At 43.5% G+C, this 121,896-nt stretch overlaps 1 protein-coding gene across 3 annotated transcripts; it reads left to right on the forward strand.

Moving 5' to 3' along the window:
* The first annotated feature begins 15,615 nt into the window (after positions 1 to 15,615).
* csul (protein arginine N-methyltransferase 5) lies at positions 15,616 to 121,673 on the forward strand. 3 transcript variants are annotated; one of them, XM_075669497.1, is made up of 17 exons: positions 15,616 to 15,753; positions 19,303 to 19,421; positions 22,518 to 22,603; positions 38,827 to 38,958; positions 68,566 to 68,720; positions 74,450 to 74,663; positions 81,058 to 81,141; positions 92,768 to 92,839; positions 94,027 to 94,104; positions 96,247 to 96,302; positions 98,389 to 98,511; positions 107,055 to 107,230; positions 108,938 to 109,047; positions 109,888 to 109,981; positions 114,144 to 114,260; positions 118,000 to 118,064; positions 121,409 to 121,673. In XM_075669497.1, the coding sequence occupies exons 1-17, from the start codon at positions 15,665 to 15,667 to the stop codon at positions 121,559 to 121,561; spliced, it is 1,923 nt and encodes a 640-aa protein (XP_075525612.1). In that variant the 5' UTR covers positions 15,616 to 15,664; the 3' UTR covers positions 121,562 to 121,673. The 3 variants fall into 3 exon arrangements, with proteins under 3 accessions (XP_075525612.1, XP_075525629.1, XP_075525621.1); XM_075669514.1 differs by having other exon boundaries at positions 74,630 to 74,663; XM_075669506.1 differs by having other exon boundaries at positions 68,578 to 68,720.
* Positions 121,674 to 121,896: the final 223 nt, after the last annotated feature.

Below are 121,896 nucleotides of genomic sequence, written 5' to 3' on the forward strand. Positions count from 1 at the left end.
CGGTCAGGTTGACCGAAGTAGAGAGACGGGAGAGCACTTTACTCAACAGAAGAAATCGGAGCCCTCCTTTTGGCGTCCGGGGGCCGCTGTTTTTATACTCTCGCAGTTGAGGGCAAGAAGGAACCCCTCAATAGACGAGCACGTGATTGTACAATGGGCTAAGGTGACGCACACTGCCGCCGGTCGGGCACAAAGACTGGAAGGAGAGGGTGACCCCTGCTGTCGCATCGCCTGGTTCAGGCACAATGACTGGAAGGAGAGGGTGACCCCTGCTGTCGCATCGCCTGGTTCGGGCACAATGACTGGAAGGAGAGCGTGACCCCTGCTGTCGCATCGCCTGGTTCGGGCACAATGGCACATACACTCACACACGCACATGAAGACACGTGGCATCGGAACATGCCTGGAAACGCCTGGCGGGGAGCGTTGCGGCGACGCCGCACGGGCCAAAATGTCTGCCGCCCCGCCGCAGTCGCGCCGGCAAAACCGCGTGTCGCAGGCGAAACGCAACAGCAGGTTCTGGCAAATCCAATATTTTTCATGACAAACACTAAATACGCATCGCACATGCAAACGCAGTCTCACGTTATTTAATCTCAAAATAAGCGACGCAAATACCTTACACCAGCGGGGCGAATGCCGTTCTTCAAATTATCTTACGCGGGTCACCACGACCGCAACGTATACTTACATCGTGCGCACGGCATGTATAGTATGGCGTAGCCAGAAATTTCGTTCGAGGAGCGGCGGGGGAGGGGGGCTCACTTTGCAGCTCGGCCTCCTCCTTATAGAAATTGTCGAGGGATCAAATACATTAAACATTAATAATAACTGCGTTGTCATTGCCAAAGATGCTGAAAACGAATTTTTGAACGCTACGTACTGTCAAGACAAATAAAATATGTAATTTTCATAAAACAATATACTCGTATGTCTCAAAAATTGTGCCCGAAATAACTGATATCAATGCTTCCATGTTTTCTGTATATTTAATAAGTAAAGAAAATATCACACGAACTTTATAACTATATCAGTTTGAAACCAGCAAAGCAGTGCATGCCGCTGATATGAAAAATGTAAAGGCCACGAAATGAATAAGTTGAGGAGAAATATTTTAACAAAACTTACTTAGCCTCCCTGCCTTTCTCTCATTTGCATCTCTCTGTCATTCTAGAGCCTTGTTGACATTTTGTGCATATGCAATAACCAGGGAAAAATCTCAATGACGCTGTCCTTTGTTAGAATGTATTGCGTAGGAGCAGCTGTCACCGGTCGTGTATATGAGTAATTGCTCCGAAATTGCGAAAAGTCGCAACAGAGAGCAACATATAAAAAGCAGGAGTTCTGCAAAATATAAGAGGGCGAGTCAAACTAAAGTGAGCCAATGCGAATATATGACACACGGGGTACTTTATTTAAAAATAGTCTCCATGAGCATTTAGATATTTGTCTCACTAACGAGTCGCGTGATTCCCGTCTCATAAAACTCCTTGGGTTGCTGCTTCAAAAAGTCTGTAACTGACTCTTTCACGTCATCGTCCGACACGAATCTGGTTCCCTTGAGCTGGTTTTACCAACGCTCCAAAATGTGGAAGTCGCAAGGCGACAGGTCTGGGCTGTATGGCGGAGGTTACAGTGTTTCCCAATTGAACTTTGCCAGTTTTGTATTAACCATATCAGCGATGTGGGGACGGGCATTGTCGTGGAGCAAGATGACCCCATTCCTCAATTTTCCACGTCGTTTGTTCTTGATTGCGACACGCAGCCGATCTGACGTTTCACAATATCGGAAACGATTGATAGTTTCTCCAGGTTTAGCAAATTCGGTCAATAATGGCCCCTGACGATCGAAAAGGAAAGACAACAGCACCTTTCCGGCAGAAATGACTGCCTTTGCTTTCCTTGGGGGTGTTGATGTTGAAGTTAAATGTTTCCGCTGTAAGCTTTGCCATCGTGTTTCAGGCTCGTAGTAGTGGCACCATGATTCGTGCCCGGTCACAATTGCAGACAAAAAGCCGTCACCCTCATCATAATACCGGAGATGAGTCAAGGCAGCGCTGAACCTCTCCGTCTTCTGGCGGTGGTTCAAAATTTTGGGCATCCATTGCGCACACAAGAGCCGATAACCGAGATGTTCATGAATTATGGTGTGAGCCGAACCGTGACGGATGTTCACACGCCCTGCCAATTCATCGATGCTTATCCTCCGTTCTTGTCTAATCAGCCTTTGCAATTGTGTTGGGGGTGATGGCACGGTGGCTTTGGCCCGGTCTTGAATCGTCTTTGCAACTTTCACGTCCTTCTTTAAACCATCTGCTCCAACGCTTCACAGTGACCAATGAAATGGAATGTTCAACGTACACGGCAGCCATACGGTGACTAATTTCTTTTTGGGAAACATCTTAATCTGTCAAAAACCTCACGACACCACGCTGTTCAACTTTTTGAGTGTCCATTATGTCACGCAACAATGTTCAGCCCAGTGTATGAAAGCATTAAAAAACCTTGATCCCCACACCTGCGTGTCCCTTTTGTAAATAAGAGATGCCTCTGTGTCACGCACATGCATCGCAGATAATGAACCGAACCATTATTGCGCAGGGTGGGTTGGCTCACTTTCATTTGCTCGCCTTCGTACATTAGAAATACGAAGATACAATGGAATATAGAAATGCGAAGATACAGCTTGATAAAGGGCAAGAAAGTGTCACTGGAAACAAATTTAACGGCACGTATACACAAAACCTTGCAATAAGATATTTAAATATACGTATACGTCTCCGATAAATCTACGTATCTAAGAAAAAGTCACTATATATGATGCGTCAAACAAGGCAAATAAACATGTTGCGCAACCACAGATTAACAGATCACAGCCCCCCTCCCCTCCCTCCACTCCATCGGATGTATCGCGTGCGACGGAAGGCGGCGCGCTTCCTCCCCGCTTTTCTTCCTTGCGCTCACAAGACTGAGCCACCATCGCCGGCTCACTAAACGGCTCACCCATGCCACTCCCACCCACCTCCTTTCACTCGCACATACAGCATGCGGCGCGCGGTCACGTTGTTACCGCCCTTGGGCTTTATACAGAACACGAGGGCGACGGCAGGAATGCGCCTGGAGTGTCCATATAATTGGTATTACAATAATATTGTCACAGTCGGTAATGTGGGAAGAAGAGGACGATGATGGTGGCCTTGGAGACGACGAAGAAGAGTTTATCATCATCGCTGATCTACGCTTGTTGGCTCAGCCATTAAAAGCCATCTGTAAATAGGCGCACGCTTCTTCCTTCCCGTAACATCATTGGTGGAGGTGCGGGGTAATCACTTGCCCAAGACGAAGCTCCGCAGCGGACGTAACCTGGCCGCCATGTCATCCGAAGGAGAGAGTTCAACCACGGCCCCGTCGTCGCCACCGACGGTCATCCTGGCCCAGCCTCGGGACCCTGGCATGTTTTCCGGGATCGACAACGTTGACGTCGATGGCTGGTTTCAGAATTACGAACAGGTCAGCGCCCACAACAGGTGGGATAACACGCTTATGCTGGCCAATATAATATTCTACCTCAAGAAAACAGCACGGGTCTGGTTCGAAACACACGAAGAAGAGATTACGAGTTAGGACCAGTGCAAACAGAAGCTTAGAGATTTGTTCGGCAAGCCCGTCGGCCGCCAACGTGCTGCGAAGAAGGACCTTGGGACCCGTATATACAGACGTTCACTGAATCTTCGTGGCGTATATCCAGGACGTCCTCGCTCTTTGCCGCGAAGTGGATAACAATATGGCCGAGGCAGACAAAGTCAGTCATGTTTTAAAAGGCATCGCGGACGACGCGTTTAACCTGCTTGTTTACAAGAACATAACAACGGCCAATTAGATCATTAACGAATGTCGCCGCTTTGAAGACGCGAAGAGTCGCCGCATAGTTCAACAGTTTACGCGTCTACCTAATACCGCAGCTTCATCGACGCGCGAAGACGTTTGTCCACCGCGTGAGCCCCCTTCCTGCGAGAACGCCGTACGTATGTCGTTCGGCGAGAAATCGAAGCAGCGTCTCCTGCCAGGCCAGTGACGCAGTGTTTTGACGATTCCCGGCCACTTGTGTCTCTCATTCAGTCGGTCATTAAGAACTTGCCAATGTGGGTCTTCCGTCCATCTGCTCCGCCAGCCGTCCTGACTTTGCTTCGTCTGCTGCCTCTGCCCCTGTTCACCGGAGCCAATACGGTCCATATCCGAGCTATCGCAACCCGGCCGAATGGCGCACACATGACGAGAGACCCATCTGCTTTTACTGTGGACGTGTGGGCCACATCTCTCGCCACTGTCGAAGTTCCTGGCCAGCCCACTCTCGACCAAGCTTTCCCGCCTACCGCCGCTCCCCACTGAATCCTCGCCCGCCATCACTCTCCACCGAGGTTGGAGAGTGGTGACAACGCTCGAGTCACTGCGACCAGCCGCTCGCCATCACCACACAGTCGCCGCTCCCGTTCGCCCCAGCTGCGTCGCTCTCCATCCCCAGCTTCCGACGGTGGGGCAGCTTCTGGAGGTGACGCTGCTCTAGAACCCCGGCCTAAAATTCCTCTGCTGACCCTGCCTACTAATCGGAACCTTCGGGACGTGAACGTGGGTGGTTTGCCCGTTAGAGCACTCATCGACACTGGAGCCCAAATTTCCATCATGAGTGCGGAGCTTCGAACGCGCTTGAAGAAAGTACTTACTCCTGCTCCGACTCGACTGCTCCAGGTCGCCGACGGTGGAACTCCGGCTGTGCTTGGAATGTGTACTGCTCGTGTCAGCGTCGCCGGTCGCCACACGTCCGTTTTGTTTAGTGTGCTCGAACGTTGCCCTCACAATGTAATCCTCGGACTCGACTTTTTGGCCGCCCATTCTGCTCTGATTGACTGTTCCGCCGGTGTTGTACAACTTGACCTACCCCTACCTGTTCCCGTTGACCTTCCTGCTCAAGCTCCAACTCAGCTTTCTTCCGCGGATCTTATACGCCCGCCATCTCTTGCAGCAACCTGCATCCCTGTCTTAGCCTGCCCACCTGTACCTGACGGAGACTATGCCCTTATTCCCGCGACTTCACTCCTGCTTTCTTACAATGTCTCCTTCCCGCATACCATCGTTTCTGTTGCGGACAATCAGACATGTCTTCCCATCCTAAATTTCGGACAGTGCCCACAAGTACTTCCTCGAGGCATGTCTTTGCCACGTTGTCACCGACGCACGAGTGCCACATTTCCGCTCTATTTGTAGCGCCGTCTTCGACCAATGCTCATTCTGCGCCTTCTGCATCAGCCCCGACCGACGACTTTACAAAGATGATTGCACCGCACCTCTCAACCCAACAAGCCACAGAGCTCCGTGGCCTCCTCGAGTCCTACTTCGACATTTTCGACCTGAACGATCGCCCTTTATGTCAAACTACGGTCGTGAAGCATTGTATAAATATCGGCGATGCAGCACCTGTTCGCCGACGCCCATACCGGGTGTCGCCCTCTGAGCGACAAGTTATCCAGAGCGAGGTTGACAAGATGCTTGCAAAAGGGATTATTGAACACTCTTCCAGCCCGTGGGCGTCCCCTGTTGTTCTCGTCAAAAAGAAGGGTAACAGCTGGCGATTCTGCGTTGACTATCGTCATCTAAACACTATCACCAAGAAAGATGTATATCCACTTCCCCGCATTGACGATGCTCTGGATTGTCTCCGCGGTGCCACTTATTTTTCATCAATAGACCTTCGCTCTGGATATTGGCAAATTGCCGTGGATGAAATGGACCGTGAAAAGACCGCAATCATCACACCAGACGGCCTATATCAGTTCCGGGTAATGCCTTTTGGCTTGTGTAATGCCCTGGCGACCTTTGAACGGATGATGGACATGCTCTTGCGTGGTTTGAAATGGTCCATCTGTTTGTGCTACTTGGATGACGTTATCGTATTCTCTTCAACTTTTGCGACTCATCTGTTCTTTCATTCATTCAAGACTTTCATCTGTTCTTTCTGTTTTTCGCACCACTGGCTTGCAGCTCAACTCGTCCAAGTGCCACTTCGGTCACCGCCGAATAACCATGCTCGGACACCTCGTCGATTCGTCAGGCATTCGCCCCGACCCCACTAAAGTTCATGCTATGCAGAATTTCCCCGTACCAACTTGTGCCAAAGATGTTCGCAGCTTTATTGGCCTTTGCTCTTACTTCCGCAGGTTTGTGGAAAATTTCGCCCACGTGGCCCGTCCTCTGACTGACCTCCTGAAGAAAGACGTTCCTTTCTTTTGGGGCTCTGAACAAGCGTCTGCTTTCTCGCAGCTCATCACGCTGCTCACCACACCTCCAGTTCTCGGCCATTTTTGACGCCTCCGTTCCGACAGAAATCCGCCCTGACGCCAGTGGCTACATCATCGGCGCAGTTTTAGCTCAACGCCAATGTGGGCACGACCGCGTCATCGCTTACGCCAGCCGCCTCCTCTCTCCCGCAGAGCGCGATTACTCGATTACTGAGCGCGAGTGTCTCGCCCTCATTTGGGCGGTGGGCAAGTTCCGACCCTACATCTATGGTCGATCATTTACAGCTGTACAACCGACCACCACGCCCTTTGTTAGCTTTCCTCCCTCAAGGATCCCATCGGACGCCTCGGTCGCTGGGCCTTAAGGCTGCAGGAATACACGTACACTGTGGTCTATAAGTCGGGTCGTCTACATCAGGACGCCGACTGCCTGTCTCGTCATCCCGTCGATGTACCGAACTGTTTAGTGGATGTCGCACCGATCTGCGTTCTTTCGCTCTCTGCCTTGCAAGACACTGGCGCTGAACAACGACGCGATGAGTCGTTACGCCCCATTATCGAACGCCTCCTCTCTGATCCGTCTAACCCATCTCTTCACATGTTCGTACTACAAAATGGCATCCTGTATCGCCGCAACATGCACACCGACGGGCCCGAGCTCCTAACCGTCATTCCGTCTGATCTACGACAGATTGTACTGCAGCAACTGCACGACGTTCCCACAGCTGGACACCTTGGCGTCACGCGGACCTATGACCGAATTCGGCGACGGTTTTTCTGGCCCCGTCTCAACCGCTCCGTCCGGCGCTATGTTGCCGCGTGTGAGTCGTGTCAATGCCGAAAACGACCAGCTGTGCCTCCTGGCGGACTGCTGCAGCCTTTGGATATACCGGCCGACCCTTTTTTTCGCGTTGATCTTCTCGGACCATTCCCTATATCAAATGACGGAAATAGGAGGATTGCCGTCGCTGCGGACTATACAACTCGCTATGCCATTACTAGAGCCCTACCGACCAGCTGCGCCACAGACGTCGCTGATTTCTTGCTTCACGACGTTATCTTGCCCCACGGTGCACCTCGTCAACTTCTCACCGATCGCGGCAGATACTTTCTTGCCAAAGTCATAGACGACCTACTCCGATCATGTGCTACTAAGCACAAACTTACTACCGCTTACCATTCTCAAACTAACGGTCTTACCGAACGCCTGAACCGCACATTAACTGACATGTTAGCAATGTATGTGTCCTCCGATCATCGCGACTGGGACATTGCTCTACCATTTGTCACGTTCACCTACAATTCCTCGCGCCACGACACAGCTGGCTATTCACCCTTCTATCTCCTCTTCGGCCGTGAGCCGACTTTGCCTTTCGAGACTCTCCTTTCGACCACGCTCGACTCGCCGACAGAGTACACTCGGGATGTCATAGCCACAGCGACCCAAGCACGCCAGATTGCCCGCATTCATCTTTCTGCTTCACAGACACGCCAGAAGTGCCGTTACGACCAGCGCCATCCCGACTTGCACTACGAACCAGATGCTCTTGTGCTAGTTTGGTATCCAACTCGGCGTGTTGGTCTTTCGGAGAAATTCCTCTCGTGGTACTATGGCCCTCACCGCATCCTTCGCCAGGTGACCCCTGTCACATATGAAGTGTCTCCGCTGGATGCCACGGTGCCTTCACCTCTCTCTGACATCATCCACGTCAGCCGTCTCAAACCTTACCTTTCTCAGATCGATGAGCCGCACCAATAAGGTGCTTTTACCGACGGGTGTGACGTCGCAGTCGGTAACGTGGTAAGAAGAGGACGATGATGGTGGCCTTGAAGACGACGAAGAAGAGTTTAGCATCATCGCTGCTCTACGCTTGTTGGCTCAGCCATTAAAAGCCATCTGTAAATAGACGCACGCTTCTTCCTTCTCGTAACAATAGAATAAGAATATCCGGCAAGTGAAACGTTCCGTGGCCCATTACTTTCCGCAGAAGAAGTAACAAAATCGGACTTTCACCCTGCGGCAATTCGATGCTCCGCAACAATGTCTTTTTTTTTCTTTTGTGCTGCGGGGGCCCCGAAATGAAATAAAGGAAATGAAGGCATGTTGGCTACAATCGAATGCCTACTTTGGGCACCTAGTGGGGCTACCGAAGGAATATCGAAGAAAACGTGAGACGCTTGCTCATCAGAGAACCATACTGATACTGCTCGGTATCCTACACCGGCGAGACAAGGCTTTCCGGAGATGTTGCGCTTAAGCGAACGCGTTGCAATACGTCGAGTCCTGTTACGGCTGGCTTCTAGCACCCCGTGCAGAAAGGACTTTCACCCACCATGCCTCGCCGAAATGAAGCGTGGCTTCTCCTGTTACGGTTGGCGTCTAGCACCTCGAGCAGAAAGGAATTTCACCCACCATGCCTCGTCGAAATGAAGCGTGACTTCTCCTGTTACGGTTGGCGTCTAGCACCTCGTGCAGAAAGGACTTTCACCAACCATGCCTCGTCGAAATGAAGCGTGACTTCCTAATTCGCCATGGTCATCTCGGGTGTCTGCCGGTCAGGCTGAAGCCCCGCAGTGTTTACAGACCTCTCTTGTGTATGTACGTGTGTGTGTGTGTGTGTGTGTGTGTGTGTGTGTGTGTGTGTGTGTGTGTGTGTGTGTGTGTGTGTGTGTGTGTGTGTGTGTGTGTGTGTGTGTGTGTGTGTGTGTGTGTGCGACTTTAGAGGGACCCTTTCCTCGAACTGTCAAGCTCTACAGGGGAACTTCCGCGAACCAGCAACGCCCAAAAGAGGACAAGCATCTGCCATTCCCGGACCTGAGGCTTGGTATAGCCGGAGGCAGGACGCCCTCCTCCTTGCAGCAGACTCGGTATAACCAGAGGCTCGGTATAACCGGAGGAGGAGGGGCCCTCTTTCCGCGAATCAGACTCTTTGCCGGTCACATGGCGTCGATGGAAGCAAGATCCCTCCCACGATTGTAGAGAGCCTATTTAAGGGGCTCCGAAATGTACTTTTTTAGAACACTTCATTCTCTTCTCATCATCTTTCATCAACCTTTGAATAAACCGTGCAAGTTTCGTACTAGAAATCGTCTCGTCCTTGCCCGGTCGCCATGGTCTACCGGATGTCTGCAGCGCGCCGACAACACCACGCTACCCAATAGTAACGTCGGTCGAGCTTCGATAGGCAGGCATCGCTACAACTCGGCAGCAGTACGATACGCTACCCTGGAGTACGCAACAGTCCCCACAGTGGTCATTGTTTCTTTTTCTCGTCTGCTAGCGCACCGAAGTGCACCGTGCGTTCGTCGGGGCAACACGAGAAAAGCGCATGGGCTCTGGCTGGCTCTGGCAGCCCGCGGGTAGCGAGAAAAAGAAAACTGAAGAGGCTCAATGTGTGCTCGCGATTAAAATTCAAAGTAAAAAAAATAAAGAAGAACGTAGTTGCCTTTGCTGGCATCAGTGTCTTGGCATGGTTCCTTTGGTGCAGGTGAAAAAAAAATGACGGCACAAATGAATCACCACAACGCTTCGTCTCATCGGACCTCGCTCATAGAATAAAGAACCAACTGCCTCGCTGCGTGCTTTGTCAACTTGTCTGATAGTGTGTCGATTTGGCTTTTCTCGTTGTATGGTCCGATGTACGACTTTAGAAAAGTCAATGCACCTTTGGCGTCAAATGTTTATAACAGCATTAAACCCACACAATTCCAGAATTGAAAATCTAAAGCACGACTTTGGAAATGTCAGTGCACCTTTCGAATCAAAAGTTTGCGAGAACTTTATACCCATAAAGTTTCAGCATTGAAATCCAAGCGCTCCCTAGATACCATTGCCTCCGCGAGATGCCGCGACCATGCCTGCTCGCCATCAAAACGCCTTTGAGACCTCCGTGCGTTACGATATGACTCCCGGTGCATGGGCGTTGCCGCGAAATTCAGCGCGAGTTTGCAATGTTCGTTCTAAAATGTCTTTTCGAGCGTGAAAAGGACATTCTAGACAAAACAAAATCGAGCATGATTTCCGGCGCCGGGGGTTGTTTTGGTCGGCGGCGCATGACAGCACGAAAAAATTTCGGGGGGGGGGGGGGCTGAAGTTCTATAAGCCCCGCCCCCCTGGCTACGCCCCTGGCTACGGGTACTGCATGCACACATCCGTGCTCCATGCATATCGCGATGCATCCACAGTCTCTTAATTCGCTTGCACGACAAGCTTTGGCATGCGAACTCTTGCGCATTAAGGGCAGCTACAAAGACCTCAAGGCATCGAATTTATTATTGATATTTATTATTATAAATTGATTATTATTGATATTAACATGCCGATTTGAAGAGATCGAAAAGCGTAGACGGGCTCTCGAAACAAAGAAACGCAGCCTTAGGTGCTCTCCTTCCAAATTAACGCTACAAAGATAGGCTCTAATAGCGTAAATAATACGTGCGACTTACGTGTAAATGTGGAGGTCCATAGGGGGTGAACATCCGCAAGATGGAAATGTCCGTTTCTCGCGAACAAGAAGCGCAGCGCCATTGAAACCGTGTGAAGCTGCGCCGATTAAAGCCCCTTGATAATTTGAAAGTAGCGACACTCTCCTCCTCGCGGCGCTTTCCTTCTCGATTCTCCTCGCCCGCCAGCTGCGCACGGCACGCTTTTTTTCCTGGGCTCCCGCGGACGGACCGCAGTATTCTACGGAGGCGTGTTATTTTGGGCCAGTTGCGCGCCCCAGTGGTGTTGGAACTTTTGAGAAATGTTTATAACAGCATCGATAATGCTGAAGGCAACGTTTATGAGGAGGCTGGTATTTTCTTAAAACCGTATGAACGGCGCATATTGATGTAATAGGAGCTTTCAGGCGAGTTCTATACTCCGAACAATTTTTCTGCCACATGATGAGAGGCTTTACATTGTGCGTCTGATGTAGTATTGCTTGTGGCACATCCCTTTGTGTGTGGCTTATTAATCAAAAGCCTGATATCTCTCTTTCAAGGTCGCGTTGTGAGCTACAGAAGATATCACGTGGCCGAAGGAAGGCCGGAAGCGAACCAAAGCATGTGCAGCCGTGTATAAGAGATGGTTACAGATTAGCAAAGTAATGATTGATTAGTGATTGGATTAAGATGAATTAAGGGGATTAAGGTGTATTAAGGAGAATTAAGGTGTATTAAAGTCGATGAAGGTGGACTAGCGCGAATGAAGGTGGATTAAGGTGCATTAGGAAGGATTATGGTGGATTAAGGTGAATAAAGTGAATGAATAAGGATTAAGGTGGATTAAGGAGTATTGAGGTCATTACGGAGGATTAGGGTGGATGACGGTCGATGGAGATGGATTAGGGTGGATTATGGATGATTATGGTGGGCTATAGTGGATTAAGAGAGAGAGAGAATAATGCAGAGAAAGGCAGGGAGGTTAGGGAGGTTAACCAGAGGTAGTTCCGGTTGGCTACCCTGCGCAGGGGGTAGGGTTAAGGGGGATGAAAAGAGAAACAGAGTGGAAGGGGGAGATAGAAAGAAAGGGAGACAAGCCCGAACAAAGCGCGTACACTACAGTGCCGTAGGGGGCGGCATTCTTAGAGTCTGTCGTGAAGCCCCGTAGACCACAAGAACCTTAATTGCGCGAGTAAGGCCTTCAACGCGGGTGTTCTCTCGGAGCATTGGCCTAAAGCTTTTAGTTCTGAAAGTGGACGATTGTCCAACTGGTCCAGTACTCTGCACATCACCTGTCGCTGAGCACTGTATCGCGGGCAGACACAGATAATATGTGCGAGCGTCTCGTCGATGTTACATGTGTCGCACGTGGGGCTGTTGGCCATTCCAATGAGGAAAGCATATGAGTTCGTAATGGCAACGCCTAACCACAGACGGTAGAGCACGGTCTGTTCACGTCGTGGTAACCCAGGCGGGAGGTGCATCCGTATGTCCGGAGACAACGAACGCAACCGACACATGGTGAAAACATTTGAGTCCCACAGGGGCAAAGTACACTCACGGGACATCAATCGCAGCACAGCCGCAGCGTCTGTTCGCGAAAGAGGAATGAAGACTCGTGGATTAAAGGGTGGATTAAAGTGAATTAAGGAGGATTAGGGTGGATTAAGGTGAATGAAGGCGTATGAAGGTGAATTAAGATGGATTAAGGTACATTAAGGACGATTAAGGTGGATGAAGGATTAGAATGGATTAAGGTTTATTACAGTAGCCTTTACAACCATAATGCTCCCAATTAAAACTTAATCCACCATAATCGGCCTTAATACTCCTTCATTAAGCCTAATTCACCTTAATCAACCCTAATCCAGCTTAATGGTCCTTCATCCACCTTAATCCTCCCCAAGCCACCTTAATTCAATCACTAATGTTTCATTAGTTACCTTGGCTAATTCTCTTATACAGGGGTGCACATACTTTGGGTGGCCTCTGGCCTTCCTTGGGTCACGTGATATTTTCCGTTCACAGTGCCACCTTGAAACAGATCTTAAGGCTGTCGCCTTAAAACTTAAAAAAAAACGCAATGTGGACTAGCTAGCGCTCACCACCTGCAATATCACGAGTATACTTGCCACTAATTTTTCAGGGCTTGTATTCATTGTAACTGACTGACGCTCAGATCAACGTAAGCTAGAAATAATAGCGCCTCTACAAGCCGCTATTTCAGTTTTCAGTAAAACAGGCAGCGGATCCTAACAATCGCGAAAAGTGCGATCGCGATGCTTGTTCTCATAATTGTTCTCAGTGGAAAGCAGAATCTATATTGCTGCGTTTCCGACGGAATAACAACAGTTGGCGACGTGCGAGGTGAGGGAGCCGCTGCAGAATATTAAGCATACTGAGGACAACCGCGTTTTTATGCATCGTACAAATTGCCGCAATAAAAACGCTGGTGAGCAGACCGGAAGAATGAGAAAAAATGCAGCATTAGGGGATGCTTTGCTACGAGCAATAAGAAAGACGCCTCACCTCGCAAACAGCACTGTTCTTTGTCGAAACAAAGTTATTTCGGCCAATGTTATGCAGCCACTGCTTCCAGCGCAAGCCGTCACGCTTTCCTTGTAGTATCATAAAAACGGCATAACCATCTTCAGGCTTCTTGTTGCAGTTACATGCGCAACAGCACGGCATAGCGATACCACATAGAGCAGGAAACGCAGCTTACAACGTCCGCTACGCCTAGCTAAAGCGCCGAGCCAGCCGAGCTAAAGAGAAATATGGCGCGAACAAAAAGAAAAACACAAGCAAAACGGAAGATCAGCGCGTTTCCAGGGGCAACGACAGGGAGACCAATCGTCGTGCAGAAAAGTGGGGGCAAAACTGGAGTGGTATTCTGCAAGAGTCCACCTAGTGGACTGTCCATTTAGGCCGCTGCTGATTGGATGCAGCTGTAGGAGCGAGGAGGAGATGAGCGGCCCTAGCCAATCAGGAACGGCCGAAATGGACAGTCCACTAGATGGACTCTTACAGAGTAGACCTCCCCAGGTTGCCGCGGAGGGGACGCGCAAGGGGCGAGAAGGAGGCGAGGAGCGCGGCGGCGGCAGAGTTCAAAGAGTGGCGGTACTTTCAAATTATCAAGGGACTTTAGCTTCTACCAAGCAGCCACTGAACGCTCCAATTCCCGCCAAAAGCTCCTCCGAACAGCCACCATCTACGCGCCCACCTCATGCCGTTTCTTCCCCGTGAATGCTGCGTGACCCGACTGCTACAGAAGGTTGAGGTGACAGCATGCGGCAGTCTTTATTCTTTCGCTCCCCAATTGCCTCCCGATTGTGCGCTCCAGGCGCACAAGAAGTCGGCGGCGGCAGGCGTCACATATTTTCAGGCGCCGACTTGGCGGCGACGGCATCCTACATGATCGGCCAGTAGCTTCGCACCAGCGTGAAGCTGACGTCTCTGGCCAGCCAAAACTTTGGCGCTCGGCATTACGCAGCCCTACGCATCCGTGCCAGAATTCATGGCGGAGCCAGAGCCGACGGGGTCGGCAACATAGGTCGGCGTTTTTTTATGGTCTAAGCTTCATGCCGATATGATCGGCTCCCAGTTATCCGCCGAGCACCGCCAAATGGTTGGTCCTCGGTCAATTTTTCTTGGGTTAGTATCATGAGGTCAAGATGCAGCCCGGCCACCTTCGTTATCTGCAGCCAAAAATCTAACACTAGACGGACCTAACGATCTTTCTTGATGGTCATCTGAAGCACACCCCAAAAATATACTCCTTCCCAACAATGCAGGCATACATGACCTTTAGTTCCTGGTTTGATCTCATGCTCCCATTTTCTTTACGCCTCACTCAACGCACGAGCGTTTCCCCGAGCTATAGTTTACCTAAAGAGACGCCATATGACTGGCGCACAATAAGGATGGAAATGTTAAACATTGTCCTTTTCGCGCTTTGCCTTCGAGCTGCCGACCTTTGCGAACAGAGAGAAACGCGGATGTATTGTTCGTAGCGCCGCGTCTTTCGAGCGTGAGACAAGTGGCCACCTGAACGTTTGAAACACTTCCGCTTCGTGCACGAGCAAGCTTCTGTAATTTTTGAAAGTCCCGCATAACCTCGGTCAGTATTTCGGCTCTAATGGTTAGGGCTGCAGCAAAATTTTGCGCATGGTAGTTGGGGAAGGAGGTGGGGCAGGAATTCCGGGAGGGAGACGCCCCTTTTCGTTGGCTACGTCGCTAGAACACTGGATCGTGGTTCTGCGCGCTGCAGTGCATCACCAACGTGCCTCCTTTTGTGCTGCGTAGAGGTCTTTGCCCACCGCGCAGATGTAAACGGTGACAGTTACAACCAAATACTTTGCCGTAACATGACTTTTTCAGGATTGTCTACAATTTTCTCATTTACACTTTTGCTCTGAATATTTGAGAAGTTCATAAAATAATTACGTAATTAGGCAAAATTCAACAAAAAGTCCAACTTGCTCGAAGTTAGGCAAACAACATTACCTCAGTGCTGTCCAGGTAGGTGCCCCTTGCATATCAAAAAAAAAAAAAAATTAGCACGTGTTACGTGGGGCATATGGCATACATGTGCACAAATATGGGTGTGTGATCGGTTGTGTTATTTTTCAAAATTTGCGCGTCAACTGATGACCTTTGCAATGGTTTGTATGTCTTCAGTGAAGTTTCGTTATCTTGAATCTGATGCATTGTCGGACAGTTCACTAGGGGCCACGGCATCGTGTATCAGTAACGCACAAGAATTAAACGTTTCAATTGTAAAATACGCTGGCCACGCGACAGTTCAGAAGCTCGGTGCCTGACGCTATGCACGCGCCTCTTTTCTCTTTCCGTAGACGGGCGCTACAGTCAAAATCGGCGCGCGCGCGCGCGCGCACATATATGTTCCACACCATGTTCCACACGCATCCCCGGCTAGTTTAAACATGGCGGCGCGAGGCAATGTGTCCTGTGGAATAGACCTACACTTTGCGGCGGACTTGCCAGAAGCGATAATTTCAGCCGGAAATGCCGGGTTAGTACTTGATAATCTCAATGTAGAGTGCTTTGTGATTGGTTCTGAACGAAATCGCTTTTGTAGAAGTGTTGTCAAATGTTGAAAAGCTGCCAAAAAATGTTATGTTTCGCCGACCTTTCGCCCCACGTGTGTAATCCATTCTCGGATCGGGCTTGCCCTTGCTGTGCTCACATTGCACATCCAGACAGAAAGATTGCTAATACTAACTTCTAGAGTCTCTCGACGTAATTTTGGCATTATTTTTTTTTAGTTGTGTAGCACTTGGTGGCGCCTATACTACCCTCATCGAACGTTTTCGGGCTTCTCTGGGCTTCAAGAGAGCTGCTGCTTGGCTGAGTGGTAGTACCAATACCTCCTTGATAGGGCTCGTTTGGTGCTTTCCGTAGCTGAGTTTTTGATCGTTGAGGTCATAGTACGAGATCCATTTCACAAACCGGAGTCGTATCTGTTAACGCGCACTAGACTGTCAATTTATTTCGCTTAGTCTTCGCTTATGACAGTTGTTGTTTGACGCTGTTTTTCGCTGTGGTTACTGTGGGATAGCACACTGTGACAATGTATTTATATTTAAACATCTGCAGTCTGCATTCGCTGATGAATGAGCGGCACTGAGCAGCTTCGAAAAGTGCGTGTTGCAAATGTTTTCGCTGCTTTCTGTATATGAAATCTTGGTTGATTATTAACGCCTTGTGCCATTGCACACACAATAATTTATCACATGCATAGCCCTTAGTCAGTCTTGTTCATTCATTGTGTAGTCGGGCACACTCACGCCAATTATGTATTGCACACTTGTTTGTATGCTGGAAGTAATCGTAATACTACTGTGTGTGGGCGACCAATCATAATAGAGCAGTTTAGAATAATGTCACCATCACTGCTAGAAGTTGGAGACAGAGATTTATCCGTATATATATAAAAAAAAGAACTTTGTCATTCGATGCTATGTCACCCAGTATGTTCAATTATGAACAGGTCAAGATTTATTAACTCTTGTGTTACCTTTTCAACGTGCTGCACTTGTAGCAGCTGCCATAATACGAAATTATGTAGGATAGTACATTCCATGCACCTCTCCTATGATTATGCCTGAAGGACAAGGTACTTGGAAAGCATTTTCCAAGCCTGGCAGTGTTTCAGGATAAATTCCGATGCTTTTTTTCCACCATTTTAATGACGGCTATTATTTTTCGCAGATTTGTCTCTATTTGCAGGATCTCTCAATTTGTTTCTTAAGTTTTCATCCTGTCATCAACTTTTTGCTTTGACGCTGTCTCATGCTTGGCTCTGCAGTGGTCTTGTACATTTTTCTAGCTCACAGTGTGTTCCATTTTTCTTGTAAAGTAGTGGGAATATTATGCAAGCTTTGTGAGCAGTGTTAGAATTCATGACAGGGGTTAAGGTGCTGTACATATTGATGTGAAGATGCTGTCCAGTATTTACTCACGGCTGTGGCTGTTGACATTCTGCTTCTGAGCTCAAGGTTGTGGGTTTGATTTACCGATGTGGTGGCCGCATTTCGATACAAGTGGAAAGGAAAAAACACTAGGTACACTGCTTTTGGTGTATGTTAAAGAATCCCGGGTGGTAAAAATTAATCCGGAGCTTCCCATTATGGTAACTCTTAGAGCCTGTGAGTTGCTATAGTAACATAGTAACATGGAATGAAAGCTGCATGCACAACTGATGTTGCAGGGCATGTTTGATTTGTTTAAGCTTATTTTTAAGACAAAGCTTTCTATGCCTACCTGCGCGGGCTTGGTGTAGCTGCTACTGCTGGCTTTTGCTGGGTCGGTCGGTGTCTTGAATATATTTGCGGGTATATATACATATATATATATATACATATGTATGTATGTATGTATGTATTCAGGCATAAATGTTAAGAGATAGAAAGAGAACTGTTTGGATCGGAGAACAAACGGGCACTGCCGATATTCTAATTGACATTAAGAGAAAAAAATGGAGCTGGGCAGGTCATGTAATGCATACGTTAGATAACCGCTGGACCGTTAGGGTTACAGAATAAGTGCCAAGAGAAGGCAAGCACAGTCGAGGAAGGCAGAAGACTAGGTGGGGCGATGAAATTAGGAAATTCATGGGCGCTAGTTGGAATCGGTTGGCGCAGGACAGGGGCAATTGGAGATCGCAGGGAGAGGCCTTCGTCCTGCAGTGGACATAAAATAGGCTGCTGCTGCTGATGATGATGATATGTGTGCAGAATGCAAGCTCCAGCAAGTGATCTTATATTAGCCGTGTATGCTAGTCGACAAAGTAATGCCAGAGAGTGCATCTCTATTCTGCCTAATAAAGAGCTAAATTCCCACATAGCACATGAACAGACTCATGGGTATCTCTGAAGCGCACATACGTCTTAATGGAATAGAGCTTTATATTCAATGGCTTTGATTTTTTTTTATTTATTTAGCCATTGACTGTGTGCTCATTGTCCAGTATGAGTATGCACCGCTTTGACACAAGAGGTACATAATCCTTAAATACAGTTAGATATGTGTCTTCCTTCTCTGTGTATACACCTATCATCACCACTCTTCCCTCAACAAGCATCATACATTGCCTTCGTCCTCCTGACATTGCTCCATAGACATCTCACTATGCATCCACCTCATTGGTGTTTGCATTTCAGCATAGCTTGTGAATAGTCTAGTGGATAAATGTTAAAATTGCATGAGATTGTAACCTTTGTGGTGCATTAGGCAGAAACATTGCATGAGATTACGCATTGCATATAATGAATATGAACAATTGGATGCATCGCCATTAGTTGTATATACACGTGAACAACTTTCTGTGGCAATGAAGGGAAAGCTACGGAGGCAAAGTGCACTCGAAGAACAGCACTGAATGTAATTCCTAAGTCTTATTAGAATTATCTTAAGCTGGGGAACAGGAAACAAACATTGTATGTCTTAACCACTAATTGGGAAGTATAACCCATATTTTTGCTTGTTTCTTTTTCATGTGTCAAAATGTAAAACCATCACATGTGTAAGCTATGCTGATTCGGTATCTACTCCAAGAAACTGAAAGTGGTGTTAAACTGTGCCAGACTACTTGATGCATTAACACTTGTGCAGAAGCTCTGCCCCTGTAGCTTCTGCTTCATTGCCACAGAAAGTTGTCCATGAGCATAGCAATTAACTGTTTCACAGATCTGCATAATTCTTTTTAAACAAGAACTTGTGTGTTAATAGAAAATTAAGAAGAAAGGAGATAGAACTTATGTATATTTTCATAAATATAATGCATACATGTATTGTGTATAAGTGTTTGATTTTGTCAACATGTGAAATGCTTTTTGCTGAAATCCAGTGTAAGGTGAAAAAATACTTATCACTACCTCGGACAATACTGTTATGAGTATATTTTGTTTAGCAAAGTTGCCTAAGTAAAAGTTTTGATAGAAAAATAATGTTTTTTTGTGGAGCTATATTCAGGTTACTGATCTTTTTCTTTTTTCCGAGTTGTGATGTATTTTGATAATAGATCACACTACTCGTGTTTTCTTTGCTTTTTGGCCATTAGGTACAAATTTGTGACAGTGGACATCAGCCATCCACGATCACGGCAAGAATGTCTCTTGCCCAATCCCAAGTCAACCCCTATGCCCTTTTCACGTTCAGACCTTGTATTACCATCACAAGGTTAGTGTTATAATCTTTATTTTCCTGCTGGATTAAGTAAGGACACACCAAGGTGCATAGGCAGAAAGTTTTCATTTTTCTGGAGGGGCTGGGGCCCGACCAGCTTTCCCAACCCACATATATATATATATATATATATATATTTCTTGCACTTGAAGAAACTTCGTGTGACCTGGAAGAGGAGAATTTACAAGACCTCGTAATAGGAGACAGTTCAATTTTACATCCGAGTTCTCTCCCACCACTAAGAAGCTGGTGTCTCTCAGTGGCCTAATTTTCCTTTGTGTAATTGTTGTATACTTCACTATCACTAATACTGCTTCGCCTTTCCTGCAGCCTCTCTCTGTCTTTTTTTCTTCTTTTTCTGCAAGTCCAAGTATAAGTACTTCTGCGCATGACTGCTGTTGATTCCAATTTTGAGTGAATCTGGCTTGGCCTCATTTCGGTTACTGAGTGAATTATACAGGGTGTGCCAACTATCATGCATCAAGACTAAAAAAAAGAGAAGGCGCGGTACTTGAAGAAAATTTAATGAATATTGTTTCCAGTACAGTGGAATAGCTGCCAGTAATTCTTTCGTTACTGAGATTTAATTTGGCAATTGCAGTGAATTATCTAATTCGAGAAGTACTGTCCTAATTGTTAAAGTGTCAATGAGGCATTTGTAGGCACCCCCAAATGACATCTAACTGCTGTGTTTTCAGCGACATACGAATGGCGTGCAATTTTTTCTGACTGGCAAGCAAACCTCATGAAATATGAAAAATATCACGTGACTACATTCCCACCCACATCATAAAGCAGCACCCTCAAATAAGCTGATTGAATGCAACTACATTGTCTGTCACGAACCTGAAGAGACAGCGCATCACCTTGATAATGGTACGGAAGGAGCACCAACAGCAGGTTTCGTGGCTTTGCAGCTATTCCTCCCTCTCTACGTCACACTTATTATCCATCTCTCAAGGCCGACTGATCACATTATTAACAAAAGACCCATGATAATGCGACCGAAGCACTGCTGTGATCACACACGAAACGCGAAAAGCAATGTAATAGGCATAGCATGTTTCAAAATCCTGGCTTTGCTCGCACCGCATTGAGAAAGTGCACGCGCAGCTATATTTCGTGCCAGAAACTTGCTTCGGACCAAAGCCAAATTAGTGATGGTTTAGTTTTCATGAGAGTGTATATGTGCTCCAAAAACAGGTCCATGCCATAAAATACAAGCGAAATAAACAGACCGGGAAGCGATACACATGTTCAGAAAAGGAAAAACCGATGCGTTCAAGAAAGCAAATAACCACTTCTAAATGAGCCGAATTGGCGATTGGGACACCTGCAAAAAAGAAAGAAAAATACATTGTGTGTCCTTATTATCTATGAATTCGTAAGCGCCGTTGAACACCAGCTGATGCCTAGAGAATGTCGAATAGGTCTCCTTCTACAACTACGCAGTACCGAGTCCGCTTTATCACATCTTTAGTGACTTTCTCGATGACCGGCGCTCGAATTCTATGGCAGAGAGAGAGAGAGAGAGAAAGACCAATTTAGGAAGCATTTCCTTAGGCATTGGTTATCAAACAAAGGTCTGAAATGTGACCTAGAGTGGTGTTGCCACTGCCAGTGTTGTTTGGCTGTCCTTTAGTGGCAGCTTTCTACAGTGAATGGTGGCTTGTTGAACGACGGGACCACTTTTGGGGAATTGAAGCGCAAACAGCTTGTGGAAAACGCGCTAACTCTGCTCCCTTTGGCACCATTTACAGGGTACCAATGTAGTTGAGACCACAGCTTCATATATAGACATTCACTGTCATTCTCCCTGACTAGGCGCTTAGCTTCATGTTCATCAACCCCTCTGTTACCTGTCTAGCGCACTTATTCCAGGGTACACAACAGATGAAAGTGCATGCAGTCGTAGCTTCCTTAGACACTGCCAACAGTGAATTAGGGATTGCCACATCCCTCGTTTTGGGTGTGAAAAAACAACAACACAAAGCTTCTAATGGCTGTTATCTGTGACAAAGGGGAAAAAGTGCTGCCAGTGGTCAGGCACTGCTTCAGTAGTTGAGTTTCTCCAGCAGGTGGAGGCAACTGTGAGTGGTAGGAGGAAGAAAGAAAGGGTGAGGGATGACCATGAGTTGAAGCCCTGAAAAGCCAATGATGGCCATTGTGAAGCAGTTTTAGGTGGCAGAGTATAAACAGGATATCTGTGCATGAGGACTAAAGGCACCAATCCTAAGTGATAGATTTACTTCTTTCATCGTGGCCTGTGCAACCCAAGAGTGGATGGCTGTAAACTTTTGCAGCCATGTCATCTCCAACGTGGCTTCTTTGTTCACAATATTTAAACCTGCAATTTTAAACACTGCTATTTATGCAAGCTGTCGCTTAGAGGTAGACAACAGACTGCCACACAATGCTAAAAACTTCTAAAGGCTGCTGTTGTGGTTGCACTGGCCAGTAACATTAACAAGCACCATCTGGTCCAAGCCAAATTTTGGAAGCCAAATTCAGTCAATTATTGAGGCTGGTGATGATTGTGTTTAACTGATTTTTAAAGCGACAGAAGCAAAATGCCCTTTAGTAGTATTGATATGAATGAAACTCTACGGCATGCAGCATGGGTGATTGCCACATTCCCTTCTGCTGTGCTTGGAGTTCTTGGCCATTTTTTTAAAAGAAGGAACAGGAAAAAAAAGTTGTTAAGTTATGAAACTTTAAGAGCCTCTTATCAAAAAGAAAAAGTGTTGACACTCATACTATACACTGATCAACCTATTTGCTACATTAATAATCAAAAGTTCAATACTGATCTAAGGTAATTGGTTGATAGATAATAGCCAGCCCTCCTCCTTTTGCTTCACTGCATACCATGTGTAACTTTAAGGTGTTGGTCCAAATTACCTCCTGGGCACCTTATAAAATGTCATGCAACTGATTTTCTACATGTAGATGTCACTTTCTCTTTTGCATGTATGTCTCTTGTTTAATAGGAAATGTTGAACTACAAAATAAAGTACGGCCTACTGTCAGCACAGTGGCAGCATTGTATTCTTGATATCACATTAGCATCATATTACCTATGTATTTCAGATTGGAGCTCTTTGGTGACCCTCAGGGTTTCTAAATGGATTGATGTGGATTCACCTGTTGAATCCTTCAGGAAAACATGTGAGAAGGTAAGCACATTATTTGCTGTTATGCATTTCTTTACAGACATGTGGTCGCTGTTTTTGTGAAGGCATGAATTCTTAAGTGAAAAGTGAAATGGCCATTTACTGATGCGTGCTGTTATATTCCTTAAACCACCTGTTAATTTTTAAATATTTCTCTTAAAAGCACCTTTTGCCTTGATTCCTAACATTGTCCACCAGTGGGTTTCAAACTTCTTGGCCTTACATACTTTCCCCAGTCTTCCCAAAAACATGCTATATTTTGTAGAAGTGAGAACAAAAGCTCACAAGTTATTGGAACATTCAAATAGGGTAATCGGTATGTGACTCTATGCCACTTAGTCGTGATCTGCATGGCCTCATACTTCCAGATCGGAACTTCATTAAGTGCACCTTTTGTGATATTGATGTCCTTGTGTATTAAAAGTGAATAGTATAATTCTACATGCCCGCATAGTCAATTTGTTGTCCACCATGTTGTGCATGACCATGTTTGTGGTTTCACCAGAAATTGGACATCATATACGTTAACATGGTGACTACATGAGTTCGACAAGAATAACCATTGTAGCACCACTGCTGCTCAGGGGAGGTTACGAAGTTGCAAAGTGAGTTTTGTTGGTGGTATACACTGGAGAAGCCCAAATAATTTGGCAAAACAAAACGCACAGTACAGCACACTACGGTTTTGTAGTGTGTCTAAGAAAAAAATTCTTACTAGGATCTCACAGCACACATGCATATTCAAGCTCAGACATTACAAGTGTTTTATATACCGGGTGATCTATTTTAGTAAACTCACTGCGACATGATATCGAGTGAATACCTATGTTCACCCCATGTCGGATGCCAATGCCTAGTTGTTTGCATGTACAGTCATGCAAACGGTGGCACGTTCTAATGATCAGGTTTGTCCATCCCGGTGCCCTGCTGCGAAACCTTTTGTGGGACTGTGCTTCGGTGGTTGTTTTAAAAGCCAATGCAAATGAAACCAGTACCTTTGTGTTGCTACGCATTCCTCTCCCAAAATAATTACACTGGACAGGAGATGCCACGCTGTCATGAAATTACAATAAGAAAATTTTTCAGGCAAACTGTAAGTCGGGGCTTTCAAAAGTCAAAAGGTCAACAAGTAAGCTTTTTGGAGGAAAGATCTATACACTAAGTGAAGTGTGGCCTTGCTGCTATGTGCTAGTGCATGCAGTACATAAATTATGTCAAGGAACAAGGATGAACTTTTATTAGCTCTCATACCCCCATATTCAGAAATGTAATTTAAGTTGAAGCCCATGCTTGACTAATTTAAATGACGCCTGGTGTTAACGGGCCCAAAGAGGCTCACTGCGTTTAGTTCGGCACGTTCACGACAGGCATCACTTAGATCAAGTCAAGCGTGGGCTTCAACTTAAGTTGAATTTCTGAATACGGGGGTTAGTGATCCTTGCCTGGGCAGCAAAAAGAAAACCTGCAGACATAGCCACCTGTGGCTCTAGTCTGCCGGGCTACGTCTCAACCCTGCAAAGTGCAAGTCACTGCACCTCTCCGGGAAGACACCTGTGGGGAGAAGACCTACGACCTTCATGGTCTACAGCACCCCAATTCCCTCAGTCAGTGACTTTGAGGCACTGTTCAGTGACTGTTACAGCAATACTATCTGCACTAGAGCTTAGCCAAGTCTGCATGCAGTAGGTGTTTAATCAGTTGCTGTGCAATCATGTATGTAAGAATCCATCCAGGTTGTTATTTGTGCTTGTGAACATGTACTGTTCTGACATGCCTAGGGTGCCTCGATGCCCAGTGCCGCTTTCAGGGTGGGGACACCCACGCTTTTCGGTGCCATCTTGGTTCTTTCCAATACGGAGGCGCTGGGTGTGTGGTGGCTGTAGATTAGCCATTGGGCAGAAAGAAAGGGCAGGCAGACGTGCTAAGGACGACACCGCTACGATTTAAATGCAGATTTTCTGCTTTACCATCTGATAAGCAGTTTCTTTGTATAAATTGCTCGTTTCAAAAGGGGTTGTTTCGACACTTTTCGCAAGTATCATAACTTGAAGGTGGCATAATTTGTTTGCAAGGTTACCCCCTTTTTTATTTACTCATTTCACTCGTAAACGTCCCACGAATATTACTGGAATTCCACATTTGGCTGAAATTTTCAGTGTGAAGCTCTTTTAACAGTAATCTTGTTTATTATGGTTTTCCTGTAATATTTATGAAAGTAAAAGAAAAATTAGGAGACTTCGTGTGAGTAGGCCTGCAGCAGTTCAGGTTCCTACTAAAGAAGAAAAAATGCACTGAAAACAGTTTTCAACAAACATACTTTATACGCTCTCAGCAAGGTTATCTAGCTAAAATGTGGCTGCCCTACTGCAGGCACGTATCTGCTACAGCCTTGCTAGCATAACACTCAGCTGGCTTTTCAGGAGTGTTAAGCCATTGCAGATAGATGTGGAGACGTGTGGATACAAATAATAACATCTTCCATCACATCAATGGTCGTGGGCAGTGTTGGCTGACGTGGAGGCTTTCTATGGCTGGGCCGAGCTGCAAAAATTAAAAATAATAATAATTCTAACGTTCCTGAAGTGATTCACTTAAACGCATATGTAAAGAGACGGGCGTTGTCCCCCATTTTAATCTCCTCCGCCCTAGCATCTTCTTCTTCCTCCTCTTCTTATCCCTCTTCATCGTCTTCTATGACTCTTATGGAGCAGACCGCTTCACTCCTCTGGACTTCATTGTTCACATCTCCTGGTGTAATATTTGAACACATTGCTGATGGAGGCGTACTCCGTTTGCCCAGAGTCTCCCAAGTACCAGATGGTCTTCAGGATACCACGCTGCGAGGCAGTCTTGATTACTTGAAAGGGTCCATAAAACTTGTAATTGGAAATGCCACTGCCTTTCCTTACTAAAACGCGGTTGCCAGGTTGTATGTCCAGTATGTCGCTGCTGCGTCTTCTGTCAAAATTTCTCTTCGTTCGATCTTTATATGCCTCTTGTCGTTTCGCACTTTTCTTGCTCTCAGAAAGCTTTAGGTTATTAAGAAGGCCTATTTCGCGATCCGCTGGAAGTATGGACACAGTCCCTGAAGCAGCGAAAAGAGGGCTGCGTCCAAGACCACTCGTGCAAGAACGGTTGTGATATCTTAAAGCGGCTTCGAGGCAGCACTTCCAACCACCTGCAAAGTTCGGGTACATTTTTATGTACTGTTTTGTGTCTCGTATAGCACGTTCGGCAAGGCCATTAGCAGCTGGGTGATGTGTTGAAGAAAACTTGATTGTCATTCCTTTATCTCCCGCCCACTTTGCAAGCTTTTTGATCCGAAAAGCAGGTCCATTATCACCCACTAAGATCTTTGTGTCTCGAAAACACCCAGCCTTAAGAAGAGTGATGACACTGTTGGTGTCTTCCTTTACTGCCCTGGCCATAACCATCCTTGTACGTTCATCGATAGCCAGCATGAAAGCTTGTTTTCCTGATGCCTTCCCCTTTCTTTCTGAGCTTCGCGAAATCCAAATGAACAACTTCAAATGGTATACTTGAGTGCTCTGTGGGTATCATTATATCTGTGGGCTGTCTGAACTTGACTTTATTCGTCTGCCACAGATGGCACGTTCGGATGTAGGCTGTGGTATCGTCCTTCATACCTGGCCACGTAAATCTCTTGAGCAGTTTATTGTATCTACACCAGGAACCATCATGCCCTCTGGATTCTGGGGTCATGGTAGAGATGCAGTATTTTGGGAGTCATTGTGTCTGGAACTTGATATTTGCCATAGATAAACTTCATTTCATCGGTGCCCTCCCAAAGCTTCATGTGATTAATTTCTTGAGGGTAGTCAAATGTGTTCGGTACCAGCAACCTGGACAGTGCATCAGCATTGGTGAGGAGAAGACCGGGGCAATGGGAAATGACGAAATCAGACTGTTGGAGATAATTTACCCATCTAGCAATGCGTCCTCTTGGTTGTGTCATGCCAAGGTGAGTCAGTGTCAGTACGATCCGTGAAAAGGGTGAATTTTGCACCTTCTAGGTAAGTTGGAAAATACTGCACAGCTTTCAAGACTGCCAGTGCTTCTTTTTCTGTTGTAGAGTAGTTGATTTCATCTGGCTTCAGTGTATAGCTGTAGTACCCGACTACATAATGCTTTTGGTGGTTAGACTCCGATGATTTCTGGTAGAGAACGTCGCTGGTCGCATAATATGATGCATCTGTATTCAGCACAAAGGGCAAGGAGAAGTCTGGTATCTGTAGGATAGGGTCCGACGATATCATCCTCACAAGTTCACTGTACGCAGTCTCATACTCGTCATCCCACTGGTAAGGTATACCTTTCTGCGTCAAACGTGTGAGACATCTCGTCTTAATGGCATAGCCTTTGATGAAGGACCTGAAATGTCAGGCTAGACCTAGGGAAACATGCAGTGAGTGTATCTCAAAGGGCTTCACCAATTTTGAAATTCTTTCAACTGATTGCTGCTTTGTACTTTTCGTGGAACCGTCAAAAACTCTTCCAAGGAACACCACCTTTTCTTGGAAAAAGGCACTTTTTTTTTATGTTCACTTTGAGATGTGCAAGACTGAGAGCATTCAAAACTTGTGAAAGGTGTTTCTGATGTTCCTCCTTTGTTTTTGAATAAACAATGATATCATCAATGTAGATGTTGCCGAATGTGCCCAGGTATGACTTCAGCGTTTCATTCATAATTTTCCGAAACCATGCTGGGGAGTTCTTCCAGCTGAACGGTAGTTGATTATACTCATATAAGTCGAATGGTGTAATGAAGGCAGTGTACTTTTTCATTTCTTCAGTCAATGGAATTTGCCAGAAGCCTTTGCAAAGGTCTTATCTTGAAAACCAACGACAACCACTGGTCTCGTCAATTATGTCATCAATCCTCGGCATTGGGTAAAGTATCAGCTCAGTTTGTTGATTAAGAGCTAGGTAATCTGTGCAAAGACGGAAAGTTCCGTCTTCTTTCGGAGCAATAGTTATAGGCGATGCAAATGGCGACACTGACGGTCGAATGATACCAGCGTCCACCATCGCTTGTAGTTCTGCTTTCAACCATATCTTCTTTTCTCATGACATATTATACGGAGTTCTTCTAACCACTGCTTTGTCTGCGAGGTTGAAAGGAACCGTGTGAGATTTTATCGCTGGTGGGTAAGTTCCCTTTGCAGGAAAGCTCTGGGAATGCCGTTTTTATGTCATCCTCACAGCAAATTTGTTTTAGGTGTCCAGGTACCTCTAGCTTGTGCTTTCTTGTTAAGTTGTCTTCAAGACTTTGTCGTCCCAGTAGATGTTCATTTATAACCTTTTCATATCAGGGTGGGACAGCAGAAAGTCGTAACTTACATCCGGTAACACTAATACGTATTTTTGAATGCTGCGACCTTGAAATTCAAGAACTACACTCGCCCACTCATTACGTGAGCTCACAGTCCCATCGTATGTCCGGACGCGCAGGGCCCTGCCACTATGCAGGCGGCTGACGTGCACTAGACCCTTATTTATTATGGACACAGAGGCTCCACTATCCAGGAGTGCTTTCATTTCAATGCCATCGACCTTGACGGGGACGTGAAGCAAGCAAGTGGATACTACTTACACAGTATCATACATTTGAGGCTTTTCATCGACACTGTTTTGTTTCTGTGGCAACAATTGACGTATAGTCAGATCCTTCAGTGTGGCATGTTGACTACTCCCCTCGACACAATCAGTAAGGGGATACGAACTTTCTTTTAGTTTATGTGTTGGGCTGAGTGGAGGAACCCTTTGTTGATAGGCGGTGAACCCATCTTTTGCGTTCAGCTCACTTGAATTATGAATATCTCTTGTTCTGCAGGCCTCTAGTTTTTGCGTCAATTCCGTTGTTGGTAAGATCAATTGTGTGCACTACAGGAGGTCTTCAAATGTCACTGGTGCTTTTATCTGAACTTGATTTCCTACATCTACAGATAGCCCTTGTGTAATTAAAGCTGTAACGGCCGACGAAGTGAGCTTAGGTTCCGCTACATACTACAAACGTTTTTCGAGTAAGTACTCTAGTAAAGAACCGTACTGGTATGTAAAGTGTAGAGCCGCATCCCAACTTTCAACAGGGTTTTGATGGAAAGCCGCCAAAGAGTTTATTTTCCAGTTGCTCCAGCAAGCTGGTAGCTTATCCAAAAACTGCATGTGTTACCACTTTCTAGCAGTGGCACCGAGGTAGCGATGCACATTCTGAATCTTCTCATCGTCAGAGAGCCACCCATTCTTCTCACATGCATATTTGTAAAACCAAAGCCAGTAGTTGGGACTCGCGGAGCTTTCCTAAAAATAAAAATGCTACCAAAGTATTAGGGTGAGAAGGAAACTTCCCTGAAATGTACATATCAGGTATACAAATGGTGGCGTCCCCAAGTATTTGTCCACCCACAGAGAGCATGTTATTTTTACAATGCACGCACCAAGTTCCTTTCATACTGCTAGCACCAAACGCTTGAGCAGGCTCCAGCATTAACATACTGGGAAGAAGCATTTTCATGCACAAGTACGTATCAGGTCTACATGAAGTTTCATAGCTTGAAGCACGCAATACCTTGCAGTGTATTCCACCTTGCCTCGGCAATGTTTGCTCCTGAGAAGGCTGACAGGAATTAATATACATATCAGCATCTGTCTTATCATGTACATCTAAAAAGAACCTTGCTTAAGCTTCGAAGCTTGTGCAGCCTCACTATCTAATACACGAATTGATGGTGAAAAAATAGAGGACAGCACTTTTGAGAAAAAAGTCTGCTAACCATCTAGCAGAAATCTAGCAGAATCAATACATAACAACAATGAATGCACCACAAAAGCAGAAGCGACCCACAGAAATTCCTAAGGAACTGGCTATGGTGAGCATATGCCATGGGATTGTAAAGAAGAACAAGAACCCTTGCTAACAATATTTTGCTGTACTCTTGAACTAAAGGTTCAATATTGAGTTAATGAAATAGAGTAAGCAAATATTTGCTTCCATTGCAAAAACCCACGTGGAAGTTTCGTAAAGAGTCTTTATAGTAAGCAATGCATGCAACATATGGGCATTGCAGGAGCAAAGTTTAAGTGAATGCAGTCTGCAGAAAATAAAAGCAATAAATTTGTGCATGAACCATGTACTATATTGAATTAGTAGGAGAAGCAAGTAAAGAAAACGCACACAACACATGACTGCACCTTTTAGAAGACTTTGCACAATGCCAAATATTTAAAAAAATCATATGCACATTTAGTTACGCCTGTAGACGAGTAGGCACCGCATTCCACTTGAGGAGCCGTTGTCCAGCCTGACAATTTAATTCAAATTGAACCTGCTCAAAGTGGAGCTGCAGTAATGAAAAAATGAGGAGCAGTATGTTATTGAAAGACAAGCTGGCTAACGAAATCGAAGGCACTTTCCTCGCACACACCCAAGTCTACAAACAAATAAACCCCTCATGTTTAGAAGGAGGTCATTACCCAAACTCAAGAAGGAAATGAGTTTACAAGCACCCCAACACTTCCAGCTACCAAAAAAAAAATCAATTCACACACGTCTAGAATAAACCTACGCCATTGCAACAAGTCAAACATGGCGATCACACCATATTGCATTTTTATAATCACTACAATAGGCATGTGGACATATACATGCAGCTTCTCTGCGAAAATGAAAAGGATTACAAAGGGCCATTATTCTTGACAAAATCATAATCCTGACCTCGCATATCTTCGTTATGTCCGTCAGTGCTCAGTTGTCGCATTTTTCTTGTGCTGCCAATTTCTTCCTTCGTTCAACGTTGCGGGGAAACCAAAACACCCGCTGCCCTTTTGCGCTTGATCCAGTGCACGGAGGGACACAACAGCCCTTCATGTTTCGTTCACAAGCACAAACATCACAAGGGCCTACACAAAACACGAGCTCTTGCACCACAACGCCACTAAGAAAGCAATTCGAGCGCATGTCCGTTCAGCTCAACAGCCAGCGCGAAAGGACCAACATGGCACCGAAAAGCCAGAGCAGCGACACCAGACGGTTCAGAGGCTGTCCCCACCCTGAAAAGCGGCGTTGGCATCGAGGCACCCTAGACATGCCTTGAATGAAGTGACGTCTGGAGTCACTGATTAAAGGGAAGCGCTCTTCGAAACAAAATTTTCTTTATTACTTGTACTAGAGGTTTCCAAATTCAACCAATTATGGAGTTTTCTATTCCATTATATGCCAAATATGTCATTATTTTTTATGTAGCCGTTATATTTTTTTAGTTATGCACTGCACAATGGCAAAATATAGTGATCTTTGTGGGCACGTCCTTATGTACTAAATTTTCACAAAAAGCATCGTGCTGTGGCTTGTTTAGCTCTTTGTAGATCACTAAGTGGGGATATCTAGCTAAACTGCGTGTATAATTACTTGAATTATGCAAAAAGATTACAACATTTGAACCAATTTTTTTCTCTATTCCTGAAATATAACCCTGTAATTTCGCAACTACTGCTGGGGGATATTGCAACTTCAAGTAGGTATCAGCACTGTACGTATCTTCAAGAGTATGTACTCCAAGTTTTGTTATTCTAAGACAATTATAAATGTACAAGGGTATTTTCATGTGATTGTGAAAAAAAAATTTGTTGGTGTCCTTTTTTTTTTTTAATAGTTGCAGTAGTTGTAGATATTGTTTGAATAGATATAGGCACTTAGCAGTCTACAAAGATCTAAATATGCTAAGCATAAAGCTTTTTGCAAAAATTTATTGCGCAGTAAAGTGTCCACAAAATCGCTCTATTTTGCCATTGCATATGACATAACTCGAGGACTATAGTGGCTACGCAGAAACACAAGTAAAGAAATTACTTGCGATGACAACAGCAAAGAGAGGTGAACTGGTGATTCACTTGGATGAAGGCTGGAAAAGTGTATGCACGGCAAACCGAGCAGTCCCACCCCCTCCAGATAAGCTGTGAAGTTGATCTGGCAAAGATGTGTGACACACGTTGGGGTTAATCTCTTTTTAGTCTATCACTTATGGTAGTTCTATCACTATGGCTGCCCCGGAAGATATCATGTTCCTTGCAAATAGTGGTTATCTAGCCTTTTTACATTGTAATACACAGTCTCTGTGCAACAAGTGCGATGGATGGCGCATATTTCTTAGTAAATTTCTTGTTAGCTTTTATGTGATCATGTTAACGGTAACGGAAACATGGTATTCCTGCGAATCAGATGTACTTCACTTACCAGGATACCAAAGTTATTACCCTAATAGATGCTCTCGACGTGGTGGTGGAATATTACAGTTAATATCAGAAGGAATTTCATGCACCCTGTTACCACAGGTCACAAAAATCGCACCTGGCTACGAGGTTCTCACGTTAGAGCATGCAAAATATTTGTGGTTGTGTACCGCCCACCTGATCGGTACGTTAGGGAATTTTTCGTTTTCCTGAGATGCTTGTTGAATTTTGTTGACACAAATAACTTCAACATAATCATAGGTGGAGACTGTAACATTAACATGCTTCAGAACACAGCTACCACCCGCGATTTCCAAATATTGTTTAACTCTTTTTGCACAAATGTCATAAAAGAACAGACATGAATTACTTGTAATTTGTCAAGCCTTTTAGACTTATTTATTACAAACAATACTGATGACTGCGTAAGGTCTCGCACGATTATATCAAGAGTTAGTGACCGTCTTCCTGTTTATATGCTTTACATACACAATTCCAGTTTCAAAAATAGAGCACAAAAATATGAATCATACTATACAATATATAAACACCAGTACTTTAGATGCATTTCAATGTGAAATAACAAACATTAATTGGAACCTAGTATATGAATGCATGAACTCTGAGAAAGCGTATAATGTTTTCATGGGTTTACTTAAGTTGGCCTATCACAAATGTTTTAAGCTCTAACAAGTTAGAAGGTCACGAAAGCTACGAGAACCATGGATGACAAGTGAGTGTTAAGAAAAAGGATATTTTATTTCCCAAATTTGTAAAAACAAAGAACGCGAACAATCTTTCTGATTTTAAAAAATGCAGAAACCACATGACCAAATTTTTGTGCAGAACCAAAAATACTTACTTTGAAAACCTCTTTAATGAAAGATTTGGTAACAGCTATTTAGTCTGGCGAGAAATTAATAAACTCTTGAAGAATGGCTCTCCTCGAAAAGACGAGCTTGAATTAAAAATTGATAAAGTAATAAAGGGCAAAGAATTAGCACATAAGTTTAGTACATATTTTACAACTCTAGTCTCACCAAAATCTAATGTACTGCGTGATGCAGTAAAACCATTCTTAGATGCTCCAAACTTTCAAACGGCATTCCTAGAACTAACAACTCTCGAAGAAATATGTTCAACTTTCACATCCCTAAAAACAACAGAGCTCATGATATAGTTGAAATAGAAATTAGGCCCATTAAATATATTCTTGACATCTTGTCACCGGCACTTTCATTTATCTTTAACATTTGTCTATCCACGGGTACTTTTCCTGAATATGTGCAACGTGCCAGAGTAACTGTAATATTTAAATTCAGTGACAGGAATAGCTTCTCAAATTACAGGCCGATGTCTATATTACCTGTCATCTTCAAAGGTTTCGAAAAAATTATATGCAAATAAGTTTAATCTTTTTGGGAAAAACACTCTTTACTATTTCCACAGCAGTTTGGCTTGTGCCACAGCATGTCAGCCGAACTAGCATTATTACTCAGAAAGAACTCATTCTTAATGGTTTTCAAAATATACTTCTGCCCCCTATGCATATATATTGATTTTTTGAAGGCATTCAGTGGAATAAATCATAAAATGTTAGTTGTTAAACTTGAACATTATGGATTCCGTGGTGTTTCATTTGACCTTTTAAACTCGTACATAAAACATAGAAAGCAGTGCGTTGTAATTGATGAAAATCAATCCTCTTTGAAATATCTTGTGGAGTTCTGCAGGGAGGTATACTGGGGCCACTACTATATAATATTTATGTAAATGACATAACCAGGCTGAACAAATGTGCCGAGTGTTCCATGTATGCAGATGACACTGCCCTCTTTTTCCAGTTTACTAGTGTTCACAAACTAACTTGCTTAAGCGAATATTACATTACAAAGATTAGGATGGACTAACATAAATTGCTCAGAAATTAGTGCCTCCAAAACTAAAGCTCCTTTGTTTACACCTGTGCAAAATCTAGTAAATTGTAACCTCACTTTATACTTAGGATAAAAAATATGTAGAACTTGTGCAGGAGGTCAGGACATTGGGTGGGATTTTTAATTAGCCCATGAACTGGCACACATGTCGATCGTGTGGCCAAATGTTTGACAAAGGCCTGTGGTATACTATGTAAATTTTGGCAGGTACTTCCACCCAAGGTTAAATTGTTACTTATAATTCTGTTTGCCCCTCATATAGGCTGTTGTAACATTGTATGGGGAAACACGTCAAAAAGCAACATTAACAAACTTTTATTACAAAGGAAGGCCATTCGCCACATTGCAAATGCTTTTTATGATGCACACACGGCCGAGCTGCTTGTCACACTTGACATGCTTCCTCTGCGACACATTTTCCAGTTTAATCTTATTATGAAATATAAGCACAGTTTGAAATTTAACAATAAACTTTTCATAATATGATCTTGGGTTACAGCGTGAAGGGACACGGACACAGACTAGAAGCAGACAGGACGAGCGCTAACTCTCAACTAAATTTTTATTGAAATGAAGAACATATATATAGGTGATTGCGAAAAACTGCTGCATAAGAACAGGACAAGGTTACCTTGCCCCTTTAATCGTAAAGCAGTCAGTTGTCTGAGGACGCCCTTCTGAAGTGGTGAAAAGTTGCTGTTACTTTGCATGCCTCAATTTGTCTTTCTTTTCATAGTAAACATTCTGTACTACTGTATGCTCATGCATAGCACAGCAAATGACACCCATTTTTGAAGATGAAATGAACAGAAAAATTTTTGATAGTATTTCCTGACCCCAAGCATACACTTGCTACTAAATATGCTAGTTTTATGCAAAGGTTACTAGGGAAAGCTGGGTGCCAGTGTTGGGAGTGAGCTGCTGGGGCCGTATTCTGAAATGTTCGCCTTCCACGATAGTTTCGCCACCGCGATAGTCACGTTCAATAAACCAAGTGACTGCTTACCCGTGACGTCAGCGTGCACTACCAACACGCGCTGTCGAACGCTTCACATCGCATGAGAGAGCGCACCGTGCGAGTGCAGAGCGGCTCGAGTGTGTTGTTTTCGAGTGTAGTGGCCACAGTACGGGTTTTGCGCAGTGATTACGGTTGGTTACGGCCGCTTTAGGTAAAATAAGTTGAATAAAGAAGTGTGAGATGTTTTACTTCAAATGAATCAACAAATATTGCCGCGAAACAACGCGTTAAGACACCACCAAAAAGGCTACTATAAACTACCACCTACCTTATCTCTACTGCGCTCCACCACCAACAAAACGCCAAAAAGACGCCAAAAGACGTGTTCGTTTATTCATTATATGTCGAGAGCACCCATCAACACCATGACGCTAAAATGACGTAGGCCAGAACTACTAGATGGTGCTGTTTATTTTCCGGTTTTGCTAAAACCGCCAATCAGCACGCGCTGTTGGCGGAGGCGTGGCCAAGGCGATAGTTTCGCGGAAGGCGAACGTTTCAGAATACGGGCCCTGTTATGGTGGTCTGCCACAATGGGAATGATGGGCAGTGCATGAATTTGTCTTTTGTAGACTTGAGGCTCTAACTTTACTTGGTTTTAGCCTCTGTGCAGTGGCAAACTTGCGACAGAGTAAAGAAATGGTTAAGGTTATTGACAGTCAGTTCTCTAATGTTTGAAAAATTAATGCAGCATCTAAGTGCAATAGTGAACCATGTTTATCAGGCACCTGAACGTCAACCTTTCTACTTCTGCAAAAATATTTTATGAATATGAGCTGATCTTAGGGTACAGATGAGACACCCGAACTGGGGTGCAATCTTGTAATGGTTTGGAAAGTGAACCACCCACTTGCCCTCGTGGGATTGGTCAGCATTATGCTTTCTTCACTGGCCATGAGAAACAGTAGGACGGTACTGTAGTTTCTGTATACGTCACGCTTTCAATCATTTTCAAAGTCAATATGTCATTCGCTAAGAGTGTAACCAACGGAGAGGTGGTTTGCTTTAGGTTTAGTTGCTCTTGATTGGTTTGGCCATGACTTTCGTGGCTGCGTGTGCTGCTGCACAGAAGTTCTTTGCGGTCATGGCTATGGCCAACCAGTGTTGGCACAAGTTTGAATGTTATATAAGTCCTTCCAAAGAGCGATTTGGTCATTATTGTTAGTGACTGAACGGTAAAGAACGCAATCATCAGCATGGATGATGTGGTGAAGGAGGTAAGGTGAAGATGGCATGAATTAGTTAGAGATCACTTATTATGCAGATGCACCTCGGGTAAAAGAAATGTGCCCGTAACCACCGTTTTGGAAATACATTCGTGGCACGAGAAAATAGCTTAGTATGAAATGGCTACCCTCATTGTAAAGGTTGTTTTCTTCTCTTTGTTTATAAGCTCAAGCAGTGGCATCAAGGGTGCGTCAGGATGTGTGCAAACACTGGTGAATGAAGTCAAAAGCAACAAATTTTGGGCGGTGGCTTTAAAGGAGTACTAGCACAAAAAAGTTTTGATCTGTTTCTTTCTGCTTTAATAAGTAGCTAAGGACTCAGAAATCAAGGCATGAAACCTAATTTATTTCAGAGCTCAACAGGTAATTGTTTGGAGTCTTGTTTGTAGCGGCCAGTCCAAGTTTTGGTTTCGGAGAGCGATGAGATGGGCCAGAGAAATGTGAACACAGCTGGGCACGTGATCACAAAAACCTCTAACGTATGTTCTGATGCGCACGCATGCTGGCGCGCAAGCTTCCTGTTGCTAGTTTGTCTGCTATGCCTGCACGTGCTTTGCGATGTCCTCGCCACCATCATCCTTGTTTTCGTCGTCCAGTGGCGGCAATTTCCTGCATGTGGGAGTCGCTGCCGTATTAGACGTGGCCAATCACTTTCGATTCGACCCAGTAGAAAGCAGCGACTCTGATACTGCGGCCGGCAACAGTGTGGACGAACTTCGAGACCTTCGCATTGGCCATATTCAATGGTCACTGCAGCACAGTCCAGCTGATAGTGCGGGAAATCTGTGGACACGACAAAAACTGCCACTTAATTCTGCAGTCGCAGCGATACGGAGAGCGTCCCACTACAAGCAACTGAGAAGAAGAGCACATACAAGCAACATGGCAGCCAACGAAAATTCGAGACGTAGCATTTTCTCGGTTGTTCACAATCCTCCCTTGATGTTGATGTCGCAAGGTGCTGCATTTTGCAGTTGGCTGCACGCACATACTTTAAAATTGATTTTAAATATGTTCTAAGCTATAGTCGTCTTTGAGATTTTGCAGACGATGTGTGTGTGCTCGCATAAATCGATCTCGCATCTTATCTCCACTTCAAAATCTTGTGTCAGTACTTCTTTAAATAAGGCGAAACTCATGGCATTACTGGTGCAGACTGGGTCGCCTGACTATGATTTACCGACACATGAGGCTTCACACCATCACCCAGTTTCATGAGACATGCCCTTCAAACCATTTTCAGCTGCCATATTTGGTGTATGTTGTGCTCTGAGGTCCCTTTGGCATTTCTGGTGCACACATTTACATCTGTAAAATGGCCACAGAGTTTGACACATGCCACAGCTTTGGAAAGTAGCATCGTTTCACGAAGTTAAGGGGTGCAGCACAGGATGTGCCCTCGGCTGTTCAGTGTCGGTGAAGAAGATGCAATATCTTTTTCCCCCGGCACTGGACGTGTATGTTTGGCAAGCTCTGCTGTTTCGAATGGCTGGAGCCTTGGCACTCACAGAATGCTGGCCCAAAAGGTGTTTGAAGAGTGCTTGAGAAGTTGGGCACTGTTTTTGGCATGCACACAGCATACCGTTTGGAAAAGACCTTCGAAGAGTACCCGTCTATGGCCAGAGTGAATGCAGCAGCAATGTGTGCAAAAGTGACCAGAAAGAAGTGAAAGCTTGAAACCATTCTCACATAAAAATGAGAACTTTGAGAAAGCCTCACATATGCTCCAGGGGAATTCTAGTGACCATACATACAGGTGCACTTTTGAGCTTTTGAAGGCACTTTTCTGAGCTGGTACTTTTTCACTAAAGTGCGTGTTAGCAAAAATTATTGTTTTTATGTTAGACAAGGCAGTCTTGTTTATAGAGCATTTTCAGGAATGATAAAATTTGATATAGAATGCTACTGTGCTGAATACTGCTCAGTTTTGCCTTCCTTGTTGTAGAAAAATTAAAAGATTGAATGCAAGGTGCAAGGGCAATCGTAGCAATGCAAATTATAACTTTGTTCTATGAAAACTACTACAAATAAAGAAAAATGGCTCTTCAGTGGCATAATTTCTGGCATTCCTATAATATATAAGGCACAAGAATGCTAAACTTTCTTGTTATTTCTGAATGGTAGCATTTATGACTAACCATAGTCGTTTTTAGTTTTGGAGAGCCAGAACTGTTTCACAAATTATTCTGTAATGATAGAATTTGGTCTTCTGTACTATACCATTGCTCTAAATATGCCTTACAATTTTTATTAAAATTGAGCGAGTGGTTCAAAAGTTCACTTTCATGAGCCGTGTCCCCCTTAAAGTGTAGGGCAAGAACATGGCACTGTGTGTTTATAGTTTAAAGCTTAGAAAATATATTTTAACATATAAGTTACATCTATTCAAAAAGCAGAAGCATTCTCCAGTTGGCATATTGCCCCTGACTAGTTAGCAAAATGATACACACCTCCTTGGTGGCTGCACCTCTCGTCTATTAGCTGCATCCTCCCCTTTTTCACCTCTGGCTTGCGAAGCGCTCACTAACATAAGCAGAGAAATGAATGGTTCGCTTTCCAAACTTTTAAAAGATTGTGCCCTTGCAGTGTCTCCTTAATAGTTTGTGCTCCGGGATGTCACAAGTACAATGCAGATTACAGTACTCCTGACAGTTTTTTTTTTTTTTCAAACTTTGTATGCTGCAAATCATAAGAGTGCAACAAAATTGACCATTGTAAGATAAGTTTGTGTGCTGTGCAGTCTAATGTTTTGGTACCACTGAGCTGAAAATTTGTCCATCATGTGTGTGTGTGCAGGTGCTGTACCAGGAGCTGTGCTATGCAGCGCATGTGGGTGTGCCAGCTATCCTTGTGGATGTGCGCAGCCGGCATTGTGTTAACCTGGCTCGAATGCTACACAACTACATAATGGCCTCTACTGCCTACCAGGTAGGCCTAGTGTTTATGTGGGTGTGAACATTGCCTGTGGTTAAATAGTATGTATAACATTGAAGTCAGGTGTAGTTGCTGGTTTATGCTGTACATGTTGTAGATGATTCATTCATGGTGTCATAGGGTAAACTTGCAAACTTCCGCAATTTACAGACTACCATTTTTACCCAATGAATATTAAGCAGATGTCAGTTTTGGCTAAACATTAAAATTGTAGCCACCTGGTCATACTCTACAAAAATTAAATCTTATGCATGAGGTCAAACTGTCAGGAGGACGTCCAGCAGTGTATTATTCAGATGGCCACTAGCGTTATGAGGTAAGCTACACAGATGCATTGGGGAAGTTGGGCAGCGATTATCATTAATGCAATTTTCCAAGTACAGTACGGCTATTCGTAGTAATAGAGACGGCAGCTGTTGCCAGTCCCTAGGCATGCAACAATTCACCAGCACGACCAGTGAAAACAAATATTGAAAACAAATATCCTGTGTAATCTGCAGCTGCACATAGTATCCATAATGTAGAAATTCCACATTTAAGCATGCAAAGTTGGTTGATTGTAATCCAAGAAATACAGTGCTTGAGGAGCCTAAAAACAACACTTTGCCTTATTAATTTCAATAGAGCTTTAAAAATATGAACAAGTAGAGAGAGATGTGATCATATGCAAATGCTGCATGCATATTGAACATAAAATTATTCTCGGCGTCTATGTATGTTTCTGTGTCAAATCAGTTTCTTTTATTATTGGATCATGTTTCATTCTATTTTGGATTATTCAGCCTTCTTATGTTTAAATTAGGGTCTATCAACTTAGAGAAAGGTTGACCCCAGCCACTCCTATTAACATGCACTACTATATCAAGGACCCACCATGGTTGCTTAGTGGTGATGGTGTTGGGCTGCTAAGCACGAGGTCGTGGGATCGAATCCCAGCCACGGCATCCGCATTTCGATGGGGGCGAAATGCGAAAACATCCGTGTACTTAGAAATTGGTACATGTTAAAGAGCCCCAGGTGGTCTAACATTCCAGAGTCCCCCATTACGGCATGCCTCATAATCAGAAAGTGGTTTTGGCATGTAAAACCTCATAATTTAATTTTTAGTATATCAAGCTAAATTTGAGTAGAAAAAAATTCTTGGACGATTACGATACTGCTTAATGTGAAATTTGAGTGCAGCTCTATATGTGTTTTCATATTGCGATATCTTGAGGCAAAGAATTTGAGAGAGACATGTAGCAGGGTCAGCAATCATCGAAAATCTGATCTGCAGGTCAACGGCGTCGGTTTTTATACATGACTCGTCGAAAGTTACACTGCAATTGCTGGTTCCACTTGGCTTCCAAAAAGTACTACACAATTCATGTTGCACACACAATCAGATTACAAAACAATCGCAAACTATGACAATCGAAACAAGCATAAGCAAGAGCTGACCTGAGTAGACGATAGTACAAAACAAGCGGTCCGGCTGAGACCAGACATAAGTATGCATCGAGTAGTTGGGCGTGTCTGCATGAAACCAGTTTCCCGCATGCACGTCACTGTATGGGCGGCTCTCATTGGTCTCTGCCGTTTGCGGCTCTCGTCTTTCGTCTGCCACTCCATGTTCGCTCTTTCATCTTTTGCTGTTGTGCTCGTTAGCTTGGTTATGCTGCCGCTTTGCGCAGGAGCAGGCCCATTAAGAGCTGTGCTCTAAAAAAAAAAAGAGTCCTGCATGTCAGCCCAATGCCCTATTTCTAAGACTAGAAACGGGCCTCAGTTGAAGAATATTGGTGTGCTAAAAAGAAGTCACAGTTTGGCCTGAAATACTAGGCCTTGATAGTGATAGCAAAGTATGAGACAATTACATGAAGTTAAGTTTGTAAAGTTTTAAAATAAAATTTTAGTAACGTTTACACGCCATATAGTTAAACCTCAATATAACCAACTTCAATATAATGAAATTCTCGATATAAAGAAGTATTCAATATAAGGAAGTACAGAACATTTCAATACCTCTTGTCCATAGAATGCCATGTATTTAGGACCTCAATATAACGAAGTGTGTTTGTGTGCGATTTCAGTATAACGAAATTTTGCTTGTGCCGCGAAAGAATGCTGAGACAATAAAGGGAAACTTCTGCTGACGCAGATGGTCAAATTGTTTAATTACAAGCAGCTGCATGTAAACGCACCTCTCAAATTGCATGCGGCGTGACAAGAGCAACTGCCGAAGTGGAGCCGCATCGTGTTTCGTATAAAGTTCAAGTGGGATAAGATCCTATTGCACCCCACGCACTTCGTGCTTTATGTGCGAGTGAAAGTGTGCGAGAGTAAGACAAAGAAAGATGGTGGCTTCACGAGCATCCGCCTTCCCGCACAAGCAGAGGGAAAGAGGGGGAGGGGAGCTTATCATCACCATTATCATCAGCCTGGTTACGCCCACTGCAGGGCAAAGGCCTCTGCCATACTTCTCCAACTACCCTGGTCATGTACTAATTGTGGCCATGTTGTCCCTGCAAACTTCTTAATCTCATCCGCCCACCTAACTTTCTGCTGCCCCCTGCTGCGCTTCCCTTCCCTTGGAATCCAGTCCGTAACCCTTAATGACCATTGGTTATCTTCCCTCCTCATTACATGTCCTGCCCATGCCCATTTCCTTTTCTTGATTTCAACTAAGATGTCATTAACTCGCGTTTGTTCCCTCACCCCATCTGCTCTTTTCTTATCCCTTAACGTTACACCTATCATTCTTCCTTCGATAGCTTGTTGCGTCGTCCTCAATTTAAGCAGAACCCTTTTCATAAGCCTCCAGGTTTCTGCCCCGTACGTGAGTACTGGTAAGACACAGCTGTTATACACTTTTCTCTTGAGGGATAATGGCAACCTGCTGTTCATGATCTGAGAATGCCTGCCCAACGCACCCCAGCCCATTCTTATTCTTCTGATTATTTCAGTCTCATGATCCAGATCTGCGGTCCCTACCTGACCTAAGTCGATGTATTCGCTACATATCGTAAACTGATGTTCTCTTCCGAGACTGTTAAACATTACTTTAGTTTTCTGCAGATTAATTTTTAGACCCACCCTTCTGCTTTGCATCTCCAGGTCAGTGAGCATGCATTGCAATTGGTCCCCTGAGTTACTAAGCAAGGCAATATCATCAACGAATCGCACGTTACTGAGGTATTCTCCGTTAACTCTTAACCCCTATTCTTCCCAATCCAGGTTTCTGAATACCTCCTGTAAACACGCTGTGAATAGCATTGGAGAGATCGTGTCTTCCTGCCTGACGCCTTTCTTTATTGGGATTTTGTTGCTTTCTTTATGGAGGACTACGGTGGCTGTGGAGCCACTAGAGATATCTTTCAGTATTTTTAGATATTGCTCGTCTACACCCTGATTCCATAATGCCTCCATGACTGCTGAGGGTTCGACTGAATCAAATTTAACGCTTTTTCGCAATCAATGAAAGCTATATAAAAGGGTTGGTTATATTCCGCACATTTCTCTATCACCTGGTTGATAGTGTGATATGGTCTATTGTTGAGTAGCCTTTACAGAAACCTGCCTGGTCCTTTGGTTGACAGAAGTCTAAGGTGTTCCTGATTCTATTTGCGATTACCTTAGTAAATACTTTGTAGATAACGGACAGTAAGCTGATCGGTCTATAATTTTTCAAGTCTTTGGCGTCCCCTTCCTTATGGATTAGGATTATGTTAGCGTTCTTCCAAGATTCCGGTACGCTCAATGTCATGAGGCATTGTGTATATAGGGTGGCCAGTTTTTCTAGAACAATCTGCCCACCATCCTTCAACAAATCTGCTGTTACCTGATCCTCCCCAGCTGCCTTCCCCCTTTGCGAGCGAGCTAATGGTAACGCAACTGAGCACCTGCGAGGGGCGGGGGGGGGGTGGTTGTAAGCTGGTGTACATCATGATTTCTGGTACGCATTTCGGCTGTGGCTGCGCATGGCTGTACGTGCAACTGAGCGCATCCACATCCACGCACCCTGCTTTAGAGGTAATCTGCTGCGTGTGCGAAGAGTGGGTGTCGAGACGGCATGGCATCATGTAAGTTTTCACGCGCGTTTAGTATTGGAGGTTATGTAAGCTCGAGTTACAGTGACCTGTTGGAGCTAGAGGCAGACGAAGCATTCGCTCCCCGCCGCTGGCGCTTTGCTTGATAGTGCCGTCCCTGTGCGAGCAATGCCCTAAGCCGCAGAGACAGAGCACACGCAAAAGTGTGGCTGGCTTTGCTTAATTCGTACCGCTGATGTGAATGTATCGTTGACATGGTATTGACTCCCAAATTCATCAAAATGAATTGTTTTCTCATTCAGCTTTGCTCTTTCGATTTCCTGATAGTTTGTATAATTCCCCGGCCCCTTTCCGTGTAAGAAAAATCGATTGGAGACTGTACTTATTTGCATAAATGGTTGAATTTCAATACAATGAAATTTGGATAAAACAAAGCAAATTGCCGATTCTATCTACTTCGTTATATTGAGAATTAACTACCTAAATTGCAGTAAAGATTCGTATACTACTAAACAAGCATGGTGTCACATGTCCAAAGATGACAAATGTAAACAGAGTTCACTCGATGACGCCAGCTCTTGCCGACATAATGTTGGTGTGATGAGGAGTGCCAGCAGCATGGAGCAAGCAAGCTTGTCAGAATGTTTGGGGCTGACGCTTGCCTCATCATTTCAACTGTGGCATCTCTCCTAAACTCAGATAACACTAGGCATGTGAGAAGACAGAACGCATGAAGCTGCCAGCCTTTTCTGTTTGCCTTTCACCATGGCAACTGCAGCAGATGAGCTCCAACATATGGCATGTGGTTTGTGTAAGCAAGCAGCCATATGCAGCCATGGCCGAGCTGGAGGAGGAGACGCACACTCTTCTCCTCTGTCTTGGCCATGGGCCAGTGTGAGATTGATCACATGTCCAACTTTGGGCACGTGGGAAGACGGTGTACGTCAAGCCATCAGCCTTTTTGGCTTGCCCTTAATTTAGTTAGTAAGCATTCACTTACTAACTAAATTAACAAGCATGGTGTCAGCATGCACAGGCAAGCATGAACATATCACACTCTATGACCACAGACGCTCGCTGTCAAAGCGCTGGCCTGAGGAATCGAGGAAGCAGCAGGGAGTGAAGTGGCCTTTGCGCCCTCTATCTGCTTCTGCACAAACTGAGCATCGAGAACACAGCGCACACAAAGCTACGAGCCATCCGCCCACCTAGACTGTGCCCCCAAAGCAGATTGCATTCAAGTTGTAGCCTGCACGACCACGCGCGGCCGAAGTACAACATCCTCCTCCCTCCCTATCTGGTGCCATGCACATGACGGAAGATGAGACTGCACACTTCCCCTCCACCCTTTTGTCCTTTGTGCATGCTAGATTGAGCCACCACCGTCGGCTCGCCGTCGCGTGCTTTCACGCGCACACACAGCATACGGCGCATGAGGACGATGTTACCATGAGACGAACCTGGTACGTTCGTATTGCAAATGAAGCCCGTAGCAACTGCCAGACGAGGTCAACCAAGTGCGCCTCTGTCTACCTTCCTCCGCGATGCTTCGCCTCATTTCTCCTTCCCCACTTAGCTCAACGTCACCTAGACTTTCCTCTAGATTGCTTTGCTTTGCCACGCGCTCAGAGCGCTCCTTCGTGCTTTCGCTAGCTGGGAGCCTGCACCAATAACCTATGAGGTCACAGATGCCTGCTTTAAGTCCCTAGTGAACTTTTTCCAGCAGTACAAAGGCACAGATGGATTTTTAAGTTCATTAGGTGAGATCACATTGTTTGTGGCTGCTTGCCAATTTGCCAGAAGCACCAAACATCCATCACACTCTGGATGAAACCAAGCAAGAGTACCACTTGAAAACAGTTTTCTATTAGCTCAGCTAAATAAATGCTTTTTATGTCATTTTTCCCCCCATTTTAAGTCTACTTCATTTACCGTTTTGAAGTAAGATATTTGGATGCACCTGGTCATGCTGCCAATTATTCTTCTGATAAGACGAACAAATTTTCATGGTCCCTTCAAGTTCGTCTTAAAGGGAGTCTGCTATATACTGTATTTGCTCGATTCTTACACGTCCTCGATTGTGACGCACACCCGTTTTCCATGACCAAGGGGGAAAAAAAAAAACGCCCACAATTGTAACGCGCACCTGTTTGCCGCAACCTAAAAAAAGAAAAAAGTCCTTTACAGTACTGCACACCTCATTCTTTCATACAGGAATACAACTTTCTCTCATTTGGAAAAACAAAGATTTACTCCCAATACACTAAAGTTGCGATAAATAAAAAAGTTTGAGTTTCACCCGAAAGGGGGAGCATCGATTACGATAGCAAATTAGTAGACAGCTGTACGAAAAGTAAGGATAGTAGTTTTATCAGCCATATAAACTTTTAAACATTTGCTGACTAAGTTAACAAGCATGATGTCACGTGCACACTAGCAAATGTGAACACATCTCGCGTAATCACCGTGGAAATTTTTAATCAATATGCTGGACTGGGGAAGTGCAGTAGCAGGAGCAAGCGAATTGACCTTTGTGCGGTCTCTCTTCAACATGCACTAAGCGATGACAACCCAGCGCGGTGCGCCTAGATGCATAGACTGTCTCCATTGCAGATCGCTTTCAAGATAGGTGCCGCGCGGCCAGTTCGTAGCCGCAGTCAGAGTAGAAAGCTGCTCCAGTTTGCGCCAGGCCTGCAGGAAAGTTTCAGAAACTCCGAACGCCCGTGATGCAGCCTGATTTTCGTCCCTCTCCGCACACGTGATCACTTTCCTTTTAATTGCGGCATTGTGATGAGCTCTGCATGTCTTTGCAGTTGGCACTTCCATGCTGATAGAGCAGACACATAAAACGGGAAGACCAGGAAGGCGGACGGTGCAATAACCTAAGCACACATACTACAGCACATGGTGGAAGCTATGGCAGCTAGGCTCCAAGTGCGTGTGAGGCGGCCATTTTGAAATGCCGAGAGTGATGTGGTAATGCAAATTTAGGGTTGTACTCGATTCTAACGCGCAAGCAATTTTTGGACCCTTTTATCGGAGAAAAAGTGTGCATTAGGTTCGAGTAAATACAGTATTCTTACAGCAAATGACCACACCTCTATTCAACAGCTTTTCCAGTCGTATGCTACAACTCCCACAAGCACAGCCGTGCTCACCTGTTCACAGCACCACCATCAAAAGAATTGCAATGGAAGTGTTATGCATTCTTCTCACATTTCTGCGCGAGACAGGACTGATGGACACTTTGTGATATATTTGGCGCAGAAAGAGACTCTTAGTCGGAGAAATTGCCAGCCAGGTCTGCTAGGCTAACCCCGCCTCTGCACATCACCACCACCACCACCACAGTATTACAAAACGACTAAATATCTTTATTTTGATGCTAATTAAGAAAACAAAAAGAAAATCTCCATAATATATACTTCATATGGCCTCTAGGGGCCCAGCACCCGTACATTCATCAGTACGGTACACATGTGATCGCGCTGCACACGGTTGCAGGTGCAGTTCTAATGCTACGCATAGGCTCAATATCAGCTCCCTCAGTAGTCAGTATCGTCTAAGGTGCTGGTCGACAATGTCATCGACCACCACCTGATGACGAAGCGTGCGCTCCCTTTCTCTTCACAAAGGATCGTTGTCGAGTGCATGGAGGGCTATTAAAGCAGCCCTAAAAAAGAAATGCAAAGAGAAGCCGACACTCCCAATTTATGACAGAAAACTTCACTGCGTAACATCCACACTTGCAAGTTTCTCTGCCTATCACACTTTGACATTGTATCAATGTTCATCACTTCTTCTTGACTTATCCTCAGCTGATAAAATACGACATGATGATGCCTCGCACCACGTCAACAGTTTGTTTTTGCAGATTCAGGTGGCCGCATTCCGACAGACGAAATTCACAAAGCCTCTTACAGGTCAATTTTGGAGAACAGTAATAAATCATATGTTGCTGATGTTAAGGCCTGGAGCCTCTAACTATGTTGTCTATCATAGCCCAAGTGGCACCTTATAGAAGTCATGGCTAATCAGTCAGCATCACCATGATGCTCAGCGCCAACGTTGCCATGAATTTACCAGCCCAGTGGCGGAACAGCTACACCAATGGTGCTAAAATGCGCCAACAATGTTCCTTTGCACCATCCTGCGCCAAGGCAAGCATACGAGTGAAATCCTCCTTCTGTCGATGCTTCACAGGTAGCAAAACTGAAAGCAAAACCGATAGCATGCTATCATCATCATCGTAGAAGGAAGCAGAGGCTCGTTGTAGTCATCCGGTTCGTGATTCCTACGTTTCTCTCTGATGGACGTACAGTGTAGTGCCGGTGCACCATCTTGCTGGTGTTTTATTTCTGTGTGGATTGAGCCTGCATGGTACTGCGGAGTTAGCCGAAGGAAGATGTCACATTCTAGGATTAAAGTTTAGCATTTTCTATGTTTATGGGTGATGGCAGGTTTTGTAAAAGAGCCGCTGTGATTCGAATCACATGTGGTGCATAGTTTAGAATGGTATTAGCAAGCACATGTCAGCTTTTGCATGTCTGAGTTAGTGAATAGATTATGATTTATAATAGTAATACCAGTTTTACTGCTCGCATGGATATGGGCCAGGTTGTTAATTTTGGCATGATGTGTAAGCGCGCAGCATGAACACATGGGGGCCGGGCCGTTGAGAAAGAAAACAGAAAAAGTGAACCGTGCGACTATTCGTTGTTGGCCTAAGCATGTTCTACAGTCATGTTTTATATGTATTATTGGAACCTATTTCCCATGTCCCCATATTGCGATCGATTTTTGCGACGTCACTTCGCACTTGCCACTTGCCTATCAGTGTGGCCTGAAGTTCGTGACCCGTTGGGGTAGTATTTATAATGGCTATGGCGTTGTGCTACTGAGCTCAAGATCGTGGTTTTAACTGCGGTGGTAGCATATTGAGGAGGGAGAGATGCAAGAACGCTTCTAATGCAGAAATTGCAAAGGTGCAAAAATAAAATTTGTTTGCATAACTTGCTTATGTTGTGCCATGCTTTATTGAATCAAATGAGAGAAAGCAAGAACCTACGACACTGCTTATCGTGTCTGATAGCCGCAGATTTATTAGGACTGAGTTAAAATGTGGTACATGGCGAGAGCCGCCACTTCAATAGGTGGCGCAAAACTATTCTGTCGAGTTTCGAGTCGCTGCACTTTGTCAGCGAAATAGCGTCGCCGACGCAAACGCAAAACCTTCTTCATGTCTCGCGCATGTGCAGTTGCACTGACGCTATTCTTTGTTAAAGAGCTCCCTAATTTGCATGGCATGACACGAGCGTATTACATGATGTCATGTTCAGTGCAGGCACACGTACTTGATCAGTCTTGTGTTGAGCCTTCGCCCACAAGCTGTAACTGTTGCACTGTGTTGCATCCTCAGTTAATAAACACACATTTGTTGACGATCTGTCCGTGGTGCGGAGAGTGTATGGTGAGTCGACGAACCTGGCCGCAGTGCCCTTTCTTCGTCGGGGTGTGAAGGAGTGTCGTGTCCTTTCGTGGCCGCGCTCACAAGGTAAGCCTCATGCAAAGCCATCTCCACAACATATCGACAATGTCACTTAAAATTTGTATGGTATGTATAGTATGTGGTAAGCAGACGTGTGCTGGACCTTGTTGCAGAAGAGCTTGTGGCCGTGCCAAATCAGCTTTTTTCCTGCACCAAGACTTGCACCAAAAGGTGAAATGGCTTGTTCCACCACTGCCAGCCTCATAAGAACACATGCTCAAGTGCACGTCAGAATCCTTCTCAGCACCGTACAGGAAGCACATAGCGTTTCAACATTCAAGCTGGTTTTTGATCAAATCCGTTCAGGGCAGTCACTGCACATATAGTGCAATGCAAGGGGGGGGGGGGGGGTAAGTGGCGATTGAATTGCGAATGAACTGCAACTCAACAGCAACAGTCCATTAAAATTTTGCACGAATTTCGGAAGTTGTAAAATGTCGGCAGTGTACTTTTGTGCTCACTGCAGGACGAAGGCTTCTCCCAGCGATCTCTAATTACCCCTGACCTTTGATTGTTCACATGATTTTGGTATCTACGATGCGCCAGACTTGGAGGCTGTGTTTTCTCGCACTGAGTGGTATATAGCACATGTCCTTTCGAACTTATCTCTACGGCAATCAGATAGTTTCCGAGGGTCGAACAAACGTCATCTTTATCTTTGTTCGCTTGTGCGAGTATATGTATTGGCAGCATCCACATTGGGTAAGCGATGGATGCCGCACTGTGGACTCGCACTTAAATATTCCGAATGTAACGACCTTCGACGACGATGTTGACGTACCGCAAAGGTGTGCAACTCGGGAAGTGGACGACCTGCTCTAGTCGGATGTTGGCGCTCGGGGCAACCCGCCATGCGTGTCCCCCACAAAGACCACTTGGAGCAAGTGGTTTTCCTCAGCAAATAGGCTCATGGTGACATATTGAGGTGGACGCGGGATCTATGTTACGCAGCAGGCGCAGCTACATGTAACTGTAGTGGCTAACTATTATAACGCAGTGTTTGCTATGTGCATGACGGGGCTGGAATGCACACTTGCGCTTATGTGCTCCAGTGTGGCTGTGCTACATGGTATGGACTGGCTTTGTCCTGCACCAGCTCCAAATCGCACATTTTGAAGTGCTGTCAATAACTCACTACGAAGCGGTGTTTGCCAAGGCGTCTATGGAGGAGTGGCCAGGAGTGAGCACATGCTGGCAAGTATACTTGGGGTCTGACCTAACGTTTTGCAGGGTTTAATGCTATTTTAGTGCACAAAACTAACCGAAATTGGGGAGACCCAGCAGCTATGACACCAATAATCAGTGTGACCAAATTTTAATTCCTACGCAAGTGGCCGCGGCCGAGTGTGAGCAGACAAGTCAGCTTCTTCCAGAAGTATGTAATTCTTATTGAAATTCAAAACAGATTTTTGCTTACCTCAGCCTATTTATATTTAGTAAAGTGTGTCTACACAGTAATAGTAGGAAAAAGCGCACTGATCCAAACACCCTTGTTGATTGATGTCGGCTATGGGCCAGTAACAGCTGTCTGTGGGAATCTTGCGTATGATGACATGCAAGTCATCGGCAGCTTCGAAACTGGTGAGGAGAAGGCCTCGTTTGAAAAGAGAGTGTTTGAGAAAAGGGTGACTTTGCGCTCTGCTTGTGAGCTCCACGTGCCACGTATGACTGCAAAATTTGGCATAGGTGTTCACAGCTGCATATGCTATCCTCGGACTGTGTTTTTTTCACCAAGCCAGAGGGGTGGATCAGGACCACTTGTTTATTAACCCTTTAATGCCCGATTTATTTTGGAGTTGCAAAAATTGAAGACTGTTGTTTCTCACACTTCTGCATCTATATGGAAATACCTAACTGGAAAATTATTGTGCTAGTACTTTTTTTCTAAAAATCGGCATGTCTCGCATTTGCAACATTGTGCATTTGATCTTTCTTCGACCAATGCTGAAAACTTATGCAGCTTCGACTCGCAATTACGCAATGCTTGGTTTTTCTTTCTTCTCAAGTGTTCTTTATTTTTTATAAAGCTCTTGAATTCGATCTTGCATTGAAGGTGTACAGTTAAACCACCATATAATGAAGTCATAAAAATCTGCACTTTACTTTGTTACATAGAAGTTTCTTTACATTGAAATGCTGTGTATTCTCTTGTAAAAACCACAACTTGCACACCTGTAAGGGCGGCATACCTTAAATTTGGGCCTGAATATTTTGAGGAAAAGAAAAATCCTATTTTGAAACTTGTCCATGCATTGACCACTTGCAAGTGCGCACCTCGTCAGCCCCTGTTTCTGCTGTTGATAGTCTGTTAATGAGGTGCTGGTTGACCTAAGCAAAGGTGTAGTCACAAAATTAATTTCGTGGTGCCTTGTAGCTTGTCCTGCTGGGCTTTCCACCCATGCCGCTTTTCGTGGGCAGATGGGCGTGGTATACACTGCACACCAAGGCTTTTCGGTCATTGAGCGTATATGTTTTATGCTGTAAGCTTTTCATCGCTTCCACACCACTGGAACCGTATGTAGGTGTTATCGACTGTTACATTTCATTCACATATTTTGGAAAAATATAAGTATGTGTTTTTTTTTTTTTTTTCGCAACTTTACGCATGGCACGGCGTCTGCTGACAGTATCACATTTGAACGGTGCATTATCATGTGCTGCAGGAACTCTGCGCTTTGTACGAACTGTAGATGCTTGTGCAGGGAGCTGTGAGTTTTCATCACTACTGCACTACCTGAAACACACATGGGCACTAATTACTGAAACAATCCAGTCATGTTTCACGTGAAAACCCTGATAGTTTTTTTCATTGCTCAACTTTATCTGCAGCGTGGTGTCTAAGGACAGCTTCACCTTGCAAGAGCGCACTTGCGGGGAAATTTCGTTATACTGAAATTGTGGATAAACATTTGTGTATTGTGGTTAAAAATGCATGGCTTCTATAGATATGCAGTTACGAAAAGCAAGCCTTGTGTTAGATTATTTTTGTTACATTGGAGTTTGTTACATCAACATTTAATTGTAGTGTGTATTGAGACAGGTGCGCATTGCAACTGAAGCACATAGAAACTGGCTGTCCTATACTTTTAGGCTGCCTGTCATTCTGCTTTGGAATACGTAGTGTCCTTTGCTTGCTTGGCAGGGTTCATAGCAGTCCTTGAAGCCCTTAGAAACCCTTCATTGTGAAATTGCTGTATTCAAGTTCTTGAAAGCCCTTTAATTTCATATAGTGCTTAAAAATCATTGGATGCTTTTAGCTAAGCTTAAAATATTTTATTTGTGTGTGCATCCACAAGGGTTATGCAGTCCAAGAGTCAAGCCAATTCAATCTGATTATCATCTTTTCTTTTTTTAACCGTCTTGATTGTGGTGCCTGGTGATTGTTTATGCGAAAAAACTTCGTGAGCACTCTTTTTTTTTTTTGTTTCATTTCGCATGCAATAAAAAAAAATGTTTGCTCATTCTTTGCGACATTGTTCTGTTTTCAAGCTGTTATTGCTGTCGTCATGGTGCTTTAATTATTGAAAATGCTTTTTCAGTGCCTTGAAAGTCCTTCAAAACTCTTGAATTTTTTCAACAAAAGCTTATATAGTCGAGTCTCGTTAATTCGAACTTCTGGTTTATTCGAACTGACACTGTGGTCCCCTCAAAGTTATGTGCATTCGAATGGGAAAAAACGCCCAATAATTCGGACGTGCAAGCATTTGACATGGTTCATTCGAACATACTGCGCTCAGCAGCTTGCCAAATCACGCGGCGGTGCCTCCGACCAGCATTGCTGACCCCGCCATAAAGGAAAAGCTTAGCAGACACCCCTCAATGCTGCATGCGGTGGGGGGAACTGTGGTGGAAATTTTATCCTCTCTCAAATAGCAAGGTTGCTGTTTCTGCGTCGTGCCGCAATGCCGCAACCATACTAGTGGAAAAATCTATGGGCACTTTGCTGAGCTAAACTGCGATAGGCGAAAGCCTATTTATAACTGCGTCTGTTGCTGTTGTTTGAACTGTTCTGCGAACAGATGCCGCCGTGGCCGCGAGCATGGGATGCAATCACAGCCATATAACTGCAAGGTTTGTTGCCGATGTGCGCGCACCCCCACACGCATGTCCGCGCTCTCCCACGTGCCCACTCGCACAGCGCTACTGGCGTGGCGCCTCTTCCCTTGCCGGTGATCGCCGCTTTCCTGCATCCACCACGGACTGCACCCGGACACTCATGAGCCACTAAAGGCTTACGCCTTAAAAACGCGTGCCACAGGAGGGATCAGTCCTATGCCGATTTTTCGTGGCATGCCGTGGTTTCAAGCGAGCCTGGAGTGGAGGAGATCAATGAGAGCGGCCCCTTCAGTGACATGCACGCGGGAAACTGGTGGCATGCGGAACTGCCTGACCGCTCTATTCGTACTCGCATCTGGTTCAGCCGGATCACTTGTTTCGCACTATCTTCTGCTCGCGTCAGCTCTCACTCGTGCTTGTTATGGTAGGCTTGGTTTGGTCTCGTTTGTGCTTGTTTTGGTTGTCATGGTTTCCTTTACAATGATAAGTCTAAACCGAAACATCCCAATGGAAAGGTTGTCGGAGACAGCATGCCACATTCGTTTCTGTACAAGACGAACCCTGAATACAAGGATGCGAAGGTGACACCCAGTACCTCATTCTCCTTGTCTTTTGCACATGGTGACACTGCAGCAGAAGGGAGCACACCAACATGATTATGATCAGTGGCAACGACTTCATCATCTTCATAAGACATGACATGTTAACATTGGACGAAGAATGTAAATGCAGCAGCAATCTGGCAGTAGGCGAGAACGCAGAGCAAAGCAGCAGCGGAAAAGCCATCAGGCTGGGAGGAAAGCAAATCCACTTCCTTCCAGGCCCCTCCTTGCAACTGTGCTCCCCTTGCCCTCTTCAACTCCCTCGTGTTGCTGGTGTTGCCAGCCCAGCGCCTGCTTAGCCCACTCCCTAAAGTTTCATTTTCTGCCATTGTTGGGAAGCTAGCGTTAGCCGGCTTGGGAAGTTTCATGGTCCTCGCTCGATGTGTGCTTGCGTGCTGCGATATTTCATGACTCGCACTGTTGTGCTTTGTGCTACGGTGCACGAGTACTTCAAGAACAAGTCCTTCTTTTATATTTGAACAAATTTTCGGGCCCCTTCGTCGAGTTCAAATTATAGAGATTCGACTGTACGAACACTGGCTTGAGCATGCTGCTGCTTCAAAAAACAAAAGATGTATCTGAAGGTATTTAATTGCAGTCTTCATACCCTTTCTCATTTAGAGATTCCTGCCACTGCGGCATCTGACCTTGCTCGGTGCAGGGTATCTTCATTGCAGTCACTGACTTCGGGACCTCCTTCTGTATACAGTCGAACCAGACTATATCGAACCCATTTACATTGAATTGTTCTGTATATCGAACAATTTCTGAACACGGTATAGTTACAATGAGTATATATAGCAAAAGTTATGCTTACATTGAACAAAAATAGCAGCGACTCCCTATATATCGAACGTCAAGCGGCGCAAAGGTGCTCCCAGAAGTTGGCTTTCCCTCGTGGCTGTGGGGAAACGCGGCGGTGTGGCTCCATCCAATCGCTCCCCCTGCCGTGACTGCGCTGCGTTGGGCGAGCCATCGACACCCCCTTGCAAAAAATGATCCTGGCCCTCCCGCAGCACTTGCTCAGACAGCCAATCAGAGGCTCTTGTGGCCTCGTCGTGCAAACTGGCGCAAGTGCGAGTTGTCTCGCTGCTTTTCTGGTTTATTGTGTTTGCACCCTGTGGACCTTCTCCCGTAGTGTTGCCGGGATGAAGCGGCAGAATTTACTTTTCGCCGTGAAGCTTGAAATCATAAATCGGGTTGAACACGGTGAGAAGTTAGATGAGCCCGCAATGTGCAAGATACTCTCTGCATGATCTTGAAGAATAAGGGGGAGATTAGGGCGAAAGCGGACAAACTCGCGACCTGGTGCTCGTGGCGCCCAATAAGTACGCACGGCCATGTACAAGTGATTCACCCGAAATTTCTTCAGACGTGCCGGCTTCCGCGTGCCCATTGATGACAGTAAATTCTGATGAGTGCAACAAAGCCGTTGCCGGTGTTGCCGAAGTTTGGAGTGAGTTGTCAGAATTTTCGGAAGCCGTTGATGAGTCAACGGTTGACGAGTTTGTGAGTGCAGAAGATGGTGTCGCGACCACGGGAGCGCCTGAAAACGAAGACTACATTGCCGACATCGTACTGAGCACAAGTGAAAGTGGGCACAATGAGGAAGCGACAATGCTCCTTTGCCCACATCTTCCGAGGTGATTGGTGCACTCGCACTAGTCCGGTGCTTTTGCGCAAATGTGGAAGTTTGCGGCCTCAGCTGCTCCGACTCTTTAGACAATGTTAAGAAGTGCATGCGTCGCAGGCAGCGAAATTGTCCAAGTAGAAAAAAACATGACTATTTCATGCGAACCTAAGCAAGTTTCATCAATAAAGTGATTTTATAAATGGTATGTGCTTTTATGACGTCCAATTCTTTAGCAGGCTTATATCGAATTATGCCCTATATCAAACTGATAGGCAATTTTTTTGCACATTCGATATAGCCGGGTTCGACTGTATTAGCATCCTGTAATCTTTCCAATCATCACAATAAAACCAATTCTGATTCTGATCCACTTGATGCCACCTTTTCTATTGCTAGGAGGCATGCTTTTGGGCCAACTGCAGTTTTCATATTCCTCACCCTCACTGCTCCTGTCCATTATCGGAGATAATGGACAGGATAATGGCCTTGAATATTGCATGCATAGTCATCGTCATCTATGTGCTGAGATACCTGTCATCACTCTTGCCTTCTGGTGGAAGATGTGTACTGAGCCAACTTGATCATGATCTATAATTCTTTTCTACTACTATTCTCAAAGGAAGGATAACAGTAAGACGATTCAAGATTTGGTGCCTCACTGCAGTATTCATGTCATCCTTTTTTCCACACACAATACATGAGTCAAACAATTTGCCTGATGCTGTTGTTACTAGCATTACTGTATACATGCTTCTGAAGGGAACAGAGTTGTGCAAAGGTCCACCAACTTGTTTGCAAAACAAACCAAGGTTGTGAGGGAACCCCACATGTGACATACTCAGTAGCCAAATGCATAGCTACATCGTAGTTGACTCGCGCTACCCCAGTAGCCTACCCTCTTTATCTGGGCTGCTCAGTAACCACTTTATTACACATTTAAGTTATGGTAGTTGTTTGATTTCTTCTGAAAGAACAGACATATCCTGTTGCATGTGTTGAGACATTGCCTAGTATTGCAGTCTTCATTGCACACAGCATGGTGGCACCATCTGTCAAAATATGCAAAACTACAACTCTGAATGAATTCAAAATACTTAAAAAAAAGTGTTTATGATTCAATTTCAGCGCTGAAAAACAAACAAACAAGACATACTAATTTCAGAAGCAGTTGCCTAGGCTGTGGTGATGCAGGGGCATTGCCACTGCCAACTCTGTTTATCTGTGCCTTAGTGGTGGCTACTCCATGATGCATGGTTGCTTTTGATGACGTTTGACAAATGGGGGTGCGAGCGGGTGAATGGAAAACAATTGCACAACTCTTGCTCCCTAAAGGGAGCCATATGCGGTAGCTCTAGTTGCTATTGCGCCCGTTGAGTCGTTTGTTGCCTTACTCAAAGAAACATCTGCATGATGCACAGTCATTTTGTAGAATTGTTATTTGATGACAATAAGTCTAGCACACTTGTTACCTTGGCACCTTTCTGCATTTGACTGACACATGTGATTGCTGCTCACTGACACTGTTTTTCTATTTTTGTTTTCTTTGTATAGCTTTAATTTTATTTGTTGTTTGTTTTAATTTTTTGTTCATCTTGTTTGTAATGTACCCCCACTGTAATAATGCCCTCTGGGTGCATGTAGTGATCTTAATAAATAAAATAAATAAATAAATAAAAACAATTTGCATCTATTGTATTAAATGGGCACAAGACCCTATAGTTAGTTGGAGCCCTTCTTCGAGCGATGCACCCACTATGAGAAGTAAACAGCATGTGAGCATTGTGCTTAGCTATACACTCAGTGCTGCATTGCAGCAGCAGAATCCATGAAATTGCGGGTTTAAAGCATTGCCAGTGACACTACAATGGGTGCTCGTAGTCTGGCTGTTCATCTCATTTCATTAATGCTGCTAAATGATGTTCATATTTTATGTATGCGTGCGGTCCATTTCCATTGAACCACAAGAGTGCAGAAGGTACAAATGCTTGTTGTCGTGAATTCATAATAAAGCAGAAATCCAGCCATTTTGCTGCTAAACTTGCATTCTGGTAAGGTTATTGATGGAAGAGAGAATGTTGAGATCCATGAGAACAAAAAGTTAAAGAGAATTAATGTGCTGTAGGCCTAGTTGGTTCATACTTGCAGATTTAACGACTGCACACATTAGATGGCACTAGCTCAGGTTGACCTTTGTCTTTCCTGTCAATAAAATCTATCTTAGATGGCACAAAAGAAGATAGACACAAAACAATTGCTAAATTGTTAACAGTTGTGAGTTAGTGCTTGTCTTGTGTCTGCGTTCTTATTTCCCGTCTAAGGTGCACACTTGTTAAACCTGCAAACAAACAGTATATTTATTTCGCTGCCAGTCTCATCTGCTATATTGGTAGACGATGATGGAAAATTGCATAGTTGTATGTAGTCAACTCTAGGCTAGTCTAGAGTTGCTCGCTTCTTGTTCAATTTATTGGTTAAAGGTGGCACTCCAATAATTTGCAGTGACACCATGGATGACACAGACAGAAACTAGCCTGGAAATTGTGCATGTTAGTGTGGACTTGGCATGGATTTGGTGTCACGAAATTGTGACATTGGGCATTAGAGGGCTAGTGTGACATTTACCATACATAAACCCTCTAATTCCTGCTAGGAAGCTTCAACTTTCCTGCCTAAAAGAACTCACTAAAACTTCATAACTAGATCGAAATAACTGCAAACTTTTTTCTTTCTCTCTACAATCTAGATTTCTTTAGTTCCTTTATGCTATAAATACTGAAAAAGTTGTTAGCCCTAACTTGATAAAGGGACGAAGACAGAGTTGTATACAGCAGACTTCCATTACTTTGGCAAAACTCAGTTCGTTGTTTCCTGATATGTGTTAAAGAGCCTCAAAAGCAGTGGTGGGATTGCTGTACTAATCTGCGTCATTTTGTTAGAAGTACTATATTCATATTACAAATTATAAACTACGCCAGAGCTGCGCTGAATGCCTGAGTGCAGGTGGTGAAAGCCACCGACCCATATGCAAAGGTTTACCTAAGTTTCCCAGTGCATCAGACAAAGACAGAAAATACACACACACAGTGTTGAACTAACAACTAAAAGTTTTTTTTTTGCCTGAGAGCATACAATTCACGCAAGGAAAAAATAAGAGACAAAAGAGCAAAAGCACAAAGCAGTAATCTGCAGGAGCATCCAGCGGCCTGTGTCGCTGTGTCACTTATTGTGTGATGCGAAATTGCACTCCTTACTTGGAAAAAATGATAAAGCCGCACTGACGCACTTTCCACCCCGTTTTGAAATTTTTCGTGCTTCGATGATTGTTATAGTGAGCTCATCTTTTCCTTTCGCGAATGCATGTGCTTGAGCAAATAGAAGCCGGGAACCACAATCACGACAATGCACTCCAAGATGCCCACTGACAACCTTTTCGGCATTATATCTATGTTCTCGGAGCCATTCAGTTAGGCATAGTTGAGTTTGGCCTACGTTTGCACGATAATGGTGTCTGTAAACTATGCCTTCACCACACGACATGAAATTTATGCTCAGTGGTGTACCCTTGTTTTGTTAAGAAGCCAAGCTGTCATTGGCCTGAGAGCACAATCTTGAAAGTTTGTGAGGTGCAGAAACCGCAACATTGACACCTCGAGTGCTTCAAGCATGTTTTGAAAGTTCAAAGGTTAAGAAAATATGCCAGTATGTAGGTGATTATTTGGTGCTCTTATACTGTGACAAACGTACCCTTGGTAATACTGATGTGGCAAATAGTTGTTGGCGAGGTGATGTCTTACGGCTTTCCGTGCGCTGTTCTGGTGCTGCGAAGAGATGCTTATTGACTCTACACCAATCCATAACTTTCACTTGCTGACTTCTGACAAAAGAGCGAGTGTTAGGCTAGGTGAAGTAGTGTAGAAATAACGAAAATTAATCTATGCAAGTGAGGCAGCTGGCCATCGCGGAAAGCTTGCTGCTATATATTCACATTAGTCAGCAGCATCCATAACATAATCATCATCAGCATCTAGAGTTCATAACTTTTGTTCTCTGATTTCTGACAAATCAGCGATATTAGACCTAGTGACGTAGTGTAGTGATAACGAAAATTAATCTGTGCAAGTGAGGCAGCTAGCCATCACGGCAAGCTTGCTGCTATATGTTCACATTAGTCATCAGCAGCCACCTGTTTTGGATCCATGGGCTACCTGCGGGCAATTGTCAAGTCTACCTGTGAATTTAATCGAAAACACGCGAGTACAGGCAGAAAGCTCCAAATTGAATTGGGTGAGACTGCAATGATGCATAACATCCATTGGGCTGCGCTGTTGGCAAATGCAATCTCCCAATGGCCTCGACTATCATGAAATTTCAGGTGGATATCATTTCTTAGCTAGTTTACAGTTTTCTTCAGGATTATGCTTCACTAATTGCGTGCCAGTTGGATCGCTACGTGCAGTCATGAATACGCTGTCGACGCATGGTTACATGCGCCCTTGACACACCCAGTTTTTGGTTTTATTCACTAATGGTGCAGAAGGGGGTCACCTTCAGGGGCACTTATGAGTGGGGAACATTGTGTCACTTTAAATAAGTGCTTTTCATTTGTTTTAAAAGTGGCATTGTTATAAGCATGCAATAGAAGATAAAAACAAATGAGGATAAAACTGTTGTGTTGCACATAAAGAATAAGAAAAATAATGTATTTAGTTTCGATTACACGGTGATTTCTGCAGTGCTTTCAACAGTTGACACGCTTAAAAGTTAGGGGTAAATATATCCATGTACTTAAGCTGGCCCATGCCATGTTATAAAATCTGCGAAACCACAAGAATGAAAGTTTTTGTTTTTGTAACAAACTGCGATCTGGCTTCCAGTCAGTAAAACTAATGACATACCTAACATATGTACAGCCTGTGCTAGAATATGCTAGCATCATTTGGGACACTTATCAGTCCGGGTTAATTGAGAGACTAGAGTACAATGTAGAGAAGCCAGGTTTATTCTATCAAGATTTAAGACCCTGAATTCACCGAACTTGCCTATGTTCACTGAATGAAGGTGCATAGCTAGGTTTAAATTTTTCTTCCTTCTTACTAAGAACACTTTATTTAATAGTGCGACAAGGTAGAACATAAAGATAGTACTTTTCAACTTCCACAGATGCACCTTAACAGTTATGCATACTCTTACTTTCCAAGAACATTTAAAGAATGGAATATGCTACCAACATCAGTACGACAAAGCACCAGTATAGAAGCACTTGAAAATAAGATAAAAGTTATGTGAAGCATGAACATATGTACATATTGTATGCACAGGTTTTTTTTTCTTTAGTGCTTTATTTTAATTGTACTACTTTATTCTGAATATGTAATGGATTATATTGTGTGTGCACCTTGTTTTCTTTTGTGCTGTAATGCATTAAGCGAGTGAGGTTGCTATGTAATGTGATGGTCATCTAATGTTGTATGGATCATGGAGGTGCTGCTTCTGACCCACCCTGTAACGGCTAATAGACCAACAGTATAAGTAAACAATTTTTAAAAAGTTAATTATAGATCCATTGGATAGTGTCAACCACTTTTGCATGCCTTGTTGTGGTTGAATGAACAGAAGTTATAGTGTAGTGGAAGCTTTGGACAAGCCCAAGCAAAGTTTGGTGCCATATGTGCATCCAACAATTAGCCCCTCAGCAGCAGCAGCTCGTTGAGGCAAGCTAATGATGCTGATAGTGAATGAGAAAACAGTGTATCAAGCCGAGATGGTCAACACAAAGGTACGCAGCAGGTGCATTTCTGGATTAACTTCAGTGCTCCCACATTCTTTGCCAGGTTACCCCAATTGCTGGGATTGGTGCAGACTACCTGTTGTGAGCTGACACATGTGCAGCGGTGGAGGTGGGGAGGGGTAGCATAGCTATCCCATGGCACCAGTGGTGCGTACACCTGCAAAAAGGTCTAAGTTCACCTCCCATCCTTGATGGATTATGTATTGTTCCTAATCTGCTGATACCATGAGTCAGTGCTGTCATTGTCTAGCCATCTGTTGAGTACCTGCACAATGTGACAAGATGGTGAAGCTTTGGTCACTCTTTGGGGATGAAAGACATCGATGCAGATGGCATCTTGTATTGCCTGTTCAGCATAGGTGGAAACAATCTGTGTCTAGGTGTCTGCATTAGAACACAAGCTAGCTTGGGCAGTGCTAGAGAAATTGCTGCTAACAAACTGTCAGTGTTTCCTCATATGTACATGCACTGATGCATCATTGAATTACTTTGTGTGGGGCTGAAACAGAGGCCCTTGTCTGCCATGTGGGATCACCTGTCCCATGTTGCATTCAGTCAAATTCTGAGTCGATGAGTGTCCCATGATGATCATACAACACTACTTCAAGACAGTGGCCAAAAACTACCCATCTCATATGAGTGCAGTACTGTGGCACCAGGCAATTCTCGGCATCTGCAAAGGAAATGACAGTACCAAGAACTATCTGCATTCAATAAAATATAACAAAAAAGAAACCAGGACAAACAATTACCTATTCAGAGTTTTTCATGAAGTAGTGCATAGATCATGCATTAATAATGATGTCTGTTTTTACACCTATGAACACCGTTAATGGAGATGAAAATTTAATTAAAAGCCCACGCGCCCTTATTAAAGCAGTCAGTCTGCTTGCCAGCAGAGATGATGTTATAGCTCTCTCCTATTACGTCACAGGTCTCACCTGCAGTGCACAAATTGTCAGCAGTGATTCAAACAATACAGGGGTTCCCGTGGAAAGCAGAGCACACAACTGTCACTGGAAATAAGCTGCCCAGCAAGAAAGGAAGGAGAACGAAGAAGTGGAACCATGGCTTGTTACATAAATATCATGTGAGCCTTTGGATCCAATATGGGAGAAGGCAGGGGAGAAATGTTGCTTGCGGATGCTCATGGGAGAGAGCCTCTGCTGTGAGGAGATTAACTCACCTCTTTGCATAACCAGGTTGCAACATTTCGTTTGCTTGTATCTCCTCTATTGATAAACCTCTTTTTTTCCTACGGTAGATCACTTTATGGTATGGACTTTGCTTCACAACTTTCAAGGTGTTACCAAAATTTTCAAGGGGGCTCGAAGAGGAGCCCCTTAAGTGAGACAGAACAAGGGTTGAGCTAGTTCTAGTAAGTTGTGGACAGTGAAGACGTCGGTTTTCATGCATTTTGGAATTGTTGCTTTGGATAACAAAAGGGAGTTTACTCTTGAGCTCATGTTCTCGCAAGTTAATTATCGAGTGGAGACGGGTGCCATGGCAAGGTGAAGTTTTAAGATCACTGGGGTGTATGACACAGTGAAAAGTTTGAAGCAATGAAGGATTTGGTTACACTGCTTATCCTATATAAAAGTGCAGGACCCCTTCAAGTAATGTCAACCAGAGTGTACCTTGCATAAATGTTGTTACTTGCATGCCTTGTAAAATATACATATTCAGCCAGCTGCACAGGAAACTTGCATCCAAATGACTGCAGTTTTGACGTTATAGTCCTGCAGAAACCCTCAAGGTGGAGAGAAGTAATTAATAAAAGGAAAATCAGACATCCACCCAAACGTAGCAATTGCTACAAAGGAAACCCATCCAGGTTCTTTAAAAGAAAAGCCTCTCAGTTGAAGAAAAATTTGTCCTGGTCCGGGACTCGAACCCAGGACCACCGCCTTTCTGGGGCAGCCACTCTACCATCTGAGCTAACCAGGCGGCTATATTCATCCGAGGAAGGAGGAAATCAAAGCCATTTTTGATAGGTTGTGGATTTGTGCTGTGATTATTTTGTCGGGACAGGGTGTTTTGTTTTCTTGCATCTTCACGATGGAACATTGCAGCTAATGAGGACCGTGAGGGTCTTCCGGGTCATATGTGGATGGCATTACAGCCACATTGTGGATGGCCTGAAGGTCTGAGAAAAGCTGGTCTTTAGAGTTGTACATGTTGAGGAGTTTCTTGAGTTTGTTGGTGGTTTCTCTTTTACTCTATGTGGGGTTGCCGGTATGAGATGCCACACAAAGCCGAGATGTACGGTGTCGTTGATTCTGTTGCTCATGGTGATCCAATGTTCTCTGGTGAGGTGATCGAATATTTTGGTATCTCATCGTTTAGAAGATTGATTCAATGTCTCAGTCAGCAATTCAGTTTGTTCTGTTTCAAGCGCTTCAGGATGCCATGGTGGGTCTTCCATAGCTGCAGCCGGTGTTTGTCTACGTGTGGAACATCCACTGAGGCCTCAATTTTCTGTGTATTTGTCCACTCCTGCAGTGAGAGGCCTAGCGGGTGGTTCATGGGTTTATTGCGAAATTTTTGCCAGTCTGTTTGAAGATTGAACCGTATACAGCGTTTGAATGCCCCCGTATGCAATGTAATTTGGATTAGTGTGTAGTCGCTGGTGAGGCTGATGTGGGTGTTGTGCCAGGAGGATCCTGTTCCTTTATGAGTGTAAAGTCTGGTGTGGTGTCTCGTTCCCCTGAATTGCCATGGCGTGTGGGAGAATTGAGGTTTCTGAGCAGTGTGAACTGTGACTTTTGAATGCTCTATAGTGGCGAGTTTCTCTTGGGAGGTGTTTTTGGTGTACCTTCGTGAAGTGTGCGCCGTGTTGAAGTTACCGCAGCGGTGGCATAGCAGTAGAGCATCCTCGTCGTATGCTGGAGGTACCGAGCTCAAATCGTGGTGCCACTGGAAACCCACCATTCTTTTTTTTCTAATGAGTAGAGATGTTCCTTGGCCTGATGCTTGGCTTTGTGGGGGTTGACATCTCGAAAGAGGGCCCAGTAGAGATTTACAAGTTGTCTCTGGGTGCCTCTTGTCCAACCACAGGCAGCCGCATTGAAGAGCATCCACCAAGGCTGTGGGAGGCAAATGCTTCCGCCGGGTACCTACCAGTAAAATACATACAAGCACGCTCCCAGCCTGGTACTTGGCCATTATGGGACCTCAGTGCTTGAAAAGGGGTGTTTGTCGTCAACCTGAACGCGTCCCCACCTTAGTAGGTGCATTTGGGGCACCTCATGGGAAATGGCCGCAGTGGGAGCGGCCCAAATGTCACTTTTTTGGGCTCACGACGGTTTCGACAGGAAATTAGAGCACAGGCTCCTATCCCAAGTGTATCACCCTGAACGCCAGGCTGGGGTACACCTGTGCCCATTTAAACCAGTGGGTGTCTGATGGCAGTGAGAATCGAACCCACAACCTCCCATATCCGAAGTGGGCATTCTACACATATATTTATGTAGATTTGTTTATTATACATGAAATTGATTTGTAAATTTGTAATTAACTGCAGAGGTAAACTGTTGAAAATCAGTGGGCTTCTGTTTTGCCGCACTACTGCAGCTCACTGTTGCCTTTCTTGCCCGCTCTGCTTCATTGAAGAAAACTTGAACTATATCTGATCTGCCTGTTCGCATCAGCAGGATGTGGACCATGGTGCAGTGGAGTGTTTCATGTGCAGTTATGATGGCCAGGTGTTTCCTCACGAAAGCTGTGTGTGTGTTATGTGAATACTATAGGCAGTGTATCTTGTTAACTTCTTGAGGACTCATTTGAAAAAAAAAAATAATGGTACTGAAATGGCAAATTTTTTTTATGATGTGAAATGCTTCAATAACATCTTCAATAAAACACGTGGGGCTAGTTGGTGCATAGCTTTCATTAGGTGAAGCGCCAATAGTGACAGCACACAAGAAGGAATACAGACAGGACAGGGTTGTCCTGTCTGTATTCCTTCTTGTGTGCCGTCACTATTGGCACTTCACCTATTGAAAACATCTTCAAAACGCAAAAATAACTCTGGGAACATTTGTTGGGATCTTATCTATGCTCTGGGGACAAAGGAATGACAACACAGTAGTGCAAACAATCACAAGGCCATTTGTTGCACCTTTCATACATTAATGCCTGTTAACCGAATTGCTATCCACATCATGTCCTCATCACTTTTGCTATCATCCTCCAACGCATAGCACTCTACTGCACTAAAATGCCGTACAGATGATGCCGTGTTTGTTTGAAAGGACAGGAAAATCTCGGGGGTGCAAACAGGGCAACCTCAGCACACAAGGAATGCCTGCTGCCATCTATGTTATAAATGGAAAAATATCCTTTGACTACATCTGTTCATCATAAGCCAAAAAAGTGACAGTTAACAAGCTCAGGTTGTCAAAGATCCCTTAAGGGGTTAAGGGGAGATGGTGGTTAGGCTCCTATCAAGTCATCTGAGTGCCACACTTGTGTGCCAATGTACTGTGTGACAAGCTAGTATTTTCGGGCTAGCCCTCTGCTGTTTCACTGCCACATGACCAAGTTGTTCACCATGGTGTCCTTACTCATCATGTTGTAGCTGGGGATGGGTGTGAATTTGTGAGCAGGCAAGCTTGTGCTCTTCTGAACGGGCAAAATGGGTTTTGTCTTGATTTCAGTTCATTGTGTCAAGGTGTTCTGGGATAGGCTTAATGTTGGTTTCGAGAACAGTGGCAAGGGCAGTGGCTAGTGTGCTTTCTGTGACAAAAAATTCTTTTTGTTGTTGTTATAATGACCCCTGAGCCATGGCTCGTTGAACATGTTCTGCGATCTGGGATTTCAGCCAGGCTTCAGACTTTTTGAGACATTTTGATCCTGTTTTTCTTGTTTGGCTTCACACTTAACCTTAAGCTGCTGCATGGCTGCATTGTGCTGGCATGGGCTCATAGATGACGGCAGTTGGGATTCCGGCTTGGGTTGGTGTAGTCAAGAATTAAGGTGTGCAAGGTAGTGCAGTAGTGGTGTAGGGAGTAAGGCATATTAGTCTCATGCTTGTATGTCAATGCAACTGCCATGTTGTAGGAAGCTTACCTGCTGGTCAGAGGTGGGGGAGGGGGGAGGGGTAAGATTTATGAAAGGTTGCGGGTAAGTTTTGTGCAGTGCGAGCTTCATTCGTGAAGGAGCTGTGCTATCGTTAAGTGTGCATACTTTGCTGCATGTGCTCTTATGCTGTAGAGGTTGGGGATGATGGTGTAGGGTTGGGTAGGCCGAGTGGCTGACTTGCGCTCGCCTATCTTCGAGACCTGGATTGAGTTGGTACCATGGATATACTAGGTGAATGCTAGCAAACTTGAGAGTAGAAAAATCGAGAGGCAGACATAGACAGAGAGACAGGAACGTGGCTACTCTCAAGTTTGCTGGCATTCTCCTAGTATAACCATGTACCAACTAGCCCAACAAGCCACTCTCATGGTACCATGGAGACACTGCAGGTCCTCGAACGTGGTGCAGCATGGTGTTTGCTTTTGTTGCAGCTTCTTCGTGGTGTGGTGGAGGTGCTTTGGTCTTCTTAATGGTGAATTTTGGCTGAGGGTGCCTGAGAGTCCTGTGGGGGTTGCTGAGCTTCGCATTGGCAAAGTTACTTGGAATAATCAGTTTGTCGCTGGGCTTTGTCTGCAGTAAGGAAAACCTCCCAATAAGGGTCACTTGTGTGACTGTCTTTTCTGAGGTGGGAGCACCTGGTAGAGCAATGTGCTCTTGGTCTGGGATGGGCAGGGTTGTACATCTCTTGCTTGACAATGCCGGTTTGTGGACAAACATCAGCCTTGTGCCCAATGCTGAAGAACGTCCTGCAAAATTGGGCTTTGGGGCAGGGAAGGGTGCACGATACAGACCTCTCATGTAGTAAACAATTTGGGGCATGTGTGACTGCCTCCCATCGTTTGGGGGGACAGGATTTCAACTTTTTAGTTCCAGAACCTCTTAATGAAATCTTCAGGCAACTTGTTGGGGGTAGCATTGCGGATAACTCTTCTGCATGAATGGGGCGGCGGTGCTGTGTAGATGAGTGTGGAGTAAGTTTTGCCATGCATGGTGGAATTTTCTGGTACAATTACTTCATGTGAGGAGTTGGCACTCATTGGCAGGAGGGGAGGGAGCACCTCGCAGCAGCAGGGCGAAGAGAGGAGCTTGCTTGCTGTGGTGTGGGCTGCCTTATTTCCATGGTTGCTTCAGTGGGCCAAGATCTGACTGCTTCTGGCTCAAGTGTCTTGGCATTGTGCTGCTAAGCCCAAAGGTGCAGGATCAAATCCTGGCCATGGTGGCAGTATTTTGATGGGATGAAATGCAAAAACGCGTGTGTACCGTGCAATAGGTGCACATTAAAAAAACCCCAGGCGGTCAAAATTAATCTGGAGTCCCCTATTATGGTGTGTCTCATAATCATATCGTGGTTTTGGCATGTAATTACATTCCAGAATTCAATTTTTTTAATGAGGAACTGCCTACGCGTGTTTCTCACAAGTTGGGCATTGCAGTTGATACCTGCTGACAGTTGGTGAATGTCGGAATAAAGCCTTTCATTTGGAGATTTTGGTATAGTTTTGTATACAAGGACAAACTACATTATGTTAAGCATTTTTTTCTTTCTTTCTTTTCTCTTCTTTGTCTTCTTGTTTTAACCAAAGAAAGCATAACACTTTGGTATCCTAATCAATGTAATTTGTGTGATGGCAGAGATTGTTCACAGAAGCACCCCCCCCCCCTCCCTTTTTTTTAAATTGTAGGCAGCCTCTGAAAATTGAAGAAGTTTAGTTTTTTGTAGCATTGCCGGTCATTTTTTGTGTGCTGCAAACTGGCAGTGATAAGTCTGAAGAAAAGATATTAACAAATACATTCAGTGTGCAAGAGCTTGTTCATGCAGACCTTGTTATATTAGACTATTTATTTAGACACAGTAAGTACTGCTTATTGGTGAGGATGTTGTTGAGAATGGCACTTACCTAAGGATGAATGTTTAGCTTTAGATGAAAGCTGACAGGACCTTGGAAGAAGCATAACTTTTTTCTATGCAGTAGGCCCTGTGTTTAATGCTAAAATTTATTTATTCCTGTATAATTGATACATCCATGTCATTGTGGTAATACTGTATTGATTTTGATCACACCATGTTCTTACTGGGCATGCATTTTTAGATCACTATGATGATTATACATCAAGGGGGCACCTTGAGAAAGGGAGCATGCAAGCATGTGGCCTGTGTTCTGCAGCTTTGACTTTTAGTGCTGGCTGGTGGTGGCTTAAGACGTTAGGTAGCTACTTGCACATGCAGTGTGCTCCCACTATGCCCACAGTGTACTCAGCTCATAATGGATATTCAAAGATGCTGTGTAATAAACATTTGCCTTGTTGGGAAGCAGAATTTCGATCAGCTTAAAGTTGAGCCTTTGCAGGGAGGGATTACGAGTGACTGTTTTGTTTGCATTCTTCTATGCTGACTTTGATATAAATCCATTTTCTAACAAACAAGCATTGTCTTTTTTAGCTCCACTGTGCTTCATCTTATCGGCAATGCTCTGTGTGCACCACCCAGACCCTGTGTCTTGCATGCATGCACTCTTTCTAAAGGTCCTTTCTAGCTGTGTTTTAGAAAGAAAGAAAAAAATACTCGAGCAAGGTGTGTCCTTGTACCTGCTACTTGCGTCAGTGTTTGCACGTGGTCTTAATGTGGGCACTTACTAAAATAAGGACCTCTTACGACTATTGATTGCTGGGCTGTGTATGTGTTGCATGAGGCTTGTTTACAGATATGCATGGCATTGGTGCTTTTTTTCCTGCTGCTTTCTTTCTTCTTTGCATGGCAAGCATCTACCGGGCTCATCCTTTCACTTTAGTAAGTTGGCCATTGTATTTTGGTTTAATTTACATTCAGGTTGGTTTAAGTGTCGAGTAATCATGCCTATAATTTGCAGTTGATGTTCCAGGCCTGGCTTGTTATTCCCATGGAGGCACCTTCTGTACAGAGTCAGCGCCACCTGTGCTCACTGTCCAAAGAGGACCGTGAGTGTGACAATGATGACAACAACAACCTTGACAGAATAAGTCATGATGAGGACCCTTGGGAATGGTATGCTCCATCATATTATAATGACCCCACTGCAAGGAATTCAGTGTGTTTGTCCTTTGCAGCCACTCAACTATAGGAACAGGAACTCTTCCTTTTCTCCACTGTAGCAATGTGGTAACGAAATGTGAATCTAATCACTTTTACTTACATAATTGATGTTTAAGGTTCCTGACATCTTATTCTTCTAAAACTTTTGTGTTGTTTATGTGGCTTCCGAGAGTGTTTAAATGGATACTAAATAAGAACACTAGAACAGTTTAGTCTGGTAGATTATTTTTGCTTCACGGGGTACTGGTGTTGGTCATTACTAAGACCTACTCTGATCAACAGTGGTCGAACAAGAGATGTCCCAAGCTGGTGCCAGCGTTTCGACTAGGGAACTTGTCCAAACATTGGCTCCAGCCTGACACATCTTTTGTTTGACGGCATTCCTTTTTCGATAGGGGAATGTGTGCCTTTCAAAATATTGGCTCCAGCTTGTGGCTTCACTTGTTCTACTGTTGATCACTTCAAGCCTCCATCTTCCTGCAAACCTTTGTCTTGTTAGGACCAGCTCTTTCACAGCTGCTTCAGGAAAGTGGCTCGAGTAGCGGTCACACAGACTAGCAGCACTGCTGTCAAGTTTCGGTTCCAGCCAGAGTTTTATAGTTCCGGTCTGCAGGTGCACGGAAGGGGAAACAACAGAACCCAAAACAGAACACAAGCATATGTGTACATGCATATGCATGTCTAGCACACCTGTACCAGTACTGTAAAGGCAGAAATTTCAGGGGACATATGCTTGTGTTTACCACAGTCGTGCTTGCTCTGCTAATCCTGTGGAGGTAGAGAGTGCAACGGATTGAAATGGATGCATGCTTGTACTTCTCACTCCTTGCTTCTCTGAAGGCAGAGGCATAAATAGCATGCTGGCTTACAATAAATGCTGGCTCACCTGGTTTCTTGTCAATTTATTAAGACAGACAAAAAGGCATGCAGGCATTCTTCACACATTGTTTTCAGTTGCAGAAAATGCGTCATGGGATTCCAATTTGATGCGGCAGTGCCTCCCTCTCCCTCTTTGAAGAGCAGTGTTTTCCATGAGGGTGGACAGTGTTTGTAAGAAAGTAATGGTATATATCAAAGCAATCTTGGCCCCCCTTCAACTTCATTAAAGTGAGTTTTTTTACTGTAAATACCTGGATTGATGTCAGAATAGCCAAAGTGTAGTGTTTTCTACTTTACACCTGTGTGAATCGCAAAAGTTCAGGGAGAAGGCCAGATGTAAGTGGCCGAATGATTCTGTTGCATGGGAGCCGCTGTTGTTGCAGAGAGGTGCTAGTTTCTGAGTGAATGCATGGAGTAACTAAGCTCTGCTCAATAATTTCCTGTCATTCAATAAGGATGCCTTGCCTTTAAGCAGCCTACGAATTTGGCATTATGAAACAGCGTTCATCTTGTGCATTTCATATTTGTGTTTTGCCTTTAGTGCTGTAATCATGTTTCATATTGCCAGTAACCAACCCACTCAGCTTTCAGCAAAAATAATTATGTATTTTTCTCTGTAAAACGTGTTCAGAGTTTCTGTCTTTATTGTCATGCAGTCTGTCGTAGTATAATATCATCCCGTTTTCTTTATATCATTTGGCTGGCATTGCACTTCATGCGATAGTGTACCCTTTCCATTTCTGTCTTGCAATTTTGCACCGCATTTCACTGAAGACCGTTTTGCCGTCGAGATGACTCATCGATGTTACGTATTTTGTTACTTTTACCACCTGTGCTTAGCTGTATCAAGTTTTTGTCACATGTTCATTTTTCTTCAATTTGTCCCCCCCCTGCAATAATGCCCTTGTGGTGCTGCAGGTACTTGTATAAATAAAATAAAAAAATAAATAAAAATTTATTATTTTAACATTCTGCTTGGGTGTTAGTGGAATGTATGAGCCAAATCAGAAAGTCTTTGCCCCTATTTTTTTTAGCTAAATTACAGCTGTAAATGCAAAGTCAGCATATCCATTCCCAGTGGTGGACCTTTGTTGGACTGGCCGGGCTTTATCTGCTGGTAGCTCCGCGGCATGGTGCTGCTGTCAGTTGTTGAAGATGTAGGTTGTGCTTCACATGTCCACAGTGTACGAGCAACGAAGTGCGATTTGTTTTCTATGGAGCAAGGGATGAATGCCTATCGAAATCCACAGGAAAACACAGCCCATGTATACAGAAAGGTGTCTGGCTTTGAGAAGTGCAGGGTAGTGATGTTGTGAGCTCGCAAAAGGCCGTGAAGACTTGCATGACAATGAGCGTTCAGGAAGGCCGCGTGCATTGCTGACTGACCACAGGGGCATCTCAAATTTAGTGCTGTGATGGGACTAATGTCTCAGCCAGTGTGAGGACTATGTGAAAAAATAGTGTAAGGTACGTAGAATAGTACGTATATTTGTAATTATACCTGTATGTACCTTATTTTGGCTAATAAAAAATAGGGGCAAAGACTTTCTGATTTGCCTTTGTACGTGGTAATCTGCATATGTATAAGGCCTGTCTAAAAAGTTTTGCAGTACGTTTGGAAAAAATTCATTTCAATAACTTGTGGCTACCTGCAAAATACTCCCCATTGGACATAATACGCTGGTTGTACTTGTTCCATTGCTGGAAGCACCCTTAGACGTCCTTTCCTGTTTAGTGCTTCAGAAGCGATGTTGTTTACTTTTGAATTGTCACATCCACCAAATGCTGCCGCCCCCAGAGCACCAATTTGCATTTGGGGGGAAAAATTGCATGGGGCTAAATTTTGTGAGTAGGGAGGGTGCACCAGAACTGTGATAGAATTGTGTACCAAAAACTCAAGTGCTGTTCATGCAGAGTGCACAGGGGCATTATTGTGGTGCAAAATCTAGCACCCCTCTTTTGACAAATTTGGTTGCATGTGGCACACACAGTATCTCGGACGCTTCAGGACCACCATGTAGGAAGCTGCATTGTTAGTTTAACCTTCAGGCACAAATGCATGATGCACAATTCCATTACAATCAAAACACAATCAACATTATTTTAATTTTTGCTCTGTTCTTTCGCACTTTTTTTTGGTCTTGGCTCATGTTTCTTTTTCCACTCCTTGCTCTGTGACTTCAACTCGGATGTCATATTTGTAAACCTAAGTTTTGTCGCTGCTGACACCCCTTTGCAAAAATTCATCGTTGTTGTCTGAAGTTTTCCTCTCAATGCAACATTCTTTTCATCACAACTTTTGCTCTGGAGTCAGCAGTTTTGGCACCATCTTGGCGCAAATCTTCCCTATGCCCTTCCCAAAAACACTGGACCTACTTGAACAGAGTTCTTTTCTTTAGGGCATTCTTTCTATAGGCCTTTCGGAACATTTGATGAATTTCTGCGCCATTCTTGCCCGATTTCACAAGATGTTTGATATTGAGCCTTTGTTTGATCTGTTCGTCGATCTCCATTTTGGCAAAGACTTAAAATATGTTGCACAAAAAGTGCTGCATAAAATTCTGCCTTGGCATACAGCAGTTTGGCTCATACTAGAAGTCACACCTTTCTTTGTGTGCAAGTGTCTCATTATTCTCCTTCAGCCAGCTAGCTGAGCAAATGTTTATGTAGTCAAGCCAACCTGAAAACATTGCATCACTCTTGGAGTACCTGCTGTAATAAACACCACAAGTACCTTTGAATTGATGTTTATTGAATACTTAGTGCAGATACAAAAGTATAGATATTTAGTACAGAAAAAAGGTCCCATAGTGTAAGCACTGTAGGGGGACCTTTCGTAATGTTAAAAAAAGCAGCGGAATATCAAATTACAAAAATACAAATACATCAAAGCTATCGACTATCAGTTATTACACATTATCCAGGGGGTGGGATATACAGAGTCTTCTTTAAATGTGTTCATTAATAAAAGGCCCTTTGCATAAAACTGAATGAAAAGACTTGAAATAGCAAGTTGATATTGATATTCTTCGATTATCAATGACTTTTTAGGCTTGTAGCGCAGCTCAGAAAGAGCAAAAAAGGAAAGTGGAAGGGGTAATGAAAAGGAACGGAGAACAGAGTGAGCACTCACTCTGTTCTCCATTCCCTTTCATTACCCCTTCCACCTTCCTTCTTTGCTCTTTCTGAGCTGCGCTACAAGCCTAAAAAAGTCATGACATACCAACTCGCCTAAACTGCCATGCTTTCAATTATCAAGGTGGGCATTTTTTATGACTTAAGTTTGACAACCTGTAACTTTGCTTCAAAATGGCCTAAAACAATTATTTATAGCTTGCGACACACTATGAAAATTCACAATTGATTCAGTGTGCTGTATGTTATTGTGCAAGTTTCTGTTAATTAGCTAATTAGACTACAAACAAAGGACATCCTATTTTGGATGTCATACAAAATATTCGTTATAAAAACAACAAAATTGCATTTTTGAAATCAGCTGGCAAAAGTACATTAAAGAGTTTTAGAATAGGAGCCCCAAATGTTTGGGGTCCGAAAGAAATAGTGTCGAAGCCTCTGCGCATGTGCAAGACGCAAACTGCGTTTGGGTTTTGCGTCGGACATGCTATTTCACTGATTTAGCAGGAGCCCCAAAAGCTGCCCCAAAAGATTTGCGTAAACAAACATGGCGGCACCCATCAAAGCGACGGCTCTAACCTAGCACCAAACTGGGCTCAATTCGTGGTAACGCGTGAAGTTCGCAAGCTAGGAGAAGTGACTGTAGTATCGCTACTAGCGTGTGTTATGAAGATTGATTCATTAGATGCCACTGATTCTGAATTCGATTGTGGATTTCATGGCTCGTAGGCCTAACACGGCTTAGTTTGGCTGCGGAAGGCACGTAAAGTTTGTTACTAAAAACTAAGCGCAAATAATTGTTTGCTGCTAATAGAATAACCTCTAAATTGTAGTTAAACATTAAAACACGAACGTCAAAATTACTATTCTTATCATAAAATATATTTTATTTAATTATCTCTAATACCTTTTCTTTGACGCCGTATAGTGGCGTTATCAGCAGAAGATGCTATCCGCAAACGCAAAGCCCTAAACGCAGATCTCTTCACTTCTGCATGCCCCAACGCTAACACCCACAAAGCTCTTTGGGGCCTCAAACCGTTGGGGCCCCCATTCTAAAACACTCTATTAAATGTAGAAATTTCAGTCAAAGTGTGTAAAAAATAAAAAAGTTTCTTGAAGTTCCTCGTCCCCCCTTAATTATACAAAAATTCAATTGTTGTGAGCAGTAGTCTAAAACACTCCATGAGCAAGCAGGTTGTATAAACCAAGTCACCTGTTTATGCTTGACATCTTGAAATTTTCAAATCGTTTGGATGGATAAGTCCAACCCATTTCCTAGCTCATAATTGCTGCTTTAATTATGGAGGTTTTGCATTGATAACAGCCTCTTTCAAATGGACAAACTAAAACTATGTTTTTCATTTATTTTATGAATGCTGTTTTCAGTTAAATATACAAGAGTTAATCAGCGTTAATATGTTTAACCAGGTTACTGCTGATGACTTTAGAGCTCTTCAGCTTGCATTTATTCATTGCACGAAACGTAACCTGTTAGTAACAGTGAGAACAGCCTGGGCAACAGATGTGAGCCATCAGCATGAATTGTTTCACAAGCTTTGTTTGCATTGAATCGACAAAGATATGCAAAACATTTTTCTTTCTCTTGAATTTTACACATTGCTGGAAATATTGAAATAATGGCCTTAAAGAGTCTGGTTTTCCAGGTGGAATGTCATTAGGAGTGTGGCTGGCGCAGAAAAACGCATAGGTGTAGCACTTCGACTGACGGCTGACGTGCCGTCCGAGCAGACACTGCGTCGCTGGTTGGGGGAACCTGTCCGGTGTATTGTGATAAGCACCTCAGTCTTCCTGACCAACAAAAGGGGCTTTCCTGTTCTATCCAGGGCTCACCAAGCAGTTATTCATCAGTTTTTCAAGGTTGGTGCAACATTTTTGCTACTCTTCAGTTTAAATAATAATTCAGTTGCTAATGCTTTTCTTTAGGAATTCTTGTAGGCAGTTAAGGGACTGACGTGTGAACACTATCACTAGAATTTTGTGTTACCCAAGGCACCATTTTTAAAAGGCATTCACCTTCCTGCTGCAACGAGAGTGCACCATATGATGGTGGCACCATTGCACCTCCATCAGGCACTGCACTTTATGGTGCTTGTTATGGAGACTGTGCTACTCTTTGTTTGAAAGCCGTGGTTTGGGTGGGGTGAGTGTTGAACTTTTCAGTTGTATCAGCTTGGCGGTAACAAAAAAAGCCTTACTACTCTTAGGGGCTTGCCATAAATTACATTAATAATAATCTTTCCTGTGACCCCTGAAAGAAGTTCCCCATATAAATATTTTCATATTTTGAAGGTGAAAAAATTCAATGCAAACACTCGGGACAACCCACAAAGAAGAGACGAGACAAGCACAGGCGCTGACTAACAACTGCTTTATTCTTCTTGTGACAATGCATATATATACCTTTAACCACTCTACCTGACTTTTGCCACCACCTAACCATTACCTGAAACCTGCTGACTTTTGGCACCAGGCTATGAAGATAAGGCACCACCACAGGCCTGAACTCAACTCAATAGAGTTGCTAGCAGGCATGGTGTCACCCTGGCGTTTCCTGCGCCGAACAAGCTTGCCAAGCTGTGCTCCCGTACTTGCGGTGACAGCAAGCAAGGTTGCCAAATCAAGCACGGAATCTCCCACATGTTATGTTTCACCATTGTGGTTTATGCGTTCTCTCTCTCATGTGGAAAGACTTACATCGGGCAGACAGGGCGATGTATCAATGAGCGACTTGGCGAACATGAGCAGAAAGTAAATAATAATGCAGACAAAGGTCAGGGTGTCTACCAACCGGGAAAACAGGGAATTCTCAGGGATATTTAGTAGTCTGGAAAAACTCAGGGAAAACTCAGGGAATTTGTGCCTCTATCAGGGAAAATTATCTAATTTTACTGAAAGGGAACGAAAGTCGCGGTAATGCTGGCTCGAGTAACAGAGAGGAATAGTAACGAATGGTCTTTGACGCCGCGTTGTCGGCTGGAGGAGTTGCCAGAGTACAGTCAACGAGCGACTTTCCGGACGCCAGATAATTCGGATGACTTCGCGGCCACATAGGTTCAATGTATAAGAACGTCTGAAATTTCGGATGCAAGAACCCTTCGCCGTCAGATTTTCCGGACTTTTGCCGTGACCACAGGTCCGAAACTGCATTAATAAAAGCCACAACCACCGCCATTTTGATAACCTCGCCGCCTCGAGGCACACTCTCACGCAGATCCGCTGGCAGCCGTAGGCACCACCACGGCAATGCTAGGCCTAGCTGCTTCGAGGTTCGGTATTAAGCTTCTTGCCGTTCTGTGCCGTGTTTTTCATTGAAAGAATTCGCCGCTGTCAGCAATGGCACCCACACCGCCTTTGTGGTCATTGCGATTGGCTTTGAAGTTCGGAAAGCACGGCGCGTTGCAGAATGCCGGTTCCCGAAATTCAGCTTCGCTTCATTACAGAAATGTTATGCTGTGAAGCATAAGTATGGGAAGGGGCAACTGTCACGGGACACAGTATGTATTCCTTAACTATACACACATGCACCCGCCATCTCCTGTCACAGTATGAGCACCGATATGCCCAATAAGTGTACTGACAGGTCTTCAGAGCTTTTTTGAGGGTGCCTGTGGCGATTTCAGCCCTTAAGGGTTGTAAAAAACATGCATGCATTTTTTTCGGACGTTTTCATAACCGGAGTCCAAAAAATTGTACGCTGACTGTACAATTGTTCAAGAGGATGCTTCAAATAGTCCTGTGGCGAACGCGCAGCCGAAGGAGAACAAGAAGACAAAGGACATACGTATTGAGCAATGAACGGGAAAGAAAGCATGCCACCGCTTTTTTGAAGGAGCTTGCACTCTAAAAGCGAAGTGTTGGCTGACGCCGAAATGCAGGTGTCCCTTATCCGAGCAAGAAAAAGCTCTTTAAAAACAGTGAACCACCGCAACACTGAGGTGTTGTGCGCGGGCTGAGAGTATATTAGGACAGTTGAGGTTGACTTACCAGCTGTTGCAAGAGAATCTCACTTGTGATAAAGTTCGGACCTCATACTGGTTAGCTTGCTATCCATTGACAGAAATAGCTCATATTCGAAAATATTCTGTATGCATCTCTTTTTTATTTGTATTTGAGAATGTTCGACTCGATTTGCAATTTTTACTATGTCTTTTGAAGATATTTTATTCACTCTGCATTTTACTAACCCCCCATTCTGTTTTCTTTTTGAATAAATTAAACACTACCCCTTTCTATTTAAACTGGATAACGTTTTCTATTTTTAACATGCTTACTAGAGCGTGACACCATTGGGCGACATGATGTAGGAAGCCCGTCTTGACATCAAACAAAGTTCTAAGTCACTCAGGGAATATTGCAAAGGCACTCAGGGAAAACCTGGAAAACTCAGGGAATTTGGAATTGTCAACTTGGTAGACACCCTGAAGGTGCACATCTTGTTGCCCATCTTAATTCTTGCTGCAATTGTAAACCACGATTTGATGAGATGTTGATTCTCGGCAGAAGCACAAATAAGAACACGTGGCTGCCCTTGGAGGCTTTCCACATAAAGAAAAAAGCAGATATCTGTATCAGTGATACTTCCTTGACCCTGTACTCAGCCGAACATAACTTCTTGTGAATACGTCTTCGGTAACTAGCTCTAATGTGACATGAGTATTTCTATGTCTTGTGTTGTATGCACATGCGTGGTAGAGTGGTTAAGGGTGCATATATGTGTCGTCGCAAGAAGGATAAAGCAGTTGTTAGTCAGCGCCTGTGCTTGTCTCGTCTCTTCTTTGTGGGTTGACCTGGGTGTTTGCGCTGAATTTTTTTACCTTCAAAATACAATTTACCAACTTGTCCCAACTTAAGTTTTATTGCAATGCTTTCATAGTTGGATTTTTCGTCTGTTACAAGTAAATTTTACTGGTTGCTTATCACATAAAATGTTTGTACTGCTAAGCCCGAGGGCGCAGGATCGAATCCCGGCCATGGCAGCTGCATTTTGATGGGGACAGAATGCCAAAACGCTTGTGTACTGTGCATGAGGTGCACATTAAAGAATCTGAGGATGTCAAAATTAATCTGGAGTCCCCCACTACAGTGTGCTTCATAATCGTATTGTTGTTTTGGCACATAAAACCCCCGAATATAATTTTTAATTTAATCTCGTCGAATGTAACACTAGTTGCCTTTCATTGCAGTCATGTTGAAGTGTGAAAATTATTATGTTGACAAGGAAACGTAAACATGAAAAAAAAATTAATGCACCTTAAGTGTAGTGAACCGGAAAATTGACATGGCATTCAAGTGCATCACTGCAACATCAGGGAAAAGCAAGTGTTAAAAGCAAAAATATCTCATAGGGCATCTACTTGTGGTCCAATGAAGATCTCACCATTGATATGAAGGGTATCAATGTCAGTGCTACATGACAAGAGTAGTTCCTTCGCCCTATCGCTGAGCTCTTTGGTAATTAAAATGAAGTTTCTAAATGCCAACTGCTGCCTCATGGCTGCCATTTGTCGTCTACCAGAATTGGTGTTTTCTTGCTCCTCTTGGCAGCTTTGGTAGCTATGCAAGTGACAACGCAGAATGCTCAGTGTGTCGTCTGCTATCATCAGTGTTCAATAAATTGAAGCCCATTGAAGTGGAATGAATGTGCTTGATCTATTTTCAGTGTGTCTACTAGACAGCTTTTTGCTGTCACTCAATGAGCAGTTGGAAATGCTGATTTTGCTTTTCTTATCCTATTATTGTCCAGTGTGTATGGTACAGTGCTGACAACAAACCATGTTTTTCATGAATATAATTATTATATTCTTGCATAAAATCTTGCATCACTAATGCAAGATTTTGTGAAATTATCAGCTTGAAAAAGGGCTTCATGTTGTATTTGGAATTGGGATCTGTATATAACTATTCCCTTGCCATGGCCATTGAACGTGGGTCATGAGCAACCCATGAATGATACATGCAATTTCAATGCTTTTGGTGCCCTTGTGGACTTGATGTACCATCTAGAAAGCAGTGTAAAGAGTGAACTTTTATTTTCTGAGTAGTAGTTTGCTTTTGCCATTCGGCAGTGATTGTTAGCGAGCACACAGAGGTGTGCACTTTGTGATTGTGAAAATTATAGGCCGTCTGGTAGCTGGCCCCTTGTGCTAACGACATCACTCTTGCAATGCTGTTGTGCCCTCAAATGATTGTTTGGATACTGCTAGCATCAGTGAGTCTGAAGATCATGTCAGATCATGGGATTTTAATTTGGACGATGGAGAACCATCCTGGACAGTTGTCAGCTGTTCAGCAGTGAGTTTTGTTTTCTACCTTTTGACAGCTGACTAATTTACTGTGCTGATTGAGATGTCATAGAAAAGTTAGCAATAATATATCTCCTAATTGCAGTTTCTCTACAGCGTATGATGGAGATTTGCTTCCTTCAGCTAAGCAGAGTGTGACATTTTGCCCAATATTTGTGGCATCTACTACAAAGAGGCAGTTTCCACTAAGCAAAAATATTTTTTGTAGCACACATCGCTGATGATATAGAACAAAATTTAATTGGCTTAGGAAATTGAAGGGAAAACATGTTGAAATAAAAAAATACCTTTTTATAGTATCAGAACATTATTGTAAGCATTTCCTGTACATTTAAGTAAAGTTAGTTTTTCACAAATAATATTACTTTCCCTTATCTGCTTTTGAAATTTATACCTTTGGAAGTACATTTATTTAGACTTGTGTTGATATATAGCACGTTATTGTAAACCTGATGGTGTATTCAATGAAAATTGTTATTAAAGCCTTCAAGAAAGGCCTTTTTTTTTCATTTTAAGTAAAGTGTTAGTTAATGGTAGATTTCTGCCTGCTTCATCACTTCTGTATGTGCTGAGCTCAACCACCAGGCGCCTGAGTTGTGTGGGAAAGCCATTCTTGCTATGTAAAAGGGAGAATGCAGATATGCATGTGTAGGAGAGGATCAGAGTCTGTAAGGAAGTGCAAATGAAGTGAAGGGTAAAAGTAACGATGCCTTAAAGTAAGCCTATGACCCTGTCCACTACTATAATGCAGATTTGTGGAGACTTATTTGTACAAATACACTGGGCATGTTCATCTGACCCCTTGGCTCTATTAGAGCACTGCAGCAAGATGGGTGAGTTATTGGTAGTATATGCCTGTGTGGGCCCCCTGTGCACATGTATGGACTGTTGCGTGCTAGTACGCATCTCTGTGTAGCATATCATGTCTTGCTCTGCTGTGCTAAAACATGTTATTGTAAGCCTACAGCTGTAATCATGTTAGTCTTCTTTGTTTACTATTGTAATATCGCACAATTAATATTTTCTAGACTGTCAATAATTTCTCCTCTTAGTTAAGCTATGGAAATAATTTTGAGAGCTTAGTTTTATGTATGCAGTAGAGAAAGGCTGCTGCATTTGGGATCGATATTGTTTGCCTTAATAGCACAAAGAAGATGACGACACAAGAGAAGACGACAGAATGTCATGTTGTTGTCTTCCTTGTGCTATTAAGGCAAACATGTATACGTAAAAACTCGCCCAAATTTCAGTTCTTGGAAGGGTAATATTGCCTGTTAAAGGTGACATTAAAGAGAAATACTAAGTTAAGCAAGATTCTAGAACAATTTAAGCACTTCTAGAACATTGAAAATGTGACTTAGAAAGTCAGTAAAGGTGAAAAAAAAAAAAACTATGTGAGAGCACTGCTCTATCTTGAAGTTCCCACACTAGCTGCCTGTGACATCCTCAATTAGGACAACATCTGCTATGAATTAAAATTTTATCAATAAATAAAGATTCCATTGTATTTTAAAGGAACTGGGGTCTCAGCCTAATTGATTTTGAGAAACTTACTCCACATGGGAACAGGCCAAGTACAGTAAAATAATTTGAAATTCATGGCATAACACTGACCTACTGACTTAGTGGTTTTCATGCAAAATTCAAGAAGGGAAACTTCAACCTTTATTTTCTCTGAAGTCAAACCTTTCTGCCATAGAAATGAAAATGGAGCCCTTGAAAGAATGCCAGTGTAAACTAATTTAGTGTTGTTCTTTAGTGTCCCTTTAATGCACTTGGCCAGAGGCTACTCTACAACAAGCCGGGTAGGGTGCCATCCAGGCTTCCTGGTTTCAAGCACGCTTTTACATGACCATCAAATGAGCTTATCAAAGTAATGAACTTGAAATGATGTACATGTGTTTACAAATGTTTCACATGCTTCTATTTATGTCTTAATGAATGAACAGCTTGGAAGCCAGCTGATTGTTGATGGGAGCTGTCGTCATGAGCACATGAGGCTCTACTATCAGTACCTCGATCACCTTTTCAACGTAAGTAACAGTGAAATGTACAGATCATACATACTAAGTGAGTGCTTTGTTGTTGCTACCTTGGGCTGTTAATGTGGCAGATTTCTTACAGTACTGTCTAGTGCATAGTGTTAAGGCCAGTTTACAAGCATCCATAGTTTCTTTTAAAAAGTTACCGTATTTACTCGAATCTAATGTGCACTTTTTTTCCATATAAAACGGGTCCAAAAATTGTGTGCGCATTAGAATCAAGTACGACCCTAAATCTGTGTTACCATATGTCCATCGGCATTTCAAGATGGCTGACTCGTACGCGCTTCGAGCCTAGCTGCCGTAGCTTCCTCCATGTGCTGTGTGTAGTATGTATGCTTAGGTTAGTCCACCATCTGTGTTCCCGTTTTCTGCGTTTCCTCTATCAGCATGGAAGTGCCGACTGCGAAAACACGCCAAGTGTTCATCACGATGCCGCAATTAGAAGGAAAGTGTTTATGTGTGCGGAGACGGGCAGAAATCAGGCCGCATCACGGGCGTTTGGAGTTTCCGAAACTTGCTTGCTGGGCTGGCGCAAACAGGAGAGGCGTTCTACTCCGGCGGCTGCTGTGTAGGCACGATCGCGCGGCCCCTATCTTGAAAGTGATCTGCTATATGGAGACAGTCTACGCATCTAGGTGCACTGTGCTGTGTTCTCCTCATTTAGTTCACGTTGAAGTGAGAGGCCGCACAAAGGTCAAGTTGCAAGCTTCTGCTACCGCACCTCCTCATTCCAGCATTCTCATAAAAAGTTTCCGCGGTCATTGAGTGAGACATGTTCATGTTTGCTTGTGCGCGTGTGACACCTTGCTTCTTAGTTAGGAAGCGAATGTTTAAAAGTTCATACGGCCGATAAAACTACTATCTGCCTACAAATTTGCTATCGCAATCGATGCTTTACCTTTCGGGCGAAACTGCGACTTTTTTTATTATTCGCAACTTTAGTGCATTGGGAGTAAATCTTTGTTTTTCCACATGAGAGAAAGTTTTATTTCTGTACGAAATAATGAGATGCGCGGTACTGTAAAGGACTTTTCTTTCTTTAGGTCACGGAAAAAGGGTGCGTGTTACAATCGAGGGCGCGTTAGAATTGAGCAAATACAGTACTAGAGGGAACTCTGGCACTGCAATTATTCAGCTGAACCTAGGAGTGATGGCTAGTAACACATGGATTTAGTGCTTTTGGATTGAAACCTTCTTGTGGCATTATTTATTATGAATGAGGTTTTATTATTAATAAGCAAGATACAGTACAAGGGAATATTATACAGGAGGAGGTCCCGAGGTCAAAGACTGTAATGGGACCTCCTCTGCAGCGTATAAGTAAATATATAAACAACAGTTGCAACAAATGTAAAAAATAAAAAATAGCAAACATAGTATAGGTTTATGTTTAGCAGTACTAATTCAAATCAGCTACAGACGTGCTATTAAAAAAGTATAATTATTATTACATTTGACTAATTACAGAAGTAAATATAATGCCATTATGAAAGTAAATGGATAATGAGACATAACCAACCAAACTTTTATTTGTGTAGCGTAAGTATTAAAATGTACATTTGGAAGGGAGAAAATTATCTTACTAAAATTCCAAGCACTTATCAGTTTATAAACACAGCAAGTCACTGCGTACATGCATAATCACTGTGAATTGCTGCATTTATAATGCAGTATGTTGGTGAAAATGGCCAATATGCAAAGTCGTAACACTGTTTGAGCCAGAAGGATGAAATTGAGGCCGATCCACGTAGTGGCACATCATTCCCATGTTGGCTGAACCGCCATTCTTGCAGCTCCCATAGTCACTAGTGCCAGAGTACTCAATTAATTTTTGTAAGAAACTCTGTGCAATCATCAGGGAAGTTGTACAGAACTCACATTGGTAGCATGATCATGCTCTTTCTGTGTAAAAAAGAGGAAATTTTCATATACAAGGCCTACACTTTTCAGTATGGCAGCATTGATTTACCAAAACTAAAATGGCCAAAGCAATCAGAAGGACTGGTCCTTTCACTTCTTGTTCATTCTTTATTTCAGGAAGAAGTGTGGTATACAGGGTTGCTCAGATAGCTTGCCGGGTAACTGTGCTGTGGGATAGAGTAGTGGAATTTTTATGTAACAAATTTTCTGATTCCCTAAGAATGCTTCTGTTAATGACCATGCATTATTTACCTTAATTTTATCATCATCATACTGCTTGCTTGGCTATGGCATTCTGCTGCTGAGCTCAAGGTTGAAAGTTTGATCTCGGCTGCGACGGCCACATTCTGATGGAGGCCGAATGCGAAAAATTCAACAACGATTACGATACTGCCTGGTGCGAAATTTGAGCACAGCTCTATACTTGTTTTCATTTTGCGATATATTGGCTGGCACGAACAATTGTCTCGTGCGGCACATCGCAAATGGAGCAAAATGCAGCGAGACTCCCTTGCTTATCTGGAGATCATGAGAGCCAGCGCATAGTTGATGCGCTGGTGCGATTCACAGCAGCCACCACCAGACCTCCCAGATGACACGCGCTACTCTAGCGCCATCTTGTAGCCATCGTCGCCACACTACGCTTTACTTCTCACGCTTTCGCCATACCCTCCTCCGCTTTCTGCCTTATGGTTTCACACGCCCTCCTCTCCGCTTTCCTCGCGTCGTTCATCCCCCGCTGCGCTCCGCGTGCACTTTAATCTTTTGCTGCGCTCGTTTGCTCGGTTACACCGAAGCTTGCCACAGGAACGGGAGCTTAAGAGCTGCACTCTAAAATGCTTGTGTACCATCCATTGGGTGCACGTTAAAGATCCCCAGGTGGTCAAAATTAATTCGGAGTCCCCCACTTCAGCGTGCCTCATAATCAGATTGTGGCTTTGGCATGTAAAACTCCTGAATTTAATTTAATTTCTTTGTATTTTGCTTAGCTTTAGTTCGGTATATATTTCCATAATTGTTGCAATAAGATCTTTAACTGAGGCTAACTTTGCATTGTTTTCTTTTGTTCTTTTTTTTTAACTATTGTCATTACACACAATTTTTTACTAGTTTCTTTGCGCCATGCTTTGTAAGCACTTTATCCTCTTCTCCTTTCTGATGCTCCATTAGAGTTAAGTGAAAATTATGATGATGATGGTGATGATGATGATGATACAGCATGAAGGCCTTCGCCTATCTCTCCCACATGAGCTGACACTATTTTAATCTCATCTTTCTTTGCATTTCTTTTGGCACCAATTCTGGTATTCTAATAGACCGCTGGTTATCTGTTCTACTCATTGCTAAACCCGCCTAATGATCTCTACTAAATTTTGTCTGCCCACATTTGTTTTCTAATCTTGTATTGCCATCTAGCTCTTAATATTATCCCTATTATTTTCGATTTCGTCACCTGTTGTGTGTAGCCCTTACTTTCCTTTCAAGTTTCAACCTCATGGTTAATACTGGCAGGTTGCACCAATTATGTACTTTTCTCTTTAAAAAAATTAGTAATCTGTCATCCATTACTTGAGAGTGCCTTCCAAATACCCTTCAGAATAATACTTCTATTTTTCTGCAGACTTTCTTCTCATGATCTGGGTGTGCTGTGGCTACTTTACATATATAAATGTACCTGTATACTGTTTTTGGAGAATGAGTGTTAATGATTACATCTTGTTCCTTTTTTCATGCCATACAGCATTACTCTGTTTCTGCATATTAACCTTCAGCCCTTTGCTTAGACTTTGCTGCTTCAGATCCTTAATCAGTTTTGCAAGTCATCTCCAGGGTCGCTTGAATATTACCTACAAATCTAGCACCTTGAATATTTGCAGATTTGCAGAGATTTTGCATATTTGTGAAGAATGTTCATTATTTAGTGAAGCGTATAATGTTTTGCTGGAGTTAAAATTTAAGGGCATAGTTTATAGGTTGTGGGTTCTTTTGAATAATGTGTGTGTACTTCGGGACCACAGTAGTGTCATTGCACTGGCGTAGCTTAATATTTAGGAACTTCTACTGCACTATTTCTGTCTTCAATTTCCTGTAGGCAAGAACTCCTCATGCATATGATATGATTTGTGTGTGACATCATGAAAATCATGAGAGCCAACAAAGTTGCAACGACAGCCTGCTCAGCTGCTGAACTCAATCATCGGTGGCTAAGCTAGCGATAAGCCACCTAAGTAAGCTTGTTTAGAAGGCTTGTTGGCAGCAAACCTTATGTAATATGTGCCTTTGTGGTGCACACAAGCTCATGACATCAGATATTTTTGTACGTAAGAGGGACATTACATTAAGAGAAATTTGAACAGTTCTGACATTCTTTGTCCACTTGTATTTGTGATCTGAAAAATAAAAAAGGCATTTTACCTAGCTATTCCTTCAACTAATATTTTCCTAATGCAGTCCTTGTCAACTTTAGAGATAGCTAGTAGTACAACTGGTGGTGCTATAGTAGTGCTATAGTTAGTAGTACAACTAATGAAAATTTGTGTCTGCATCTCTTAAGTAAATTCTTTGCACAGGCACAGCAGCAGTCTACATAAATGGTCTCCATAAATGTGACATGTGTGAAAGCTGCAAGTAAAATGAAATGCTGTGTCACTTGCTGTCCTGCTACTTCAGTAGTGCTTTAGTTAGGCGTGTTCATTATAGTACAGGCACACAGCAAAATTTAAATAGGAGCAGGTGTGAGCTTCCTTGATCTGGCAGGAGCAGCTTGATCCTTTGCTGTGTAGTGTATTTTTGTGGCTGCTTTAATGGCAATAAGAATTTGATTGCAATGCCCTTGCATAAAGTTTGCATCCTCTGATGTTGGTGCAGCAGTTTTCTCATTCTTGCTGGTGCGTTTGTGCATCTTTGTCAGCTTCTGCTTCAGATGGGGAGGAAAAAAATAAGCTTGACAAGCACTGATCACAATCAACTTATTGAGCTGCTTCATAAGACATGGCTGAAGTGCACTGCGGCTTGGCTATTTAGGAAAGAAAGCTTAGCAATAAATTAAGTCATTGAAGGTGGCATTCAAGTTTCAGATAAAGGATTTGCTCAAAATTCACATTGAAATAAATAATACTTGCAGATTGACGTTGTGCAGACGATTTTCTAAAATGTACTTGAAGCCTTTAGGCACAAAGAACCATTCTGTGAGAGAAAATACCATTCATGTTAACTGCAATCAGCTTTGGCTATTAGACCTCTTTGTTATCACAGTTGCTATTATCTTGAAGCTTCACCTTGTTATGATGTGGGTAAAGTTAGCTTTTTGATCAACAGTAGATGGCTCAGATGCCTTCTTTTGCATCAGTGTTCAAACATTCTTTCACATTGATGTCCAGAATTGGCTTAGTTTTGAAAAGCAGTTCACAACTTAAACATCTCTTACATGTTTACTCTGTTGAATGGTTGCATGATACCACAGTTGCTGAAACAGTTTTTTATCCTGGGCAACTTGACAGCATTTCATGCTTATCTGAAGATGGCCAGCACTTTGGCATGACTCCCATAGCTTTAATCTGGGCACCAGTGACACATTGATGTGCAATTGTGTGATGAACAGCATTTCAGAGTTCAAAATAATGTACCTTTTTAAAGCCTGAGCCCTTTTCAGTATTTAGGAAAGGCGTTGAATAACATAAAAAATTGTAAGAACCGATGGGCCTAATAACTGAAGTTGAGTGTTTGTGTGCATGTGCGTTGGTGAGAGAGATATTCAGCACCCTAGCTAGTTTGTCGAGGTCATACAGTCAAATGCCTCTACAGCGAAATGACCTGCGTAAGAAAGGATGGACTATGTCCCTGCCAAGTTACAATATTTTGTGCATTGTGAACGCCTTTACTATGTATACCACTACAACGAATATGCCTGCACAAATGAAGGAATTTAGGCATCCCCGGCGGCTGATTTGTTGCTTTACAATAAATGCCGCTTAGCAGTTCCTCCACTGCCCTCAGAAGATGTCACCAAGGTGTGCTAATGGCAGTGCACTTGATGAGCATGCCAATAACAGAAGTAGGCCTACTGCACTGCTCCAGAACTTGTACAACTGGTACGCTACTTGTTAGAACGCATCGATTGGTGTGATGACTTGACAAACACGTCACAGTTGATGACGATGTGATGATGTTAGTGTAACTAATGATCAACGACGTCTTGAAAGCCATTTAAGGTGGAAAGGATACGAATGTCAACGAAGGCAACAGTAATAAAGATTCTGCAGGCAAACCAAGAATTTTGATCGCAAGAAAGGTGAAAGTCACATTTGACGATCTGCAGCTTTACTTTGCGGTAGCTCCTGCGTTTTGCGGCGGAGCAGGCTGTAAACCTAGGTGCAATAAGGTTGGCTGCAGTCATACATTCTGTTAGACAAAATGTCCACAGAAAAATTAGTGGCATTTCTTATTGAACGTGCTTAGCCTGCCCTATTGTGACCGGTATACAGTATATGACTTTTACAATGAAGTGACCTGTATAACAGGATTCTGGAGGTCCCGAGCACTTCGTTATGGAGGCATTTGATTGTACTTATTTGGTTCAAAACGTGCATTTATTGTGCATGGTTCTTCACTTGCTTGGCCAACTCTTCTTCCTACAACCAGGGTGTCTACCAACCGGGAAAACTGGGAATTCTCAGGGATTTTTGTGTAGTCTGGAAAAACTCGGGGAAAACTCGGGTAATTTGTGCTTCTAACAGGGAAAATTTGCTGTAATTTCATTGAAAGGGTCGAAAGTCGAGCTAATGCTGGCTCAAGTAACAGACAGGAATCATAATGAATCGTCTTCGACGCCCTGTCGTTGGCTGGAGGAGTTGCCAGTGTACAGTCAACGATTGACTTTCCGGATTCCCAATAATTTGGACGGCTTCGCGGCACCAGCACCTACCCCACAGAGTCAATGTATCAGAACGTCTGAAATTTCGGACGCAAGAACTCTTCACCGTCCGATTTTCCGGACGTTTTGCCGTGTCCACGGGTCCAAAACAGCAATAATCAAAGCCACCACCGCTGCCGTTTTGATTACCTTGCCGCCTCGAACCAGCGCTCTTGCACGCAGCCCCTTTGGCAGCCGTAGTCACCACTGCGGCAACGCTAGGCCTAGCTGCTTTGACGTTCGCTATAAAGCTTCTTGCCGTTGGGTGCCGTGTTTTTTATTGAAAGAATTCGCTGCTGTCAGCAATGGCAAGGACTCCGCCTTTGTGGTCTAGAAGCTTGGAAAGCACGGTGCGTTGCATAATTCCTGTTCTTGAAAGTCAGCTTCGCCTCTGTACAGAAGTGTTACTTGGTGAAGCGTACGCAAAATTATTGCAGTGAAGCATAACAAGTGTGGGAAGGGGCTATTGCCATGGGACACAGTATGTATTCCTTAATTATGCATGCGTTCGCCCGGTATTTACTGTCACAGTACGAGCACCAATATGCCTAATACGTGTACCGACAGGCCTTCAGAGCGTTTTCGAATGTGCCTGTGGCGGTTTGAGCCCTTAAGGGCAGTAAATGACATGCATTTATTTTTTCCAACTTGCCGATTTTTCTGACGTTTTCGCGGCCCCAAGGGAGTTCGAAAAATCGGACAAGGACTGTGCAATTGACCAAGAAGCTGATTCAAATAGTCTGTGGGGCGGACGAGTGGCGGAAGGAGGACAAGAACAGAAAGGACCTACTCATTGAGGAATGAACGGGAAAGGAAGTGTGCTGCCACCGTTTTGAAGGAGCTTGAGCTCAAAAAACAAAGTGTTGGCTGATGCCGAGATGCATGTGTCCCTCATCCAAACCAAAATAAACTCTTTAAAGCAGTGAAACACAACACTGAGGCGTCGTGCACGGGCTGAGAGTATGTCAGGGCAGTTTAGGTTGACTTACGAGCTGTTGAAAGGGAATCTCAATTGTGACAATATTCGGGCCTCATACCACTGAGCTTGCTATCAGTTGATAGAAATAGCTCATATTCGAAAATATTTGCTTCTGTGCGCATCTTTTTATTTGTATTTGAGAATGTCCGACTCGATTTGCAATTTTTTTCGAAGACATTTTATTTGCTGTGCATTTTACTAACCCCTCCTTTCTATTCTCTTTTGGAATAACAAACACTACTCCTTAGTATTCAAATTGGATTAAGTTGTTTTTTTAAATACAATTTTCATATGCTTATTAGAGAGTAGCAGCATCAGGCGATACGGGTTTAGCCCGTCTTGACATAAAATGTAGTTCTGCATCACTCCGGGAATTTTGCAAAGGCACTTGGGGAAAACATGGAAAACTCAGGGAATTTGGAAATGTCAACTTGGTAGACACCCTCTATAACATTGCCTACCTGCATTTGCTCTCTTATCTCTACTGCTGTCTTCCTGTCTGAATGCTTCACCATTTCTGTTCCATTGCTTCTATTGTGGTCCTTAGCTTCCTCTCAAGTTTCTTAATTGTCCTTTATGTTTTGGCACCATATGTTTTTACTGGCAGAATGCAGTTAAACTGTGTTATAAGGAAGTGGCATCTGACATGAAGATAATTTCGTTATATGCAATATTTATTCTAAGCATGCTTGCTTGCATTAGCAGGGTGAACAAATTAAGTTTAAAGATTGACCGGGTATGTGCAAAGGAACACCAGTGTGATGCTGTAAATTTTGATGCCCTGTCGGTGGCTTGTTGTGCCAGCCAATATGTGTCACAAGAACAATGCTATATTACAAATACTTGGTTCGTACTGTCGTTAACTCTTTCCCTACCATGGGGAAAATAGGTGTTTCTTGTAGGTTACACCAGATTTTTTTTCTGAAGGTACTAATGCACTCAATAGTTTGCGTAATCCATAACCAAAAAACAGAATGAATGCACTTTTCACGCATAAAAAGTTTTATTAATGATAAATATGTCATAAAAAAAATATAAATTGCCAGAATCAAGATTGTGGAATAAAATTGAACAAAGTTTGTAAAGACATGCTTGTATCTTCTAAGAAAAGTAAAAAAAAATATGGGATATACAAAATATATTGCCATCTATAGGCACTCCGAAAAAAAGAAAATATTTTTCATTGAACAGGTATTCCACTATAAAAACTTAAGTGCAAGCACTACAGTTTGGCGTGCTGGACTGTGGCCGCCGATGTTCCAGACTGGCTTGTGTCATTGTCGCTCTTAGGATCAAAGTCCGATGAAAAGGCAGCATCCTCAGACTTGCTCCTGATCAATCCATCGATAAAATCAGCCACAGACGCAGCGGAATCACAGTATCCGCTATCTTTTTAAGCATGTGCACTGCTTCCGGAGATGGCCATTTTTTCTTCCTACTTTGACGATCGCAAAACTTTGGAGTGCGTTCAAAAATTAACGCCTAGTGGGGGGAAAAGCAAACTGCTTAGAAAACATGAATATAGTTCTCCTTCATGTTCTATGGCGCGGAAGGTCTCGAAAGCAGCGTTTCAAACCATCGTTAGCGGGCTAACGATGCCCAATGGGCGCAGTACAGGAAGAGTTAATATGGAATCATGTGATTGGCGTGGTCTCATGATATTGGCATGTAGGCTTGACAGCTGTGGGTCAGCCAAGCTGCTGACCAAAACATGCACATGCATCTAGAATGTGCTGTTTCAAGTTACTCTTTCTCAGTATTTAGTATTTAGGTCAGGGGTGGCACCATCAATTTTGGTGCCATTGAATTTTTGTGCCGTAGAGCAAGACTGTCAATTTTTCGATAATGATGGACAAGGCATTTGTTGACTCATGAGCCACTTAAGGCTTTAATGTACAACAGCTCGCAGCTGCTGGGGGAATGACTTGGCGCATTCTCTACAACAGTAACTACGAGTTCCATTGTGAACTCTTAACATACGAATTAGTACGGCCTACAAGTGAACACAAAGTGTTCATGCGTTTTGCGTGTCTGTTCACGTGAACTCGGATGGGCAAGTGTGGTGTGGTTGGTGCTGTTGGCACTGGCTCCCACTGGCGGTGGCAGGGAAGGCATCAAATAGTGATGGTGGTGGAGACAGGGGCGATGACATGTACCAGGTCAGGGTTGCCTAATCATTGTCCCAGATGCCTATACACACTTGGGCCTTGCATTTTGCAATTGAATAGCCACCCTCGATTTCCACTCATAGCTCCTGGTAGCACCAGAATGCAAGGAATGCAGGCAGCCTTTGACCACGCTCGTATTCAGTGGTGCCTGGATGGTTGCTTTGTTCGCTCGCTCCATAGCATGGTAGCAGCGCTCCATAGCAGGGTCGCTAGGGATGTCGGCTGCATCTGGTCTCGTTGGCTCATGGCCACTGCCGCCCGTTCTCTCGTTGTCCATCCCGTCATCGCACCTTTTGGGTATGCACTTCTCGCACATCTAATCGCAGCACACCACACCACATCTTGCGAGCGCCACTGGTCCATGTCCCGTGAGCATGTGGCCCAACCGTGTCGCCATACTTCATTGTAGCTTTCATCTTTTTCGTTCCCTCGTCACAGTGGCCTTTGCCTTGTCTCTGTTTAGTGTATGCATATCTGTACCCTGCAACAATCTCAAAATGTCAAGTTTTGATTTTTTAGTTTGATAAGTAACCTGTTCTACTGTTCATATCATAAGAAATCAACAAACACTGACACCAAGGACAACATAGGGGAAATTACTTGTGCTTAATAAATGAAATAAAGAAACAATAAATTAATGGAAATTAAAGTAGATGAAAAAACAACTTGCCGCAGGTGGGAACGGAACCCACAATCTTCGCATTTCGCGTGCGATGCTCTACCAATTGAGCTACCGCGGCACCGTTTTCCCATCTACTTTCTTGGGTATTTATGTGTCCTAGTAGAACCCTGGGAGTGTTAGCCAGCGCCACCACTCACAGACCTTGGCGGCGAACGTGGAACGTCCTTTTTGCCGCAGGGGTCACGAGAACGTGATCTTTTTGGGTGAAGGCAGCTGGTCAATAAACCCACATATGCTACCTGAAGGCATCAGTGTTGCCGGATTCGAGACCCTCGTTATGTAATCAATGAGAAGAAAGGGGGTTAACTGAGGGGCCCAATTTTTATTAGTCATATCATAAGAAGCCAACAAACACTGACACCAAGGACAACATAGGGGAAATTGCTTGTGCTTAATAAATGAAATAAAGAAACAATGAATTAATGGAAGTTAAAGTGAATGAAAAAGCAACTTGCCACAGGTGGGAACCGAACCCACAACCTTCGCATTTCGCGTGCTATGCTCTACCAATTGAGCTACCGCGGCACCGTTTTCCCATCCACTTTCTTGGGTATTTATGTGTCCTAGTAGAACCCTGTGAGTGTTAGCCAGCGCCACCAATCACAGACCTTGGCGGCGGACGTGGAACGTCCTTTTTGCCGCAGGGGTCACGAGAACGTGATCTTTTTGGGTGAAGGCAACTGGTCAATTTCCATGAATTTATCGTTTCTTTATTTCATTTATTAAGCACAAGTAATTTCCCCTATGTTGTCCTTGGTGTCAGTGTTTGTTGACTTCTTATAATATGACTAATAAAAATTGGGCCCCTCGGTTAACCCCCTTTCTTCTCACTGTTCTACTGTTGATGCTTTTACCTGACCAATAGGTGCTCCACCGAACTTGCATGCTCATCATATTTGCATGCCGCTGTAGTCCATCACATGCTTTATCTCGTTTTATTTCCTTCTTTATAGACACAACCTCCAGATGACCCTTTGTGTGAATTTGCCAAAGGCTTTGAGGACTACCTGCAAACACCACTTCAAGTGAGCTATTCCTTTGCTTTTGCAGTAGTATTGGCGTCAGAAAGCAAAACTTTTGCCTTGTGCTAGAACGAGTATAGACTGGAACGCTTGCTAGTGGGATTGTTGATACTGCTACCGAGGTTAGCTTAAGAGATTAGGGGCTGTAATCGTGATATTGCGACATGTGCTGCTGCAGGTCATGTTCTAAAATGTGTACTTTGCCTGCTTCAGACAGGTTCAACATGGTTTTGGGGGCTTTTCCCCTCTCATCCCCAATACTCTCAATTCTTGAAATCTAGATGATAAGAACCCAGGCAATGTGATGCTGAGGCTATAAGCATGTGTGTTGGCTTTTGTTTAAAGGTAGAAGAAGAGTGGGGTGTCCTTTGAAGCAATACACAAATTTTCTTTTGTCATCGCAGAAAATTATTCCATCTAAGATTGCTAAATGCCATGTATCCCACTCGCTATATGGCCAACTGCCCTTGGTGCGGTGGCATACCCACCCTAATACGGGTAACCTGGGAGTGCACTAAGTGCCCTCATAGGCCATATAGCAATGACACAATGGAGTAGTGGCAGGCACAGCTCACCTGTTCCGACTTGGCAGGACAAAAGTCCTTAATTAGCCAGGTCAGGCAGGTGGCCGAGGCCAGTGGGGCCCTGGACAGGGGGGCTCCGACCACCCCTCCTTAACATCACTTCCTGTCAAATAAAGTTCACACACACACACACACACACACACACACACACACACACACACACACACACACACACACACACACACACACACACACACACACACACACACACAAACACACACACACACACACACACACACACACACACACACACACACATATATATATATATACACACACACTTTGATTTTCCTATCTGGACTTGACATGTTTCATTTGCAAAGCATGGAACAAGATGGTCTATACTCTTGTTGGTGCTTGACAGACACATTTGCTTCTGTATAAGTGGGAATGCCTTGTAAAAATATAACCCTTACTGTGATAACTTACTTAAATAAGTGTGTTACAATCAGGAAATTGCTGTCAGTAATTATTTAGAATGGTCATCTTAAAATGTTATGTGCTGGGATATTGCCACATTGTGTTCAAATGAAGTATGCTGTGGTTTACTGCTAAAATTATAGCTTGCACCAATGTTTACATGGTCTTGCTTGATTATAATTCCAGCCCCTCATGGATAACCTGGAGTCTGTGACATACGAAATTTTTGAAAAAGACCCAGTGAAGTACACAGAGTACCAGAGGGTGAGAACATGCTTACTATGTGTATTTGAAAGCATTCTATGCACCCTGAATTTGTTTGTTTAGCCTATTCAGGCCTGAATTACGAGTGCATGACTGGAAAGAATTTATTCTTCTAGTATGAAGTCATTCTCGGTCAAATACATAGATGAAAAATACAAACAGATACTGCTCAATTTTATGGGTGTAATTTTATTGTATAGTTCTAATCAAAAGCACTGGGACTTTGTGGTATCCAAATGGCTGTTAAGAAATGGTCATTCCTTGAAACACTGTTGTACCTGGGATGTGCATTACCAGTCATATTACTGTTGACTCCCTGAACTGAACCTTCTTTTTCGTCATTATGTTGGCAACAGTACTAAAAGGTGCCTGTTTGTTCCAATACAATTTGTAAGGCTGAGCTCTCACAACACCAGAGAAATCTTCGATTAATAAAAATTGCTCTTTCTTTTTCTTCTTTTTATTGCAGTTGTCTTCACAAAATTGTTAGTTATCTTTGTTGGGTATCTATACGGAGCAGAGCATAGATTTGTCTTGAAGCAACTTTACAAAACATAGTTTTCTATCAAAACACCTTAGAGAACTTCTGTGAAGCTAGAACTTTATATTGCTGTCGACTGGAATTTTGTAGGAAAATCAGATAACAGCACCTTCATCAGCACAACTTCAACAAGACACCTCCACCTCCTCCTTCTCTCTCTCTCTCTTTTTTTTTTCACACACTTGCGCTGTGGAACTGTTTATAATTCCGTTGGTGATTTTGTTAGAGCTGCTACGTTGCTTTTATAGCTACGACAGGATGAAAAAGAGATGAGAACCGAAAATTATGTAGAACGATTATTTTTTGGAACCTTTTGCAATCTTGTTCGTGCGCATGGTCTGTGCCATCGCACTTCTTTCTCTCCATTTCCAGCCCCCACCTAGTGACACTACTACACTGTCATTACCTTCCATTTTATCTTCGTCATCAGCAATCTAGAGTAAAAAAAAAATAACTTCCTATTTAGGTGTGATAAACAGCGTTCCCCCTTATTGCTGTAATTGACCTAATTTTCTGGTGTTCATGTCGCCTGGCAATAAAGTCAAAGCTGTCAGTTATCACACCATTAAAAAAAAAAAAGAAGAATAATGCTGTTACTGACCATTACTAACTCAAAGGTGCAAATTATTCTCTAGGAAAGAGAGCACAATGCACAAGAATGGAGAAATGCATCTGCAGAAAGTGAAAGCTTAGGGCCACACATTTCATACATGCCCAGCAGAAACTATGCAGCAGGTCCCAATAATTCCAGTTGGGATTGTGTAAATTTCGAACATTTTTACAAGAAAAAAGGACAAGTGCTTCCTCATAACATACTTCATTTGGGGCTCATTAAATGTAAATATCAGCAAAAGAAACAATTTTAATACAGTGTTTTCTTATCTGAAATTTGTAAAGAGCATGAATTTGTGTGTGCCTATAAACCCATGAAAGTAATGTTTTTGTAGCATTACATGTACGTCTGCTCTTGACTGATGCTCACAGAGGTGTCAGCATATAAAAATTAATGTCTAATCTTTTTCATTAAAGCAGTCTTGTGTTGGAAAATTTAAGTGGTGCACTTTTGCAGGCAACTAAGTCGTTCTGCCATTTGCGATTCCAAATGGAATGATGGCTTGAAATGGTTAATTATTTATTTACTTTTACTTTAATTAATAATTACTTCTCTATTTAAGTTTTTATGTAACATACAAAAGAGCTCACATTGGATGAACAGTAAACCACGAATCCATGTGCAGTAAAATGACAGTGTACAAAACTAGCCATAGAGGTTCTTTTCTTTTCCCCTTTTGGTATGTATGGTTGGTTTTTTTACTGCAACTGGAAAGTTTGTACAGGCTAGATGCAAGGTGCAAGGTGTGGATATTCATGGTGCACCAAGCCTCCAACATAAAAAAATAGGACCAACTTGGTCTTTGTTTTTGATGGTTATTTCACTTTTTTAGAGGGAGGTGAACCGCAACCATTCGGCACTGTCACTTTGAGTGCCGTACTGGTAGTATATATCAGAGACAGCTAACTGCTATGACCTGGTAGTTCTGTGCCAGTTGTTGCATTTGCATTTGTACAAATTAATGCAGCTGACTTGAATTTTCTTGCAGGCTATGTACCTTGCTCTCATGGACAAAGGTGCTGAAGTTGGCAAGGACACAGAAATGTGAGTGTCTTTGATTATCAATAACTCTGCTGTGCTTCTTGGTAACTTAGGAATCACAATTTTACTTTTCATATCTGTGTTTGCGTTAATGAATTATGACTACTAAAGCACCCATGTTATATTGGCTGGTAACATTAGACGGTAACAGCATAGAATTATAAGACGTATAGAAATTCTTTGCAGCACTGTTTGTAATAAATTATAAGGTATTTGGCACTATTTGGCATTCTGTACTGTGCTTGCCGTCCCCCTCCCCCCTTTTTTCTCTCTTTCTTTTACCCATGTTTTTCTATTTAATAGGACTCCACAGTACCTTACTGTAGCAAGTAGCTTTTAATTTTCCACAATTTGCAATGACACCACATCTTTGTGACATTAATTTCAGGAATACAGTTATTATAACATTGTCTGTGGCTTCCATTTTTCTTGATTTTTGCATTACTAATCATTTGTGCTGGGGAAATGAAAGCAAGATGCACTATATACAGCTGTGGTTAGAAAACTTAATATCTTCATTTACCAATAGACTGTAGTGCTTCTTCCGAGAAGGAGTTTGTCAAAAATAATTTTTTTTACTTTCTGGGACATTCTGTGCTTTCTGTTTTGTTGAATCTGTGAATGATACTCGGGAACCAGATTGCTTGGTATAGCTGAGCTTATGTAGTTCTTCGAGCCCCATATTGCATGTCAATTTTCCACATGGCAGCTTGATGCATTCATCATGTAAGAGGATATGGTGTAAAAATCTACGAAAGCAGTGTGCCTTCAATCATGTATATGAATTACTATATAGGGTAATAAATGTGGTTGCTTAGCCAGATGGCTTTTTAAAAGCCTAATATGAGGACTGCTTCTGTTGGTGGTTGTAGTGCAGGTAAACCTCAACGTATGAACTTGAGTGCAACGAAATTCTTCATGTAATGAATAGTTAAACTTTTCGTAACTTATGTTCATACAAAGCCGTTTATTTTTATCCACGCTGTAACAAAGTGTGTTCACCCATGATTTTGATTGTTGTTAGTACTAGGTGAAGTCCTTTGACAGTGTGTTGCATGTAAGGTTCCGCAGTGTAAAATCTGCTGGGATCTTGACATAAAATGTGAACGAAATGCCTTCTTTGATAGTGCTCTCGTTTGTTTAAGTTGCCGAAGGAGTGACGAAAGATCAATGCCTACAGTACTGTGTACAGTACACATAAAGAGTGGACTTTATGTATGATGCACGCAACCAGGGCAGCATGCAGCACCAGGTGCTGTGTACTGAAATTGACATGCACGTGTTATGTGAATGCATGTGCACAGTATAAGGCACGCCAGGACTCGCCATGGGACTCCAGGATACAAATTTTGTGACAGAGTCAAACCTTAATCAGTGAGCTTCTCTCTGACAAGCAACTGCACAAACAGTTAGCATGAAACTGATACACTTCTACACAACGTGCTGACGTTGGGCTGCATGTAAAGTTACGTGATCAAAAATATACTGAGGTTTTCCTACGAAGTGTGAGTAGAATGTTGCAGTTGACAAACCCGTGTATTTTTCAGCCAGCACAGCGGTGACGAAAGCTTGCTGCACAAACGTATGCACGAAGTGTGGAAAGCCTTGGTGCACACTAAGGTGTCTCAATGCGCATGCTCTGGGTAACGTGCAGCGGCAGCCACTGTACGAAAAGTAGTGCTGCTGGATAACATGACAGGACAAGCTGTGGGGTGCCGAGGAACGAATTTTGTGACGATGCCTGTGCTTAGGTTAACAAGCTTCTTGGTAACAGACTATCAACTGTGTCACCGAAGAGATGATCAGCATGCTTTTGTGCTTTGCGTCGATACCATGGAGACATAGCACAGTGCATGCTACACAGCTGCAGCTCTATGTGCTTGGGAAAGAAAGTTTGCGCAGATAATTTTTGTAAATTTGTTCCCAGGATATTTAGGCTTAAATTTAGCGGTGCAACCATTACACAATATTATATAGGGTATTTTGATGTAACAGAGTAAAGGGTTAATTTTGTTTTACTATGTTATATCAAGATTTAATTCGTGCTGTGTGAAGAAAGTTTCTTTTACTTCTGGAATGCTGCCTACAGCATCCTCATGGTTCTGGGTGCTGGAAGAGGTCCTCTTGTGAGAGCAGCGCTGAATGCAGCTGAGTCGGCAAGCCAGAAAGTTCGTCTCTATGCAATTGAAAAGAACCCAAATGCAGTGATCACGTGAGTGTCACAAATTTTTGTACTGTATGCTTTGCACTTGTTACATAATGTAGTTTTCACCACTATGTGTAGCCAGTATATGTGATGTAGTAGCAGGATTCAAGGTGAAGGACACAGGCAGCATTGCTAGTGGTTACTTATGGTGTTGCTGTGTGTAAATCAAACTGGAATGTGCTGGAACCATAATTGTGGAACTTTTCTTGGCAGGGAAAAGTATAATATTATTGCACAGTTATATATGGACATTCCAGGCTAATTTTCACTGTAGTTGTCGTTGCCGTCATGTTCTGTATAAAGTCCTAGTGCGATAAGTTTCCGTCCTGTGTGCCGTATGCTGTGGGTGCTGTGGGTCCATGTCTTTTTAGTAGAATTGTACGAATACTCGACTATTTGATTTCGAATCGAATAGTGAACGTTCGAATAATTCGATTTGAAAATTGAATATCTGCTGTTCTATTTCTTGAATATTCCATTTCTTTTCGGATAATCGGTACCTACAGTGAATGACCTGGCCATGGTTGGTGCCTTGACATGCGCAGCATTTCTCGGCATGTGATATCTATCAGTACAAAGTTTAGCCAGATCAACCGGACCGATCAAAACTGTTAGCGGTATGTGAACAGAGGGAACAGCAAAGCAGCGCATGTGGAAAGCAGGGAAGCATGTGTGAAGACCGAGCTGATTATCCACCGGAAGGCATGCTGATTGTATCAGATACGCAAGTTCAGTTTTCACGCACGCAGATTCCCGTAGTTCACAGCTTTTACCTAGATGCGAGCACACAAACGAAGTTGGCATGTGTGCTCGGTGTAGTTGCCAGCTGGTTGACCATGCGTACATCTGATCTCACGGCTCATCACTGATAACCACCCATAGGAACATACTAGTATTAGCGACAAGCGTTCCGCGGTGGTTTGTGGCCCGTTACCACATTTGTCGGCGGTGAGATGCCGCCGACGGCCCAGAGCTGGTCTCCCAGCACCGAACTTGTGCTAGATGATTTTACTTGCAGATTGTGGTACCAATGAAAACACTATAATTTAGTTGTAGGACATTTGAAAAAAAGAAATTTTGCACTTTCTTTTGATATTATGCAACTACCAATAGTCACCTATACTTAAGGGCAAGTCAGCTTAATATTGTAATATACAGTTAAACCTCAATATAATGAACTTACGTTTAATAAAATTCTCAACATAAAAAAGTATTTAACTGTTTATAACTTGTCCATAGAACACTATGTAGTATTTTTGAACCTCAGTATAACGAAGTGTGTTTATACACAGTCTCAGTGTACTGAAATTTTACTGCCGCCATGAAGGTATACTCTGACAATAACTAAATTTCTGCATACCTAGATCGTCAAATGGTTAAATTGAGGGGTGTGCAAATATCAAAATTTTCGAATACGAATCGAATGCAAATACTCGACTTCGAATATTGAATAATTGCGCGCATTTATTAGCAAGTTTGGTTAATTTGTCATTTTGGAATGTTGCAATTACATTGACAGTGGTAAAAAACTAGACCAGTAAGCCGTTATACTAAAGCATTGTGTATTTGGCTTATGTTAATTTGAAAAATTTAGTAATTCCCACTAGCTGTCCTTGCCGGCCTGTGCCTTATTATAGCGCATCTAATGCCCGTAAAATCGGAGGCATTTGAACCTGCGTCAGTCGTCACTCAGCGCACTTGCTGCCAAGCAATTAGCTCAGAATTGGGGGTAGCACTGCGGAAAACGGACAAAAAGAGGGAGAGAAAGCGCACCCTCGTCCGCAAACCCGTGCTCCTTGCTACTGAGAGGCTGGCTTTCCCTGAAGTGTAGATGTTTAGCGGCTAAGAGTCCTTTACAGGCACAATTTCGCTAGCAGCACGAAATCATTGCAATGTTCAGCACAAAATCGCTCCAATATTCTTAGATTAGATAAGAAACAAATGCTAAGAACCGTGTTTGCTCCTGGACAGCCAGTAGTACATTCGATTTGATTCGAATGTTAGTTTACAACTGAATATTTTAACACTTTCAAATTTCTATTTTTCGAATTGAATATGAATAATAAATATATAATATTCGATAATATTCGAACATTTAGAATAGTTGTACACCCTTAGTTAAATTACAAGCGCCTGCTTGGGAATGCACCTCTGAAATTGCACACTGTGCGACCAAGTGGACGATTGCTGAAGTGGAGCAGCATCATATTCCGCATAAAATCCTTTCATGTCCCATGCGCTTTATGCTTTGGGTGTGAGTGAAAGAGTGCGAGGGTGAGCTGAGAAGGATGGTGGCTTAAAGAGTGCAGTCTTTCCTACGATCAAGGTGAAAGGAGGGGTGGGGAGCGAGCTTACTGTAATGCGATCAAGCGGGCGTGAAGGTAGGGGGGCGGAGGGGGAAGTGAAAGGCAGGTTGGCACGCATGTCTGTCTTCTTTTGTAGCACGGCTGTGGCTACACCGCGGTGTAAGAATAAGTTAGGTGAGAGAGCGGCGCCGAGGCGATGCTTCGTGAGGAGAGACCAATTAAGTTCAGTTTGGGGACCCCTCAAGAGGTGGCGCACCAAACTAGGGCCCGCTCCGTCTAAAGACCCTCCATCCACACTGGTCCTCCCCGCTGCACCTGCTGCTTTTGTGATCGCGCACATGTGTGTTCGCACTTCGATCTGTTTCATTGTTCAATGTACTGGTGTGCTGCGCGATGGGAAAGTGCTTTGTACTGTACTGCAACACGGGTTACAAGTCCTGTAAAGAGAAGTTATCGCTTCTTACGCTGCCGCACAACCAAGCCAGGCTTGATGCATGGAGACGGGCGATCCCTCGCAAAGATTGGGTACTGCAATGCACAGACCATGTTTGTGAAAGCATTTCGCTCCTCACTTTATACTGAAAACGTGGTCCGCAGCTATTGATGGCCATGTTCTGATGTCGGGCAACAGGAGAGTGGGACTTGCCAAGGATGCTCTGCTAACTATTTTTGAAAGAGTGCCGAGTTACTTGTCAAAGAAAATGAAGAGTCCTCACAAGCAGTCAAGACGGCAAGCTTGCCATGCAGCTTCCTTCACATGTACATGCGGGACCAGCAGTGGAGGTACCGCACTTCAAATCCTGCCAGAAACAGCAACAGCTCAGAATGCATACGGCGAAGTCAACGAGAGAAGCGATGTCTTCGGGGCAAGTGAACCCTGCACTTCACCATTCGAAGAAATGTTCTATACAGCAACAACTCTGTGCCTTCTGACACCATCCTGGGCAGTGCATCGCATCGATGCGGAAGGGTTCTGTGACCTCGTGTTTCATGACGCCTCTCTGCTGCACACAAGTGATGGTGCATGTGTTCTTTTTAAACGAAAGTCTGTGCATGTGAAAAGTGACATAGTTGTGCAGGTGTACATATTCGGCAAGCCGATTGAATGCAGTGCTTTAGGCATAAATAATTTTGCTTTGTCGACATCCCAAGTTGAGGATGTTGTAAAAACCATTGACAAATTATACACTTCAGCGGGGGACCTAATACGAAGGACTTTCCTTCTGTGGCCCCTGAATGTGCTTTTGTTGACTGCCAGAGTAAATGGAGGCATAAAAGATGCCCACTGCTGTTACCTGAGGGAGATATGTCGTACATGCAGTAGCCTATCTGATACTATCAGAATTCATGCTGACTGGCAAGCTGCTTGAGTGAAACAGTGGCAACTGCACTGAGGTGCATCAGGTTGTCTGTGTCACCTGCCAAAAAAAACAGAAGGTTGACGCCTTGCATCGTGCAAGGGCTGCCTTGCAAAACTCACAGGCACGGCTACTGAAGCACAACCGACTGATAACTAAACTACTTGAAGACAGCAAAGATGAAATAATGAAATTGCAAGAGGATGTCAAAAAGAAACTGCAAGCACTTAACATTCCACTGATGCAGCTCCTTGTGCAGGAATGTATATCCATAGCTAAGTGCACAACAAAGGATGATAGGTGCTATACAGATGACTGCCCACTCCCATGCCTCTTGCTGCACATCAAGAGCCACACTACTTATGCATTCTTGCGAAGTAATAACATATTGCCCCTGCCATGCACAACCACCATAAGAAAGTAGATAAACATGGTTGGGCTTAAATGTGGTTTTGATGAGAATATTCTTAAAGCTCTCAGGATTAAACTAGCAAGGAAGACACGCACCCTTTCAGTGCAGAGGGATTTTAGATGAGATACAGGTCAGGAAAGAGATGACTGTAAACTCGAAGACCATGACATATGCTGGTCTTGTTGGCTATGGAGACCAAGGTGGGCAAAGTAATGAGCTGGCAAACCATGATCTAGTGTTCACCTTTGTACCTTTTGCTGACAGTTATTTACAAGCCGTAGCAGTGTTTGCTTCGAAAGGTGCAACAAAGGGGGCAGTCCTTGCATAGCTGTTGCTGCAGTGCATTGTGCATTTAGAGCAGGCAGGAATTTTTGTTGGTGGTGTAGTCTGCGGTGGTGCATCTACCAATAGGGCCATATGAAAGCAGCTCGGAGTAAGTGGTGCTCTAGGACATGTTATTAATGGTTTTAAATATCCACTAGATGCCTCAAGAAAAGTGTACGTCGTGGCAGACACACCTAATTTATTCAAGTGCATTAGGAATCATCTCTATGACAAGATGCTCTGAATCGTCGCTTGCCTGCAGAAGGCTTCACACTTGGATGTAAAGATTTCCATGTTCTCAAGTCTGCATCTAAGTGGCTAGATAGTTGGGAGCAGGAAGTTGTGAGGGGTGACATTCACAAAGATCTTTTTTTTTTAACACAATCTACAGCTGAAGGCTTGCGTGTTACCCTTAAGTCTGTTCAGGAACTGTCAGCGTTTTTTCTGAAGGAGTGCGATTTCAAGCACATGCTGTCAGCCAGAATGAATCAGGACCCCTTGGAGTGCTTTTTTGGTATTACAAGACACGTAGGTGACCAAAATGAGCATCCCACATTTCCAACATTCCTGCCGCTTTACTGCATGCTTTCTCTTCATTCTTTATTGAGGCCACCATAGTTTGGCAACTGTGTCGCTTCTGAGAAAGAGCAATCTGCTTTTCTCACCCTCAGTGACTTTAGAGAGCTGTTTAAATCTGCATCTGTTCAGCACACCGATAAAATGCACGACCTCAAGCAGGAGCTGGATGGCTTCATCAATGAGGAAACCTGGGAGTGCGATGACGTGTTTGAACATTATTATTCAAATGCCGCAGTTGTTGACTACATTGTGTATTACATCACTGGATCTGTGTCATGAAAGTTTGGCACTCAAACATCCTGTACAGTTTGTAAGGAGGCTCTGGTTGGACAGAAGGGTATTTCAAAGCTACCTGAAGCCAACTTCATGAACTGTAAAACGAGAGGAAGGGTCACGCATCCGAATGTGCACCTGTTTCTTCTTTTTAAAAAGGCTAAGGAGCACTTTGCAAAGCATGCTGGCGAAAGGGAAGGTGAAAGGGATGTACATGATCACACAACTGATACTGTGCTAGAAAACTTCACCTTCACATTTCCATGTGCTGCTCATAAAGAAGAAATGCTTGCTAAGCTCTTACTCTAATATGTGTGCCTGCACATGCATGAGTAGTGCCAACAGTTGAAGAACAAGCATGTAAAAAAAAAACCAAGACTTGCATAAATTGTCGAAGCTTGTGTGGTTTCCTTTATCCGGGATGAGTGCAATGTGTAATATAGTGCTTATGTGTACTATATTTGACTGGTAACCTTTCTTTTGTGTGTGTGGTGTGATGTACACTGTCACTCTTACCAATGTAACTTTTTTGTTTTGCAAATAAATGCCATTTATGAGGTCAATGCCTGATTGTCATCCACACAAATGTATGCATAAACAAGATTATAAGTTGTATGCATCTTAGTTAGAATACAAAAATATACATGACAGACAGCATCGAATTTGCAGTTGCCAAATACACGCACGTTAGACACAGCAGAATAAGCTTGCTTATTAGCCATTAGCCATAACAGCTTATTAGCCATTTTCTGGGCAAAGATATTGCAAGTGTTTCCTGTGAATTCTCTTCATTTTCTTTCGTACTTTTCGCCAACGCACGACGTTATCACCATGATGGGCTGCTCGTGAGTGGTGCAAAATAAACTCGCTGTTATAACAGTAGCTACGCTTGACTGCCTACGGCGGGCCACCGGGGCAAGCGTCGCAGGGGCAAGCCTTGGCCTCGCAACAGCATCATTGCGAGGCCAAGCTGGCTTGTTTACTTGGCCCACACCATGACTGGGCCTTACCGGGCCTAAATTGGTAGCGCCATCTGTTGTGGCACTTGAGAAGCAGAGCTTTCCTGTGATGCGGAGAGCAGCGGCATCCTCTCACCTAAACAATTTTTACACCGTGGGCTGCACATAGCTATTAGCACGGCTGAGCATATATGCGACCTGCGCACCCTGTTTTAGAGGTAATCTGCTGTGTGTTCACAAAAAGTGGGCATGCCGAGTTGGCTTCGCATCATGTGTACTATCTTCCAGTGCGTTTAGTACTGGAGGTTGCATAATCTCTGGGAAGCGAGATTCAGACAAAACATTCCCTCCCTGCTGCCGGAATTTTTCATGATAGGGTCATCCCACTGCGGGTAACACTCAGACTCGGTTACGGAATGGACATGAAAGCGTAGCTGGATTTGCTTCATATCGTCGACATGAAGATATTGTCAACATAGCATGCGACCGCATCTTTTGTCACTTCTCCAATTCAACAAGATGAATTTTTTCTCATTCAAAGTTGCTTTTTCCGATTGCCTGATAATTTGGAAAATTTTGTGGCCCCTTTCGTGTAAAAAAAAAAATTCCTCGACGATTGCGATACTTCCTAATGTGAAATTTGAGCGTAGCTTTATACGTGTTCTCATTTTGCGATGTATTGAGACAAATAATTTAAGAGTGACATGTAAAGAGTTGGCAATCATCGAAAATCTGATCCGCGGGTCAAGCGCAATGGCTTTTATACATGACTCTTCTAAGGTTCCACTGTAATCGCTGGTGTTGCGTGGCTTCCAGAAACTACCACACAATTGCATCGTGCATACAATCAGATTACAAAACAATTGCAAACCATGACAGTTGAAACAAGCGCGAGAGCTGACGTGAGCAGAGGATAGTACGAAAAAAGTGGACTGGCTGAGACCAGATATGAGTACACATCAAGTGGTCGGGCAGGTCCACATGACGCCAGTTTCCAGCATGCACGTCACTGAAGGGGAGCCGCTCTTATTGGTCTCCGCCATTCGCGGCTCGCGTCTTTAATCTCGCGCTCCGCATTCGCGCTTTCACGTTTCACTGTGCTCGTTCGCTCGGCTGCGCCGCCTACGCTGCCAACACTCGCCACAGGAACAGGTGCCTAAAAGCTGTGTTCTAAAGTTCATCGGGGACTGTATTTATTTGCGTAAAAGTTGAAAGAAAATCTTACAGTAAGGTATCACTGCTTATTCCTGGCCATATTCCTAAAGCTGCAAAGAATACAGGTGAGAGATATACCATTGCTGCTGGAGTATGTTTGACATGTTTTGCCATTTTCACTACTTGTTTGGCACCACTGCTGTGCTCAAGTACTATCTTCTAGTAAACTGGTTTAGTGAACAAGTGCATGCAGTGTAAAATTTATCACGCACACAAAAAAATGCAAATTAGGCTTCCTTGAAAAATGACTGGTCACTTGATGCAGGTAGCTTTTCCTGTCAGCCATGTCCACCAGCATAAAAGTGTGTACTGAATGACTAAATTGATGTTATTATTTTTTTAATAGGCTATTCTGCTGTATGTGTGCTTCCTGAAACTCGTACAGTGAAGCATCAGTTATAAGCAGCTATAGCGCTAGCAAAGCTAGTGCTAATGTTACACTTTAAAGAATTCAGTGGCAATTTAGCGGTAAATGTGAGAGAAATGCATAAGAATTGCATCGCACCTGTTTGAGGTCCCATATCCATGATTTAAATCGTATTCATCACATTGCAAAGTGTTGTTAAGGAGCTCACTTGACAGGCGTCCTGTCTCTTTAAGGAGCGAAGTGCAGCTGACGGTGGTCTGCTACAGACCACCGTCAGTTGCAGTATATACAAGGTGTCCCAACTAACTTTAGCCAGAGTTTAAAAATACGTGAATGCCACGTGGCTGGACAGAACCAAGGTAATGCTGTTTGCCATCGCTTGGAGATACTCAGATTATTTTTTTCGTTCTACCTGATTACATAATTAGCCATAATTAATTAATCAACTTCTCATATATTTTAATTATATGAAAAGTGTCAATGAGAAAATTGTAGAGCAACATGAAAAACTCCTGATACAGCTTTCTGTTGCTCATTACATGCTACATAAAAGTGTTTTTCCAAGCGTGAAAGAAGCCTGCGAATACAAGCAGAATTGTCGCATGACTGGCCTCTCTAGGCACTTAACGTGTATTCACGGCCTTCATTAAAAACTCTTAAAAAACTTGGAATTATGTTTCAGCTGAAGTTTTCAACATAATTCGATTAGTGAAAAACTAACGAAGTGAAAAAGACTCCTGCTTTGTGTACATGCAGGTTACTTACACAGAAGGCCGAGTTATGGAAGGACCTAGTGACTGTAGTGTCATGCGACATGCGTGATTTTGAGGCTCCTGAGAAAGCAGACATTCTTGTCTCTGAGCTGCTGGGTTCCTTTGGTGACAACGAGCTCTCTCCAGAGTGTTTGGATGGTGCGCAGCGTTTTTTGAAAGGTGATTTGTTTTTTCCTCTCTCTCTCTCCACTTGTCTTCTGCAGTCTGCAGTGAAGTCCCGCCCACGCCCTCATAACCGCCAGCCACTGTTGCTTCGCGAGGCTGCAAATAGTTCATACTTCAATGTTTCCCTGTTAGCTAAATAAGGCGGTAACCACAAAAATAAAATTATAAGCACGTAATTTTGTACATTTGACTCGTCTATTAAAGCCTAATTCTTTATTGAACTGAAACAAAATGCTTGCTTCGCTGCAACTATTTATTTCCAAGTTTCACTCCAGTTGGCACTGAAGTTTCACGAGTCATACGGTGTCAGCAGTGAAATGAACTGTACCGCAGACTTGAAGAGTGAAATGCTCAGACTCCATACACTTTGTCCATGTATGTTGCACACCTCATCGCTTCCGCCGATGAAAAGACTCTTCAAGAACAGCAGGCGCTCCGGAGGTATCAAGTATGACGCCGTGTTGAAATCGTCGCATGACAATGATTTTGTCTGCTTCTGTGATTGGCTGGTGAAGTAACAACCTCGCAAGGTCCGTGCGCCTTGGTTGCCAACTGCTGTTTTTTTAAGCTTTGTCCTACTATAGGTTCTGTACTATGTCATTCAGTATGAGCTGCAGCTGGAGCGACGCTCTCGAGAAAAAAAATGGCAATGGTTTCACCATTCAGGCAATGTGCACACCCCCATGCTTTTCATTGCTCTTTTTTTCTCTGATCGGTAATATATTGGCTTGCCGAGCAGCTATGACTCCATCAGAGTGGAAAAAAGAGAAAAGAAAATAATGAAAATACTTGCAAAGCTAGGGCAGCAGTGAGCCATGACGAAGCATGCTGCGCTAAGGGTTGAGGACGTCCAGACTGCTCGCCATGCCAGTTCATATCGTACAGATGCATTCAGTGACAAGATTTGTACTCTTAACACCAAGTCGTACACTTGGAAAGTGATTAAAGTACAATATGGTGAACATAGTGACACCAGAATTTTAAATCTGGTAATTTTTCAGCCATCTATGTAAGCAGCAAACTTGGCATCACAGTGCACCCTCTTCCAAAGTGCACATGACACTAAGAGAGAGGGGGGGGGGCTCATTCTACTCCGGCAGTGGCTGCATATGGTGCGGGTGCATGGACCTTATACTGAAAGCGATCTGCGATGGGGACAGAGTCTAGGTGCAACGAGGGCTGATAGCTTTGTGTGTGCTATGTTCTCGCCGCCTAGTTCGCGTTGAAGCGAAAGGTAGCACGAAGATCAATTCACTCGCCGCTGCCACCGTGCTTCCTCACTCCAGCGTTTTCACAGCGAGTTTCTGCGGTTGTCAAGTGAGATGCGTTCATGTTTGCTTGTGCATGCGTGACACCATGCTTGTTAATTTAGTTAGTAAGCGAATGTTTACAAAATTTATATGGCTGATAAAAGTATTATCCTTACTTCGTATAGCTGTCTATTAATTTTCTATCGCAATCGATGCTTTACCTTTTGGGCGAAACTGCGACTTTTTCAGTATGCAGTGTTGCATATGACTGAAACAATTTGCAGTGTGGTTGTCGCAGTATAGTAATTTTAGCACGTTCCGATTCATCTCCTGCTTTCTGCAGTTATGAGCTAGCAATGGATCAAGACATGTACGTCTCGTAGAAACTGCTGGGAATAATTTTGTCGATTGAATTGATTTTTTCACTTCAGCTTTTTTGTTTCTTTATCAGATGATGGCATCAGCATTCCTTGCCAGTACTCCTCATACCTGTCACCACTGCAGTCTTACAAGCTCTACACTGAAGTGGCAGCACTAAGGGAGAAGGATAAGCATCCTCTGGTGAACAAAACCACGTCTTATGATTCCTGTTGTTTAACCCTTTGAGTGCTGAGTTTTTTTTTTTAGGTGACACACACGTCAATGTCAGGTTTTTGTCACGAATATTATAAAATGAACATGACGGTTTATTTGCGGTTATTCAGAAGGGAAAGAAAATGACTCAGGTAGTGGCAAATGTACTTTTAAAATGGTCCTCACATTCCTATCTTCGTTTTCTATCTCCTACCTAGTTTCGTCCTGATGCGCACACTTCTGCAATAGCACCGCAGTGTGTGGGTGAAAAGAAAAGAAATCCTCTGTAAACACACGACAGATTGCAGAAACATAAAAAAGTGGTGACTTTGCGCTACGGCACAAATATTTTAAGAATTGCCACGGTAGCGGTCAACAAAGTCCAGGATCCACCCTTCCACCTGCGGATGCGCGCTCTGTGCAATGCAACCATGTGCACAAAGGGGTTCATTCCGCAGTGTACTAAAAACCCAAAACCCAGATTAGGCAAATCCAGAGAGATGAGAAAATATGCTTCTAGAATTATAGAACAGATAGTGGAACTACCTCGGAGTTGGCCAACTACGTGTTAAGCGCACATTTGACTGGAAAGAGTGTAGAATGTATCGGTATGTCAGTGGAACTGGAAGGGTTAAGGAGCCTTGAACTCTTTTTAGTGTACAAGTGTAGTACTAAGATGAACTTTTTGCATGCATCGGTATTTCATGGTATTGATTTCCTTTTGGGGTGCTAATTTGTACCTGCATGGTAGACATGTGGTTTCCTTTGAGGAGTTGCAGAACTTTGTTAAAGAAATGCTGCTTTCTTTTCAATGGATTTTATTTACAGACTCCCTATGAAGTGCCTTATGTGGTGCGTCTGCATAATGTTACTGAGCTTTCGGAACATCAACACTTGTTTACTTTTGTCCATCCAAACAAAGGTTTGTGTTCACACTTTTTTTGGGTGGAATTGTGTGCAACCTGCTTTCAATACTGATACACTGCAGTACTTGTATATGTGCTTTTCTTTTTATTTCTAAATAATTTTATGACACTTGGGCTGTCAATGTTTCGATGTGGTCGGTGATACAGTGCCTTGTGTTTGAAGTCTTCTGAAGTGAATTGAACAGATGAAATCACTATGTCGTGCTAAGCCAAATTAACATTAATTTCTGCAATGAAAAGTGGTTATGAGATTCCTTTGCACGGATATACCGTATTTACTCAAACATGAATTGAACATGAATATAGGTTGACCTCTCTAAATTGAGCTCACTGAGAAATAAAAAATAATGATTCGAAAATAGGTCAAAGTGTATTTTAGAAAGAAAAAAAAAACTTCAAACATAATGCACCTTTATTTGTCGTAAGCTCTAGTCAAATCCCACAAGCTGCATCCTCGATGGAACTGCTAGAGAGATTGTCCTCGTCCGATGCTTCGCAGGTAACCAACCAGTTTTTGGTGTGTCTATTCACCACAGATATGCACACCCAATGTACACCAGTGCAGCTGGTGCCAGCACTGCCTGAAGAAGGGCAGGGACAATGGTGGAACTCCGTTAGCTTGGTACTTTGGCTAGTTTTGCTCACGAATATAGATTGAGATTCTTATAATGAATATAGTATGTTTATTACAAATATTGGATATGATGGAACATATTTTTATGTTGAGTGTGACTTCATCATAACAAGGTTCAACTGTATGTATCAGCAAATAAATGTAGTTAAGAATGACATGTACAAATTATGCTTTTTTTTTTCTGGCAAAAGGCAAAAATGCCTGTATGCCGTGTATTAGGTGCACATTAGAGAAGCCCAGCGGATTTAAATTTATCTGGAGTCCTCCACTATGGTGTGCCTCATAATGATATTGTGCTCTTCCTGTCTCGCCTCACATTGTCCTGCCTTTCGTGCGTTACCGTACTAAAAAAACACCTCTTGGAAGTTATGGTCGATGACACTGGCCATCATGACTGTTCTTTGGGGTTTGCTACGTCGCATCTGTGTAGCGTGTAGCGGCAAGTTGTTGTATTTTGTCAGGAGAGTCTTGGTGCGGCTTGGTGACAGCCGGCATGGTGTTCTGGGTGTGTGTTTCTGGGGATGAGGGCTATCTTGATGTCCTCCCAGATGCGAAAGTTTCGATTTCTGGCGTGCGTTTCAGCCGTGACTGCGCATGACTGTAAGCGCGGCCGAGCGCATACGCAGCCGCGCACGCTGCTTTATAGGTAATCTGCCGCGTGTGCAAAGAGCGGGTGTGCCGAGACGGCGTGGCAACATGTAAGCTGTCTTCCCGCGCGTTCAGTGTTGGAGGTTGCGTAATCTCAAGTTTTGGTGACCCGTTGGAGTGAGAGGCAGACAAACATTCACTCCCTGCTGCTGGCGATATCCCAGTGCGGGTGACGCTATCAGCCACAGGGGCGGAGTGCACACAAAAGCGTGGCTGGCTTCGCTTAATTTCTACCTCCGAGAAGATATCATCGATGTACATGGCATGAAATCGTATTGTTCATCGCCTCCTCCCAAATTTATCGAAATGAACTGTTTTCTCATTCAAATTTGTTATTCTTCGATTGCCCGATAATTCGGGAAATTCTGCGGCCCCTTTCCGTGTAAGAAAAATTGATTGGCAACTGTACTTATTTGCATAAAAGGTCGAATTTCAATAGAACAAAATTTTGATATAACAAAGCAAATTGACCATTTTACTGACTTCGTTATATCAAGGTTGAACTGTATAAAGTAGGTTTAAAGCAAACTGGTATGTTCAACTTTCTTTGTTTGATGTTCCCAAACACAGACATAGGCTGCCAAACGATGTCTGAATTCTATATTGCACTGATGTGCGAGCTAGTGTGAAAGGTTTCTTTTCACAAGGGTGAGGAAATTAACTTAAAGTTGCATAACCGAGGTAGGCGGATAGTGGTTCTGTCTTTAGTATTTTCAATTCACGCATGGTGCACATGCTGTCATCAGAACACTTCTGGCGGTACCGGGGCAGCACATCGCGCACCCCTTTCAATCGAGCACTGTGTTGTCATCTGCTCTCTTTAACTGCCCAGTGGCCTTGAACGTATGACTGATTTTTCAATGCAGCACCAAGTTCAAGCCTGTATTTTTTGATCGCCATTAATGAGACTTGCTCAGCCCAACAATGCAGATAATCAAATTTGATGCTCTCTGAGAAACATGTCACTATTTAGTGCAGCAATAAATTTAGAAACACCAAATGCAATTCTGGCAAAGTATAGAACAGTGTCAAAAAATTAACAAAGCTTTCGCTCATTCTCTTGTACAAGCATCATATGCAAAACTCCTATCACTTCTGCTGTCCAACCTCGTCAGCAGCTGAAAAGGTTCCCTGCTGTAAGGGTGCGCTTTTCCAGCAGAAGTGACTGATCTATTCCAGTGAACACTTAGCAGCGAGTGAATTGAAAACATCGTTTTGCTTTGTTTTTTATAAAGGTGAAATTTTAGCACCAGTATTTTCTTTTCCTTGCAAGTGTGTCGTCGTTACGTTCAAGGGTATGGAAACCATAATTATAGTAGTGTATGATACGCAAGCTACTACAATTGACTGCTGTTAGATCTCCTTGCATTGTGGCTGTGAAATAAATCGATTAAATATCACGAGGATGAAAAACAAACATGTGGTGCTTCAGCTCTATTATGGAGGAGTTGGACTGTTAATTTAAGCTAGTATCATGTTCTTTTGAAGTTATGACAATGATGTAACCAAGGCTACATCTTAAACATTTAGCCCTTTCCCTGAGTTATCCGAATTGAGTCAGTCATAACATTTCACCACACACACACACACAGAAAAAAAAAAAGCACAAGCATGAAGAATGAAGCAAGTCCCAGCATGCTGCCTCTGAGATCGGAGGGCACTTAATCTCGGAGGTCGTGTTGGTGAGCTGCACATTCTGTAATGCATCACTTCCAGCAAGTGACAATGGCCGTGTGCTTTTTCAGTTTCGGTATAAAAAACATCTACTTGTGCAGGCCTTTTACAAAGCATCCACCCATATTTTAAACATAAAATTTTGCACGAAGGCTGCTTTATATCTACACTATATGAAACTAGGCTTTTTACATAGCCCAAAATTTTGTTGCAGTTGGCCTTTAATTCGTTGTATGCAGCACTTAGTTCTGTCTTCATTTTTTATAATATAGCTTTCTGTCTGTTCTATATTTATGTCTGTGTTGACCAGCTTACTTATTATTTTTATGCTGTGCACCTTGCTAAATCTGTTAAGAGGAAGCTTTAGCTCGAGCCCAACTCCAATGCGGCCTATTCAAATACATGTAAAAAGCAAAAACGTTTTTCTGAGATAACCCCTGGACCGATTTTAATGAAAGTTGTTGCATTTGAGAGAGAAAGTGAAATTCTAGTGACTGGTGGAAGCGGAATTTTGATTTGGGGCCTGGATTTTGTTAAAAAGATCTTCAAAAATTTTCAAGTCTGAAAAAAATAGAAGCACGAAGTTTAGAAATTTATAGGTCTGCATCAAGAACAGGTATCGCGGTTCTCTAAACGGCATCTATTAGATCATTCAAAGTGGACAAATTCGATGTGTCAGTTTATATATTAGTGAAGTTGTTACGTTGTGTACAATGGTTCTGCAAAAGCTGTATTTGCATATTACAAATTTTTTTTAGATTCACGTGCAAGATATTAATTTTGTCCGCCTTAGATGTACTATTAAATGCAATTCACAGATTTGTGATATAATTTTGCATTGCTGAGTTACAAAGTTGTAAACTTGATAGTTTTATTTTCTGAAAATTTTCTATTTTTGCCAATTTTTAATAAAAAATTGACGACCTAAATAAAAAAATAGAAACAAACAGTCACTAGATTTTAAGTTTTTCTTTTAAATGCTACAAACCTTGCCAAAGTTGGTGCAGTGGTTGCCGAGAAAAACAAATTCTCCTTTTACATGTATTTAGGTATAAGCACCCGAGCTAAAGCTTCCTTTTAAGCTTGGATAGTCACACCAATAAAATGAAAGAAAAAAGAAAAAACTTGGCCATACATGTGGAAATCAAATGTAAGCCTCTTGTGCTGACAAGTTTATTCTTGCTTGTTCTTTACTTTTCCAGACAAAGTGGTTGACAACAGTAGGTACAAGTTTCTGCGCTTTAAAATCAAGGACACCAACGTCTTGCATGGATTTGCAGGATACTTTGATACAGTGTTGTACAAAGATGTCACCCTGAGTAAGCTATTTTTCCATCTTTACTGTGCTTGTGACTTAATGCTGTGAAGTTGCTTGTAGTGGAACAATGCAAAGTGATGCAGCAAGAGATCTTACGGCTTGGGTTGGCTGGATTAAAGTAATGAATTAGTCTGTTTGAAATTGATCTTAGTAACTTCTAATAGTTAACGTCATGTAAGTTACAGTTAATGATTTCACTTGCAGTTTTCAATGAAAAAAAAGCCATATATCTCTTATTTTTCTAGCCAGAAGCATTTTCATTTGCCAGATAACATACTTCTAGTAATCGGATTTCTCACGCATTGCACATTGAGGGTTTCAGTGCTGGCAGTGTCCCTTGAGGGCTAATGGGCCAGTTGCAGGCGTCTGTTTTTTATGAAATGCAAGTATGCTGCATCTGACGGGCGAGCAGAGGGTGTCCTGTGGATTTTAACGGTCCATTGGCAACTTTCTGTGCTGCTATGTGTCACGGAAACAACAATAAATTAGATGCATGAACTTTGCCCTTTTGCTAATAAATGACCGTGTGATTGGTGGGATCACATGGCATTGACATGTTGGCTTGACGGCTTGGTCATATGGTGCTGGATTTTGGTCGTCCTTGGTGCATTTCGGCAACGTTTGTTGTTTCTTGAAGCCATCCGCCAGTGACTTCTTTCTCTTCTTTTCGTATTTGTGCCGCTAACCGAACTTGTGGGCTGATCCAGGCATCACAGTGTGCTTGTCTGCTGCCAATCATGGCTTGTTAAATAGTGTCCCGTGACTTCCGTGGACACACCTGGCCAGACATAGCAGACAACACCAGCCAGTTTGGTCGATTGGAGGGTGCTGCAAAGTCATGTACATGATTGCGCACTTTCCATATTTTTGGTGCTCTCCTTCTTTTTTTTTTTTTTTCTTTTTTCTTTTTTTTTTTTTTTTTTTACAGGTAATGAGCGAACAGAGGTTTTTATGGCGAGAATTTGAAAACGGAGAATCACTCTTTCAAACAACACCTGGATGGCTGTGTTAGAAGCTGTGAAACAATTTCTGGGCTTTACCCAAGTAATACCGTTTTAAGCGTCAGACTGTGCATGAATTCGACTCGTGTAAGTCTCTTTTTAAAGGGCCCCTCACCAGGTCTGGCCATCTTGAGCTGACAAGCGCAGAGCATATAATGCGCGCTAACGATCGTGTTTACAAAGTACTACATCACTACACACCGCAGGAAGGTCTGAAATTTCAATCCAAATGCTGTTTTCCCTTTTCCTCGCGGCGACCACACTCCAAGCCGGACGGTGACGTACACGTGTTCCTGCGCCTATGTACTCGTGTTTGCAGTGTGGCATCACTCATCGAGACACGTGACTTCGAAAATTATTCAAGACAGCATCTGTTATTTGTGTAATATGTTGCTTGAACAGGCGACTTAAAGCTTAGAGAAATAATAAAACACACAAAGCGAATGTCTGCATGTTTTTGTTTTACTTTGCACTGCAGCAGGAGAGATGTACTTCTGTTTCGTCTGTTTGTTCCCACATCGTCCAGTCGCGCGCGCAGACACTGAAACTGTTTCATTTTCTTCTGTGTTCCAACACGGGATCATGCTCTGTGATCCTCTTGTGTCTGCCTCAGTATTCGTGTAGCGCTGAATTATACCGTTAGTCAGGTGTCCTCGTGCACAGCGCACAAAATCGTGCACTGTGCGAGACGAGACAATCACAACAGCTCGCGCACGACGCTGTCAGCGGAAGTAGACCGTGACACAAAAAGCGAGGAGACGGGGCCCGTGTCGTATGCGTCGCGTGATCCTCGTGGCCTGGTATGGGAGAACGCAGGGAAAGAATTTCGCTTGCGGAGGATAGATGGAATGAGTGGAGAGAGTGCCTCGTTTGGCAGTGGAGCTCGCCTCCTGAAATCATGGGTTCGCGGCACTGAAATATTTCTATCTCGACTATTAATGAGCCAATTTGAAACATTTTTTCGGCACACTCCCTAGAGGACACGTAACAACTTCCAGCATATAACCAGTATGTGCTATGGGGCCTGGTGAGGAGCCCTTTAAAGCTTTTGTGCTCGACTCCACAGTGAGAAATTTGGTGAATTATTAGATATATTTTATCATTTAAAGAACCTAGGTCTCCCCTTTGAAGAGACACTTAAGAGAAACACTAAAGTGGGTTAGACTGATAAGACTTCCTTTCATCTGCCATGGTCGCTTAGCTGCTTTGGTGTTAGGCTGCTAAGCACGAGGTCGTGGGATCAAATCCCAGCCACGGCGGTCACATTTCGATGGGGGCAAAATGCAAAAACACCCGTGTACCATGCATTGGGCGCATGTCACGGAGCAAGAAACATTTAGGAGTGGAAACTCCGCTGTTTGCGGCGACCAGAAAAGGTCACAAGCCCGCGGAACCATTATCGTGCTGGCGGCCTGGAAAGAAATTACCGCCATTTCGGTTGCCAGGGCAACCGGTCGAGCGTGTTGCTCCCGTTCGGCCGCGCGCGCCTGGCACGGAAGAGGTGGCCGGAGAGCGCGCCGGAGCCGCCTGCGCGCACGCTGCATTTCTTTTTTTCGCTGCGGCTTCTACGACGCGCCGCATGGTGCCGCCACTGCATACAGTCCCGTCGGCGTATGCAACAATTGTGACCTTATCTGGTCGCCCGCACTCGCTCACGCTGACGGGAGTTTCACCTCCTAAATGTCTTACTCCGTGGCGCATGTTAAAGAACCCCAGGTGGTCAAAATTAATCCATTGTCCTGCACTAAGGCATGCTTGCCTCATAATCAGTTTGTGAAATATAATTTTCAATTTTTAAAACGTCCTTTCAAAACTCTATCTTTGTTAATTTCATGGTATCAGGTAGATTAGTAGAAAAAATGAAGGTCAAGCTTCAAATTTTTATTTTGTGCCAGACCCCCAGTACCAGTAATGTCATATACGACGTGGATTTCAAGTTTTTTTTTTTTTCATTACGGCCGTTATAGAGCAGTAAAAGTTATCAAAACTTGCTAAGTTTAGCCTTTGGCTCTTTTAGAATATAGTGGTGTACATCTTTGCCAATCAAAATTGAACTAGGCCTGAGCATATGATATAAAAATCCACGTCGGTGAGCTGGTGCAAGAATTTCGAGGTGACGGCACTACTCTTACTTCATTATTGCATCTTTTCTGGCTTACCAAGCCTAGTATTCTCATGGTAAGAGGTTTCTTTGGTATTGTGGAAGGGTTACGACTACTGCAGTTAAAATTATTTTTCTCTTTAGTGTCCTTTTGTGACATGATCTTGCACGAACTAGCCCAGTTTCAAGCTGTGGTGGTTGAATTATTCTTATTAAATGCAGCAAGTCCCATGTTTATTGGTTTACAGGCTTACCATTTTATTTTGTGTGCGGCTACTAGAAAAACTTTCATTTTGACATAAAAGGCACAGCAGCTTTGGGTAAAGCAATACGACCGTTTGTGCCTTGGAATGTAATGCATCTGTTCTACTGCCCAAGTTTTCTTTGCTCATCCAGATGTGCCAGTTTGTTTGTGCAGTGAATTTTTTGGGTGATAGCTTCACCTTACAGCTGTGCTTGACATGCCAAGTCATCCATGCTCCATTGATTAGGTGTAGTGGCCAAGAAGTGATTTGTTCGTGGTAGTGCATATGTGCTGTTTGCTTTTAATGTCACATTTTGTAATGTAAGAGTTACTTTGCTAATTAGTTTAGAACAGTTGTTGCATAAACTGATTCTTTTTCTCACTCCTACTGCAGGCATCTGTCCAAACTCCCATTCACCTGGCATGTTCAGCTGGTTTCCTATATTTTTCCCTATAAAGGTAGGATGACCTTATTTTCTGATAGAACCCTCAGCTCAGTCAAATCTAGTTACACAATCATAGTTGATTTGGATTTCCGGGCACTACGAATTTTGGTAAAGTTTCAGCCAAAATGGATTAACTACAATGCATTTCATTTCAGTACGACTTGAACACTGGATTTGTGAGCTGCCGTTAACTTCCACAGTAAGGCTATGTTTACACTTGATCTTGAAGCAGGCGGAAGTGGCAGAAACGTAAAAAATTTGCCCGCCTTGGCGGCAAAATGGGTGGAAAATTAGGTGGCGAGCATGTTCGGTTTCAGACCAACTTTTTTGCCACAGCGAAGCGGAAAATCATTCTGCTTCACCAGAAGCTGCACTAGCATGTAAACATACGGTCAAAAAATTTAACATGGCACCAAAAGTGTCAGCTGTGATGCTGATTAATGCCTCCTTCACTATAAAGGAGGCATTGTGCTGATTGAAACAATCAAGAACCACCCTGTGCTCTATGATAAGAGTCACCGGCTTTACAAGGACGTCTGTCAGCATTACTTAAGCGCGATAATATTGAACATCGTGGGACTGGAGGTGCGGCAACAAAGCGTAAAGTGACCGAATTTCTCGCGTTTTTGCAAAGCTGGTCGAACCTACCACCACCAATGCCACTTCTGAGTTGTATGCTTCTTCCGTTGTTTATTGTCCACTTCTAGAAAAAAACTAGCTAGAAGTATCAAAACTATTTCTTCTTCCTCTTCCATGGCAGACAAAAGTTGCTGACTACACGCGAGGTTGCGCGAAACGATTGCTTTTAACGACAGATGGGTCAATTAATGAACATACCGCTTGAAATGGTACAATGAAGAGTGCCATCATGTGGACAAATGTACATAGACTAGATGGATGTGGGCGAAAGCGGCAGCAGTGGCAAAACAAGTGCGAACATCTTGGACATACGTGGAAAATATTTTCCGCCCGCTTTGGCCTTTTCGCCCGCTTGCTGCCACTTCCCAAATGTACACATAGCCTAAGAGAAGCGTGGCAGCGACATACAGTTGGTGACATTGACATGTGAAACTGTGGCCTTCCGCATTCCTGGAGGAGATGTGAGAACTCATCAGAAAGGTCTTCATGCTTGCCCTCGGCTTACCTGCAAGCAGGCGCACCAAAAACCTGTTCAAGCTCGGAGTCCACAGCACGCTCGAAGAAATTATCGAGGCGCCAAAGCGCTCACAGTTGCTCAGGCTATCCAGCACCCCGGCGGGCCGCAAGATACTCGACGAGATGGGCCTCAACCCTGTCAACCAGTGTCTCGATGGCGTTCGGATTCCCAGCGACATAAGTTCCCAACTGCACGTCGCCCGTATTCCCCGCAATATGCACCCCGCAAACAACGTCGGCAGACATCGGGCAAGGGTTACAGCTCTACTCAAGCATGTCCGTAACAACCACATTGAGGCAAGCTTCCTGGATGCCGTCGCATAAGTCCAACAAGAGGCATTTGCTATCTCCATCGTCAACTCCAATTCCAGGCTCACTTGCTGCACTACGGTACGCACTTCGAAGCCCGTGGTAGCCGAACAGGTTGCAATCGCGCTGGCTGTGCTCGATGGTCGCAGAGAGGCAATATATAGCGATTCCAAGGCAGCCATTAAGTAGGGTGTGAGACCGGGCTAGTTGGTATTCCATGCTGAAGTGACTAGCGCAAAAGTGGACACTGGGCGCTTGTCCTTGTTGCCCTTTTGTGCCCCGTGTCCACTTTTGCGCTAGTCATTTCAGCAGCGATTAAGGCCTACCAAACCGGGATAGTTTCCCCTCAGGCCCTCTGCATTCTCCAAAGCACCAAAAATGTCTCTCCTCATTCTCTCACTTGGTTTCCCGCTCACTTGGGGTCGACTGAGGGCACTTCCTCCAACCCTAACGAGGGCACGTACGAGGCCACGCGAGGACTCGCTGACCGCGTTGCCTCCGCAGTCCCCCTGCCCCGCAGGGAACCCTTGCTCAGGTTCAATGAGGTCACCACACACTACTGTCTGTCAAGACGAGTATTCCCCCTCCTGCACCCTGCCCTATGCAGGGCGCGGGCAGTGACCCTTCGACCTTTACAAGCCCGTGCGTATCCTAACCGTGCGGTTCTTTAAGCAATATACCCTGAAAGGTATTCCAGTGCGGACTGCCCTGCCTGTGTGCTAACGGCAACGTTCGATCATGTGTTGTGGGAATGTGAAGCTTGACGGCCTGCGATCGGGCCGTCAAGCTCGGGTGGCACGGGGTCTCCCCTGCATCTTCGCTGGACCGAATAAAGTTCTTTCACTCACACTCTCACATAGGTGAAAGAATCAGAACTAAGTTTTACACATTTCACAAGCATGTACTAGAAGACATCGAGGAGAAAAAGGTTTAGAAACTTCTTTAAGCAAAAGTAGTCACCATAAATAAGTGTATGTATTTTGTTCTTATTGATGTGTGTGCTGCAATCATGACTTGCTATTACATGAATTACAAATGGCAGAAGTATTTTTTGATGCCCTGAGAAATTCACATCCAAGATTTTACTGTAGTCGTATAGCACAAAACTCCTTGCAGCCTTTGCTATTTTGATTCATAGATTGCCTTGAAATTACGAGGACACATGCATTGGGCTTAAAGGTGCACCTTGCTTCATTTGTGTTATACATCAGTGCCTTTCTTTATGCCATGTGATACCATACTGCTTTGTTGCAGTTTTTTTGCAGTATATTTGCTTTTGTGATTCATAGGTATGTCTTAAGAATTCAGAGATACAAGTGTACACATTTCTTCTTTTGTCACATTTGTTTAAGCATTGTTGAATTAGCCAGCAATAGAACATTTAGTTTGCTGTAGTAGCTCTTTAAAAGTGGAAGATCAGCGGGAAGATTCCTGCCATTTGCATTTTGGTCTAAAGCATATCTTCAATATAATCCTATATTGCATTAAATACAGTTGTGGTATCGACACTGCAGAGCTAAATTTGTGTGCCCTGATTGAAAAAGGCTTTGTGCCTTATAATACACAACTCATCTACAGAAGAGCGTAATTTTACAGGTGGCAATTATAATTTGATCTTGCTCCCCAGAGCTGTACTTATGCCTAGTTATTGAACTGTCCCCCCAAAAAGCTCTCAGTGGGCAACATGATTAAAATGAAATAGAGCACTATAGCCATTTATGAAAAATAAACATCATAGACACAATAAAAGCAGAAGTAGGAGGCCTCAGTCAACAAGGTGCATCTTTTGAGTGCACAGCCCGCTTTGACGTACACACACACAATGCACTCTAAAACCTTTGTGCAGGTTATTAATGGCATCTCTAACCACTGGTGGTGTCTTTCTGTCAACAGGAGCCCATCCGTCTGCAAAAGGGTGCAATACTAGAGGTGCACTTTTGGCGGTGTGTGACTCCACGCAAAGTGTGGTATGAATGGCTGGTGTCGGAGCCGGAAGTTGGAACTGTCCACAATCCGTGTGGTCGCTCTTACACTATAGGGCTTTGACTAAGCCTAACTGGAATGCAAAATAAATGTACAAGTTGTGCATAAGTTCTTGACATTTTGTTGCCACACTGTTAAGCAACAGTATGATTAAAAGTACCGATTTCCATTTCTCCTCGAGCATATGGTGTAAATATTTTAGTATAAGTTTGAAGTAGACAAGGTATTCTTTCACTGCTTTTAAGAAGTTTTAGTTCACACTGGGATTTCAGGCATAGCAAATGATAATTGTTTTGTTTGACCACAACTTTGGTGTTACCTAATGGTGTGTTTAAACGCAAAACACACAAAAAAATTTGACTCGCATAAAAAGCGGTTTCAGATAGTGTAGATAAATA

Source organism: Dermacentor variabilis, chromosome 1 (assembly GCF_050947875.1).
Source record: "Dermacentor variabilis isolate Ectoservices chromosome 1, ASM5094787v1, whole genome shotgun sequence".
Taxonomy (NCBI): Eukaryota; Metazoa; Arthropoda; class Arachnida; order Ixodida; family Ixodidae; genus Dermacentor; species Dermacentor variabilis.

Excerpts from the sequence above, each read along its gene's own strand:
- csul (XM_075669497.1), top strand. The coding sequence starts at position 15,665 with ATGGCGGCGCGAGGCAATGTGTCCTGTGGAATAGACCTACACTTTGCG. Across the intron at positions 74,664-81,057 it reads TTATTCATCAGTTTTTCAAG|CTTGGAAGCCAGCTGATTGT; the intron begins GTTGGTGCAACA and ends ATGAATGAACAG. Across the intron at positions 109,048-109,887 it reads AGAAGGATAAGCATCCTCTG|ACTCCCTATGAAGTGCCTTA; the intron begins GTGAACAAAACC and ends TTTTATTTACAG.